General features: G+C 36.8%; 2 protein-coding genes across 2 annotated transcripts; one reads left to right on the top strand and one right to left on the bottom strand.

Moving 5' to 3' along the window:
• Positions 1 to 24,724: 24,724 nt before the first annotated feature.
• On the bottom strand, positions 24,725 to 29,462 carry LOC121426917 (ficolin-2-like). Its single transcript, XM_041623328.1, has 4 exons — positions 28,116 to 29,462; positions 27,071 to 27,429; positions 26,454 to 26,721; positions 24,725 to 26,043 (listed from the first exon to the last, which is right to left on the bottom strand). Exons 1-4 carry the CDS (start codon positions 28,549 to 28,551, stop codon positions 25,790 to 25,792), a joined length of 1,317 nt encoding a protein of 438 aa, XP_041479262.1. The 5' UTR covers positions 28,552 to 29,462; the 3' UTR covers positions 24,725 to 25,789.
• A 10,022-nt stretch (positions 29,463 to 39,484) lies between these two features.
• On the top strand, positions 39,485 to 99,497 carry LOC121426066 (integrin alpha-V-like). The gene is made up of 28 exons (XM_041622210.1): positions 39,485 to 40,861; positions 68,340 to 68,473; positions 69,366 to 69,463; positions 70,191 to 70,329; positions 71,167 to 71,231; positions 72,192 to 72,234; positions 73,482 to 73,565; positions 74,157 to 74,245; positions 75,723 to 75,932; positions 77,236 to 77,338; positions 77,960 to 78,060; positions 78,551 to 78,641; positions 79,080 to 79,125; positions 79,929 to 80,033; positions 83,420 to 83,475; positions 83,882 to 84,033; positions 84,774 to 84,902; positions 85,282 to 85,346; positions 88,772 to 88,919; positions 89,805 to 89,888; positions 90,360 to 90,439; positions 90,800 to 90,883; positions 91,987 to 92,092; positions 92,999 to 93,169; positions 93,465 to 93,746; positions 94,794 to 94,895; positions 95,611 to 95,742; positions 96,553 to 99,497. Exons 1-28 carry the CDS (start codon positions 40,695 to 40,697, stop codon positions 96,652 to 96,654), a joined length of 3,168 nt encoding a protein of 1,055 aa, XP_041478144.1. The 5' UTR covers positions 39,485 to 40,694; the 3' UTR covers positions 96,655 to 99,497.
• The last annotated feature ends 15,379 nt before the right edge of the window (positions 99,498 to 114,876 follow it).

The following is a 114,876-nucleotide window of genomic DNA, read 5'->3' on the forward strand; positions in this document are numbered from 1 at the left end:
CCACCTCTCTCCCTAACTCCTTTTACTGTTATTCAATCTTTCTCTTTCTTTCTTTATTTGTAAAGGAAACGCGTTAAACTGGGGAAATAAAGTCAAACTAACGCATGCCCCGGAGAGCCGGTAAAGGAGTTGGGGACATTAACATCGTGACTGTTTTAATTCATGCAAACAAACCTTGATGAAAATAGAACAAGGGAAATTCAATCTGTTCGTGACTATTAATTCGGCAACATTTTGTATGTCGATAAAAAGGTGCTAACTTAAGCATGGTCGACCGCCCCTAAACGGCCTTGCCAAGGGCAAGGATATCGAAAGGAGTATCACAGGTGTTTCATTCGATTAATCAATGCTGTCTATATCGCCTCGAGTGTCGAACAGTTAGTGGGACACCACTGCCGAAATGTACCAGCCTTTGGCGCCATTATTGTACAACTGTACGGCCTTCAAGTAGATGTATTGATGCACAGTTTTAGAAATATTTTATTGTAACCAATCAGAACAATAATTAAGTGGATTCATATAACGCTTTTTTGCAGACGATACACAGCGCTGTTGGGGAAGGGAACTTTACAACTATACAATTATACAATTATTCAACTAAACACGTTTACAGCCATGGAACTTACTATGCAACCACCCAGTTGCCACGTTTGCGAGCCAACATTTCGTACATGACATGCAACTCCACAACTATGGCCATATGCGCCTCCCCATTATAAATGTGTACTTTCACGCACCATCAGCTTAATGGTAAACCAATTTAGCCAGTAAACACCACCGTTAACCCCGAAGAACCCATAAAACAGTAGTACAGTTTATTTCTGGACCTAAATTCCCCTGATTTCTTTAAATGTTTTTAAATCTAGGAAAAGTGATATGGTGAGCCTTTTGGCATGGATTCCCCGACCACTCTTCTGCGAGTTCTTACAAAGTTCAAACCACCTAAACACATCGGTGATTCCGAACGGAGAAAAAAACCCTGTATTTTGAAGCCAAGTCAACTCAAAATACCGTTAACATGAGTTTTAACAAATATCAAAAGCACAACACTGGAAATGTTATCTAAAAAGATGTCAAGTTAGGCAATTAGCATGGTAAGTACATCATTCAGAGTAGGATTCCATGACCTGAAAGCTTCTAGGAAGAAAAAATCATAAACAAATCATGCATGGTTTGCATTTTTGTTTTCAGGTTGTGTCCATGTTGCTAAAAACAGAACAAATTCTATCAAACCCGCCTCCTACAAAAAATCCCCAGTCACCACATGCACACTCTCACATTCCCACCCCCCCCCCCACACACACACAAAAATTAGAATTTCGGAATAGGTAAAAAAATATGAAATGAATGACTTCCGCCGAAAGCAACAGTAGTAGAAACACACCAGTGACTTAGATTTCCAGACCTAGATCTGTCGGCAGAAGCTTGAATGGGTGAAACCGTTTTCTCCGCCCTTTTCTTCCCCTGGCTAGTTCTCCATGGAACAAATACAACTCGAAATTTCTTTTGCATAATTCAATCCCCTTGATCATGACGGTAGTACCACAGGGACCGTCGCTTCTATGTCCTAGAGACACATCCCTCCATGCACCTGAACTCCGAAGGGCTTCTATGCCCTTCACACGCCCAAAACACCTGAAAATGTCACCTATTTATCTCTTTCCGGCCCTTCTCATTCCGTCTATCTTGATTCTGCTATCTAACTTACGCACATTCTCATTCCTTCTTTTATTTTATTCATTTTTTAGAATAGAATAGAATTTCATTAAATAGTAAATCTTCCAATGTGCAATTACGCGTTATTATTGTATAATAATTGAAAATTTGGGTTAAAACCTCAAACAAAACTTTTTCGTGTTTAATGCGTGTTGCTGTTTGATATATCATACCATTGTCATCATTGGCATGGTCTTTCCCTGCCTCCTCCTTGTTCTTAACCAGCCCAATACTAAAATGACGATTTTTATTTTCAATGCATAAATAATTGTAGCGCCCTCTATGAAATTACAAAGGAATTAGCAAAGGAGTGATTTCTCTTCGTGGATGCGAAGCTGATTCATAATTCGAAAGCATATCATATGCCTCCTTGAGTTGGATATTCCATCTGATATGATCACAGGCATTTCATGTAATTGAATGGCATCGTATTTACATTTTGATAGTCAAACACCCTCTTGGTACCAATTCGGCGTTGAATTCATATCTAACCAAGATAACTGTTGGATGCATGTTATTATTATCATTATTGTTTTCATCTATTTTTTTTTGGGGGGGAAGGAGGATGTATTTCAACCGGATGATATTCAATGCAACGAGGATAAACATCATTCCACGTACATGAACGATATCGTTATTGAATTGATAACCTTAGATCCAATGGATGAGAGTTTTTATGTGAATTATATACATCTAACCAAGATATCAAACTATTGGAACTCAATTACTCTTCTTTCTTTCAACTTGAAATCGATGAGATCTTATCTTATATTAATACAATCATGTCAAATAAAGGAATTATATTTTTTTGGACAGCCTCACAACCAATGGGAATGCGATATATAATCAAGATATCAAACTATTTGATCCCAATAATTTTTTTTTCTACGCTTAATCAAACGAAATTTCTTCAGTATGCTCCTTTCATTTAGTGATATGCGAGGGATCATATCCCTGTTACACCCACAAATGTAATAATCGCCCACAAATGTAATAACGCCCACAAATGTAATAACACTTTACCCACAAATGTAATAACGCCCACAAATGTAATAACACTTTACCCACAAATGTAATAATTTTTGATCGCCCACAAATGTAATAACACTTTACCCACAAATGTAATAACGCCCACAAATGTAATAACACTTTACCCACAAATGTAATAATGCACTTTACCCACAAATGTTAATGACTTTACCTACAAATGTAATAAATTTGAAGTGATTTTTGGCGAATTCGTTCTAAACTAATATCCTATAGTAATGCGTTCATATAGCACAAAAGTTCGAAGTCTTTTTTCCAGACCCGGTTAATGAAATATTACAGTACAAGTCCAAGTCTTTTTCCAGACCCGGTTTTTCAAAAATTATAATATACGTCCAAAGTCTTTTTACCGGATCCGGTTGTTTCAAAATTATAATATACGTCCAAAGTCTTTTTTCCAGACCCGGTTAATTCAAAAATTATAATGCAAGTCCAAAGTCTTTTTTTTCAGACCCGGTCGTTTCAAAAGTTATAATATACGTCGGTGAGGGGTAAAGACAACACTCTAAGCCAAAGCATTTTAAGTGGGTTTAATTTTGAAGATTGGTCTCAGCTGTCAATTTTTTTTCAATATTTCTTTATCTTTTAAATAACCAGGTCCAGACGAAAGACTAAGCATAATACTCGTATTATTCCACAAGAATGAGAATTTGAGTCTTTTGTTTTTAGGATTGCTTAAATCATTTTTAAATCACCGGGTCTGGAATAAAGACAACGCTCTAAACGTGTGCTTTTCTACATGCATGGTCTTAATTTGGAGGATTGTTGGTTCTTAGATTCGTTGTTGGGGTTGAGTTTTATTGATTTTTTATTCCTGAAATAATTGTGTCTGGAGGAAAGTCGATCTTCGATAATCGGTCTTCATGTTGTTCCACAGTAATTAGATTATTGGATATTCGTTTTAGAATATTTGTAAAAACTATTTTATTTTTCAAATAGTAACCAAGTCTGGAGAAAGGATGTCTGCTTTACCCACGCGTTATTACAATGTTTTGTAGGGGTAGTAGTATTATTTTTAAAAAAGACATAATTTTACTGGGTGAAACTTTGGAAATCTGGTCTTAGATTCGAAGTTTTTCAGTTACTTTTTTTTTAATAGCCGGGTCTGGAGGAAAGAGTACGTTTTAAACCTCGTGTTATTCCACGAGAATAAGAATATAAGGTCTTATGTTAGAAGATTTTTTTTCGTAACTGTTTTAGGTCTGGAATAAAGAAGGTTGAAGGTTTGTTTGGTCTTAAACTTGGATTTTTTTTAATTCTTACTATTAGCGTTTTTAAGAAAAAAATGGGCTGAAAGACTACGCTATATATCCAGCATTAATAAGATTATGGGGTCTTTATACTGTTTTTAAACTGTTATTCATAATGTTTAAATAACAGGTAACCGGGTCTGGAGAAAAGACTACGCTTGATTCTCAATTTACTCTTAGTGCATATATTCACAATATACACCGTATAAGTTAAAACAACAACAAAGACATTTATTCCACCAGTTTTAATTATCTGGGTCTGGAGAAAAGACTAAGCTCAATTCCCATTTTTTTCCACAGGAATATCATTATCGTATCTTAGTTTGGACTTATATTATAAATTTTGAAATAACTGGGTCAGGAAAAAGACTTTGCACTTATTAAAATTCTTGAAACAACCGGGTCTGGAAAAAAGACTTTGGGTTTATATTATAATTTTTGAAACAACCGGGTCTGGAAAAAAGACTTTGGATTTATATTATAATTTTTGAAACAACCGGGTCTGGAAAAAAGACTTTGGATTTATATCACAATTTTTTAAACAACCGGGTCTGGAAAAAAAGACTTTGGACTTTTATTATATTTTTTTTAAACAACCGGGTCTGGAAAAAAGACTTGGGATTTATATTATAATTTTTGAAACAACCGGGTCTGGAAAAAAGACTTTGGATTTATATCACAATTTTTTAAACAACCGGGTCTGGAAAAAAGACTTTGGATTTATATTATAATTTTTGAAACAACCGGGTCTGGAAAGAAGACTTTGGACTTATACTTTGATGTTTTATTAACCCGGTCTGAAAAAAGACTTTGCACTTTTGTGCTATATGATTACTATAGGATTTTAGTTTAGAACGGATTCGCCAAAAATCCCTTAAAATTTATTACATTTGTGGGTAAAGTCATTATTACATTTGTGGGCAATCAAAAATTATTACATTTGTGGGTAAAGTGTTATTACATTTGTGGGCGTTATTACATTTGTGGGTAAAGTGTTATTACATTTGTGGGCGTTATTACATTTGTGGGCGTTATTACATTTGTGGGTGCAACAATCCCCCCCCTTCCTCAGTAAATGTAAAAAAAGAGAATGAAAGTAAAGCTAATTTCTACATGACTTCTCTTTTTCTTGCCACTTATTAGGAAGGAAAATGTCGACCCAGGCATGGTAAACTGATTTTGATGGCGAAAATCAAAGTTTGAAAAAGTGAGACACCCTTCCTGCCAAAACCTTCCCTGATCGACCTCCTATTTATTTGATTTCCGTTTGTTCCTTTTTACGACCGTGCAACAATAATTAATTATATAAATTTTCTTGATTTTTTTTAAATATGTCATCAAGAATCATTTTGGTTTATTTGCATTTGAATGTTTGGCTGCTACATTGTTTCTGTAAAAAAGAGAGTGAAAGTAAAGCTAATTTCTACATGACAGCTCTTTTTCTTGCCACTTATTGGAAAGGAAAATGTCGACCCAGGCATGGTAAACTGATTTTGATGGCGAAAATCAAAGTTTGAAAAAGTGAGACTCCTCCCTGCCAAAACCTCCCCTGATCGACCTCCTATTTATTTAATTTCCCTTGTTCCCTTTTTTACGACCGTGCAACAATAAATCATATAAATTTTCATGATTTTTTTCTATTTTGACATCAAGAATAATTTTGGTTTATGTTCGTTTGAATGTTTGGCTGCTACATTGTTTTTTTTTCTATTAAACCAGTCATCTTTCCCTGCCTCTTATTCTCTCTCCCTCCCCTATGTCGGAATGCTTGGGTGTGTGTGGTGTGGTTGTGTGTGTGTGTGCGATTGTTTGTTAGGGGTGTGGATGTGGGTGAACGCGTTTTCTCTCATACAATAATTTGTAATCCCCTCCCTCTCCTCCCCTTTACCATATATTTTTAAGACATATATCCATCTCCTTTTTCTTCCGCTTTCACAGCCTCCTTCCTCTACCAATTCTTACCCCCCCCCCCCCTCCGTCTCTCTCACACTCCCTCCGGCCTTGAATGAACGAACTGCAGGGGGGGGGGGTCACCAATGTTAGCACTGAGGGGCATTTATTATGAGAATGCTACATTTATTTATATTCTAAATAAAATTATTTCTACAGGTGTAATTCTCTTTGAATAACATGTCGTATTTTTCAAGAGAGTGATCGGTTGTGGTTTTTGTATCATATGCTGAGGAAATTGTCTACAATACAAATAAATAAATGAAATGTTTATCCATAACATGAAAAAAAGAAAATCACGAAACATATTGTGACACATCTACGTCCTCAACCAACTCCCTTTGTGGCCCCCCCCCCTTCTGTCTCTTTTAATATTTTTTGTCCTTCTGTATTAATGAATATGATTGTGAAAGACATTATCATTTTTTTTTTATCAGTCTACTTATTTGATGGGGTATTGTGTTTGTGTACATTTACAGGTATTCAATATTCTGCATTTAGTCACAAGTCTAAAGGATGATTCCCACAAGTAAAATTAAATTATTAGCCGCTATCCAAAAGTACACAAATTGCCTTTTCACAATTAAATATAGAATCATAATGGTATTGATGATTGCAATTCGTCTTTAGAATCATCGGACCTTTCACACGCTCACTCGAAAACGGTGATTTGAATTCGAATTCCCGACGAAAGACGGTTTGTGTCCTTGGCGTCTTGTCAATCAAAGCACTCCATCGATACGATGAGTACATGCCAACTGTATTATATGGAAGCTTATAAGTGCCACCCAGATGTGGAGATAATTATCTTGGGAAGTCGACATCTTGCAAGCGAAATTACCAGATGATGAGATCCCGGATCGAAGTTTGAACAAAAACTTTGAATCATTGGAATCATTACTCTTTACTCTAAATAATTTCAAATTCTCCATTATTGGTGTCACGGAAACATGGCTTCATAATAATTCACCTAACATATTCAACTTGCAAAACTATAATCTTATTAGGCGAGATCGTGAAGATCAAAGAGGAGGTGGTGTAGCATTTTACATCAATGAACATTTGCAGTTTAAAATAAGAAAAGAAATATCATTAAAACAAAGTGAAACTTTATTCTTAGAAATCATGAAGCCGAAAGGCAAAAATATAATTATTGGGTTAGTTTACAGACCCCCTCATGGCAATGCAAATTTATTTTGCGAAGAGCTTGAAACATGCCTTCATACCATAACAAAAGAAGATAAACAAATATATTTAATGGGTGATTTTAACATTGACCTGTTATCCCAAAATAATGAAAACGATTTATTCCTACACACTATGCATTCATTTGGTTATTATCCCCACATAGATCAACCGACCAGAATTGATAGCCATTCATCAACACTTATCGACAACATATTTTCAAACATACTAAACAGAGATACTTCCAGCGGATTAATAATATCTGATATAGCTGATCATTTACCGGTTTTTTTATTATGTGATAATGATATTTCAAAAGAAAATTCACCTAAATCTACAATGTATAGTAAAGAAACACCAATCAATATTGAATCGTTTAAAAGTGATCTTGCGATTGAGGAATGGTTAGATGTATTTAATGAGTCAAATTCAGATATTGCTTACACAAATTTTAACAAAAAATTGCAGAAATATTACGATAAAAATTTTCCTCTATCACCTATCAAAAAAAGAAAAGCAAAAATGCCATGGATCACTAAAGCTATTCTACGATCCATACACACCCGAAATAAACTATACAAGACATTTTTAAAGAACCCTTCTATTCAAAACAAAAATAAATATAAAACTTATAGAAATAGACTAACCAATATAATTCGGGCTTCTCGCAAATTGTTTTATTCCCAGAAACTTAACAAAGTTAAATCAAACATGAAAGCCACATGGGAGATAATCAATGATTTGATTGGCAAGAAACCCAAAGTATTACCTAAAGACAATTTCACAGTTCATGCTGCTGCAATAAATTCAGATGATGTAGCTGATACCTTTAATTCCTTTTTCGTTAACATAGGACCCTCTTTGGCTAACAACCTTGCCAGACCAAACCAAAGTTTTGCAAAATTTCTTCCCACACCCATCAATTCTTCCCTATTCTTTAACCCCACAAATGTTCAGGAAATAATTGAAATAACAAAAAATCTCAAATCCAGCAAATCACAGGGATATGATAGAATTAGTACTTTCCTTCTTAAGCAGATCATACATTATATTGTCTCTCCATTGTGTCATATTTTTAATCTGTCGATCAGCACCGGTAAATGTCCAGATTCCCTAAAAATTGCAAAGGTAAATCCTGTTTTAAAAAAAGACAATCCACACGAAATAACAAATTATAGGCCTATTTCTATTCTCCCCAGCATATCCAAAATATTAGAGAAGATTATTTACAAAAGACTTTATAAGTTCCTAGATACTTTTCAGTTTCTAAATTCAAACCAATATGGATTCAGGAAAGGGCATTCAACTGATCAGGCTTTAATACAAATATACGATAAAATTACAAATGCAATGACAAATAAAGAACACATAATAGGAGTATTCATGGACCTAAGCAAAGCATTCGACACTCTTGACCACCAGATTTTACTTAAAAAACTTGAAAATTATGGAATTCGGGGAATCGCACTATCATGGTTTGAGAGTTATTTGTCTGATAGAAAACAATATGTCACTCACAACAATATTTCTTCTAACTTTCAGTCAATAAAATGCGGAGTTCCACAAGGATCGATCCTTGGCCCCTTACTTTTCCTTATATATATCAATGATTTGACTACTGTAACGCCTTTATTATCATTTGTATTATTTGCCGATGACACAAACATTTTTTGTTCAAACACCAGTTTAGAAACTTTAGTAGATACATTTAATCGTGAATTACCTAAACTATCTTTGTGGTTTAAATGTAATAGGCTCTCACTTAATATAGACAAAACAAACTTTATGTATTTTACTCATACAAGTTCACATATTACTGAGTTTCCATACGACATAAGCATAGATAATATTCCACTCAAAAGGAAAAAAGAAACAAAGTTTTTAGGTGTCACAATAGATGAACATTTAAATTGGAATGAACATATACGTTGTATAACTACTAACATCTCCAGAAACGTAGGTGTACTTTACAAAATGAAAAACATAATTCCTCATACTACACTCGTTCTACTATACAATTCATTAATATTGCCGTATATATCGTACTGCAATATAGTTTGGGCAACGTGTGCAAAAACTAAAATTAATATAATATACTTATTACAGAAAAAAGCAATTCGAATTTGTACTAATTCGCAATATTTATCACACACAAATCCATTATTCCATAAACTAAAGACTCTAACTATTTTTGACATAAACTCATTTCAAAGCTTACTGCTTATGTTCAAATACGTAAATAACATGCTCCCACCTTCATTTCACAATTTTTATACTATGAACACATCTATCCATTCATACCCTACGCGGAACTCTTCTAATTTCCATTTAATCAACCCCAAATTGCTTATTGCGCAGAGATCCATAAGACACCATGGTCCTGATTTGTGGAACTCTCTACCTGAATCTATAAAAAGATCCACGTCTCTTTACTCATTTAAGGCAAACGTTAAATCTATGTTGATATCAGAATATTTGAAGTAAAATTTCTGTGTCGATGTGTCATCATTAAAGCATCATCACCATCATCCTCTCCATCGCCTTCATCTTCACCATTTCACCATCATCTTCATCCTTATCATCTCCATCGTCATTGCTCAAATTACATTACTGCTGTTTTTCATGAAATGAACTGTTTATCGATTCTGCTGTAATAATGTATTATATTAATCAATGAGTTCTAACCTGGGGTTGTCATTTTTTCAAGCAATCTGCTTATGATGACAATCCTTCTCCTGCAAATTGTAAATGTTAACTAATTTGGTATGAGATCAGTTTTGTTTGTAATGATAATTTTAGTACATTTAGTTATGATTCATGCCAAAAAAAGTTCTCAATATACTATGTTTGTTATGTTATGGAAAATGTATTATATACGAATGATGTAATTGCAGAAGTAAACAATAAAATCAAATCAAATCAAATCATGTCTACATTTTTCAGAAGAGATGACCAGATGACAAGATCCCGGATCTCATCATGTCGACAACTTTTAGAAGAGATGATCAGATGACAAGATCCTGGATCTCGTCATGTCGACATCTTTTAGAATAGATGATCAGATGACAAGATCCCAGATCTCTTCATGTCGAAATCTTTAAGAAGAGATGACCAGATGACAAGATCCCGGATCTCATCATGTCGACATCTTTTAGAAGAGATGATCAGATGACAAGATCCTGGATCTCGTCATGTCGACATCTTTTAGATTAGATGATCAGATGACAAGATCCCGGATCTCATCATGTCGACATTTTGTAGAGTAGATGATCAGATGACAAGATCCTGGATCTCGTCATGTCGACATCTTTTAGAATAGATGATCAGATGACAAGATCCTTGATCTCGTCATGTCGACATCTTTTAGAATAGATGACGAGTTACGAGATCATGACATCTGATCATCTCTTCCACTGGATGTAGACATGACGAGATAAAAAATATTGTAATCTGATCATCTCTTCTAAAAGATGTTGACATGACGAGATCCGGGATCTTGTCATCTGATCGTCTATTCTACAAGATGTCGACATGACAAAATCCGGGATCTTGTCATCTTATCATCTATTCTACAAGTTGTCAACATGATGAGATCCGGGATCTTGTCATCTGATTATCTCTTCTAAAAGATGTCGACATGATGAGATCCGGGATCTTGCCATCTTATCATCTCTTCTAAAAGATGTCGACATGGTGAGATCCAGGATCTCGTCATCTGATCTTTTGCTATCATGATGTCGACTTCCCAAGATAATTATCTCAACATCTGGGTGGCACGTTTAAGCTTCCATAGTATTATCTACGGAAGTGCTTGAAAGGACACGTAAGATCCGCCCCCCAGAAGATGTTTTGGGTGTCAAGCCTTTCAAATGTAAAATTCGTACCTTAATTTGAGCGAAGCTTAACTGGAATTCACCTCCGGAGTAGAATTTGAATTCGTGATTGTGATTAGCGTTAGTGATTCTAGTTTGGTTTCACACGTGCTAAAAATTCGTCATTAGCCTCATTTTTACTGCAATCATCATTCGAATTACATTTTTTTTAACAGTGTAAGAGGGCGAATAGTTAAATTCTTGAATGATCATAATGTCAATACGCGGATTCTTGTTTGGCGTCTAACCCACTACTCGTTCCATTCAATGCAAGTCCCTTGCGACCCAGGACATCCGCGACAACTGCAGGGCTTGAGTCGAACTTTCTCCTCATCTATCAGTCACAGAAATAGGCCAAGAACATCCTACATGGAGGAAACGATTTTTTTTTTATCTCATTCTCGTTCAGCAGCAGGGGTACAATGAATCGAAAGGAAGGGAAAAGATAGGGCAAGAAATCGAAAATTAGACGCGAGACGGGTCGCCAAGAAGCGCGCTCTCATTTCCTACATCCCTGGCACCTGTCGCCCATGCCCCTGTGCACTCGGCGAACCGGCAAGGGAATTCCTACCCGGAATTTAACCCACTTTTAAAGGCTTCATTAAGGCTTTGCCCGGGGTTGGAACTTGTCATTAGCGTTGATGGAAATAATATAAACGAGAAAATGTGACAAGCCGGAGAGACAATTAAATAAATGTGGAGCAATGTTGAGACTTTGTGTTTTCGCGACTGTCTACATCTGCTGATGTGGTTTGGAATCCAGGCGAACAACCTGCATCAAAGTAGAGATCGGCAATGGTCCTAATACTACGTTGCTTGAGCGAGGTGGCGCTTTTCTAGGCGCCACAACGTCGAACTTGTCTCTTTCACTTTAATTGTGTCTGCTTGTTAAAATGATTTAGATGTTTCGCGATTGAGACAAAATCATTTACCACAGCAAGGCCTCTCGCGTTTTAATCAATATTTCCTACTACTGCATAATCTGTATATATGTGATACCGCCTTATTTCGCATGTTCTTCATTACAGTATTCATGTAGGCCAAATTGATATGTACATGTATCGGGTTCCGCCATTACATCTCTCTCATCCTCTCTCTACTTCTGTCTTTCTTTCTTCCTTCCTTCCTTTCTTTGTTTCTTTCTTTCTGTGTCTCTTTAACACACACACCCACCCATCTACAAATTTTAATGAGCCTTCCTATTCACTTGAGGACAAATACGTTCATTAAAACGTTGTTATCATAAGAAATGCTTTTATCAAAAGGAGCATGCTGTACTTTGGTACACGAATAAAAGCCTGGCGATGAGAACATGTATTGCCGTACCAGAATTCGCTGCTATTGTTGCCCTCAAAACATTAGGGTGGAAGGGGGGGGGGGTGAATTATCCTAATATCAACGTGTAACATATCTGTAGGTCAATGCTGCATGCGGTTACTACTCTCTACCTCTACCGGAGTTCCCTCCGCAAGACGAATCGAGTCGAATGTACGTTGATGGTTTTAATTTTGGCCAGGACAGTTTAATTGCTATATAGATTGATGTTACAATCGTATGTTGATATAGGGCGTTGCCCCTATCGTCCGTAAGAGGAGCCCAAGACCCTAGATTACAGCAGGATTGAGATGAGGACAATGCGCGCGCAGTTGGGTAGCGAGATGGTTTTCGAGCTCGACATGAATGATATGTCAGGCATTGTATCACATTAAAAAATAAGATAAATTCATGGCATTTATGATTTTATTTTTGTTGTGTATTTAGGGGTGGAAGGTGGATTGGGAATAAGGGTGTGTGCGTGTGTGTGTGTGTGTGTGTGCGGGGGTGGGAAGGGGTGTGTGTGGGGGGCGCACCTGCTTGTGTGTCATCTCTTCCTACCCAAGCACCTCTCTCTCTTCCCCCTTCTCCCTCTTTCAACAACATCATTTAGGATACACACATAACGAAAAAACACTACTAAATATGAACCTATAAAGCAAGTTTAGAAATTGCAAGAGTTCACACACAAATTTGACTTGATATTCATGTACAAATTAATATGTAGGGGAAGGCGGCCAAGTTGTGACACTTTTTGCATTTTGCATGTTAGAATTGATATGACTGATAATATTGAAGTATTAAGTACCTTGCCTTTAATTGATTCTTGGGAAATCTTTTTCACCCGTATATAATTTTCTACCCCACTCTGAAAGTCATTGTAACCTTTGAAAAAATATGATGTCAAATGGTTCAACTTGCCTCATCTGTGGATTAAGTTGTGCCACCTTCTGGGGTAAGTTGAGCCACAAAAACTATGTACAAAATGTATGCGGGAAGAACCGGCATGTCATTTTTTTTCTATTTGAAGTCTTTTCATTTGCTTTCTATATAAATACTAACGTCCTCTAAAAGTAAAAGAACTGTCAGGTGAATTTCATCCGTGCTATCTGCATATCAATGGCTTTTAATGTTTTTTTTTAATTATTATACATTACCATAATACTTACCATGGCTCAACTTGTCCTGGCTTGCACCAATTACCCCAGTCCGAACTTATGCCATATTTTCACATCCACACATTTCTTATACATCCATCATGTAAAAGACTATGACAAGAATGAGAATCCATACCTGGACTAACAATATTTTTCGTATTTCTTTATTATGTTTTAAGACGTGTGTGGGTTGAAAGCACTAATCTATTTCACACCCTTTTTTCCTCTTTTTTTTGGCTGAAATTTGTATTTTTCCCTCTAAATAATAAGTACTTTTTGTTTCAAAGTTGAAAACAATGTGATGGGGTCAAGGGTTATGCAATGGGTCATCAATACATGACACCACCACAATGTCTGACTCATTCATTCTTAGCCTGGGGTGGTGGCTCAACTTGCCCCCTTCTTCCCCTACATGAATATTATAGGTAATATTATAATGTTAGATGCGTTTACTTTTTATCATTTCTCTATATAACAGCGTTCATTATCAGGACAGATTCTTACACTCATGATATAACAAATTTAGTAGGATGAAATTGATTTCGTAAATTTATCTTTTTTTGTTTGAGTTTATCTGAACGGAAAGATTGGTATTCAAAATATAATCAAATATTCATTGAACATAATTGTATGAAATATTAAGAAGTAGCATAACAGCGAGTACAATTATAGTAGGGAAATAGTAAATTGATTTGATAGGAACAGAAAGACCAGGTGGGTGTTTCATAAAGCTGTTCGCAACTTAAGAGCGACTTTAAGAACGACTGGTGATCCCTTCTTGTTCACACATACAGAAAGATGGGTGCTTCGGTTAAAAGAAGGTAGAATGGTGGTAATGGCGGGAAAAGAATTTTAGGGGCGGAAATCGGGCATTATGCAACATTTATTAAAAAATTGCGAGGGAGCAAAGGGAGTGAGCCTCATCTTTTTTTTTTAAATCTTTATATCCATATTCTGTCACGAATTTGACAAAAATTAAGAGATCATATCTTCAGCTAAATTTAAAGGAAATTCAATGCAAAATCTGATCACTCATGAAAGTGAAAATACATAAACTGACAGCGCATTTTAATTTTAAAAACAAAAAGTTTTTAAAGGGGTTGCAGTCCCCTAAAAATACCACCAATCGATCACATCCCTCCTCCCTTCCCTCCAAATAGTAATAAACTCCCTCCCAATCTTGCGATCGTGATGGAGCGTCAAGTGCAAAAAATAACGATGGGTCTCCTGAGAGTCCATTACAAAGGGATTTTTCAATCAGTGAAATTGATGCTTGAAGGGAGCGGGATTTTTTTTTATCCATTTCGTCATCATCATTACAGGTCATGACCCGAGGATTTCTGAGATGCTATTAATACCACGCAGCTATGCCAACTGTCATCGCAGCTTTATACATCTATTTCTGTCTGTGATGTTTCAGTCATATCTATCTGTCTTTCTTTCACGTAAAGGCGTGTGCCTACTCCGGACATCCCTATTTCCCTTCCTTGTTTTCTCATTTTCCCTCTTTGCCTTGTTGTTATTATTATCATTCTTTTTTTCATTTTCATGGCATGAGTGATGATAATGCTTCTTGCGGTGGTTGTGGTGGTAAATGGCATATGATAAAACGAAGATGATGAAACGCGGGGAAGGGGGGGGGGGGGTGGGGACAATGAGTGCAAAAGTCGCCTCATTCTCTCTATAATCTTGACCCCATCTATTCCAGGCTCTCGTTATCATTGTTTCATTTATATTCATGCACTTCCCTGGTATTTTATCCAATTTCTGTCCTATCTTAACCCCCCCCCCATTCACAGTCTGTCAATCCTCCAAATATCCCCATCTCTACGCCCCCCCCCCCCTCTCTCTCTCTTACAAACACCAACACACTTTCTATAATTTCTCAAATAGATATTTTCTACTTGATCCATGTCACCATTCTCCTTTTTTTTATTTTGAGAATTCGTATGTTTGCCCTCTCTAAAGTGCCCCCCCATCATCACACTCACTCGGGTTTTATTTTCTAACCATCTACCGTATAGTGACCCGAGTTTTGATTTATGAGCTAGACCATGACGGAAACAATCCGTCTTTTACTCTTCCCAACATCATTTTCACTTGCACAGCATAATCTCGGTATTGCTAGGTCCTTGATCTTGGCCTACGTTGAATTTTATACATGCTAATATGTGTAGGCCTATAGTTTGGTTAATGCCGAGTAATGACATTGATTCGTTACAAATTAATTTGCCTGTCCCTTTCCATTATAAAATTATACAGCATGACAAGTTGTAATTTATGATGGTATGATGATGCATTCATTTTCAGGCCGTTTGGCATGTTTGGTGCCCTCAAATGCAAATTTCCAATATTCAAAATGCAATTTTATTCTCACTTGATCGATGCGTCTCTCACTTATAGAAAGCCCATAGCAAATATTATTGTTCGACATGTCTATTGTGTCGCTAAAGATTATTAGTTAAGATAGAAAATTACCAAAGCCTTTTGCACTATTTGAGATATTTTGCATGATTTTAAGAAGAAACACTAAGCAAGAAAACACTCCTATACACTAAAAAAAAACAGAGTAAAAATTTACCTAATACTGGGAAGAAAGGGACCATGCATGTTGCTGGGTGAATTTTTCCCCCATTATTGGGCAAAATGCATGTTTCAAGGGTAAATTTCAACGCAACATTGCGTAAAATTTACAAAATATTTGGTATAATTTTTACCAACAAACATGCATGTTCCTATTTTACCAATATTGGGTAAGACTGTTTTTATAGTGTACAGTGATAATATGATCTGCGGGTTGCCCTATATTCAGCGATGACAACAGCAGCGCTATTTTGCAGAAAGCTATACTTTGCTATATTGCGTTAATGATGTTGTTTCATAACATTCTAAGTACGCCAAAATACAATAGTTTCTTCAAAAGCAATGATTTCTTCAACAATAGGCCCGCTTCTGCATTGTTCAGTGCAATATCAGTTGGTATACATCGCACAATTTGTCGAATAATTTTAAAGTGAACATTCAATAAATCTCCACACATTTTTCACATTCCGAAAATTGAAAATTAGATTGTTGGAATAGATTTGATTGTGATGATACACGTCACAATTGCGGCCACTGCGACATACGACCAGTCGAATCACATTTCAAATCATAATTCAAGAAATAGTGCAACATTGCTGGAAATGACACTGGTAGTATTGGCACTTGTTGTACGTGTGTGTGCAATATTTTGAAGTGTGCGTATATGTGATTTTGGGGTTTGGTGCGTGTTAGAAGAAACATATTAAGTTTACTTTCACATTTTGATATGACAAAGCAAGAAAGGGCGGATGAGGACAGAGGAGGAGAAATGGGGGGGGGGCACCATTCATCATTCCCAAAACCTCATAGAAAAATTACTTTTTGTATACTTTTAATCTCATAGTTCTGGAGTTCGATGACTTTGATTACTGGCATTTCTCAGAATAGTCTTCGGAATATTTTCATTCCCGGCAGACGTTGCACAGTTTTAATCCGTCGGGATATAAGAAGATGAAAGAAAATCGTCCCAGTGGTTACCGTTTATGCAGAAAATTAAAATCAATGGCTTCGCAATTTGCCAAATAGGAATTTTTATGGAGAAGGGCTCTTGGAAAAAGTCGTCGACAGGCAATTTCATAGTCATGATAATGGTGTTTTTCATCGAATGAACCCGAATCAAAGTAGGTCCAAGCTCGTATCATTTATGCGATAATCCCAGGTAACATAAAGTATGATAAGGACTACAGATGAATGTGACCAAGGCAGCATCTTTTCATTTTACAATAATGATGTAGTAACTATGTGACGCCCTAAACAAATTTATAAAATTAGTATAGAATTTTAAAATTTTCTCATCACGTTTTTGCTTTGTTCACGTAACTTTTTTTAAGTAGGCCATAATCGTTTGTACATTTTTTTAAGACAATCTTGACGATCTTCAATGAAACACAAAAGCCACAGCGTGCAGCTCTGACAAAGTGGATAGTGGCAAATGGATGTGATAATGAAGTTGATAAATAAAACCCCCTTTTTTGTCGCACCTTGTACCAATGAATGAATCGAAGATAAAATTCAGTACGGGTGAACAGCGCCTCAATAAAAAGCCATAACCTCTTTGATGTTTTCAATACTGCTGGGAAATGAAGATTTGTCATGGCCGTTGAAATATGGGGCAAGGGTCAGATCTAAAAATAACTGTCTATTTTTACAACTGGGTTTGAATGTGGTGCTGCAACGGTGGGAATAAAATAGAGAGAGAAAACTATACAATGGCCGTGAGAAATTGTCGAGGGAAGGGGGCTGGGGTGGATTTAAAAAAGGATTTACTTATGCATTCATTGAATTATGTTTACATCCATTCCTTACTCCATCCATCTACTTAATTATGCATCTATACACTTACTAATTTATTCATCATTTCCATTTCAGATCGAGAAAAATGTAATGTAGTAGTAGTAGTAGTGGTAGTACAGTAGTATCATAGTAAGAGTAGCAGTAGTAGGAGGAGGAGAGGTAGTAGTTGGGGTAGTAGGAGTAGTAGTAGTAGTAGTAGTAGTAGTAGTAGTAGTAGTAGCAGCATGCATCAGCAGCAACAATTGAAGAAGTAGTGTATTAATACATAAGATAATGCGTTTCGCTGAATCATAAGATTTTTTAAGGGGTTTACATATAGGTCGGTCGGAAGTAGTCCCGAGAGTGTATCGGGAGTGCACAAATCACACGACGTCCTACAGAGGTCTTACGATTTAATTTTCTGAACCTTAAGGGAGATCATGGAGTGGCTTTGCGATCTTCTTACGGTTTCCGTAAACCTCCGCAAAAGACTCGACCAAATCGGCCGATCAGTAAACCGTATTTGCATGTTATGTGGCAACATCCACGCGACGATGTTGCACTGCCATCTACGATGTTAGTCCGCTTGCCACCCAATTAGTGCTTGTAGTGCTTAGTTGAATTTCTTTCTTTCTGGACATGCGAGAAGACAACAATTGGGGGAATCCATATACGGCGAGAAGAATATGTTTTTGAAGGGGCGAGCAGCAGGGTGTTTATTTAATATAAATTGTTTCCATAAATTACTCGCTGAAATATCTGACATCCTTCAGACTATGCATGGTGATAGCTATTTGTATAAAAGGCATGTATAGAATGCGATTGTGATAAGTTCACATGGCTCAGTTCACAACGAACATGGCTTTAAGATGTTTTGAAATTCTGCTATTATAATAATCTCACGACTTCACTTTTTTCCTTACAATATCTGATAAGGTTTTAATTCTTATTCGATAAGCAATAGAGACACAGGAAAATCTACCAAACACGGCGCATTGGACTAAGAGAAGTTGACACCTTTTCCATGCAAAAAAATTAATATTCTGAGAGATTTGGACATACCATTCATACCCATAGTATCATTATTTCACATTTTTTTTTCTTTTCTGTCTTTTCCTCTTTTTTTTCTCTGAAGTGAGATTTTTTTTTTTGGGGGGGAGGGGGGGGGGTTCAAGGGGACCATGCCCCCAATCTTTCCACCAATGCTCTCTGCGCTTTCCCCCTCCACTTGTTCAGTATACTATGTTTCGCTTGCAATGCTGCCCTCTTTTAAACAACGTTTTATCACTTCATTTCAACCTATTGTATCAGGCTACTATTTCACTATATTCAAGAACCCTTCTTCAATGTAAGTTCCAAGCTCCCACCCTCTCCAGTAAATTGATACACTCGCAATCAAGACACTATATAGATCGAAATAGATACGTACACCGTCGGTATGTCAGAAGTCCATCTTCCCCGGCATGTCGAAGTCTCGACAAAAATCTATTTCGAGCAGAAAATGATTCTATTTTTACCGGCAGCCCTATCAAAGATTGATGAGGTTAAAATCCAACTAGCTTACCTGGAGACGGAGCGAGATGCTGCTCCGAAATTGCCCCGGGACGCGTGGGATGGGAATCCTGTGGTTTTCCGCTCCGAAGCTAATACTAGAGACGGCGGAACGAATTAATCACGTCGTCTGTATCGCCTCCAGGCTTACCGAATGTGTCGTTTGAAACCCTGAGGCCGTACGACAGATTTTCTCAGCAACTTTCCTCGTCTTTGGCAGTTCTGTTTCCACCCCTTCTCAACGCGGGCGATAATGGGAAGATTGGTTTGGTATTCAACAGTCTTTGAATGAATGTAGTCAGAGAAGACAAGAGAACAAGAGAACAGTCGAGTAACTTTCTTGAAAGACACAAAGCAAGGGCTTTATCTTTGCAGTGCTAAAGATGCGAGTGGCGATTGAAAGCAGACGATGGTCCACAACCACCGGTAAACACTACCCTGGATGCGATAACTTGTGTCATGACATGCGTAGCGCGCTCTAGCGGCAAAACCATTTTAGTTTACTACCGATACAACCTCCAAGCGTCCTGCATCACCCGTCAACTTTGATAAATATCCATCGTTAAAAGTCTTTGTCCGAAAATTGCACTGATGTGTCCGAGAATCAAATTGTATTTTCACTGTACGCACAGCTCTTGTGAGATGCTTCTCTTATAGGTCAAATAAAATGTTGCTTTATTTATATAGATATCCAAATGGAGTATATTTGTTTCAAAATTGTCTTTTTGAAGTAATGTGTCTTATGACTCTTTTATTTCACAAATAGTTAAATAAAAATGTACATAATCTACATAGTATGTTTTGGTAGAGATTGAAATTTTCGTCACACAATATTTTTACATTTGAAATATATTATTGTGAGATCCTTAACTGCTTTTTCGTCAAACCTTTATATCTGAAAAAATGATGAAATATAAGTTGAGAAATTACTTGAAGGAAAAAAAAACTGAACAGAACTGTTGTCAGAATGCAAGCGAAACGGATTTTAAAAGTACTTATATATTGAGCAATTCGATTTTTTAGATAAATTATTTGTTGTTTAAATAAATAGAATTTTCTCTGAATTAAACACATAGCTGATGGAATGAAGGTCAAATGACCTCATACTCGTCGTCCCTAAGTAGAGAGCATCGAGAAAATGGGAAGAAATTAGACATTTTTTTTTCTCATGAAATTACTTTTTATCTCTATGTGCAATAACATAAGGGCACAATTTTATTAATTTGTTAAATCTTTCAGGATTTTCCTCTGTATGATTACATCGCAATCCAACTTACATTGTAATTCAATTATTCTTGTTTATCATGTTTGTATGAATAACTGTAAATTATAATTGTAATTATTCTGTTTAATATATTTGCATTATTATCATGAATTGTAAATGAAAACGGTGAAAAAAATAAATTCAAATCGAATCGAATTTTCACAGGAATGTAAGGTAGGCCTATATTTTATTCTAATTTTCCTCGTTATTTTTACATTTATTATTTTTTCACAAAAATTGGTTTTTATGACAATTTTTTTAATGAAAAATCAACAATTCCAGGTACAACAAAATTAGTCTTAGATTAGTTAGTTTCCCAATATCATCAACCATGGACCGATTATTTTTTTTTGTCAAATTATCTCTTTATTTTCAAAAGCACCCCCCCCCCTGCATATCTCCAGAAGTTATTTTGTCCATTACCTACACAATACCGGCTGCTATAGGGTTAAGATGGATAGAAGTCCTACATTACTTTTAAATGCCAATACCCCCCCCCCCCCGTTCTCGAGACAAACCAATAACATGGATAATGATAGTAGTTCGTCGTCCTTTTAACCGAGTCGCATAGTATACATTTACATTTTGATGGGGCGGACGTTCTTCATGCACTCTTTTTTATTCGGCTGGAAATGGCCATATTCAACCCAACTCCGATGCGATCTTTAAAAGGGTCCCATTTGTGTCGCTATTCAATAAAAACCGCCGGCGTTATCGCGCTTCAACGCGGAGAACACCGAAACCTCAAGAGCGAAACTGATCCACCGTCCGTACACTCAGAAGATGCGTTACTTGGCGGGTAAAACATGTTAAAAGGTTGGAGGCTTTTAGTTTTCTTGGAAATGTCCCTTTGGTGGCATCTATCTCGCTTTTTACATCGCTAGATATGGAGTAATCATTAGGGGAAAAATAATTTTCAAAGCTTGATTTTGGGCACTTAACTCCTTTTTATGAGGAAGGGTACACGCTTCTGAAACTTCTTTCTGCTCGCTTACCTTTTTAATAATATAAGTTATCACGGTTCCTAATGTGAACAATTTGCATACAATAACATGGCGTTTCGAATGAGATATTGATGTACGGATGTTGAGAATAAAGAGAACTGTTAAAAAGTTATGTAGTAATACATGCACATGCAAAAGTGCATACGTTCCGATTGCGCTTAGTCGAGGTTCGATCTACATGTACATGTAGTTTGATATGCTAAGTCCAGAGTTAAGGTAATATATTCAACGTTACCGTTATGATAAGAATCAGATGAGTGCTTATTATCCCTGACGAAAACTTTAATATTCGTCAGAAGGTCCTAGTCTTCTTTGTCATTTGTAGTTTCTGAAACCCCCTACGTACTACTTGTACTCGAATCCCAACAGGGTGTTTGCTCTATGAAACATGTTTAAACTGTATCCTACCACCCCATCCCCACAGACCAACTTATCGACGAATACTAGATGCACGCACACACACATCCCCCACGCGCAAAGGCAACGTCTTGATATTTCATATGAAACTCAATGATCAGCAATATCAATTTCTTAAAGTCCATCAACCTTCGTTGATTCAAATACCTTCCGAATAGCTTCTCCAATATCCGATAAGACCGGATATGCGTCATGACTGTGTCTCCTTTAAACACCAGTATATCCGATCACCATGGTTGTTTTACCACATCACACGCATCCAGCTGAATTTTATTAACTGTTATGCTTTATTGCGACTTATATAGTCCAGCTCCAGTAGGTCTAATGTTCATTAAAGGCCCCCTCACACCTAACCGAATTGCCTGAAATATGCCTTGCGATGGCTGGCGAAAGGCAGTTTTTTAAATCGTTTTCTGGTAACTGATAGTAAATGATATTTACCCTTCGTGTTTGGGTTCGTACACCTTCTGAACTAACAGCTGCGATTATTCAAATTCGCTCGGAATTTTTGAACAATTTTTAAATTTCCCAACGAATTGAAAAATCGTTGGTCATCTGTTTGAATTCGCATCTCTTATTTAGCATGTTTAGTTTGCGGTAATCATTCGTTTATCGTTCGTGTGTTATTGTCGCGCATAGTCCCTCATCGCGCTTTTGCCTAAGTGGACCGATCTCGAAAGAACCCTTAGCAAAGCAACACGATGACACAAACATACAAGAACGCCCGATCTATTCCCTCGTCTTCGTTTCTAATCGCAAGCCATATCAAACCATTGCTCACTGTTCGTTCGTCTTTTTGGGTAATATCAACACTTCGCTCGACTTTGGCTACAATTTACTCAAAGAGGTGAACCGAAAAATCGATATCCTTCGCATGTCATATTTATCATTCGCTTACCGTTCGTTGATAAAATTTGACAATAGTCACTGATTGCATGATTTGACGGAATTTTTTTTGAATTCGTTGAATTCGCGTGCATTTCGTGCATTTTTCCCATTCGTCACCCTTCGTCTGCCTACATTCGGTCAGGTGTGAGGGGGCCTTAAAGCAATTTTCATTTGATTGCTTGAAGTCAATCCACTGGAAGCAAACTTAATTTTAATAACGAAAGCATTTGACAATTTAATCTTATTTCAATCAATTTTATTGTTTTTAAGTCGAACATTATGAGACATAATGGTCTGGAGAAGAGGGTCCTTGAGGCACACATTCCTGGTAAACGTAGTAGAGGAAGACCAAGATGTAAATGGGACAAAACAGCGAGGGAGGCATTTGGTACCATGAAAAAAGCAACTAGAATGTCTCAAAACAGACGGTTGCACCACGCTGCCAAAAGGGAAGCTACGCTCTGATTAAAGTATGCTGTGACGACGACGAATTCGAACATGAATGAATATTTCATTTTGATCGCTTGGTTTGTAAGGAACAAGTCAATTGTAAATTTATACATTAAAAGACATTGTTGTTAAATCAGTTTCTTAAATTTTCCAAATAAACTTCAGTAATCTGACATCCATAGACTTCGTAGGGGAACGACCAGACTATACAGTGCGTATCAAAAAAAAGTTTACACTTTGAAAAAGCCCTGTGAATTTAAAAATATACAACATGTGGGTAATTTTTGCACGTATAATCTTGGGTTTGGGTCTCATTTATCCAATGAAAGTAAAAGTTTTGTCAGAATGTTACACTTGAGTGAGCACTGTCCATTTCTGTAAAGCTCGCAGAAATCTGTTTGCGCAGAAATGCTCGTTTTCATGCTGTGTCAAGGGGAAAGGGCGAAATCTAACTTACCGTACGAAACATTTATCATACATTTCCCTTCCACTTTTAGTCAATTGAAATAAAACGGATACATACCAGCATTTTGTAACAATTTTGCCACCCATAGTGAAATTTCAGCTCTTATTAAGCACAACCTTTACCCTATTTGTGCCAGCTGGATCTGAGGACATAACTGAATCTGGAGAAAAGTTTATATCAGACATCTCCAGCATTTTTTCTTTAAGTTTTTATCATTGAAAGTGGGTTTACATTTCATTTTTCATTTAATACTTGTTTCTCCAAACTTTTCTCAATTTTAGCAATGATAAACATAAAGAAAATCAAGCTTTAGCCATTCCATGTAAATCACACCTTAGTGTAACGCAAATATCGTCACGATGGGCTCGGTATGTGGGGGAGTGGGGTAGGGCGGAATGCACTCTTCGAAGTGTTTTGGGCAAGGAAACAAGTCTAACAAAGTAGAAGATATCTTCAAATCAATTTTAGTAGCTAAATTCCATGTGTTCTTCACGATTACGGTCTACTTTTATTCGCATAACTATTTCAATGTTCTGCGCAAATCATTTTTCACTAACTTTTCAAAAGTAAGTGGTGCTCACTCAAGCGGAAATATTTTTTGACAGTTATATCGTTATTTGCTTTAATGGACCTGTACCAATGTTTAAATGTGGAAAAATCTTCAGGATATTACAAATGCATAATTTTACAGGATTTTTTCAAAGTGTAAACTTTTTTTTGATACGCACTGTAGTAGGAAATGGACTCATAATCATCGAGAAAAAATACAGGGCATTTTTATCATGATCATGGATATACTGTACATGACATGGTTAGATACAGGTGGTCTCGGTATTACGGCAAGGTTGAATGAGAAAAATTCGAAAAAGAAAGAAATTTTGTGATTAGACCAAGTGGTTTTTTACACCTGCGAGTCTCATTACACATGTGACAGATGGACGCCTACGTAAAATATCCTTGAAAGGCCAGATGAAAATGCGTTCAGATTAAAACCCATCTGTTGGCCCATATTCGATTAAAACAAGAAAAGTACATATCTATAATTCACAGCTTTGCTGGGCTTATCAAACCTGTTTTCTGATTGCCTGTTTTTGTTTTTACTTCATTTTCAAATCGGTCACACTTGACACAGCATTCGGATCATTTACATTTATCGAGCCGTCAATATCTAAATGCAGGTTCATCGGTGATGACAATGACAAAAGTCATGTTTGTAGTATAATCTAATATTGAATTTCGCTTTATTCATATTTTAAATTTCATCTATAAAAAGATTTTTATAATTCAGCACAAGCTGCAATACGAACTCGAAATAAAACGCTATTATTCTTATCAAAATCATTCATACAAAATTCATGAATAGCATTCAATTAATTAAGTTTAAAAGGCCACCTGCAAAGTCTGTGCTATCATATTGAACATGATGAAAGGGCAACTTTACCATGTGGTTACAGCCACGTATGTTCAAGTTTCTCGACGTGGATATTGTTTATGAAGTCGCATTTATCCGCGTGCAAGCAGTCCACGATGGCAACTGCAATGAGTCAACTAATAAAAAAGGTTGATGTCCTGCTCCTTGATTTCCAGTGATCTCAATCGATCGATGAATCCTTCCACGTAGAAAGTAGCACATGAACGTAATAACTATGTAAATACTTCAAAATCCTTAGAGAGGGTTAATTTGTGTGAACTGTTGTCTAACATCCGAAAGCTTCATCTGATGATAATGTTTAGGTGCCACTTAATGCAGGAAAAGCTTTGCCTTACCATGTTTTTGAAACAGGCCTAACTACCACCTCAACGAACTTCAAAGAGTGTCTGAAGCCAGCGAAGTCGCATCACGAAACGCCGGTTGTGTGATTGGCCACATGTTATATAATTCCATGCAGGACACGCACCTCTTTACGGAACCGGTCTAACTTTCATCTCTGAGAATTTCAAAGAGTTCCTGAAGCCAGCGAACTCGTACCACGTAATCCCAGTGGCAAAATCGTCATCGTCAGGTCCGAGGTATATCCCGTTGAGGTTGCAGTAGAGACAGCCGTTGTACCACCAGCCGCCTTCGGAGTAGAGTTCGGCACAGTTCTTCTTGGCAAGATCGTTGTCCCGATCGGTCGTCGTAAAAGGCATGTGATTGTGGTAGCTCAACGAATCGCCTGAAGAGGGAAAGAAGTGGTATAAAAGAATTGAAGCTAGAGCATGTTTTATGATTCGCAAAATATTTCGAGGTAAAACTTGACATCTTTTTCCGAAGTAATTGCCAGACTGCCATTATTCTAATAAAAGTATTGGATCTAATTATAGACAACCTTCAATCCTTCAATTCAGAATTTTCTTGCAGGGCCCTCCCTAATGTCAATCAAATTAAAATGTGTGGTAATCTCTAGCGTACATAAGTGGACGGGGAGGGGGCAGAGTCGCCCCCCCCCCCACACAAACACAGAGAGAGACTTTTCTTTTGAATTTAGTTGTCAACATGGTCAAGAAGAGTCTCCCTGAAAGTGATTTTTCATGTACACAACTGCTGGTAACTTTCGGTTTAAAACAAAATTATTTCACTAAATACCTGCGGAGCCGTTCGCCTTGAATGAGCCAACAAGCAGCCGATAGTTACTTCTGTAATCACTGATCACAAAACTCTCATACTCCGCTGTAGCCTTTGTCCCGTTAAAGTCTTGGAGATCGATCCGGAGTTCGTAGTCGTCCTGTGATGTCAGTCGACTCATTTTGTCTAGTCCCATCCAGAACTCTTTGAGGAGATTGCCGAATCCTCTTCGGTATGCACCCCACAGGCGAGCAAAACTGGTCTCACCGTTCAATCGACGCTGGATGACCTATATAAGGCAAGTATGACAAAGAGGATTTAAAACTAAATCAATAAAATAAGCAGAACTTTCGAGACAACTTCTTTAGGACCTATAGGATTTCTTATCCCATTTCACAAGGTGATTACAGATTTTCGTTGAGAAATTTCTTCGACATCCCGATTGGGGACAGTGTTTCCCTTTGAATTAATTCTGCGTTGCGCATTGTCCCCTGGTGATATTATCTGGGCAACTTGTCTTATTTGTTTTATTTTTGTATTATATACGTTCCCTCTTCTGAATATGAGCGTTCTGAACATTCAAATATCTAACCAGTTGAGTTTTGAAACAAGTGGACAAAGAGAGAGAAAGATCTTACCGTCCAACCTCCCCCAGCAGTAGCCATGTCACAGAACACCTGGAAAGGCTGTCCGCATCCGTCTGGCAGTATGGTATAGACCCCGGAGACGTTACCCACTTGTTGCTGCACTTCAAGACAATCTCGCGGGATCACATCAGGTGGTTCCATGATAACCAGCTGGACCCCTTCCAGGATTGAGGGGGGTGTCTCGATACCCGGCTCGTCATCGCCATGCTCGTCCTCCTCGCCTGTTGAAGCGAGGACGATATCTTCGATGGATGATGAGGACGACGATGGAGTTAACGGTTCATCGTCTGATGATGATGATGATGACGACACAGTTTCTGTGTTCATGGTGTTGGGTGACGTCGGCGCTTCTGATTAATAATAATAAATAAATTGATTTAATTGTTTAGGTTAAATAGGGATAACGCCGGGGGGGGGGGCACTTCCATGGACGAGTGAAAAAAAACGTTGAGAGGACCCCCTTTTCAAGATAGGGCAAGTTGTAACGTAGGGGTGTCAGACACACTACAATAATGAATAATAAACTACGTGTTTACGGTACAGTTTGCGAGGGAAGAGTAAAATACTTTATAAAGGATGTACCTTTTTGCCCCAACACAGAACACTACGTGTGTAGTGTCCGATTTGAGCGAGGTGTGTTGGGTGGTACTAAACCCAATGAAAGTAAAGGTAAAGCCGACGTCGGTGACATAACAATTAAGATATCGTTTTACTTGTTTAGGGTGTCGATTCAGGGAATACTTGTCAAGGGTACCGTTTTGTTTCCAATACTTGTTAAGGGTATGGTTACACACGCCAATACTTGTTAAGTGGTGCATTTTCAGACCATGGAAAATACTTGTTTAGGGTGATTTGAAACCAAATGGTCACTCGTCTGTCATACTAATTCAATATTTCTTAGAATATTATGATAATTGTATTTTTTATTTCCTTTTCCTCGTTTTTTTTCTCTCCTTCTTGAAAGATTACCTGCCCCTTCCAGGGCTGCACCACGCAGTAATCATGGTAGTTAGGTATGTTTTCACTACGTGCTCACCATACGTATCAGCATGATTGGTCTCCCTCATACTCGAGAGTCCGTCGACGGCTAACTGAAGCTCGCCAACCGTCTTAACATGGAGATCGACAGCCAAAGCGGTGTCGATGCAAACCCCTTTTGTCTCTTTCACCTCCTTGATGATCTTCTGCAGGGCGTCGCACCCGCACTCGACGTCGGTGTTCGACATCATTGTCGTCGATGGCACCAGATCGATGCCGGACCTCGTCGGGTGGTTCAATCGTTGGTTGATGTTTAGTTCTTCGATGCCATCCAGCATTGGTTCGGAATTCGATGACGAACTAAAACTTGCAGGCGATGACGATGTCGCTGATATAAACAGAAATACGCTGATGAGGATGGGATAGCAGTTGTGATACATAATATCTATTATCCAATTCCTAAGCGAACATGGTGAACGATCGCGTTGCGTCATTTTGTCTAGACAGTTTGGCCAAATTAGAATGAAATTCTAGTAGAAAAGGCTCTTTAACTGATAGGTCATGTAGATTAGGTCTACATACACGAAAACGAAATCGTAAGGTGACCGTTAATATTTGTTGGTAGTTGGTCCTCTTTCACGGTTGGTGTCTTCTATGAAGATGGTAAAAATCCATATGATTATATGTTAGTGAAAACCCAATGTTTTCCGGCGATGCAAAATTTCAACTTGTGCGAATAAAATTACCTCCTGGTCATGCATTGTGCCATTGTCGTCGACAATCTGCTAATCACGATCGTATTAGAATGTGCCCTTCACAAATGAGCATGATGAAGACCAATACTAGTATTTTTTTTATTTCAGGTATTGAGGAACTCGTGTGCAGTACTAACCAGAGTATCGCTGTGGACGTAAATCACAACATATTAAGCGTCGATAAAGGTAACACATCCACCTCTGCATTTCAGGTACAAGTAATGTGTGGTGCTTGACACATTATCATCAGGTGCAATAAACGACCAGACGTTTACCTGGCCCCATGGCCATACTGCCTCACTTTGTTTACCACGCGGAAGTCAAGATATATACCATGAGAAGGCGCACCTCCGCACCAACATGACGAAAAGTCGATCCGAAATGGCAGTAAAGAGCCACCTGGTGGGAGGCTTTAGTTACCTCATCTGCCACTATACCTTTCTGGTTCAATTGATTCTCTCGTTGATGTTTCCGTCTGTGGTATCGAAAAGGTTTATTTCTCTGAAGATTTGTGGGGCAGATGCACCACAGACAGTGAAAGTAGGATTTTCCGGAAGAGAATTATAGTCTGAAAATATTTCCGGTTCTCTACGGTGTCTGCCAGAGAACATGGAAGATTGCCTTTTTTTTGATGGGATTTAATTGATTGTAATTTTCCGCTATCACCCCCCCCCCCCCATGATCCTTCACTACTCTGACTACAGAATTGATCGTTCTATCACCAAACCTTGATGTATTTAATTATTTCCACAGTCCCTGCAAAGTGCTTCAGTCTCCTTTGACATAGGAATCGATATCTCTGGAATAGTTAAACGAAGTTGGTTTGAAACAGTTTAACGGAAAAAAAATCTCCAAAGTTTATTTTCAACGTGCATCGGTGAAGGTGGATTGTGAAAGTTTGATAGCCACAATAGCGGGAAACCCTATGACAGACTGCACATCCGGCATGGGTTACCATGACGAGGGCATATTACCAGTTAATCATGAGAGTTTTCAAATTAAAAAGTGTAAGATTTGAGAAGGCAGGAAAATTGTTATTTTTCGAAGATGTTATTATTACCCCCCCCCCCCTATAAAGATCGAGCCAGCTACTTATGAAGAAAAGCTTTATATGGCGCATTGTTTCGTGCTTCTGTTTATTATTATTATCATTATTATATTATTATCATTATCATCATTATTATTATAAAATATTGACAAATTATGTAAACAAAGAACCGTTGAACAATATTTCTATACAACGAGTATGCATATGTTATACACCTAATACTAAATTGGCAAAAATATATATCATTGGAGTGACTAAGCGTAAAAGTGAAAGGGGCAAAAATGACAACGGCAAAATAGGCGGAGGCAAAATTAACAGAGGCGTTTCACATGGCTCCATTGGAGTGGCCCTCTTTAGAAGAACTTATTTTTTCCACAGGGTTCCTGTAAAGAATAAATAGATGAACATAACAATTTTTACAAAATGTGAAACGTCAACAGGAATATTAGAGGTAAATATAATTACATGTGTGTGTGTGTGTGTGTGTGTGTGCGGGGGTGTGTGTGTCTGCTGTATTAACAGAGTTGAGCCGAGGGGACCCAACGAGTTGATCAATGGTTATGCTTATCAATAGTGCATAGCGCCAGCTATAGTTTCGGTGAACCGTGCCGTTCGTACTTTAATATATACTTCCTTAGTTGTGACTTTGTGCTGACTTTATATATCATCATAAAGCGATAAAGCTAAATATCCCAAAATCCTCTTACCGGCCCTGCCAGAAAAAAGCTTACAGTTTAAAGATTGGCATAATGACAATTTTACAATAATAATAATCAAAATAATGATATTAATAATAATGATAATGAATAATAATATTTAGCTTTTACATAGCGCTTGATACAATACAGTTTCTTAGCGCTTTACAATTTAAACAGAACGTAAATAAAACAAATACAACATAATGAATTTGAATAGAAACAAAGTATAAATTATAAATGTAAAACATTAAGAGGTAATTAAATATCAACCATATAACAACAAATCAATTAATGAAATAGCCAGATAATAATGGATAACTGGTAATTATTAGTGTAAAACATTAAAAGGTAATGAAATATGAAGCATAATAACAACAAACCAAAATCAAGAAAACGGATAACTGGTTATTGCAACAGCTTACTTGTTTTGTTGATTAAAAAGGTGTGTTTTGATTGGAATACATCGGCAGTAGGAGAGTTTTAATGCGGGCAGGGAGATTATTCCAGAGAGCAGGGGCGCACACCGAGAAAGCAGAGATCACCTAGAGGGCTGGGTGCAAGTTGCAGTTTTGATGATGAGCGGAAAGACAATGCAAATATATAATACGAATAACTCTATCATTGTGGAAAAAAGGCGTTCATGAAGAGAAATATCTTACATCACACTCATGCCAGCGGAAGTATCTCCAAACCGCCTGATTCGAAGTTGACCAGTCTGCAGCTGGTATGATGGGTGTGACTGGCTGCAAAATTGAGTTCGAAAAACGTGGACCAAATTAACCCCCATTTCTTGCATATCTCAATTTTGGTTGGGAACGTTTTACTTGTACTAAATGAAGCTTTTCATCGAGAATAATCATGAGGTGCTGGGGTCGGTTGAGAATATTTTCAGTTAATACAAACCAAACTACGTAATGAAATTCCGAGAGAAAATAGAAATTTGATATAGAAATTTGATATTTTCTTCTTCTTGTTCATGGTTATTATTGTTTCTGATTCAGGCTTAACTTTCGGATCACAGGATTTGATATTAAAAATATATAGTTATAAATGATGGCACAGTCACAACGACGAAACAGAACACAAATCAATTAAAGTATTAACAATTACATACTATCGGCGAGTTTGAGATCGGATACGTCAATTTGTTTTCGAAATAAAATGAATGTTTGACCGGTGTCAGGTTTCAGGAAGTAAATTCCCTTTTTATTTCCTTGTTTGCTGAAGGTAATCTACCTGTGAAACTACCCACCTCAAGTACTTTGATATTCAGTTACCTACAGACATCACCTCATTTCATATTTCATTTTTTTTCTCAATAGAATAGGGTTTAATTTTTACTTCCTCAATCATTTACATTGTACAAGTTCCAACGGCACCCCCGTCTCATATAAGGTATTCAATACAACTCTCTCTTTACCCCCCTCTCTCTCTTACCCATTAATACACACAGTCACACTCCTGCACCATTTTCATATATCAATTTGCGTGTGTGTGTTTATATCTTTTTGTTTGTGTCTTAATTTTTTATTTTTTTTATTTGTATGTTCTCATTTACATCGTCACTGTACATTGAACCCCCCCCAAAAAAAAAACCCCACAAAACCCCAGCATGATATACCTCAAAATTCAACATCAAAAATTTGACATTATATAAGTATAGCAAGAAAGAATTTTAGATACATGTTCAATAATAAGCAAACATGGTGTCTAATTTGACTTTTCAATCTTCTTCTTGCAATTTTCCCCCCAAAATATACTTTATTTTATATTGTCTGCTCTCCATTTTATTTCTTTTAAGAATGTTTCAAATATTTATTTGAAATTTGATTTTTTTATCGTATTCTATGTCACAGTTTTCTTTTTTCAAAATGAACTTAACAAGAGATGGAAAACCCATACCTTAATCTCAAATATGTTAACAAAGTTCGAAAGAAATTATCGCTCAATAAAACAGTTTCTTGTTAAAAAATTTTTAACATTCTTACATTCTGCAAAAAAAAAAAAAAATTCTGGTCACTCAAAATGCTTAATGGAAATTCCATCTTGCTTGTTTACAGAAGGATATTATTTTCTTGCTTAGGTCACTGTAAACCTTGTTAAGTTGTCAAAAGTAAGCCTTTTTCTCGAAGCCGATTGATCGAAAGTCCTGATTTTTGGTTTTACTTTAATCTGACACCTGCCTTTGTCGCACCAGGGCTTCAATTGCTGTGGGTCTTGTATGAATTGCCTGATCTATAATCGTATTTGAAACGACTAAAGAAACAAGAATTTCTTTTTTGTGTTCAAATCGCCCCTTGAAGGTCTTCTAACCTCTTGCAGCCTGCCACGACCTATGGTTGATATTTCATGGAAAATTCACCTGTTTTTTTCACAACTCACCAACGGACTTTTGTATAATGAATTTGATAGTAGCATCAGGATTCATTAGTCAAATCCGCTTGACATTTGTTTTAAATCCAAACATGAGAATGCCGAAATATTAAAGTTTGAGAAAGTTAGAACCGTATGGGGGTTAGATCATTTGCTCATGCATGCCACCATAACTGGAACAGACTTCCTGAAGACATAACAAATCGAATCTCTGTTGAGTATTTCAAAAATGTTCTCAAAACCTTTCTTTTTACTCCTTAATCTATGCGCATTGAGCACGCTGCATTTTGGATTTGGCGCTGTGTAAGTCACATGTATCATGACTATTACTATTAATACTAAATCATGTATGCGTGCTTCACATGTATCAATTTGCATTTATCAATTCAATACAAGTATGGGCTGGATATGCCCTCTTCAGCTAAGGTGGATGGTCCTCTAATGCGGGTCCAATCTGCCGAGAGACTGGAAAAATACGACGAACGAGAGACATCATAAACAAAACCTCTCCCACTCGGTCATGAAATTATGTTTTAAAAAGTTTTACGATACCAATGGTAAGAAGAATGATAGAGTTGATAACCATTATTTTAAAGGGGGCAGGGGCGACTTGCATTTCGATTCCGCCAACTGGGGCTTGTCTTCCTGGACATTCTACAGTGCAATGCTTTACGGGACTCAGGGGGCGGAATGCAGGATTTGCCAACATAATTGGGGAGGAGTTCTTTTTAAAAGGGACGACAAGCAAAAAAAAAAAAAAAAAATGTGGCTCGTGTTCGCTTTGCGCACCCCTCGATCCGTTCATCGTGGAAACTCTGTGTCTGTTCATATTGCAAGTTACTCCCATCAATGGCTGCGATGATCTTGTTATTCCTTTTTGAATTTTTTTTATCTTACTCTGTTCATATTTTCTTGCGTGATTCAAGATTTCACTTGATATATACATTTACCCAAAGGACACGCATTATCTCAGCCTTCTCTTCGGGCATGTCAGTTTAATTCGGAGTGTGACGGACGATTTCTTGGCTTGCTCTGGACTCTTTCTGTTGTATTTCAAAATGAAACTTTCGGATGTCTCGTGTTTCTTTAAACATTAAATAATTGAATCGTAGGACATGGCCAAGACAGGGGCATTCCCTAACAGATCTCTCTCTTCGCCATGGGACCGTCTCCAAGCGTCCCCGTACATGCCATATGTATTTCCTTTGTATTTTCCTTATGGCTGTTATTGTAGACATATATATTAGAGGGATGTGAAAGGCATTATTCTGGAAGACGGGTGAAATTCCATTCATGTAGTTGAATTCCAGAAAAAAAGAACGCTTTCGATATGCCAGAGAACGCTATTCCTTTATACAGTTGAGAAAATGAATAAAAAAGAATGATTCAAATCTTTATTTTTGCAAACGCATTAAATTATATAAGAACGAATGTCTGTATCCTGAAATTCCGCCTAGAAATGCCTGAAATATATATTTCTAAAAATACAAAATTGATAGACTCACAAACATGATTTCCTGATTTACTGAAAAGGACTACCATGGAATTTTGTTTATTCGTTATGTTCATAGCTCAATTTGGACACTCATTTAAGTAGATAGTTTAGTGATCACTCGCTCATGTCAAGCATACGTTCTAGTTTGGTGACGATCACATACGGTCTTATGATTTGTAAAAAGACTTGTCAACAGATCGTAGAGATACGAGAATTCAATTTCCCTGATACCTCTTTCCCACTCCCGTACGATCCGCTGCGATCGCCACGATTGATATTCCGTAACTGATCGCGATAATTTTTAACCATTCATTTTTTTTTCTTTTTTTTGTTTTGTAGTGATCTTGATTATTCATTCAAAATAAATTTCGTACATACATAATCAAGAAAATATAGAACAGGATAATAATTGCAGCAGTGCAGTAGACAAATTAAATATCAGTGTAATAAACATAACAGGCAAATTGTTTCAGAACAGAGACATAATCCGAACTCATATAAAATATAACATTTTAACAAGTTATGTATACATGCAGCTAAAGCAAGTAATAAAACAAAGACGAAACTACGCGAATTTAAAAAAAAAAAAAAAAAAAATATATATATATATATATATATATATATATATATGAGGTTCTCCCATCCCCTTAGACCCCAAGCTAAACAAACTAACACACCAACAACAAACATGAGAAATAGTAGACAGGAATAAGAAAGAAAAAATAAATAAATAAAAAAAATAAAAAAAAAATTGATCAATGCGATATGATATGATAACGATCACTGCGATTATTACCCGATTAAGATCACTTTCCAATCGTGGTGCGATTCGCTAAAGTGGGAACTTGCGATCATTTGGTCACAATGTATGTTGCACACAATCGCAACGGTTGTAAGCAGTCGCACCACCAATTCTGAAAGGGGCTTTAGGGAGTACATTAAATCGTAGGACGATCGTACACTCGGGTCTGCGTCTCCCTATGAAGTTCATGAGACCGATGAGTTACGATTAGTTTACCGGCATCGTAAGGTCATCGCATTTAGGCCGAATTCGGGCAAAATGCATTCACCCGATGACCAGAAAGATTATAAAACACTTCCTTTCTTCCTGGGTAGTTGTATTCGAAACAAAGCAAGTACATATATCGCTTGAATCAAGGACCTATATACGAATATTCATATCTAGCTATTCTGATACCTCCCCCCCCCCCCCCCCCCCCCTCTTCTTCCGATAAGGCAATTCGAGCGATTTGAAAATAATTCCTTCCAATTCACTCTAACTAAGAAGTTCCATGTGAATAGCAAAAACAGATTGTTGGAGCTCCAACATTATTTTTTTTTCAGTCGGCTTTGCCACATTTAACGAAACTTCTCGAATTAGTCATACCAGTACGACCCACTGCTAACCGACAGATGGGATGTCATTGACAATAACGTTACAGTCTTGATCGGCTTGAGGTTGGCTCCGTCGGTGGGACTATGGCATTGCCTGTAATGTGTTAAAGCGGTTGCTCCGGAAGCATAGAAAAGGAGTCGGAAACAACAATCATGACAATTGCAAGGAGCCCTGTTCCAACCATCATTATGGCATCCGGTGGTTCGGAATCTGTGGAGTGAAAGACATACCGAGAAAATACTGAAATAAGCTGCAATGCCTGTGTATGTTTTGAATTATTTCAACGTCCCTGTACTCTCTTGTTAAATTATGCCAGACAAAGGCGTGACTTTGATAATCTCTTCAGTGTGGACAGTGTCAGGGGCCGCGCAATCAGGGGGGCTTTTGGTTGGGGGATTCATGCAGCCCCCATTTTCCCCCTAAAACCGTGCACAAAAGCATAATAAATACCGTCTAATTTTTTATTGTTTGCATGGTTGTCCCCCTCCACTTTCGGCTCAGCCGCCCCCCCCCCCCCCCCCCCCTCAAAACCGCTTCAAGGACCGAGTGTGAAGATTCTCGATAAATTAAAAATAAAACTGGATTACATTGCGTTATGGGGATCAATAACGCTGGCAAATAATAGGATTATACCTTACCCCTAAACTGGTGAAATGGTTGTTCAGTGGAAAAGAACGCACCTCTTCAATATGAAGAGGATCATGGGTTCGAATGCAAATCATACTGAAAGGACAAGTCCACCCCAACAAAAACTTGATTTGAATAAAAAGAGAAAAAATCAACAAGCATAACACTGAAAATTTCATCAAAATCGGATGTAAAATAAGAAAGTTATGGCATTTTAAAGTTTCGCCTCATTTCACAAAACAGTTATATGCACATCTCGGTCGGTATACAAATGAGGAACTGATGACATCACTCACTCACTATTTCTTTTGTATTTTATTATATGAAATATTTTTATTTTCTCGTCATTGTCATGTGAAATGAAGTTTCATTCCTCCCTGAACACGTGGAATTCCATTATTTTAACATTTTGTGCTTCAGGCAAGGAGGTCCTAATCGTCAAATTCGTAAAAATTGAAATATTGTATAATTCAAACAATAAAAAACAAAAGAAATAGTGAGTGAGTGACATCATCGACTCTCTCATTTGGATGTAACTGGCTCGTTCATATAACTATTTTGTTGAAATTAAGCGAAACTTTGAAATGTCATAGCTTTCTTATTTTACATCCGATTTTGATTAAATTTTCAGCATTGTGCCTGTCTGATTTTTTTCTATTGATTCAAATCAACATTTTTCTGAGGTGGACTTGACCTTTAAGTAACTCGAAAATGGGAAGTTCTGTAATTTTTCTGTGTAAGAATTGAACATGGTAAAACTATGCCAGAAAACAGTTTAGCTGCAATGGTTCTAACCCGATTATTTCGATATATATTCTGTATTCTCGTAACTGTTTTTCATCGAAACGTTCAAAAATGAAGGCAAACAGACAATGAGGAAGCAATGCTCGATTTTGCCGGATATCTGAAAACTTAAGATTGTTTAAAGAGATTCAAGGGGAAGTCGGTCTCCGGTATTGTTTTGTCATTCTGGAATCAAGAACATTTCTCTGTGTGTGCGTGTGTGCGTTAGGGTTAGTGTTAGTTAGTGAGTGTCAGTTTAAAATTCTTCGAAAAAATACTAAGTTTTGAAATAATCTTATCTTTCTTCATTAACAGTATTGTACTACTGAAATGAATATAAGAGAACTGGGAAGACAAGTCTAAAAGTACATGTATGTTAAATGGTATTTCATATAATCATTACAATTTCAATTATATTGCAATGTTCATTGCTCGCCCCATTTGGGGATCAAAAATTCACCTAGTCCTATACGTTTGGTATCTCACAGCATTTTCTGAACGAACAACTTGTTTAATGATCATGAACACGACAAAAAGGACTACTCTAACCAAGCCGATGATGATTTTGCAAATAAAATCGTCCTGACCATCATGGTGGTGGTTTATTGTGTAAATGAAAAAGGTGATTTGAAATTACATTTCTAGGTAACCATAAATTTATGGAGGCGTTAAGGATGTTTATAACATTCCGTTAAAAGAAATTACTTCTTCCCCCATAAAAACAGGATCATCCTGCATAGTTAATCTTAAGTAAGCTCCATCTTCCTCTACAATAAAAGTGCATTAAGACCCCCCCCCCCCATAAAAAAATGTTATAATTTTAACGGTTTGACATTGGTTTCAGGATCTTTGTTAATCTTAAGCAGGATAGGGCACCGCAAACCAAATAGTTAGTTCCTTGTATTCATAGCAATGGGCATGCAATGTACTTGATATATAAAAACTAAACAAACATAAAACCATGTTAGACTAAACCATAAGATTAACCAGCAATACTTTCAGGGTTATTTCTCGTTAGAACTTAATTCATACAAACAATTTACGTACAGGCCTGCGTGAGAAAATTTGAGGGGGGTTGGCAAAATAAGGTATTGATATGTGGCAAATTTAAGATGTATAAAAGGAAGCAAGCTAGCAGAAAAGTTTGACCCTTTTTTTAGAATTTATGCTCTCTTCACTTTCTAATCCCCAATGATATATTTTCCGGGTTTCTTCTGCCTGCTTTATGTCTTAAAATTAGGGTTCGAATACATTCAGCATTGCAGTAAACATGCCTTTCTGGTCCTACTGTGACCAACTATCAGGGTTCATTATCGCATGAATTATTTGGGTTTCTTCTCCAGTTCAATTCAAATGCAATTCGTTATAAAATATTCCTTCGACTTCACGCTCAAAAAGTGGACGCTTCCGTTTGATATTATATTCCCTTTTTCTTTCCTTTGGGATGAACGCCTGATTTTCCGAATGATGGGGTGAGAAACACTGTAGACAGTCTTAATCCCCAGACCCAGTTTTTCACTCAATTTTACCAGCCCCCCCCCCCCGCCACTTGGTTTGTGGCGAATGATTATTCAAATAAGGATATTGATAATTTTGTTGATTAAGTCAAACTCGCTTATGGTGAGTACAAGGTCAACTTGTCCTTGATTTGATCAGGCTAATAATCAATGACAATGATTTATTATATTTTTTTGTATAGGCCTTTAAACATGTTTAACATATTTCAATGTGCACAGCCATGCATACCAATCTTTTTTTTTTCGTTTTTTTCTTATTCTTATGAGGGGCCTTAAGTAAATGACGAAGGTTATTTATTATTCAAATGAATTATTTGCACTGCATAGAAATCAAATAAAAAGAAATAACATGTATTCATAAAATTAATTTCTCGTTTGTCATATTTTGAGGAACCCACAATATACAAGCTTAGCTTTTTAGTGGGATCCTCCGTTTTCACAAATTATAAATCACAAATCCTTTACACATGATTATGAAATAAATTAAATGAAATGAAATGAAAATTTAACTCATGTGGAGTTTGAATGGTTCGGAGAGCTAGAGGTAAACTGACCCGCCTTGATGAAAATCATGTGATGCGTTATTAGAAATCTTAAGGTCTTTGAATAATAGACTAACCTAATCGTCGATAACCTGCTAATTATGTATAATACAATTATTGAAACTTCCCCTATATCAAATGTCCGAATGTAGCGTGTCTTCATTATTTAATCCTGGAGCTTAGGTCATCCTCATGTTTTCATCTTATTCGGCCCTGCGTTCAAATTTACTTCGAGTCAATAACGGTAAACGCTCAGAGGGACAGTACATTGTAGACGATATCCCTGAACGTGCACCGACTCATAAGAATTCGCAAGTCCTTTGTCATATCTGAGCAATATCGAGATTGGATTTATGCACCTCGACTGGATTTTGAGCCCGGGGCAATAGAGGAATCCCCGATGCTGTATTGGAGTCCTATATTCATTCATAATTATGCCGTAAAATTCATTTCTGCTCGTCGGACTCTCCAAATGAAAACGTCTTGTCTTCATCCTGATCATGTTCCAGCATTACTGCTGGCCGTTCAGAGCATGAATTAGCTAGATAATGTACCGATAGGATCCTATAACGCTCAGTGTCTTATTTTGGGAGTCTTTGCTTTGCTTCATTCATACATGTTTTCCTCAATGAACTGACCTATAGGGAAACAACCTTTGCCATTTCACAAAGCTTTAGCCTACACCCCGCTTCGAAAGCTTGAGCTCATATCGACATTTTCATATTGAATTCCAATTCTATTGTCGACGTTCAATACCTGACCTTTTTTGTTTAGTTGTCAAAATTGGGAGGAAAAAACTTGACAGTGGAATTTGTTGTTTCGTGCTTCTGCATGTCTGGAGGCATGATTGGTAAACAATAATTGAGGCGCATTGTGTAGCTGCTCTTGACACGCAGTGTGAGCCCAATCTTCATGAATCAAATATTGGAATAACTGTGGAATAAGTGCCAAGTACTTCTTTTCGGCGTACAACATTATTGTAAGTTTGCGAACGTGCTGTTCAGTGGTTTCATAATCGTCATGATGCATTGACCCAGCGAAACTTGCGAGCAGAGCTGCGGAGTGGGAGGTACTCGGTTCACGACCAGATTCTCTTGTTGGGGAGTAGTCAACCAAGGTTTTCAAAGCCCGTGGAAGTTCCAAATCAGTACTTTGCCTATTCACTAAAGGCTTTGGAATCATCGCAGATTCACTTAAACTAAAAGGAAATATGAGTCGACTCCGTATCTGAATCCACTTAGCCGATGAAAGATAAAACTTTGTCTGCTCAAAACAAATCTTCTGCTGGTAGTGCTTAGAAGGTGTCCCGAGAAGCACATCGGGGTCAAGAGGACAGCTCCTAACGCTGAACAGTTTTCTCCAAGATCCTCAGAAGTCAGAACTTCTGGAATCAAAGGAGAGCCATGGCGGAGATATCCCCCTTTACTTTCTTTCTGTCACTTTGGTCAGTCTTGACCGCGGTCCAAGGTTTTAATATGGACTTAAATGCTCCAGTTGTACATTCTATCGACGATACCGAATCGCAGTTCGGCTTCTCGGTGGCTATGCATCGGCACAGCGGAGACAATATGTAAGTTAATATCACATTTTGATAGCGAAAAGGATAAATAAGTTCAATTCCATGGTCAGATTGAATGGTTGTCTTTCGTAAATGGCAAGCTTGTAGAAACTGGAATGTTGGCATGAAATAGCTGGGCGTCGATACGGCGGCCAGTGCATAATTAGTAACAGTTTCATTGAGTATTTATATTACTGTAGCCGTGCATTATCATCTTGGATCAGTTCGGAGAGAGAAAAAGACAGAGAAAGGGAGATGATTATATTTTTCATTTTTTTTAGTCCTGCTCCGAACTCGATGGGCTTCTCGGTGCATATCTATTTCAAAGGGTAAAAAACGCAACTGGACAGCATGCATTTTATTATATTTTGGAATTGTGAAATGCATTTCCATGTATAGATGCAGCTAACCAAGACAATCTCAGCTGATTTGAATGAAATTCGGAATAGGGGAAGGGAGGGGGGGGGACCCTGGTCAGAGATACCTTCCCATGTGTTTGTTCATTTATTTAATAATATAGAGCATGTAATATAAACGGCGGGTGGTGTCAAATTCTGATAGACACTACTCGTTCTTATATATTTCTTCATTTTAGTGTTTTATTCCTAATTATTATTGATGGCAATTACTTGCTTTTTGGCAACACACCATCTCTTTGTCAATATCAACTGGCCGCGATTCCGTTTTCTAAAAATGATAACCCTTCATTTGTTTTGCTTGGCAACGATTGTTTTGATAGAGATGGAAGAGATTTGCACGCACAAACCATGACTGTGCATGAATAATGAAAACAACTCATAGAACAATTGATGATAAAACATCGAGTAAGAGTAATCATATTTAACCCATTGGATGCAGGTCCGGTAATCCGAATATATATATATATATAAAAAAAAGAAAACACGAGTCAAAAAGTTCCTATAGTAGAAACGAAAACCTTTTATGTCAAGAGAGCATTTCATGAAAGATAATAGCCATTGATTTTCATTTATAAATAAGCTCTGCGCCAATCAGATGCAAGGATTTTAGGAGCTAACAACAGAGTGGATATATGAGAAAAAAAACTATAAGCACTTGTTCATTTTGTGCTCCATGCATAGGCCTACATACCTGCTTCGAGTATTTTCCTTGTGTACAAATCCCAGAAACTTACGATGTTTATTTTTCTGTCAGGAATATACCGTATGTATATAGGTATCAATACACATATTTGAATTGTAAGGAGCAAATACAACCAAAAAATAATCTAGATTTCAAAGGCGGTAATGAATAGAAAGAACCCACACATTTGTTTTTTTTTCTTCGTTTTAGGCCTTCGTCACACAGTTGACAAATTGCAGTTGAGTGATCACGAAGTATAATGACTCCTAACTTGCCTCATTCCCTTTTTGTGGGCCTATAAGTCTTTCCCATATTCCTTTCTTTCTCCAGCGGTCTAATGGTGCACAACATAAGTGAAACAAAAATTAAAGGTTGTAGGAGAAATGTTTGCCTTTTGAAAATGACAATGTGTTTTGAGACAGATTTTGACACAATATTTAAAAAAGCATGTCATATTTCATTATTTTTCCCCACTTTTTTCTTTCTTGGTCGTGGGACCTCTTGTCTTGTGTGTGTGTATATATATATATACATTTGAGAGAATTCCAGCTTAAAATGTGCACTGCACGTGCAAACGTTGTTGATATTAGCATCTACTTATTTAGTTTTTTTTTGCGATCTGTCGCGTTTAATGTTAAACATGTTAAAACGAATGATATACATAAGAGCTGAATTATACATTGTGGACGTTGAATTACTTCCCACGGAAATTAACATGGGCATTTGTAAGAATGCGTTTTCTGTTGATTTTTTACTTCCTCGTTAATTCAAGATGGTTACAAATGGCTTCCTGGATACTATGTTGGTTTTTGTTTTCTTATGTGTATAACATGTATAATGTGTGTATTTAGCGAAGTCCAACAGTGCTCTGCGTGTAACGCGTAATATGGACAGGGATGCCTCGTATTGTTATATTCATTATCTATGATATTGTTATGATTTCCTTGTGTTATACTTTACTTTAATAAATATATTAAAAAGCGAATGATACATTAATAATTACTGCAAGTACATGTATATTATAACTTTCTACTTGTTGCTTAATTTACAATTCATTAAGTGGCTAAGTACCACAGTGTGCTATTGTATATGTCCTTTATGTCATAATGAAATCGAGATTGAAACTTCAAAGTGATACAAAAGGATACTAAGAATAAGAAGGAACAAACCTATTTGCATAGACAGAAAACAAAAATGAAAGAAGTATCAAACGCAACGTGTGAACGCCATTTACGTAGATGCCAATGCCCTATTCATATTCCATTTAATAGCAGAACATACGTTGTTTCAGGGTCTTGGGAACGATATTTTTTAGGGGGGGGGGGGTTGCTGTTGAAAAAAGGGAAAAGTTTCACCACAAAATTAAGGTTATTTTGGTTACCTTATTCCTTTATTACATTTCTTCCAGCACACCTGGAGGTGCTGCCTATGAAGAATAATATAAGCAGCACCCAGAAGGAAAACTTTCAATGTTGTATATTCCACCACACAAATTTTGAAGAAAAAATAGCCTGATCATTCATAATTGGTTATAAAATAGTATACTGGATGTTAATCATAATCATGATTGGCTGATATCTATCACGTGACCGGTCATTTGTTTTTATTTGATAGGAAACTTTGTTTACGACTGGTACTAATGACTAGTTATATTGAACGGTCATGGATTTGAAATGAGGATGGTTGATCAAACTGTAACCGGGATGCACATCACTATTTCATAAATCAAGTTTTGCTCTGGCACTGGAATAATTACATATAGGCCTATCTTTGAAAGACTACAAACGCAGTCGGCTATATCTCGGGTGTGAGAACCCATCCAAGGCTTCTCGTGCAGCGCCCACACGCCCTTGTATGATACTGCAAGCCACTTATAAAATATTATTTTTAATGTATATATTGATGTATATTCCTCGAAACGAAAATGCCACTCGAACCTCAAAAAAAAATAATCTCAACCATACATTAATCAGGTTCTATTGCAAACAACTTTGTTTTCAATGATAATTTGATTGAACCAAAAAAAGTAAAGTACTAATTAATCACGTTCAGGTTAGGCGTGAGTTTGATTACAGTGTCCAAAAATACACATTGGAATCAGTCTTTGATGACAGTATGCACGAAAACCTTTCCTTCATCATTTTTGTATTCGATCAAAATATCAAAATGAAAAATAAAACATGGCGTATGTACAGACTTTTTTTAAAAAAAGTATATTTTCTTTCTTCTAAAATCACGTCTCAAGCATATAGCGGGGTGAACAATTTCAGAATACAAAACGTTATTGTCGTGGTAATGAAAGACGAATACCAGAATGATTGAAAAAAACAGTGACATCATTACCGAAATAGGACAATATATGGCACTGTTGTCGACCTAATTCAAATTCATATTATTAAACAATTAGTTGTGAAAAATAATTAAAGAGTTATCATTATTAATATATAACCATTATAATCCGATGTAGTTCACAATTTTAATAATTCTTAAGCAAATCTTAGGTCAGATTTCAAGTGTTTATTTCATGGAGTTTTTAATAACACTGTAAGAATATTTTAACATTATAGAATTATTCATTAAAATGATTATTTAAACCTTTCAAATTACTGCTTCATGTTCAAGAGATATCCTGGTCTATCTAAATATACGGAAATATTGAGGTCATTGCAATGTTCCACATTAATGTATTCTTATTTTTTTCTACACTGTAGAAAAAAAGGGTAACAACACCACGAGGGTAATAATGTGTCCATCCAATTTTAGGCAGTATTTTACCAATGCGGGAAGCATATTGTCCATTAAGGTTAAAAAACAGGCAGCAATTGCTTTAGAATGGGCAAAATTTTCACCATAAAGCACACTAGATAAATAATAAAAAATGCCAAAATGAAATGCCCAATGTTGGTTGGACACATAATTACCTTCATGGAGCACTTTTACCTGATATTTATTAGAGTGTAGGCATTATCATGATTATACCTATTGACAATCGATATTCTTTCATACTGGCATTGACAGGGAAATATGATACGATTAAAAAAAAATGAAAATTTTAAAAGTAAGAATACGAGAAGACAAACGGTTTTTAATTCCGTGATTGAGATGGTCATGCGGTATTGAATGTTACCAGCAGATAAATCAATTTCAAATTCTCCCCTTTATCGCACTTATCCCCTTGGGATCCTTTTCCTTAACGTCTTTAGTCATTTTCGTGTTTCTTTGTATATACTTCTAAATTCCTTACTTTCTGTCATTCTTTTCTTGCCATTCATTTTGTTTCATTCACCTGACCTGTTAATTTAGTTCTTCCGTCGTTCCTTCTCCATTGTTCTTTCCTTTTCCATGTTTTCCTTTTTTTTTTGTTCTATGTTTCTGTTGTATATGTGAAAGGCAATCTAATGTTATTAATATGTGGCAAGTAAAAATTCAAAATTTTCAGAATAAAGGAAGATGAATCTATTTCTTTACTTAATCGACTATTATGCGTTATAATACGTCGAATTTAATGGATATTCATTTTTATTGCTGTTATCTGTTTACTGATTGTATATTATTCGTTTTGAAATTATTTCTGAGTTAAATTTAAATTGCAAGACTTGGCTTCTTCACACAAACGTGAAAATCATATTGGAAAATAGGGGCTGGAGGGCCTTGAATAGCAAAATTATAAGTCAGTCGGACGGCTTAATTTGGCCTCGGCTACGAAGTCACTCCATTGCTTTGACTACAACATTGGCGTTCGCATCCTACTTGGTATAAGTTTACACCCTGGGTGGAGAGTGGCAGAGTGTAGACTACCTCTTGCCTCTTGCCGAAGGTTGTGAGAGCCGCAGTGAGATTCGAATTCACCTCATTAGATTAAGAAAAAAAATCCCGGTCAGAACCAAGCCCCAAAACGTTATACGTCTCTATTTAAGGGGATTCCCCTTCTCCAGATCTGCAGATTGGGACTTTACAATAATACGAAGGGTGTCATATTCGGAGGGAATGGGGTCACAGGGGCGATCGGCGGGAGGCCATGTGTATCCGGTTGGGTGTTGTGGGGAAGGGGGGGGGGTGGAGGAGGGGTCAAAATTGAGGTGGCTGCTTGGCTGGAGGTAAATTTGTAGGGCAATCCCTCGTGGAAATCAAGATGGGAGCTCTGACGATCATGGATGGAGGCATGGTAAGCTCTTCATGCTATACTTATTGGGTAATAATGCTGGCGAGCTGAACTGCAGTTCAGGGTGTCATATTGGCTAAGGATGTAAAGTGTTTGCGCGTTCCTCAGGCCAGTTACAGGTTCCCTCTCAGAGAGGAATGCCCCAAATATCAAACATTGGAATACTGTTAAGACGATAATCTACACCCCCTCCCCGAACAATAATAATGATGATAATAGGAATGATAGCAACAACTAAAACAATAATGGTAATAATAATAATAGTGATATTAAAAATATGATAATAATAACGATATATTTGTAGGGAAATCCCTCATGGAAATCAAGATGGGAGCTCTGACGAACATGGAGGGATGGTGGTGCGCTCTTCATGCTCTTAAAAATACAAATTGGATAATAATGTTGGCGAGCTGAACTGCTGTTCAGGGTGTCATAATGACGTAGGATGGAAGGTGTACTGCGAGGCTCCTTAGGCCAGTCACAGGATACCCTCTCAGAGAGGAATTCCCCGAATATCAAACATTGGAATACTGTCAAGTCGGTAATCTACACCCCATTAACCCCCCCCTATAACAATAATGATAATAATAATAATAAACAATAAATAAACAATGAGAATGGTAATTATTATGAATTGATGATTTACGGTAGTTGTATTGTTTGAAAAACTTGAGCAAAACGGACCGATTTACAAACACTGAGAAGGCTACAACTAAAAGCTCTCTTATTTAAGAAATAAACTAAAATCCATATAGGGTATAAAGCATCCTGAAAACGAAAAATGCAACATCTCCGAAATAACTGAAGAAATGGATAAAGTGAAAGATGTGTTTCTATAATTCGTCTTTGTAGCAACTATGCGGGTATACTGAGAGGTAATAAAGTATTATTAGAGCAGAACTTGATGAATGAACGTTTAGAAAAGCTCGTTGGCGCGTGGAAATAAGCTGGTAGGCACCTCCATTTAGTTATAGGTTTAGACTAAACTCTTATTCATGACCAGTGGGTGGAAATTCTTTCTTTTTCTTTCATTATTTCTAGAGAGGAGGGTGGGGGGGGGGGGGGTGGGAGTACTCAATTAATATAAACGATAACCATAATGTGTAGAATAACCTCGGGGTTTCCCATTGAATTTTGGCCACTGTTCTTCAATCTTAAAGGTCAAATCCATCACAGAAAAATATAGAAAATTCGAAGTAGCAAAACACTGAAAATTTCATCAAAATCAGATGTAAAATAAGAAAGTTATGACATTTTAAACTTTTGCTTATTTTTCACAAACACTGATATGCACAACTCAAATGACACAGTCGATGATGTCTCTCACTCACTATTTATTTAGTTTTTATTGTTTGAATTATACAATATTTTATTTTTTATAGATTTGACAACAAGGACCAACTTGAATGAATAATATAGTATTAAACAATGCTAATTCCACATGTTAAGGAGGGGGGGGGGGTAATCGTTGTTTCACTTGACAATGAGGAGAAAAATAGAAAATATCATATTTCATATAACAAAAGGAAAAAGTGAGTGGATGACGTCATCTGAGTCTCTTCATTTGCATACCCACCAGGATGTGCATATAACTGTTTTGTGAAATTAAGCAAAGTGTTAAAAAGTCATAACTTTTTTATTTTACATCCGATTTTTATGAAATTGTCAAAGCTATGCTTGTTGGATTTTTCTCTTCTTATTCAAATCAACTTTTTTTGGGGTGGCCTTGTCATTTAAGGTACATGCAGTTATTTAGCATTCCAGTCCTTCACAACAAAAATTTTGGTGTTAACCGGTGTACATAGAGGACCACACCAGCTATTTTACACCGGTGTTAAATTGGTGGTGTTAGTTTTACACCTATAGGTGTTATAACAACACCTATGGTTGTTACATTTACACTCTTTTGTGTTATGTTCAATCTCTATAGGGTGTTATTTTAACACCTCAGGGTGTGGTCCTCTATTAACACCAATTGGTGTCAGTTTTAACACCACAGTTTTTACAGTGTAGCGTTAGATGAAACATCTTCATACCATGTTGTCCCTATGTACCACCATAGAGCTATTAGCTCCATGGTACCACCATGCATGTAACATGCACAAGTTATGTCAGGCCGAGCATACATGTTAGTTAATGATCGATCCCACATACTTTAAATCCATGAAGAGTCAATGTAATAGACATGCATAGGTCTAGCCGGGTTATTAATAGACTCAACACACTCCACACATGCAGTATCACCTTGATGACTTCCTCTTTCATCTACCAGCACCATCAAATGGGATGAGCTTGGGGACACGAGAACATTGGCGGCAGAAGCCAAAAAATTTCGGGGGGGGTCCACCCGGAATTTTGGGATTGACACCAGAATTAAGGGGGGCGCAGGAAACAAAATTGACAAGCAAAAAAAAAGGTTATCAAGAAACAATTTAGGGGGCCGTCCCCCACCTCAAATTTAGGGGCCCCCCGCTTCAGCCGCCTATGCACGAGAACCACCATGGATACAAGATACAATAAAAATAAGAAAAAGGGATGGAAAGGCAAACACAAATTTGTGGAATGTGTAATAGATTTCACTGTTAAACAACTTAAGGTCAAAATTATCGCTCGCTCGCAATGTTTTTTTTTTTTTTTTTTTTTTAATATTAACCGATGTGCCATAATGTCCCAGTCGGTAAATTGACAAATTATGCCCCTGTAAGCCCCCCCCCCCTCAGTCGTGTTTATGTACATGGCGTATGTCTACAAATTCCCCCTTAATAATATCTATTGTAGATTATATGTAGGCCTATATTCATATATTGCCACGCTCTCATAATATGGAGAAAGGGCGATAACCACAACTCCAACCACTCATAATAGCACTTTCGGTGGCGTGATATAATGTTTCCCTTCGAATTTTATTTAATTGCTACCACACCCCGGCAGGCTAAACATGATACAACCCAGTGTAATAATAACACCGTCTCTTAATTGAGATGATGACATAAAATAACAATTAAATGAATTAAATAAATCAAAATGAAAAGAATTATGTTGAAAAGAAAGTCAGAAGACAGATGAGGAAATGAAGTAAAATAATGAATAAAGATACTATCGTATAATGATATAACATCGTTTAGTCAGTAGGCCTATTGAAACATGCAGTAACTGATTATTAAATGAATGGATACATCAAAAATAACAGAATAAATGATTGAGTGGACAATTAGAAAGATTGATATAAATCAATGGCTTTTTAGATAATTATGAATCTAAAAGACAACGCCTAGAAGATAGAGCCCAAAATAAGTCAACGTCACTTCAAAACGCATTTATCATGATTGTTTATTTTCCACTCCTCCCCCTGCCAAATCGTTGTGATCTCCGTTAGTACTATTATTAAACATGCTTAAAGACTTGTAAAACCATAAATCTACAAATGGTGTTAACCAATTTCTGGAAAATGCTCTTCAAAACTTCATGAAGGACGTACGTCCGTGTGAATTAAAGGTAAGTTGCTGTTACTGATCAGCGGTATTTTATAAGAAAGAATTGAAATAAAACAGATCTAAACTAAACACTAAACTACATTATAACTAAGAATAACCATGGACCTGCAATGAATTAACTGACGTGCCAATATTGAAATTTCCTCAAATTGAAATGCAGGCGACATGAATTAGTGGTTCTGACTTTCGTCTCTTAATGAGAAGGTTGTTGGTTCAAATCCGGGACTCAATTTCCTTTAGCAAGAAATTTATCCGTATTGTGTTGCACTTAACCCAGGTGAGGTAAATGGGAACCTACATGTAGCATGAATTTATTCCATGATACGCTTTGCGCGTAACAGCTGATCTGTTAATGCAAGCCAGGATATATCCTTAAGTTAAAAATTACCTAATATTGGGTAGAATAGGGAACAAGCACGTTTGCTGCTTATTTTTCCCTCATATTGGGTATATGCACATTGCGTAATTAAAACTTACAAAGTATTTATCATTTTACCCAGCAAGCATACATGTTCAAATTTTACTCAAAATTGGGCAAACTGTTTTTAGAGTGTATCATAATATGCTGCAATACTGTAGAACGCTTAAAGACGTCTGATAATCTGGTATTGTAAATTTCAAATGCGATATAAAAAATTCAAACAAGTATAATTACTGTTAATTATTTATAAAATATATATTTTTTTTTTCTATATCGAGTGCATTGACAAAATGATTGTAAATCACTGGCTTTCATCAGTATGACATCGGAAAAAATGAACATGAATTATACTTTCGTTAAAACAGGGAATTGAAAAAATAAATATATATATATATCCTTAATTGCGTAACAACATTATTCACAATTCCTAGTGGGGCATCACTCATTGTTTGTGTGCGTTAGTAGGCAAAAAATTACCATTTGGGAATGAACACAAACAATTAAAACAAAACAGCAACAAAAACAGCAAAAAAAACCCCGCTCATTACTACTCATAGCAAGTAGTTTTATTCCCTTAAAACAAATCGACAAGCTAATATAAAAGGGTCACCAAAAAGAAAGAAACACAACTTGATCTGCCCAAAAGGGGTAAGTATTTTAGGTCAGAACAGTAGGCGTAGGCCGAGACTAAGACCAATGGTTGATACAAGGACGGTATAGTGGCATACTGTTCTGTTTCATTTGAATTATGGCTGAATGCTTTTGCGACATATTATAAACACAATACTTCAAACACAATTCCATTGTCATTTTTATTTACTAGGTTTGGCCCAGTATACCTTTGTTCAAAGCCACACGAGGAGTATTTGCACAGTAGAACCGATCTTATAAATAACCCGGTTTCAACTGTTGAAGCAAAAACATACTAATAATATCTCTGAATTTCACTTGTCATATAGGCCTACGTAGTGGTGCTATACAGTGAAACGCATGCATAGTTAGCCAAATGTAATTCAATGTTCACTGTATTCTTCACAGTGTACCCCGCTTTGTACTTTGCAGTAGAAGATAGCAAATAATGATATACTACGACTAATGATATTCTTGAGCGATATGAATGTTTACGTGGTATCATTAAATTACATGAAATATGATGATGAAGAACCAGTACAATATAGGATTAAAATTTGTGATACCAATATCAATATATGAATGTCTGAATAATGATGTCATTTATATGTGATACGATATATTCTATGAGCCTGATGGGGGGACGGGGGGTCTGGCAACTCCTATTGCTTCTTTCCAAATGTTGTAGGCCTATAATAACTGCACCAATTGCAGTCGTGCACTGTAAAAAAAAGTACGATGCTAAACAACAACAGCAAGACCCTCGTGTGTTTCAATATAGCATCGAAAACTCAAACAGAATACACCATTGGATCGACTTTGAACTATTACCACAAAATTTCGAAAAACTATTGTAGGTTTAACACTGGTTTAATATACTCTGCTTGGTCCTCTCACAGCAATATCTAGGGTAGTTTTAACACAGTTTTTTTTTCTAGTCTGATGTTGCTTTTTTACATTGATTTTCAACTCCTGATGTTAATACTGCAATATCACAATTTTAGAGCATTTTATAGCACAATATGCTATATAAGCTAAGCCCTCTAACCATTTTCTCGACCCGTAGGAATACAGTATCTCGGAGCTGCTGAGCTATTGCACACTGCAAAAACTGTGGCGTTAATCGGTGTACGTAGAGGACCACACCAGATATTTTACACCGGTGGTAAAATGACAATGTTAGTTTAACACCTATAGGTGCTATTACAACACCTTTGGTTATGGCATTTACTCTATTTGGCATTATTTTCAATCTATAGGGTATAATGTTAAAGAGGGTGGATAGTTTTGGTAATTCCTCGAAATTGGCTTCAGGGTGTGGTCCCGTATTAACACCAACTGGTGTCAGTTTTAACACCACAGCTTTTACAGTGCATGAAGAATACGGCCCGTTGACATTGTGATGATTGATAAAGGATACGTTTGGTGTATTTGCCTCAGGATTGTTAATTGTCAACCATGTCTTCTTTTTTTTGTCACTGAGCACCCAAGCTGACACAGCAACATGAATGTGTATTGTCTGAATGCTTTAAATATCCGTTCTGCATTCTAACTCATTTTTGTTTTGAATTCATAAATGAGTATGATCATGGAAGCATTTGAATATAGTTTAGCATTTGTAACGCAATAGATAGGCTGACTAAACAAGATGAATTATTTTGCCCAAAGAATCATCTCTTCACACACATAAGTACAACAGTACAGACTATTCTTGGAGCAGAGCTAAACTTAGTCTACATGCATACCAAATCGTAATGGTAAATTGCCAATTCGTTTACTGCCAGCTCGTCCACTCACCACATGGTCTACCTTCATTTAGTCTAATGCCATTCTGTCCATCAACATTTCGTCTAACAATTATTTGTTCCAATAACCATTTGGTCCAATCATCACTTCGTCTAATCGCCAGCTCGTCTATGACCATTTCGTCTCATAACAGTAGTTGGTCTAATATCAGTTTTGTTTTCATTCATTTTGCCCAATTAACACTTAGTGTGATTAGACCAAATGGTATATGGAATAAATGGCTGTTGGACCAACTGGTTATTAGACGAAATGGTGAGTGGACGAAATGGCAATTGGATCATGCGGATACTGAGTATGAACTGATGGTAGACCAAATGATAGTTGACGAGTTGGCCATTGGACGAATTGGCATTAGACCAAATAAAAATAAACCAACCGTACTATGAGAAAGGTTTACGAGCAAATATTAATTAACCGTGGAATATGTTTGACAACGTTAAAATTATACACATACATGTATATCCATCGTATTTATTGATAATCCAACGTTACTACATCATCATCTGGTAATCAACCTTTTCCCTTGTATTATTTTCAAATCATCTTCAATAATCCAGTCAAAGCCTGATCACCCGTATATGCCATTGGATTGAATAGGCCCTACATACTGCCATTCACGTAGGCATCCAAAACAAACAAACAAACAAATAAAACAGATTATGGATCAAGACAATTCTCATTAGTGATCTTAAACGGCCCAAGTCAAATCATAAGACTATGATGTTTTTCGTAATGAATTTGTTGAAAATGTAATTTCATGGCTAGATTTCACACACAAAACAGAGGGGTAATGAGCAAAAAATTGGATGAGGCAAAGCACAGTGTATGGGGCATTATTTCGAATAAAAAAAGTCGCGAGCGAGCAAATACCTTCAAGGTTTTTATACGAAATGCTAATTCGGTCATAGATTTTTGAAAATGTATTGAGAAAATAATATCACATTTTACCATTCCCCTTTTCTCCTTTTTCTTTCCTTCTTTGGTTGATTTTTGGGGTATTTCTTTATTTGTTTTCATTATTTTTTTTGAGGCGTGGTCCCTAGGTCCCCATCAATACGCCAGGGAAACGAATAAAGCAACACCAAGTGCATGCTACTCTCCATATTGGCTGCATTCTGGTCGCACCATTACTCTATACGAGAACATGACAATTACATCCTACAGGTTTCAAGCACGTACATTCGGCATAATTACGGATCCAGGGGTTGTCGGATCCTTGCTTGTTTTGATGACTGCGAGACCTCTATTCCCATTCTAATGATGATTATCGATAAGACAGATGGCAGTTTGAGCGTTATCGTCTTCGACAAGCAAAGGAAGTTCTGAGTATCACCCAGACAAAGAAGGTGAATCATATTGAAAATTTATGCGTTTCCAATATGATCATCTGGGACCCGCATCATTGGTGCCAGTCACATCAACCCGACATATCAGCAGCCGATCAGAGACTTGTTGTGTGATTTCATTTGTCACGAAAAAGATCCCATTTGGAATCGGGTTTTAGGTGCGACTGGGCTTGACTGGAACGCAGTCATTAATTCAGGGACGAAATTCTGTTGGTAGGAGAGAAGCAGATGGGAGGGATAGAAACAAAGAGAGAGAGAGAGAGAAGGAAAGAGAGAGAGGAGTAAAGAGATAATGGGTGAGGGGGTCACAATGAAATACAGGACTAGAAATGAGAGGGGCGTAATAACTAAATTGGCTCAATTGCTATTAATGCGCCAAATGAATGTCAAGGAGGGCAATTCGACATCTATCTTATCCTTGGAACGTACGAACTTGCCAAAATATTGCCGACCATCTCAATTTCATGATTAAAATCTGTGATGCATCCCCTTTTCCAGATACTGGATCGATTCTCAAAAGTGTCCCAAATCAATGCAACGGAAAGACATTGAAAGATGACGTTTGTGAAAGGTTGGGAATGGGATGGGAAATGAACCATATACAATCATTCATGAGAAAAACACGATTTCATGATTTCGTTCACCCTTTGCAATTTAGCGGTATATAATCAAGAGCCCCGTTTCGAACACCTCTCCATTCTGGCTTAACTTTGGTCATTTCTAGAATCATTGATCCTGGTTGCCTTCCAATTACATCCGCCATTGGAGTTTAGTTTTACTATTTGATCACCCGAAACAAATTATTGTGTGTGGATTTTATACTTAGCTGGAGGGGGGGGGGAGGCTTTACCGACTGAAGTAAAGTAAAAGAAAAATATCAAAGCACGGCGACATTTAATTAGGCACATGTAAAGGGAGTATAATATGCAATAATAATAATAATAATGATGATAATAATTCTAATAATAATAAGGGTATATTTACCCAGGGTATAACTTTAGTTCCGAAAACTCTTCTCACAGTGGGCCCTGCTATTGTTACCATTGTTACAATTATTATTGCAATACATTTTCGATATATCGTTTCATAAAACAAAAATAAACATGCCAACAATTCTGGCACTGTGAAATTGCTAAATGTAAATAATTTTACAATGAATAATGAAAAAAAAACAGCAGAAAGGGAAACATCCCAGAATAGGGACAGGAAACGAATATACACATACGATGTGAAGTGATGATTATACAAACTAATTCTGCAGAAAGTAACAATTGAGCGAAACCATAATTCCCTTAAATCAGGGACCTACAATGTAGTTGGGTTTGAGTGACGTGATCCAAAAATTTTCAGCTGTATATTATTTACACGTTCAAGTTGAGGTTTATAACACACTTGATCTGTGACTTATTCAGGTATGGGTGACACCGAGGGAAGCCCCCTAACTTTTGAACTCTGTCAAACAATCCCCAAGAACAGGTGTTTTGGTCCTGAAAAGTAGAAAGCTCCAACCTTCCGTGTTTTAGCTTCGCCCCTGCGTGCTAACCCTTGCCATTCTCGCATGATGTTGATAAATTGCGAGTTAGGCAAAATTTGATTTTTTATTTTCGGATGAAGATAAATCATAACAGCGAAACAACACAGTAAAAAAAAGTACGTTGTTCAAGCCTGACACTCTGACAACAGGTTGTTTAAAATGTTTTGCAATTGTTTAAACTTTTTAAACAACTTGTTTAAAAGGTTTAAACAGTTGTTTAACAAGTCTAAACATTTATTCAAAAAGTTTAAACAGTAGTTGTTAGAGTGACGGGCTTAACAGTGTTTTTACAATGAAGATTATCCACATGTTTCTCAAACCATGAACCTATACGGTATATCCATGCTCAAACCATTTCAGCGGCCTTCTATCCTCCTCATCCATCTGTTGGCGAAGTCATCAATTCATAAATAATATATCCTTAGTCGTTAGATCCTGGATTGCCTGACGCTGTTTGATGTTTCCTATTCCTTGACAGAGAGTTACAGAGTTGAGCTGTTTAGTAGCCAACGTATCATAAATAAAGACTAGACTAAATAGACAATGAAAAACAACATTATGTTAAACTGTTCTGGACTTACATCTGTGACAGAGAGAATCAGTGCTTTTGCCCCCATCCTCAATATTTCCTCCTAATGTGCATATAGGCAATCAAGTTCAAGGTTTTCTTAAAGGACAAGTCCATCCAAACCATAAGATGATTTGAATAAAAGTAGAAAAACCCAACAAGCATAGCGCTGAAAATTTCATCAAAATCGGATGTAAAATAAGAAAGTTATGACATTAAAGGTATTGTTTAACTTTGTGAGCAGCCGATTTAAAAAATTTTCAAACTAAGATGAAACATGTGTACAAGTGCATGTATTAGAACTAATAAACCCTGAAAACAACCGTTATTGAGAATGAAGAGCTAAAACTACAAGGCAAAACCCGATTTTGTAAATAGGCGTCTTATAGACACCTAAATATTACACATAAGTGTACGGGATGAAATTAAGATGGTGTTTCCGGTCACTTTATATTTCAATTTTTGAAGCACTTAATAATTATTTTTGAACGCAATTTTTTCTGGGCTTCATTTTTGTAACATATCACAGACACAGGTGACAAGTGTGACCTTCTAGCTCAGATTTTTTTAAAGTCAAATTAAATTGAATGTTAACCAATCACTTTAAAGTTCAATTTTCGCTTAATTTCACAAATCAGAATACATGCACATTCTGGTCGTTACGCAAATGAGGAGACTGATGACGTCATCCACTCACCATTTCTTTTGATTTTATTATATGAATAATAATATTTTTCTCCTCATTGTCAAGTGAAACAACTATTAGTTGTAATTTGTAATATAAGTTTTTGATATATTTTTAAATTCATAGTATTTCTATTTCTTTTTCACCTTATATTTCCTTTCTCCTAACTGCTTAGAGGCAATGAAACTTCATTTCACATGACAATGACGAGAAAATCAAAATATTTCATATTCCATATAATAAAGTACAGTTCCCTCATTTGCATACCGACAGAGATGTGCATATAACTGTTTTGTGAAATGAAGCGAAACTTTGAAATATCATAAGTTTCTTATTTCACGATCCGATTTCGATGAAATTTTCAGAATTATGCTAGTTTGATTATTCTCCATTTATTCAAATCATTGTTTTTTTTTCTAGGGTGGACTTGACCATTAGAAATTGAACGCAGTGCTACCGTAACGTAGTCAATCCTGGGTAGCAATTGTCATGCTGAAGTTAGTTCAATTCTTTCCCATTTCGTGCTATATATATATATATATATATATATATATATACACTTGCTTTAAAACCCCCTCACGCCTAACCGAATGTTGGCGGACGAAGAGTGACGAATGGGACAAATGAGCGAAATGCACACCAATTCAACGAATTCAAATAAAATTTCTTTCAAATCATGCGATCAGTAACTATTGTCAAATTTTATCAACGAACGGTAAGCGAAGGATAAATATGACATGCGAAGGATATCGATTTTTCGGTACACTTCTTTGAGCAAATTGCGGCCGAAGGCGAACGAAGGGTTGATATGACCCAATAAGACGAACGAAAAGTGAGCAATGGTTTGATATGGCGTGCGATTAGAAACGAAGACGAGGGAATAGATCGGGCAATCTTGTTTGTTGTGTCATCGCGTTGCTTCGTTACACGTTCTTTCGAGATCGGTCCACTTTGGCAAAAGCGCGATGAGGGACTATGCGCGACAATAACACACGAACGATAAACGAACGATTACCACAGACTAAATAAGAGATACGAATTCAAACAGATGACCAACGATTTTTCAATTCGTCGGGAAACTTTAAACATGTTCAAGATTTCCGCACGAATTTGAATAATCGCAGCTGTTAGTTCAGAAGATGTACGAACCCAAACACGAAGGGTAAATATAATTTACTATCAGATACCTTTGAAAACGATTTTAAAAAGAATGCCTTTCGCCAGCCATCGCAAGGCATATTTCAGGCAATTCGGTGAGGTGTGAGGGGCCTTTAGGTTTATCATCGTGTCGTTAAAGAAAAAAAGTTTTGAATAAAAATGGCAAAGCATAGTGGCCATATTCTCCTTGATCCTTAACACAGGAAAATTAGATGTATTAAATTAAATGTAATTGTGTTTTCATACCCTAACATCTATTATGTCACTCCTCCCCCTCCCTCTCTATAATTTCCCCTACACATTAATCAGCCCCTGCCTTTCTCCCCCACCCCTCTCTCCATCTCTTCTCCAAGAAGCCCATGAATATAATTCTGCCTATGCCCGATTATGTATCAGAAATGTTGTCATGTGCACGTTTTGCTGTTCCCGTCCACTCTACATGTTCCATCCTTTTCCGTCCATTAATCTCAAGATGTCTCTAACAAGAGCTCCTCGGTAGTGATCAGATGTGGGTCATTAGGTGTAATCAACATCGACGACGCTTCCAGCCACTCGATGACTCATACCATGGAGATTCCCTACTCGGGATACCCCTTTTCCCTTCACTAGCTCGGAAACATCTCCCCTTCGTCCCATCCCATGGGATCTCAAAAATCAATCTCTTATTCATTTCATGTTCCTTTGAATTTCATCTCCCCGAGCTCGTAAATCATGGCATATTTTGTTGCAATATTATACACCCACGTCATGAAGAGGTGTTAGTGTAATAATCTAGGTGCTTGGTGTTTAATAATTCAGACGGTAATTCTGTTGCAATGGAGATTCCGTGCAGATTGCCGCGTGATTAATGCGATAGCGCGATAGAAAGATGATAGGATGGATAGATTAAGAGACAGCCAAATGGTTTATTTATGATAATAATAATTTCCCAAATTCCATGTTGACATATATGCTGCATTTGGTTGTAAAAGTTAACATAAGAAACATGATTAATATAAAGTTTTAATAATTAAAACAATAAAATATCAACGCACCCATGCGTCTGTCCTTCTCTTTCCCCTATCTACCTTTCACCCCACTCGCTCTCAGGCTCTACCATAAGATCATACGCATCCATTTCTACCGATGATCATCTGAAGAACTTGCCCCCCCCCCCCCCCCCCGATTTTGCGAATGATTAGATTGGATTCTTTTAATTTTGTTGAATTCACAATTGTGTTCTTGTAAATTATTACCATGATTACGCGTACCATTTATATTTACCACCAAATAATTACCGTTCTAGCATTTAGATCAGTGCATACAATAATGCTACCTGTCATGGTCGAACTTCCTTACCGGAAGTTCCTCAATGCTAAACACATCCGGGGTCACTGGGTGGGAACGGTTAATGAGATAACGTTAATATAGATCTTTGTCAAACAGTTGAGCATGATGGTAAGGATATGGGATTATATTAGGTCAGAAAACCTTTCCGGAAAATCAAATATTTTTGACCCCCCTGGTTTTTTTTTTTACAGATCTTCTGCTCCTATATTGATATATTACTTACATGTATACTACTATAATGCTGTTGCTAATGATGATTATAATAATGACAACAATAATAATAATAATAATAATGATAATAATGACTAAAATAGTTTCAGAATAGTGATAATAGCGGTAATAATATAGTAAACATGAATAATTACGAGGACTAAAATGGGACAACAATGATGACAACCGTGATCATAAATGCTCTTCTACCCCTCTTGCCTCAATCCAGTAATAACATACCACAATGTTTTACATCATAATTCAATTCGGAAAACCTAAATAAACATGATAATTCAACAGGATGGCGGATGATTCAACTTATTTTCTTTTCGTCACTTATTTCCTGTTTTTTTTTGCGGGTGATGTGACCTCGCCTAACGCGTTAGAGGTTACCTAACGATAATGATTCAAGAACAAGCTTTTCAAACGAAAAATTCAAAGTAAATGAATGAAACATTTAACCGAAATTATGTATTATGAACTTCAAAAACACAGTTCCTAAACAAATCAAAATAATTTCAATAGAAAAATGATGCGGAAAAGGAAAACAAATGGTTATTGATAATATTTGTCATAATTTGTTTAATAACGTCTACGAAAATCAAAACAATTGAAATATTGCACAGATTTTATGAGACAAATCACATTAAGTAGTAAATTGCACTTTCATGTAATGGCATTTTCTTTTTTTCACTGATTACCCCCCCCCCCCCTCCTTCTGCTTACGATCTCGATTGAATTTCACAAAATTTCACAAACAAGGCTTCTTCTTCTTAATCTATTGTTTTTCCTTTTTTATTTTTTTTCCATCAAGACCGAATTACTGTTGTTCCCTTGGTTACATCATGGGGCTAACAGTTAATAGTGAGATTTCGATTGTCTGCGACTGCAACGTATTCCTAGTTCACCGGAAGTGGTGACACCGCTCGTTCAGTATCACGTTCGTACATTGATGAAAACAGTTTCGATTTAAGTCGACGTACCCGTACCACGCCACAGCACATACCAGCGTGATAGCGAGCGGGCCGTGGGCCGATGCTTGGCCGGAGAAACAGGCGTAGCATCACGCTACGAACCAGTGGGCGACTGTGGGTGCAACATTTGCACTCTTGCGCAAAAAGCCGAAAAACACGGTTGTTTGTCAATAAAACATCAATTACCTATCGGATATATGTAGTGTCTGAAAACAGGACACGCTAAATGTAATGGAAAAGCTGGTAACAAGCAGTAATTTGCAGTTTACCAGCCCTGCTGAATCAACGAAACTCGAGTGTTGATGCGGCTTCATTCATTTTTGCCAAGCTGGGATGACGTCATCATGTACGAACTAGCGCTCGTTCGAACACTATGACACCGAACGTCAAAACCCTCAAATACGAGTCACAGATTTGGTCAGTGGACGAGAAGGCTCGTCACAGATTACTTCGCGCATGCGCAGTGCTCCCAAAATTCCTTAATCTCGTACGTCCACATGGCACGTCACAGAAAACGAAAGGTCTCAAATAGCTCTATGGTTACATATCTTTCCACTGTTACTGCATCAAGACAGGATTTGAATGCATGCATTAAGGGACAGAATTAATTCTCCTGAGGATGTTCTAGATGACACGATTATTGATGACGGAGGTAGTGGTAGATGATGGCGACATTGGTACTTACATGTAGCTTATAACGATGTCTGGCCCCGGTTTGATCGAGTGCCGTTTCGAATGTCTTCGACAAAGAGTACATTACCACGCAACCCGATAAGAGAGAGTGGGGCTACTATTCTGTATACAAATTCATCGCGGGCCCCAATACATTTAAAGTAGGGAAATACATGTGGATGGCAAAAAAAAAATGTTATTCCTTGGGGACAAGAAAGATTCGCGTGTACCGAACATAATTTTTTTCAGCGCAAGGTGTTTGGCGTTAGTCAGCGACCGTCTCAAGTTCAAGTTCAAGTTTTATTTTCCATTTCCATTATCAACATTACAAGCAAATACAAATCAAACATACATTATAAATATAAACAAAAACAAATGAAATGTGATAACAATGATTACAAATCAATTTCAAGCTACAAAATATTTGTAAAATAGTTTTAACAGAATCTGATATGGAAATGAGGGGATCCACTAAAAAGCATTGCTTGTAGAGCGTGGATCCCCTAAGAAAGTATATCAAACATTTGAGAAATGGGACCCATTCGCAGGTGTAAACACAATAAGTTAAAATAGAATATTGGAAATAATAACAAGATGGTGAGTGATAGCGAGAAATGGTAAAAAGATGACAGAGATACGGGACGATACTAAAAACTAAAAAGAAAACAAAGACATGGTAAAGAATAGAGGGAAGAGAGAAGGAATAAAGTACTGAAAGGGGAGCGAGAGGGAGGGAGAGAGAGGGCAAAGATAAGTAGGGAGGGGGAGAGAGAGAGATGGATGCACACACACACACACAGACAGACACAGATTCGAAAGTCTTCATGTTTTGTGGAGTGAAAACGATTGTTTCAGAGTAAATTGCTACATGAATGTGGTTCTTATGATAACATTTTCTGAATATTTACGAATGCTTCTGTTCTTGATGCCGCCATATTTATATCAAATAAGGGGTCAGGATAGAGGTTTCGGGCGGCTCTCTTAACCCGATCAACAAACGGTTGGATGCATGCTTCTCCCTATAATCTGAAGCACCTATAAACCAATGGGGAACCTTCACATTCTCCTTTTACATGTTTTAGATGTGAAGATAAAAAAATGCAGATCATAATCGTCAGTCTTACAAGAAAGCCCGTCTATGGTGTCGCTACCAATGCAAACATTGTAATTTGTAATTTAAACGAATATACTAAACCACGAAAATTGAACTGTCAAAAAGGACACCTTCAGTTTCGTAGTATTATTATCCGTGTTTTTTTTCTGATCTGTCATCCTTTGACGTCTACGAAAGCACAACTTAAAGTGCGATATTTTTGGCAACCTCGGAATCCATTACTTTCACAATGCAGACTGCTTCAAAGTTAGACAGCGTCATCACTCAAAAGCGATGAGTGGTACTCGGGTTTCAATACTTGACCATGTTGACAGTGCTTGAAATCCGGGTCACGGGAATTTAAAGTTGTCAAGGTCGTTTCCAGAAGAAAAAAATATTTAATGCAATTTTGAATATTATAAGACTTCTGATGTGGTTTTTTTTTCTGATGTGGTACAAAGAAGTTTGCATAAATCACCTGATTTAATACCAATGGTGTTTTTCATGATTATTATTCATTTCAAACTATATATGTGCAAAGCGAAGATTGTATTTCATAAACTATTTTTTTTTAATTGGTAATGGGGGTTGAGGGCGAGGCGGTGACTTAACTAGATAAAGTGCTGTCTACGTATACATACATGAACATTCAACAGCTTACTTTAAACAAATAACGTGATTTGTCAAACAAATAAAATATTTATGCAAAATCATTCCCTGCGAATGAAAAAAAAACTTCGATTTTTCATCATCGTCAAAACAAGTCTACCAAATAAATAAATGTTTGATGTCGCACATTAGATTGCCTCTGTATAATTCAATATCTGAATATGATATTTTTAAGCACATTTGATGAAGTAATTGGCAATACATTTTTAAATCAATTTTCACTTTAAACACTCGAAACCTTGCAACTCGAGTGTCGGGAAATTAGAGTTTTGAAAAATTTTACCAAAACTAAAATTACCAACCTTAATTGAAAAGAGAAAGATCATCGAAGGTTTTAAGTCCGTGGTTGAGTAGCATCTCGATCTCCCCATATTATAGGGCCTATTAATTGTCTCCTCCTTCTTTACAAAAAAAAGACTCCTTCCTTCCCTGTCATGCCTGTGATGATTTAATGTTCACTCCAAATATGGTGTTTTTCATAGCCACGAAATCACGTGATTTTTATTTATTAATGACGGGGTGGGGGATTGGGGGTTACAGTTATATTTTCGCCCATTTTTATGGTCATGTCGTAGGACATGACTTTTAGAACCTCCTCCCCCACAAAAATTAGTTGAAAATTTTGAAATAGGAAAAAAATCAACTATTATATGATCTTTTGAACTTTTAAAAGGAAAAATTAATTGTCTAAACTACATTTTTCAAACCAGAACATCCGGAAAAGCATGACAATCATTCATTCTTCTTCTTTTTTCTTTACTTTTAGGGCCACCAGCCCCACGCCCCCCCCCCCCTCCCCCTCTCACCCACACGCCGGTATCTATATGAATGCAGGTTTCTTACTGGCTCTAAATGCAAATTACTGTTGTGTTTTTCCTGAGTTTTTTTGTTTCAAAACAGTTATCAGACCATGGTACACGGCAATAAAAGGACAGTATCTGACCCCCCCCCTTGATGCAGAAAAACAACCTGATGTTAGAGCGGTTTTTTTTATTATGAGCATTAAACATGAAATAATAGGGACAGGAAGAAATCAAACGCGGCTTTACATTCTAAGAAGAGGAAGATAATAAAGATTATATCGAAAGGTACTATAAACTTTGCGGGAACCCAAGAATATTATCAATAAACTTGATATGGATCCTTTATAAAAAGATAAAGAGAAACGTAATATACCTTTTATCGATGTTTGCAGTCATCGATAGGATGGCATAATAAAATCAACATGAAATTGATATTGATGATTTATCAATCATCCGTGAAGTAACTCGTGATCAGTTTAAAAAAAAGATGAAAGTCTTTACTCATCTATTGATGCTAATATGACATGTATTAGGGCAATCCCTTTTTGTGTATTTGCTTTTTAATTGTATTCTTCGATTAAAGGGGGGCTGTAGGGGTCTATGCACGCAATAAAAATAACACAGGCAAAGCAAGACAAAACGTCGATCATTATCAAACAAAAACATGAGTATTTGTGTTAGAAGTTAAACTGAATAGTGTTTTCCCCCAATAATACTTAACAATTTAGTTCATATGTTTTATCATGGAGGTAGAACCTTCATAGTTTTATTAATCAAACAAACAGGTGTGTGTGTTGGGGGGACCATGGATCTAAAAAAATATCGAATAAAGGGTAATAAAGGAAATTATATAGCATTACATTAGTAGTATATTATGTAGACATCTATCCCGAGGATGAGATCAGTGTATAAAAGAGGTCATTTTGTTTTGGCCTGCTCGCATTCTCCCTAGCAGATTTTTGTTATTTATTTATGTGATATTAATAAGCAAGAAATTAAAAGATATGGAATTGATAAGCCAGAACTCGCAATATTTATGTATAAGTATAAAAAGAGTTTGTTACCCACTCCCTTTTCAAAGTCAAGTTCATGACCATAATTCACATTCTTTATTTGTGGTCTATCATATCCTGTCACGAAGCTAAATCATTGAGTTTATCGTGTTTATTGTAGGTCCCAAACAATGGAATATGATTCCCCAAATAATTCACAGTATATGTCTTCCTTTAGAAAAAAATGTCTTGTTAATGATTATTAATTTTCACAGTTGATGGCGAATCAATCCATTACTTGTGCCATATTTACCCTTCGCTTCAACGTGTGTAATTTTTTGCACTTTAAATGTTTGTTTTTCTTTTTCTTCTTTTTCATCTTTTCTTTTCCTACATTGAATCTATTACTAATAGGAGATTTTGTGGAAAGCCACACAATTCATTTTGTATCTACTCGTATTTGATTTGTCTTTCTTTGTATTTTTATTTCATTTGCGAAATATGCCAAATGTTCACCCCCCCCCCTTATATTTGTTGTGTAATTAAGTAACCTTGCTCAATCACGTAATGGTAAGCAAATTAAATGTGGTGATTGTCGTGACTTTACTCGTATATCACGTCTTCATACTGAACAGTAATAAAATAAATGTTAGCCTCGCTAGAACTAGACTTGATGACTTTAATTGTGGTTACGTATGAGTATGACACATGAAAACTAAAACAATATTATTGATTAACATTAGTTATTATTTTTGCCATATTTTATTCAACACGTACGCACGAAAAGCAGGTCAAGCAAGCCTGTTTTCTTATTTAATGTTTTCATATTCATCAATTCATTATTTTTTTTCAAAATTTTATTTTTAACTTAGATTTTTTAAACTTTTACTTCATTTTTTATTATTTTTTTATTTGTTTATCTGGGTATTTTTTTGTCATTCTTTATATTTTTGTGTGCGTGCGTATGATGGGGACAGGGCCCACAGGGGTATCATTTTAACTTTGTTTAAGTAATGGGTTCTCGTCTTTAAGAACGTCTACCATGGAAATAGAACGGATGGACATTTTCGACCTTCAGAAAATTGAGAAAAAGAAGAAAAGCTGGCAACGTGCTATTTTCGTGGGTGGCATGGGTGGGGGGCGATTTCACATGTACCATTTTTTTAGGCTTGATTAGATCATGTACATGAAATATGCTGCTATGAAGAACATTATGCACCGAACCGGGAATCGAACATTATAGTACGATAGATTGGAACCGGGTTCATCAATCGATAAAGAAAAAGATATTGGATTTTATGTATTAACATGTGTTTATAAAATTCATTAATAGCCCTGTTTACAAAATGTCCAAGTAACAACATGTTCATGGCCATACGATCTTCTTTCCGCATTATACTGTGTACTAACCCGACACCGTTCATGATCGTTACCAAACTATTTCCATTTGTAATTATTTACATTTTCACGCTTGCTGAATTTATGTCCGTCAAATACTTTGATTTTATGTTTGCGTGTGTATGTTCGCGGTTTTTATCCAGAAACGGCCACGGAATCAATCATATAAGTTATTATCGTTTACCATTTGGAAATGGTCCACCACTTTTTCATTGCTAAGTGTGTGCTCTCAAATAAATAACTTAGTCAAGGGCAAACTAAATTTATTTTATTCATTCCATAATTGATATTGTGTGAATATTGTGTTTGTTATTTTATGCCTGATGGACATACAAACTTCCACTGATTAGTCACGTTTGATTACAAATGGATTAATCATGACTCAAAGAAGGACTGCGCTATTAGGAGCAGGGGCGATCGCCCCTTTTTGAAAACGGAAGAAATGTAGGCAATTGGTATAACCATGGACCTATTACGGAGTTGGTCAATGTTATAACAGGGAGAAAGGTGAAAAATGGTTTCCGAGATTGCGTAACGCGATATACTTCCAACATCAGGCCTACTCATGTTAGTATTTAAAGGTCAAGTCCACCTCAGAAAAATGTTGATTTGAATCAATAGAGAAAAATCAGACAAGCACAATGCTGAAGATTTCATCAAAATCGGATGTAAAATAAGAAAGTTATGAAATTTCAAAGTTTCTCTTATTTTTAAAAAAAATATTATATGAACGAGCCAGTTACATTCAAATAAGAGAGTCGATGATGTCACTCACTCACTATTTCTTTAGTTTTTTATTGTTTGAATTATACAATATTCCAATTATTACGAATTTGAAGATTAGGACTTCCTTGCCTGAAGCACAAAAAGTTAAAATAATGGAATTCCACGTTCAGGGAGGAATGAAACTTCATTTCACGTGACAATGACGAGAAAATCAAAATATTTCATATTTCAAACAAGAAAAAACAATAGAAATAGTGAGTGACATCATCGACTCTCTCATTTGGATGTAACTGGCTCGTTCATATAACTGTTTTGTGAAATGAAGCAAAACTTTAAAATGTCATAACTTTCTTATATTACATCCGATTTTGATGAAATTTTCAGTGTTATGCTCGTCGGATTTTTCTCTTTTTTATTCAAACCAACTTTTTGTTGGGGCGGACTTGTCCTTTAAACATATGATCGATTTTTTTTATTTTAAGTTAAGAGTTATGCAACCTAGAAAGCTTTTTGGAGCGCTACTTTTGTCTCTTGCTCTCAGATTTGACCAAGGGCTACCTTTTAGTTGTTACCCTGATTAGAGTACATTGGGTCATTTAACTCGATTCGGAATCCGTGTCACTCATCTCGGAAGTCCGGGTCGTTTTGGCCCCGTCAGGGACTTAGCCCAGCAAGCCCAGTTCCTTGGTCAAATTTGACTCTGATTGGGTCAAATATGACCCGGCATGAATAAGAGTTGCACCTGGATCAACGGTGATCATGATGATCTCGATATGTAAAAATGAATATTCGATTAAATGCAGTAATCGTAACAATATTGGAGCCATACGGGGGTGGCTGTACCACGCCGAGTATTTCGTAAGGGAGGGGGGGGGGGGGGGGGGTAAACGACAAAAAAACATAAAGCTTATTGCGAGTTCTTTAAGAATATTGGCAAAATATCCAGTTCTTTAATAGCGCATTGCAGAAAGGTAAACATGTCCCTATGAAGTTTTAATAAAAAGAAGAAAATTAAAAAATAAAGTACAATGAACAGGATGGAGTACAGATATGACCCACACTTAAAAGTTATTTTTCCACAAGTTTATTTTGTTGTGTTCTGTCTTGTTGACAACAACCCCTCTCTAATGAGTCATGTTAAAAGTGTGCTGTGTACAATAGCTATCGCTGTGTAAACGCTGTTTAAAATTTCAAGCACGTTGAAGCCCTTCACTCTAACACATATTGTTTAAACTTTTTTAACAAGCTGTTTAATACACCGCGTATATGTACGATACATTTTCTTTTCACTTGTCATTTTCTTTCCACATGTATTTTCTTTCTACTTGTATTTTTCTTTCATTCTTTTCTTTCTTTGTTTCTCCTGTCTGTGTATGCTGTAATTTTCATTGCTTTTAACATGTTTAAGAACCATTGGGATGACCTTGCTCCCCTTGGGGCGCTGTTTCTGCTCAAGGCTGTGCTTACAGACAAACAAAGTACGCAATGAAATGAGAAGGAATGTGCCACCAGTAAAAATCTAAATCCGTCAATCATATAGGTACGGTCCCTCGGATTAGTTAAAATGCGAACGTAACAGCGGAAAGTAAATGAATAAAAGCAAGTTCAACACTATGCTGTTGAAGCTGCTATTTAATACAACATGATTCAGAACTAGACGATCTGTTTTATTAAATTGTCTTCATGTAAAAATGTTATTCTATTTTTTTTTCATTTCAGGGTTATTGTTGGTGCGCCGAGATATCAAACAGAGGAATTGGATGTAACACGAGGGGGCGCCCTATTCAGATGTCCTCTGATGTCATTAACCAATCCAGGGGAGTGTGAGGAACTATCAGCTTTTAACTCGCTAGGTAAGACCACAAAAATGAAAACAAAACTAAATATACAGAATCAAATCAAATACTCAAGATAACGGAAGGATTGCTGTGTAGGCGTTAAGGAAGAAAAAGGGAGATGAAAAGCGGTTGGAAGAAGAAAAGGGGAAGAGGAAGACGGAGAGGTATAAAAAAAATCAGCAAAAAAGAAAAAATGAAAAGAACAAGGATAAGAAAATTGAGGATTTAAAGAAGGGAAAAGAAGAAGGAAAGAATCGTGAAAATTGAAGGGCAAGTATATGATGAAGAGTAAGATGGCGAAAAAAGAAGCAGACGAAGACGAAAGAAGAAGAAGAAGAAGGAAAAGAAAAAGAAGTAGAAGATGGAGAAAAAGAAGAAGAAAAGAAAAAGAAGAGGAAGAAGAGAGGACAAAGAAGAAGAAGAAGGAAGAAGAACTCAAAATGGAGGAGGAAGGGAGTGTTATCAAACACACTTGACGTTTGATTGCCGAAATTATAAAAGTTGTTCTCGTTAAAAAACTCCTAAAATATATATACATGTAATATATAATTATCATATTATCAAATGTTATTGTATGGCACTATTTATCTTGTTATAACGCCAAAATTAAAGTAAATTTCAATGAACAAAATACTTGGCATGGTGGCTCAGTGGTAGAGCGCCTGCCTCGTGGACGGGATGTCGTGGGTTCGATCCCTGGCCGAGTCATACTAAAGACTTTTTTAAGCAGGACCGTTTGACTTCTTGCTAGGCGCTCATCATTTAAATTGGAGAAAGGTTATACCAACCTATTATGTTATGCAGGGCCAGATGGTAGACCAGTTTCCTAAGTTGCTGAAGTGGCTTCCATGGGTAAATAAAACGTTTTCCTCATCTATTATTATTGATTAATTTATTTTCCACACAGGCAATGAATTCAACGAAGAGGGTAACCGCATTGCCAACAAATCGGGTCAGTGGTTTGGTGCTAGTGTAAAAAGTGCGGGTGAAAATGGAAAAATATTGGTGAGTGTATTATATGCATATGCAAATTTTGATTTTTGGAAATTAATTTAGTATCAAATGTAAAAAAAAATAATATGTAAAGTATGTGTAAATGAATGTAAAGTGATACCTCTAAGATATAGACAAGATGTGTTTTGAAAGGGAAACTATCTTAAAGATTTATACACGTTGGAATTTGAGAATTGCACCAAATAATCTTGAAACAAAATGCATTAGCACCAATATATCAAATTGTTCACGGTGTTATATGCTTACTGTGCTTGTGATCCCTTGTTAACACGGGTGACAGGTGTGGATTTTACAAGTATTTGTCATTTGCATTTCTGAGCTTTACACTTTACCCGACACTGTACCCTATCCATCGTTTGATTTCAAATTCACAATTTATAAATTCTAAAATTATTTTCAAAAATCGGATTGGCTAGGAACGCAGAAGACCATGCCCCTTCCTGACAATCACACTTTTTGTTTACCTTGTCAAGATTTTTTTACCGTTCACAGCCGCGCGTGGGGAATGTCAATTCGTTTTCATCCCTTCAATGAGTTAGATGTGAACAACAATAACAGAAACCCTTCAAATTTCAAATTCAAATTAGAATTGTCGTACATATACTTTTTTGTCGTTCTGTTCGTCAAAGTCAAAGTGTTAATTATTATTATTGATGCCGTTTATCTTTATCTAAAACATGTTTCCTTACTTTTCGTTTGTGTGTTTGTTGCCATACAGGCATGCCGTCCGCTCTACACGTGGTTCATTCAACCAGAGGGGGGTACCAAATCTAAACGGGAGCCGATAGGGGGGTGTTTTATCGCCACCTCAGACTTCTCCAATATAGAGCTGTATGAGCCATGCAGAAGCACTCAACGTAAGTACATGGTTCAAGTTCAAGTTTAATTTGTACAAAAAACCCCAGACATATAAGTCTAAAAATCAATAAACAGATAATACAAAAGGATAAATGTATAACATATATGAGAGGTTTTCGAGGACCCCTTAATAGCAAAGCTTGTGAGTGGGGCCCTACAATAAATGAGAGGTAAAAATTGAAGGAACATATACTGTTCATAATAAGAATAGAATACTGATATGTACAGATAAAAACAGAGATGAGCAAAAACAAATGTGCAACGCATACACACACACACACACCCACACACGACTAGGCTGACCAGCTACATGATAACTCGTACTAGTTTTATAGAAGAACATTTCCTATACTAGATTTAACCCAGATTATCAAAGCGATATCATTTACAATTTACTTTAAACCGATAACATGGATAAAGAGTTGTGCAGTTCCTAATATCAGCAGGCAACCGGTTAAGAATTCAAGGAAACATTAGTTCTTACATAAGGTCGGTGGATAAAGTTTTGTTGACGTGTATTGTAATTATGTATTTGGTCAAGAACTTGTTGGTATGGTGTCGACTGCATTCATGGCGTGCGACAATCTCATCATGTCGACATTCTATCAAATGTTACTGTCGTGAGGTCGACATAATCTTTGAAAGTCGACTTGACAAGATACCGCATGTAGCCATGTATACATGCGTTTTTGTAAAAGTCGACATTTTTTCTAAAAGATTCAATAAACATGACAAATAAAATACTGAATTGGAAAAAAAAGATCTTGTAAAAATGGCTTGCAATAGTCAGGTTATCTTTCATAATGATTCCATAATCGATTCGTATTATTTTTCAGAGTCCGAGCAAAGTACTTTCGGTATTACGCATTGTGAGGCAGGGATTTCAGCTGATATTTCTTCGGTAAGATCCCTCTATTCCATTGACGGTGACGTCACGGGTTCATAGTCTGAATTATTGCATTCTTACCTATATTGTCAAGTTGCGAACTGAATAGATTGAAATTCAAAAGTTTGCTTTACAATTATTGTGGCAATACTTATATGATGTAAAAGGGGAGAAAGGTTCCAGGAATGATCTTGTAGTGGGAATATAATAAATTTCGGCATGACATTTTAAAATTCCTGATATCATACATTCCACTAGGGAATATTGATGGTATCTGTACAATCAATAGGTCGATCAAAAGCAGGTAAATACCTCTGTGTGATTTCTTTAAACAAAAAAATCACTAAAAGTGTGCATTAATACACCTTTTTCAATTTTACTGTAAAAAATGCAAAGCGCGCCCATGACAAGATCGGTCGCTTCGCTCTCTCGCTTTTGAGTTTTTTTTCGAAAAAATGTTATGCGTCTTGTCCCTCCCCCAGGAAACAAATAAAAATCTACGTATGGCCATGCTTGAGAGCGAGAGAAGCTGCCGGGGGGGGGGGGCATGGCAGTTACAGCATTTGAATTGAACGATTTCGCGCATCACATTTTCCTGGGTTGTCTGAAGACATGTTCACCATTTCAGTGTATTTAATTCGGGCTCCCTGAACCGGGAAATCATTGCCTATTTTAAAAGAAACTGAAATCCTAATGAAAGGACCGAACTGTTAGTAAAAGCAATTAATTTTCTGCTAGGGCCTAAACAGTTTTTATGTTTAAAATGATGAGCTTAATATGAGACCTTTTGGCTTTGTTTTGATACATATTTGTAACAACTTTATTGGCCAGGCACCATGCCACTGATCAAAGCAAAATATACATTGTATTCCCGATTCAACCTCTTTTTTTTCTTTGAAGAAATATCAATGCCAAAATGTCATGTTTCAATGAATGCAATCGAATGTGGGTTTTTTTCGATTACCTCCCGAACAGGATGAGATATTAATCGGCGCCCCCGGAAGTTTCTTTTGGCAAGGTAAGCAAGATAAATGTAATGTTGCTGTGTTTTTAATGATATTCCCAGGCAGATAAATATGTTGAAAATTCTCGGTGGAAATGTTTGCGTGAAACACAGGTGGCATGTTTACGGGATTACCTTTATTATCAAAAGGAGATTGGGGAAGTGGGATGGTCGGTGCAAGTAGTTGCTGAGAGGGGTATGTTAACGTTGTTAACGAATAGAGGGTAGCAAATGGAAGACATAGTCTGCAAGTACAGACTCGTATTTGACACTCTAACCAATAACGGGGCTAGAGTAAAGATAGAGAGGTGTTGTGGCTCAGTGGATAAGTCTCCGGACTGTAAACCACAAGGTCCGGGGTTCAAACCCCACCGCAGCACTAGCGTCCTTTGGCAAGGCGTTCATCTTCATTTGCCACTCTCGACCCAGGTGTAGTAAATGGGTACCTGGTAGGAAGAAATTCCTTGAATGCTCGATGCGCCGGATCAGGGTAGCCGTGCTAAAGCCGGGGGTAATAGTATGCAACGCTTAGAAACATTTGTATTAAGCGCTATATAAATGTTGCATATTATTATTATTAAAGACTAGAATCCAAAAGCTCTGTCTGTCAAATCAGAGAGCCAGCCACAGCACACAGTGAATCTAGTCTCACTACTCCAGACTCTGTATTGCGTACCATGCGAATTGCGACGCCAAGGGTCTGTGCCTGCAGACTAGGGAAGACAGGGGGTAGAGAAATAGTCTGCTGTGCAAACCCTTCACTCGAGTTAAGGGTCTGAATGTGCAGCCTACTCATGACTTGTGTACGGAAGGCCCTCTCAACAAGTTTTGTACGTGCTAGTCTTTGCGTGGAGACACACTTGCTGATCAAAGTTTCAATCAGGGTCTGTGCCTGCAGACTAGTAGAGAAACGGAGGACGGAGAGACAGGAGAGGGGTAAAAAAGAATCAAGAGGATTTAACAATGTGTATTAATCGATGAATCAATTTTTAACTACGCGTGATAGAGTCAATTAAACAAACAATTCGAGGAAAATAGAGGAACTGAAATCTTGTGAATATGAAGGAAATAACAAAAAAGCAAAGAAACGAAAGAGAGAAGTGTGGGTGTGTGTATGAGAGGAGGGGGGGGGGGCTAGGGTATGGAGAGGGGAGGGAGGGATAAGGATGAATTTTGATTTATATCATGAAAATTCTTGCATTCTAATTCATCTCATGCTTATTCAGATTTTTTAAAGATTCTCTCCACTTCTTTCCATCAAGGACAAATATGGGTGGCAAATACAGATCTTCAAGGGGAGAGGCGCACGAATGAAGGACCTACGTTTTTCGACGACAGCTACCGAGGTTTGTTCTTTTTTTGTTGCGTCGCGTTGTTCTGCCGTGGAACAAGGGGGTTCGTATACAAATTCAATGTGCATTCTACGAAGTAAAGTTTTTCATCCAGCACTTAAGGATATTGTAAAGAGACTGTCTTTGGGATGCTGATTTTCAGCTTTTCTGGTTCTAAAGAAGACTATACTTTCTATTGTTTTAGCAACTCAAGTGCTGAAAATCAGCTTTAAAAGTGCAGTCACTATTTGAGAGGCGCAAGAATGTTTTTGTGAAATAAGCCATGCAACAAGTGAGGACATTACATTTCTGCATGTCAGTTTTTTTTTTCTGGAATAAAATTGCTTTGATTTGTTCGTGAAAACTTTTTTTTTTGCTTTTCATTTTTTTCTTACACAAACGTGCCCCCACCCCGTGGAAAATCATGGATCAGCCCCTGATCCCTATACATCTTTGCTATTAAGGGAAAATAAGGGACTTTGCGATTTGGGATGGGATCCTTCTTGACTGCGGATGTAAAATCAAAAGAGACAGATTACTCCACTGTGTATTGTAAATATCAACTCCCTCTCATCAATTTGATTTACCATAATCTTCTCTAATCAGGATATGCAGTAGCTTTCGGAGATTTCAAAGGCGATCCTAGACCCGAGTATGCTGTTGGAATACCTCGTGCAAGAGGCGCTTTCGGGATGGTAACTATTTTGGTTTTATTTTGTCAAATAAATCAGTCTGTCTTTTTTAGAACTTCATACTTTCGTAGTGTGAAGATAAAGATAACGAATCATATACTTCCAAAACACTCTCACATCCTTCCACACTGCACATAGTGTGAACTATGACTTGTGAGCACTAGCGTACCTACGGGGGGCAGGGGGCAGACTGCCTCCCCTGACGAGTCGCAACCCATTGAAGGTACCTATCCCTGCCCCCCCCCCCTTGACGAGAAGTTAAAGACCTTTTTTTGCTCGTTATTTTTTTTCTGCGGTGATATGTCCTTTATATCCGGTTTAGGACCTTTTTTTTGGTTGTCAATTTTTTTCTGATACGAAATCCTTTATCTGTGGTTGAAGACCTTTTTTTTGCTTGTCAAATTTTTGGCGTACGATTTTGCCCCCCCCCCCCCTTTGAAGAATCCTAGGTACGCCACTGCTTGTGAGGATATGATTCATACTGTTAAAGTGCTCAAATGTTACAGTGTGAAGATGATTTCATGTTATGTACATCTATACCCTGTGTGTGATCACAATGTGTTAAAAAAACAGACGATATGAAGATGCGTTTCACATTGTTAAATTGCTCAGGTGGGTGTTTCGTTACGCTGCTCTTTATTTAAGAGCGACTGGTGAACCTTGCTTGTACAATAAATGGTATACACAAAAATGGTCATTGACGATGGTTTAGCGCGTAAGAAAGGTTACACCGTCGTTATATTATCGAAGTCAGTCGAAACTTACGTAGAGCTTCATTAAACACCATTCGGATTTAACAATGTTAAGGTGATTTCAGTTCTTCACATAATTTACATACACAATCACTTGTTCACTGCTAACCCTGCCTGTGGAGAATCTACAGGTAGGACTATGGCATGCCAATGCTGTATTGAGCACACACTTTAAAAAATCAATAAAATATCACTTTTGGGACCAAAATTATGAATTTCCATACAGTTGCAATTCAATTTTCATTAGTAACATAGAATTATTTTTGTATTGACCAGAGCGCTCAAAAACTTGGTGGAAAGTAATATGGCAAGAAAACTTTTATTTTTCAAACTCTATTTTTAATAGAGAAAAAATAATTTAAAGGATAAAATTTAGTTAAGAGCCAAGTTATATAATGAAAAGGTGTAATGGAAACTGACAGTGTAAAAAAATAAGCATTTGTCAAAAAGAAAAAGAGAAAATAATCCAAACATTGTCAACCATATTTTGCCACACAAAGAGATGTAACTGAGAACAAGAATATATCGTCACAATTTCTTCGTATAGAATGAGTGAACACAATGTGGGCACACTGAACACACGGTGAACACACTGTGTGGCGAACTGTGGAATAAACTCTGAGACACTGTGTTCTCCCAAACAGAGAAATAAGATAAATTTTCAGAATTTAAAACAAAAACATTTAAGGTTAACAAAAAATAACGGGTTTTTCAACTTTTACTTATAGGTATCCATCTTCGACTCGTCAATGAACGCCTACTTGAACATTACAGGAAGCCAGGTCGGTGCCTACTTCGGTCATACCCTGGTCGTCTCCGATTTCAATGATGACGGCTTGGTGGACCTCGTCGTCAGTGCGCCGTTCTTCATCGACGAGGAAAAGACCACCAATGGATGGGATATCGGCCGAGTGAGGATATTCTACAACGATGGAAATGTAAGCATGTTGATTTATATATTATCACGTACGTTTCTCACTGTAGTTGGAATAGGGACTTTTCGCTTTTATGACACGGTAATTCTCTAAAACGCATAGATTCCTTTGAAAATGGAATTAAGATCACAATGGAGAACTGAGAGGCTTTTGTCGAAAGTTGGTGGGCTGGGACAGCAGATCGTGCGAAGATTTGCCGCGGAAGAACAACTGCCACTATCGTACCTACGGGGGCAGCAGTCTGCCCCCCCCACCCGACGAGCCACAACCCATGCAAAGGACGTATCCCTGCCCCCCCCCCTCCCCAACGAGCTTGAAAGATCTTTTTTGCCCCCTGACGAGCGTGAAGACCTTTATTGCCCCCCCCTGACGAGCTTGAAGACCCCTTTTTTTGTACGATATCTTTTATTCATGATTGAAGACTTTTTTTTGCTTGTCAAATTTTTGGGCGGACGTGTTTGCCCCCCCCCCCGTGGAAAATCCTAGGTACGCCACTGACAATTGCAAATATGTCGTTGTCCAGAGTCAAGAGATTCTGATGCTGTCCCGGTCAATCAACTTTCGACAAAAGTCTCTCAGCTCTCCAATGTGATTTGACTTGCAGCATTTTTAAATAGAATTGGGACATTGTTGAGAGATTCCTCTAAGGAAATGCGAAAAGTCTGGATGTAAGTTACCTTGTCTGCGCCGCTGCTTTTAGCAGGAATTTCGCTAGAAAGAAGCAATGCGCATCTTTTCATACCAGCTTTCATAATACTCCCCAAGGGTTTGTCTATGATGAGGGATAATGGAAATGGAAGGCCACAAGCTGCGTGAGGCAATCAATCCTGCGTGAAAGATGCTGCTCGGACTTTTGACAGGATACCTAATATTCGAGGGAAAAGGATTGAATGCGGTCTAACATTTAACAAAAAATAGGAAAGGAAAGCGAATTAAGAGAGCGAAAATATAAATATTTCTTTAATAGAAGAATCGTGCACTACGCCTGTGCATTATAACTTGAAACTCTTCAACTTTTGATTTCACATTTTGATGTGCACTTTACTGATTGTTCGGTATATGAAATATATGATTTACGTCGGGAAGAAGGAGTAGGAGGAGGATGAATTTTCACTTTTCCATCAGGTTTTGTGATGATTCTAAAAAAATTCGTTACTACTTTGTCCAAAGTTACGCTGAGTAATTGTTCCTTAAGAGTCAAAGAAACAACTGAAATATAAATAAAGATTACAAATGTCAGGGGATTGGTGTCATTTTCTGGTCTTTTTCGTCTCAAATCTCCTATTGCCGTTATACCCCTATCCAGGCTGGTTTCTCCGAAGGGACGACTATCCAGGGTTACAAAGTGAGTTCTCGATTTGGATACAGCATGGCTGCCCTCAACGATGTCAACCAAGATGGATATAATGGTAATATCATCCGATATTCATAGAATAATGCTATGACTTACTTCTTATTTTCTTTTTAGGAGCGGGTGTGAAATCATTTGTGTATTGATATACTGAAGTTTCAATAAAAACCTGAGAAAATGACCCCCCCCCCCGTATACGATTTACTGCTGGCATATGACGTGACAAATCAAACTATTAAAAGTCAAATATATTTTGTATTTCGTGATGGATTTTCCCAAAACCATTGCCAATATTTTACAATTATTTCATTATGCTATTTTTTACAATAAACCGTTTGAAGGGATTACCTTCCCCCTTTAATGTCTGGTTTGTTGGCAAAGCGGGAAATGTTCAGTTTGGGGGGGGGGGTCATAATTATTACAGTTCCTTTTTCTTCATTAAAATTGTAATTGTATTTTGTTAATTGTAGGTTTTAAATCTTTTAGTACAAGCCACGAGTTGAAATCATTCCCTTTGCCCTTTGAGAAAGAGACGGCATTCTGGTTGGTATATTGCTGCGTTTGTGTATTGAGTTATTTCACTACAACCAATGCATTAAACAATATATGGTTTTTATATTTCTGCTTTAAACTCTGTTTTGATATTGAGCAATTCAGCATGCGCATGTTCTTCTTTCAGATTTAGCTGTGAGCGCCCCTACCGGAGGTCAATCGGGTGAAGGAATAGTCTACATATACCACAGCAAAGGTCGCCTTGGTCTTTCAACTATTTTCGCACAAGTAAGTTACCCTCACATGATACCAATTTAGAGTTTGAGTATCGTTTCCAAACAACTACGAGAGTTTTATGTAAACTTTTTTTTTATCAGGGCACTAACCGGGGGAGGGGGGGTATTGCAAAAAAATCAGGGTTTTGTTTACAAGATACAAGAGAAAAATGTTGATAATGATGTATGCTTTCTGTGAACAAAGAAAACATGTCTTAATATAACGACATACAATCCTCCAAAATCAAAAGGGAACGTTCCCTGTCCAGATTATCAAAAGAGTAATATAACGCCTACTTCTTTTGGCCACTATAAACATGATGAATGGGTATTGATAATCATGAGCTCCCCCTTTTGCGAAAAGATAAATTGTATATGCACTGCTCTTGTATCTCTTTGATAACAACTGGTGCTATTATCAACATGCTCACGTGTTTAATACTATAGAATGTTTTTGTATATATTGTTCGATAATTCTGGCGATGTGGTTATTAACTTTCCAGTCCCTTGAACCGTCTGACTTCGGATTAAGTCTGCAATCTTTTGGATCATCGCTATCGGCAGGAATGGACATGGATAATAACAGATATCCAGGTATGTCGATATTAATCAATTTAAAATACCATCCCATCATTTATTTATTGGTTTTATTTACTTTATACTGCAGGATAGGCCTGTTCAGTTATGCAAACTGCTTTCCAAAGGCGCCCTTCAGTTAAACAAATAACTCAACATCATAGCAGTTCAATGTATGTAAAAAAAAATTAAAGTAAAATCAGAATACATTATATACATATAGAGCGAAATCAACAATCTTCCTTTACATGTAATGCTACCACGTGGCCTATGACAGAATATTTCAATAGTCTGTAAGTGTGTACTTTCCTTTCTAGTGTTGTTATTAGTTCTTTATATCATGTTGCTATGTGTTACTTTCGAGCTAAATAATTGACATTAAAATCATAAAAGGTGTTTTGGAATACCTCAATTTTCAGTTCCTTAACACCCTTTTCCCTTTTCGTCAAATCATAGATTTGGTTATTGGGGCCTACAAGTCAGCAACAGTAGTACTTGTTAGGTAAGCACGATTTTTCTTTTCTCTCTCTCATACCTTCATACACACACGCACATCCGCATCCACACATAGACAGTTATTTTTTTAATACGGTGAGGAAAACTACTCGCTTTTCATGTGTCATTGCATGGTTTAACTCATACAGTCGGCATTGTTATGCTGCAATGTTTGGCATATGTGTTAGGCTTGCACCTGAAGGAATATTTTTAGTATATTGTTAGCATAAGCTAGAAACTTCTGTCACATCCCTCTCTTCTGAACACTTGCATTCCGAGTTCCATTATGTTTGAAATAAAACAACGACAAGGACTGAACATATTAGTGCAGTATGCAGTAATATAAAGATAAATGATGTTAATAATAAATGCAATTTATTAGGCGCAATATCAATCTTATAAGAGATGCTCCAGGCGCATAGGTGAATGGGGGGGGGGGGCAAACAAAACAACAAAGAACGAAAAATAGGATAACTTTGTAGTAACTTGAAAGATAATCGGTTTTAATGGCGTATTGGCAAAAATAGTGAAATCCCTATTCAGATATAAAATTGCATATTTTTTTCTGCAAAACTACTGCTTTGGCGTTCATTTACAGTAATTTCCATATGTATTTTAAACTTACATGTAATTTCATTGTCATATTATTGGCAACTTGCATTTCGTAAATATATCTTGATTTTTGGGAGATTTTTTTTAAAGATGAGACGGAAAAGCGGTTCACTAGGTCCATGAGAGTCTTAATACTAACATAAAAGACATTTCATTCAGTCATGAGCATAGATATATTTTATCTCGTATTCCGTCCAGATCTAGACCAATCGTTCACGTGACAGGATCACTAGTCTCGACCCCAGGATCACTTGATCTGAAAGTTAAAAGCCACACCCTGCCCGACGGAACAGCAGTGACAAGGTAAGTAATGGGGTTGTCCCTATGTTGCCATGAAAGTCTGCCTACATTAACAGCAAATCTGATGTGATTGCCTATGGGGGATTATTCTTTCCTCTCTATTAGGAAGTAAGCGTGCTAGGTTTGAATCCATATCCGAAGACTGGGTGTGGTGGCGTGCACCTGTAATCCAAGCTACTTGGGGGAAGTTACAGATTTATTCCGAGGGTCGGGGTTCGAGCCCTGGTCACGTCTTACAGATTGGTCCTCTAGCATCAAGTTGTATGTCAGTTCCGGATGTAAATAATCATATCTTATTGAAGCATGTCTGTTAACCCCCCCCCTCTCTCTGTCTCTCACAACTGACATTCCCACCATCCCTTCACTGGATGACGAAATCTGGAAACTGGTTCGCTTCTTTTAGAAGCAATGGGTGACGAAACCTGGAATCTGGTTTGCTTCTTTTAGAAGCAATGGGTGACAACATCTGGAATCTGGTTTGCTTATTTTAGAAGCAATGGGTGACAAAATCCAGAAACTGGTTCGCTTCTTTTAGAAGCAATGGGTGACGAAATCTAGAATCTGGTTCGCTTCTTTTAGAAGCAATGGGTGACAACATCTGGAATCTGGTTTGCTTATTTTAGAAGCAATGGGTGACAAAATCCAGAAACTGGTTCGCTTCTTTTAGAAGCAATGGGTGACGAAATCTAGAATCTGGTTCGCTTCTTTTAGAAGCAATGGTTGACAAAATCCAGAATCTGGTTCGCTTCTTTTAGAAGCAATGGGTGACGAAATCAGGAATCTGGTTCGCTTATTTTAGAAGCAATGGGTGACGAAACCCGGAATCTGGATTGCTTCTTTTAGAAACAATGGGTGACGAAATCAGGAATCTGGTTCGCTTATTTTAGAAGCAATGGGTGACGAAATCTGGAATCTTGGTCGCTTCTTTTAGAAGCAATGGTTGACGAAATCCAAAATCTGGTTCGCTTCTTTTAGTAGCAATGGATGACGAAATACGGAATCTGGATGGCTTTTTTTAGAAGCAATGGGTGACGAAATCCGGGATCTGGTTCGCTTCTTTTAGTAGCAATGGGTGACGAAATTCGGAATCTGGTTCGCTTCTTTTAGAATCAATAGGTGAAGAAATCTGGAATCTGGTTCGCTTTTTTAGAAGCAATGGGTGACGAAATCCAGAATCTGGTTCGCTTATTTTAGAAGCAATGGGTGACGAAATCCGGAATCTGGTTCGCTTTATTTAGAAGCAATGTGTGACGAAATCTGGATTCTGGGTTTTTTTTTTTTGTAGCAATGGATGACGAAATCCGCATTCTGGTTCGCTCCTTTTAGTAGCAATGAGTGACGAAATCTAGAATCTGGTTCGCTTATTTTAGAAGCAACGGGTGACGAAATCCGGGAACTGGTTCGCTTCTTTTAGAAGCAATGGGTGACGAAATCCGGAATCTGGTTCGCTTATTTTAGAAGCAATGGGTGACGAAATCCGGGATCTGGTTCGCTTATTTTAGAAGCAATGGGTGACGAAATCCGGAATCTGGTTCGCTTATTTTAGAAGCAATGGGTGACGAAATCCGGAATCTGGTTCTTATATCTTTAGAAGCAATGGGAGACGAAATTCGGAATCTGGTTCGCACATTTTAGAAGCAATGGGTGACGAAATCCAGAATCTGGTTCGCTTCTTTTAGAAGCAATGGTTGACAAAATCCAGAATCTGGTTCGCTTCTTTTAGAAGCAATGGGTGACGAAATCAGGAATCTGGTTCGCTTATTTTAGAAGCAATGGGTGACGAAACCCGGAATCTGGATTGCTTCTTTTAGAAACAATGGGTGACGAAATCAGGAATCTGGTTCGCTTATTTTAGAAGCAATACGTGACGAAATCTGGAATCTTGGTCGCTTCTTTTAGAAGCAATGGTTGACGAAATCCAAAATCTGGTTCGCTTCTTTTAGTAGCAATGGATGACGAAATACGGAATCTGGATGGCTTTTTTTAGAAGCAATGGGTGACGAAATCCGGGATCTGGTTCGCTTCTTTTAGTAGCAATGGGTGACGAAATTCGGAATCTGGTTCGCTTCTTTTAGAATCAATAGGTGAAGAAATCTGGAATCTGGTTCGCTTTTTTAGAAGCAATGGGTGACGAAATCCAGAATCTGGTTCGCTTATTTTAGAAGCAATGGGTGACGAAATCCGGAATCTGGTTCGCTTTATTTAGAAGCAATGTGTGACGAAATCTGGATTTTTTTTTGTAGCAATGGATGACGAAATCCGCATTCTGGTTCGCTCCTTTTAGTAGCAATGAGTGACGAAATCTAGAATCTGGTTCGCTTATTTTAGAAGCAACGGGTGACGAAATCCGGGAACTGATTCTGGTCTTTAGAAGCAATGGGTGACGAAATCCGGAATCTGGTTCGCTTATTTTAGAAGCAATGGGTGACGAAATCCGGGATCTGGTTCGCTTATTTTAGAAGCAATGGGTGACGAAATCCGGAATCTGGTTCGCTTATTTTAGAAGCAATGGGTGACGAAATCCGGAATCTGGTTCGTATATCTTTAGAAGCAATGGGAGACGAAATTCGGAATCTGGTTCGCACATTTTAGAAGCAATGGGTGACGAAATCCGGATTCTGGTTCGCTTATTTAGAAGCAACGGGTGACGAAATCTGGAATCTGCTTCGCTTCTTCACGTAGCATTGGGTGACGAAATCTGGAATCTGAACTTTTTATGAGTAACAATGGATGACAAAATCCTCAATCTGTGTCGCTTTTAGTAGAAATGGGTGACAAAGTCAAGAATCTGGTTTCGTTTTTTGAGTAGCAATGGATGACGAAAGCAATAATCTGTGTTGCTTGTTAAGTAGCATTAGGTATAGTTTCAATGGGCGACGAAATTATTGATCTTTGCGGATTTATGTTGGTACTGTATAGAAATAACAAAATCTTTCCGGATTCTCCTTCTGTCCAGAACGCTGTCGAAATTATTAGAAGTTTTGCGGCTTTTCAGAATAGTGGTGAAATTCACAATTTATATAGCTTTCTATTTGGTACCAATAATGAACAAATCCTTATGAATTTTAGTTGTGCTAATGCAATGTTTTAATTATAGAACCAATGGATGATGGAATTCATAATACGCGTGGCTTTTCGTTTGCTAAAATAGTGAATAAATCGGAAATCAAGTCATTTTCCCCTATCCAGCTGAAGTAGAAATCCAAAATGTAAGCGTTTTCTTTAGTTTATTTTATTTTGGCAACGATGGCAGACAAAAATCCAAATTTCACAGGCCTTTTTCTTCCCACATACTAGTTGGCATCATAATGTTACAATTTTAGATTATATTATAAATCATATATTGACCTTCTTTCTATCTTTTTTTAAATATCTGTATGCTTTTACAGCTTTGATGTCAAAGTTTGCATTAGATATTCCGGAACGAACGCACCTGCAAACATTGGTAAGCGTAATATTTGCGTTATTCATTTGGTGCTTAATATATTGTACAATATTGATAATCAGTTTTATTTTAAAACGTACTAAATTGTCCAATCTTAATTTCACTATTCACATATATCTCTTCGTCTTTAAATCTTGTTTCAACAGTTTTCTTTACGATTATGCCGTCAACAGAACAAAGAACTTTATAAAACACGCAACTGCGAATTTAGACCCTGTATATCTAACCCACATTTACGTTTTTGTGAAACACCTCTAGTTTTATATAGTTGTTGGTCCAACCTGGTAAACTGGTAAGGCCACAGAACCCTTTGTAGAATGATTTCATACACTTTTCAAACATGATCAGGACACATGTCATCTTAGGGGCGAGGCTTACGTTTCAGTGTTGTTTTTCTCTCTCCAAGATTTCGATTATACAATATCACTTGACTACAATCGGCAGACAACGAGAAGGGCGAACTTTGACCTGGGAGGAAGTGACCCATCAACTTTGAGCCGAACAGTCACATTGACAGCCAACGAAGAATACTGCAACAATTTCACTGCATACGTCAAGGTATGAAGCGAGGATTTTACATGAAGTGATAACTTTGAAGCGCACAAAATATATCTTATCCACCCATACTCTGCTCATAAGACGCATGTTTTGCATCTGTTGATAGCATTTACGAGCACTTATGTGGAGCGTTGTGGCCCAGTGGATTAGTCTTCTGACTTCTGACGAATCCCAGCCATGGCGTAATTTCCTTCGATAAATTCACCCACACTGTGATACACTCAACTCAGGTGAGGTGAATGGGCACCTGGCAGGAATTTATTCCTTGAAATGTCACCGCGCTGTAAAAGGCTGCGGGGCTAAAGCCAGGGAAATAATAAGTCCTTTGGAAGAGCATAGGGACGTTATGACATACTGTGATATGTGCTATTCGAACTCCATTATTATTATATTATTATAAGGCGCCGATTGCCCAGTTGCCTATTCAAGGATGCACGATAAGTTCATCCAATGTAGGAGTATTTACTAAAAAAAAGAATGGGTGTGACCATAAAATGAAAAAGGAGAAACAATTGAGAACAGATGCGTTATATGATTCCATACCTCTTAAAGAATGTATAAAATGTCAGAATCGCCATTTGTAACTCTTCATTTTTTAATTGCCTTGATTTTATGTAGTATATGAAACCGCAGGAATCGTAGAAATTATTTCGAGTCAAAAGTATGCACTGTAATCGAAACAACAAAAATTGAAAAAATTAAAACGGAACTGATTTTTTTTTAAATTACTTTTCTTACAGCCTTCAATTGTGGATAAACTGTCCCCTATCCCGGCATCTGTTGCATTCGGGCTTACTGAAACTACACCCTCTCCTGGTGAAATCCTGCCAATTCGCGACTTGGCGAGTGATGATTCGAATGCGATTTCAGTAAGTTGATCAAAAGCCTGGATCATAATAATGCATTGTTGTAGAGAGCTTAAAACTTCTGGAGCCTATTTTATAAAGGATTACGATGGTACCTCTGCCATTATGGCAACTACTAATGAGTTGAATAGGCAATGACTTTCATAGTCCTGGAAGCTGCAATAATGACAAAGCTTTAACTTTTTTTATCAAACGGCCCCCTGAAGTAAGTTCAAAGCACTATACAAGCAAACATAATAATTATTTCTAAAATTCCACCCAAGACGCAAGTTATGTTGGATAACTTTCTGCCGAAATAAGCAAAAATTCCACAGAGAATTGATAAAGTGACAATTCACAGTACAATGTCACCATCTTTCTTATTTCTTTTATTCCCATACAGGTACCTATTGAACGAGATTGCATGAATCAAACGTGTGTACCAAATTTAAGTGTTCGGGCAACGACGTAAGTATATCAACACTTAACTTGAGCTGCTATCAAATACAAAAAAATCGTTTATTTTTTTAAAAATTAAATGAAAGTACCATCAAATTTAGTAATAATAATAATAATAATAATAGTGTATATTTGTAAAGCGCACACACCGTCAGCAGACGCTCATGGCGCTAGCCGAGCAACAGTTCTCTTTTACAATGTATAAATTATATTTTATGGAAATTTATATAAATACTACACAAGAACAATTAACAAGTACGATGTAAGAATAATAATAATAATAATTTCACATCTGGTTCATTCACCCCAACCCATCCATCAGCCAATCATCATGTGGAACCCAGTGCCCTCTAGCTGCCCCGTTCACTGACAATTTAAGGGGTAAACCCAGTCAGTACATAACTCACAGGAGCTCTAGCAATCTGAGGACACCGGGTCCCACATGAACAGCCAGCGAACGGGAAGGGATGAATTATCTTTCTTTTAATCATAAATGGAATACAACAAAATACAATATACATTTGAAATCAATTACAATTGAAATAGGTATGTCTTAAGGTGATCTTTGAAAGTAGTATATGTCTTGATGGAGCGAAGTGAGAGAGGAAGCATATTCCATAACCTGGCTGCTGCATTCGAGAAAGCATGGTCTCCCCAGGAATGATAGGTACGGGGAGTTTGAAGCAGTTTACAATCTGTAGATCGTAAAGTGCGGATAGGATTGTATGGCCTAAGGGAATCCTGGATATATTGCGGTGACAATCCATTGAGGGCTCGATATACAAATAATAAAAGTTTAAACTGAACTCGTTTGTGGACAGGAAGCCAATGTAGAGAATGTAAAACTGGTGTGATTGGAGCCATTCTCGGTGTAAAGGTGAGGAGTCTGGCACTTGAATTTTGAAGAGATTGCAGTCTATTAAGTTGTTGTTTTGTGAGTCCATAGAAAAGAGAATTACAAAAATCAAGCCGAGATGTGATTAAAGCATGAATTAATTGTTCACATGCTTGTTTGTTTAAGAATTTTCGAATAAACCCTAGGTTCCGCAATTGATATCTAACAGACTTTGATGTGCTAGATACATGTTCAACAAAAGACATATTGGTATCAAATACCACACCTAGGTTACGTACCTTAGAAACTGGTCTAATAACTTTATCGTCAATATGTACAAGCAAGCGATCATGGTTAATTTTCACAATAGACTTTTTCGAACCAAAAACAATGAATTCACTTTTATTTTCATTAAGTTTAAGACTATTTGAATCCATCCAGCACTTCATGTCATGGATGCAGGCATCTAAGACTCTCAAAGCACTGGCAATCGCATCAGGGGAAGGATGTACAGAAATGAATAGCTGAATGTCATCAGCATAGCAATGATACTTAATATTATGTTTTTTAGTAATTGCACTGATAGGCTGAAGGTAAACAGAGAACATTAATGGGCCACCTACAGACCCTTGTGGCACACCATACGAAAGGAGAGTTCTATCTGATTGTGAATTATTGACAGACACATATTGGGTTCTTTGATCAATGTATGAAGAAAACCACTTTAGTGCCATGCCTGTTACTCCAAGAGAGTGTAGTCTTTTTATTAGTATAGCAGAGCTACCAAGTCTCACGCATTGTGCGTGAGACTCACGCATTCAGGGTCCGTCTCACGATCTCACGCATGGTACCCATTTTTCTCACCCATTGGGACCCGACAGAAAAATAGAGAAAAAGTAGCATTATTCACTAGATTATATGACTGCATCGCATGGTTTTGTAGTATGGGTCGATATCATGCATGATGAAGCAGATATCTCATGCGCGTGCGCCTTTTGGCAACGTACGAGTGCGAGTACTGCCGCGCGCGCGCAGAGACGCCGAGTCATGAAAATCTCACGCATAACATTTTTTTGAACTTGGCATCTCTGGTATAGAGTGATCAATGGTGTCAAATGCACTTGACATATCAAGCAGCACGAGAAAAGTTATATTACCTCTGTCCATTTCCGATAGGATGTTATCTACAAGATTAGTAAGTAATGTTTCTACACTATGGTTTGGGCGGTAGGCAGACTGGTAGTTGTCAATTAAACTATTTTCAAGAAGATATGCACGAAGACGTGAGAAGGCGCCACTCGTTCAGCGACCTTGGAAAGATAAGTTTGAAATGGGTCTATAATTTTGGAGACAGTCACTCTTTGAATTTAACTTCTTAATGGTAGGGCGCACTGCTGCAACCTTCATGCTATCAGGAACTGTCCCTAAATAAAGACTTGAGTTTATAATAGATATAATTGAGGGTAAGATTGCAGGGAGGCATTTTTTTTCAGAAGCAGTGTTGGTATAGGATCAAGCTCACTGGATTTTGAAGGTGAATTCATGATAATGGATGCAATTTCATCAGGAGTAGTAGGAGAAAGTGTATCCAAGGTTTTGTTAGTAATCAGTGGGATATCAAATTCTCCAACACTGGTGAGACTTGATCGTACCTTCTGGACTTTTTCTACGAAAAATTTATTAAAGCGTTCTGGAAGATCTGGAAGAGTAGGAAGAGGATTTTGTTTACCTCTGTTTAGCAGAGAATTGGCAACTCTAAAGAGCTGTCTCGTATTTGTGCATTTTTCAACCAGCATAGAGTTATAAGATGTTTTGGCAACACGAACACTCGCCTGTACTACCTGACGTTGTTTCTGATATTTCTTATGATCAGACTCTAGACCTGATTTTAGCCATTTGCGCTCAAATTTCCTGCGCTGAAGTTTTTTGTTGGCAATGTCTTGAGAGTACCACTGTGTATTGGGGCGAACTGTTACATGTCGCTGTTTTACAGGAGCATGTTCATCAAGAACAGTTCTTAGAATTGTATTGTAGTGTTCTACAGAGACGGAAATATCAGAGCAAGAGCAGTTTTCAAGAAGAGATAGTTTAGAAATTCTGTCAACAAATTTTTCAACATCGATAGATTTGATATTACTGGTTCATAAAAGCAATATAGCAAGAAAAATGAGATAAGCAAAGAATATAAATTTTAGAAATAAGAGCCACCAACCTACGAATTTCATTAATGAAAAAAAGATTATTGATGTGAAAAGGAATACCATATACATATTACGAGGTTCTATTTACAATATGTTTGAACTGAGACTAAAACAGGTTCAGACAACGAAGACAACATGAAAATTAAAATAATACTTATCCCTATGTCGCCCCCTCCCCCAAGTCTTTACCATTACATTTATGGACTATTATCTACGAATCGGCCTTAAACAAGTGAATAAAGATAAAATTTCAATTGACATGATTCGGTACTTATTGCATTTAATGAATAGCATGTTAGTCCAATATCCTTTCTCTCATTTCATTAAACATTTGGCATGTTTGGTGTGTTTGTTCAATAACATACATTTTATCATTGTGTCCACGTTTACACTTAAAGCGGAACAGATCGTTTGATCGTCGGAGCAAGTGAATCTATGGCGATTGACGTCACAATAGCAAACAATGGAGAAGATGCATATCTTTCAACACTCACCGTAGAGGTCCCACCTGAACTACAATATACTGGCTTCACTCGTGTACAAACGGTAAGTTCTTAATTTGAAAGAATATCGTTTCTACCGTTTTACCACATTAACACATAACCCATTTAGTTGCAAGTTAAATCCCCCTTCGCCTTACAAAAAATAATAATAAATGAAGGAATTCCATGATAGAATGACAATTAAATATTAAATTCTATATCCTACATAGATTGAATCCTGTATAGTGATCGGTTCAAATAGCATCATGTGACTGAATATATTTCAACTATGATGTTGCGTGACGTCAGACCTCGAAATATTTTTCGCTTTACCAATATTCTGACGTCACTAATTCAGAAAACTGGATATTTAGCTAAACTCTCGGGCGCACCGGCCAGCGAGCTCTTTCTCCCGGGCAAGTCCCGCGATGCGTCGGCGCAGGCACTCATCTGCGTTCCGCTGAGCGCGGTGGCTCGGAGAAAAGTAGGTAATTCAAGGCAAGTAAACGGACTTCGCAAGCTCAGCGCATAGATTTTGATCATGAATTATCAAAAGTAGGGTATAAAACAAATATATCAGGCGTTTCATTCGAGAGTATAGTGGGTTGGACTGACAAAAGTACTATATTTGACTCGGGGCTTCTCCCCTCGGGGAAAAATAGTGCAAAACCAACTTCGGATAAATAATTCCACTATACTTTCTTGAAAATGCTAATATGTCTAAATGGACATGTTCCAGTGGTGAACATAGATTACCTGAATAAATAGGTGCTTTTACAGAAGCATTTTAAATCTGACAAGCCCCCCAAAAGCTGTCATCAAAATTTCATCGGAGGGGGGAGAATGCCCCCCCCCCCCAGTACTGTAGCTGTTTTGTGGCACTACACTTTACAATATTTGCATATAAGACATGAAATACTACTCATCAATATTTATTTTGTTTTCATAGGACAACATCTTGACCTGTAGTAACAACGTCCAATCATCTGAGATAAGCTGTGATGTTGGGAATCCATTATCCGCAGGGACTACGGTATGAAGCTCCCATTTTAAAAAAAATATATAGGGACTTAGCACAACCACGACATCATTGTGTTTTGTATATGCAACCATGCTGCATTCGATATATGCCTCAGTTGTTTGTGTCCAATTATCCGAATTCCGAAAGGTATCGAAATATTTAACACAAAATATCAACCAAACAATCAACGAATCATAAGAAATGAATAAGGTTTGGTGAATGATTTCATGTATCAAACATTTAAGCCAATGATTCTTCAGAAAATCAAAGATAATTAAATGAATTAATAAGCAGGAATTCCTACCAATTAAATCATATAATATGTTCAACAGTTTAGTGGATAAAAAGCCATTTACAAGTATGAAAAATCTCTGTATATAGGATTTATTTGTCTACAATTTGAAATATACATAAGGTTAACTTTGATTTAGAAAACGGCTGAACTTGTCAATAATTTCCCTTTTTTTTTTTGCTTATCTCCAGGTTATTCTACAGTTGCAATTCAGCAGTGAGAATCTACCCGGAAATGGAGATAACTTAGACTTTACATTCAGGGTTGGCAGGTATGGAATTGAAGTAGAAAATGAATTTTGACTTATTCTCGCTTACCATTGTTTTCAATTCGTTGTTTGATTGTCTCGGATGCAGAAGTATACTTTGAGTGGTATGGAATTCAAAGTGAAGGCCGATGACCCCCCCCCCTCCGTTCTTTTCTATCTATCCATCTCTCTCTCTCGCTCTCGTCTTATCATTCTTCTCTTTTCAAGCTCCAGACTCTTCCACAGTCCATTTTAATTTGCAACTGACTATCGTCAATGAAATATATCATTTTTACAGCTTTGAGTTTCGACGCAATGTTTTTTTCTGTCATTGATATAATCATTAGCATTTTCTTTGTTTCATTTTTTTATTCATCCCAACAGCGTAGAGTCTGAACAAATGACATCTGATAATGAATTCAACATATCAGTACCGTTGGAAATCAAAGCAGAACTATCATTCCATGGGTACGTAACTGCCCATCTTGTGACGGGAAGAGATTCCTTTAAAGATCTATCTAAATAAATAGAGTACAATTCACTGAGAAAAATAATGAAAATATCATCAAAATCAGATAACAAAAAACGAAGTTATTTGATTCAAAAGTTTATCAATATTCTGTGAAAATAGTTATATGCACATCGCAATGAATATTCATTAGGTGGGCTGATGATGTCACATACCCACTTTCCTTTTTCTCATGTTATTACATGAAATCATAAATGTTACACTTTTTCATACATGTATTATGTCGTGTCTCCATTATGATGAAATAAGTTGCGGTAGTAAATAACTAATGCACTTGTTCAGTTGTCAATCCAATTGTTTAGTTCTTGGTAGAAATTTTTTTGAATAAATCTAACTTCACATAATAAAATACAAAAGAACAAGTGGGGGATATGACATCATCAGCCCACGTAATGAATATTCATAAAGACATGGCTACAAGTGTTTCACCGGAATATTGTAAATCTTGAAAATTCAATAACTTCGTTATTTGTTATCCAATTTTTATAAAATTTTCAGCATTTTGCATTGTGAATTTTACTCTCTTTATTGATATATAAATATCTCCAGCCTGGACCATCACATATTAATGAATAGAATAATCCCAAGTCGGTACAAGTACGTTTCCGATTTTGGGAGTTGGTTATACAGTTAAGTCTAATTTGATAAGTTGCCTTTGTTTATAACTCACTAAGGGACAAGCAGATCACATATCCTATGTGCCATCACTAAGGTATAATTTTCCTATCAGTACTGATTTTCAAAACCTCAAGAATCCTAGATAGTCCTTGTCAGCGACTTAAACATTGAAAACTAATAATCGGATCCAGCTATAAGGTGTACTTTCAGTTGACTGTCAACTTATTCATTAAGGGGGGTCGCATGAGTAAATACATAGATCGTAAAGTGTGATCAATTTCCTCATAAAAGTAAGAAGCTTGAAATGAGGGACGATTCACAGCATGTAAGTGCATGACATTCGCGTTGGGGCCTTGCCCATCCTACTCCCTCCCGATCCCGTGGGCTATAATCACTTCCTTCTCTAATGGTTTGTCATCTACAGGAACGTAATACCCGAGACAATAATATATGATGAAGAAGAGTACCTATTGACCAGACCAATCAAACTGCAGAAGCATGTTGGACCCGAAATCACCCATGTATTTTCGGTAAGATGACTCGAATATAGGCCTATTCCTCCATGATTTGATAAAAGAGAGTTTTTGCCCTCGCGACTGGGACGGATTCTACAACGTTGAAAATCTCTTGAAAATGCCCGTCAGAGGTCTTTGTCGGAATTGATGAACCAGGAGAGCTGATCGTCCAATATTCTGAGCTGAAGGGAAAAAATGCACATATATCGTCTAGTCCAAAACAGTCCAGGTCGAAATTACTGTTTTGATTCACTCATTTTCGACAAAGACTGCCTTGTCATGAAGGATTCTTGACAATAGATTTTCCTAGAATCTGCCCCCGTCGCCACTGCGAAAACCCCCTAAACTCCCCTAATGAGAGTGGAAGATTTCAAAGTAACAGTAACTGTTCAAAACCTCCATGTATCTGCTAATTGCTATTTATCATCAGATATCCTGATGGCATATCGAGCCGAATTGATATGAAAACAAAACTGTACACTCTTTCGACATGGAATCTTTTATTCATTTATTTCGTGACCAGACGCAAAACGATATCTGGTAGGTACATGACCATAAACCAATTTGTTCTCAGATATTTCATTTACTACAATAATGGGAATTGTCAGCTATCTTCCACATTGCTTGGGTTCCAATATCTGTAGCAACAGGTAACTGGGAAAAGAGTTTGTTGTAGATTTTCGCGAGCCATACCCACATTAAAAAAATCCAAGGTTGCGTAAAGACGTGTAGATAATATCATACACGTATGCCGACAATTATATTTTCTTCTTGTCAACTACTCTCTTGGCAATGAAAAGTTCCGTGAATATTGACATTTTAAAAACATTGTCAGAATTTAGCTATTGTGAAAAGGAGACGGACAAGATGCGATACTTTCACGTGCGATTCATGTGTTGTCGTTTTCTTTAACCAAACCAGCTCTACAACAATGGTCCTAGTTCAGTAGCTCAGACAGAGATCACCATCCTTTGGCCAATGTGGTACAACAGTCGCCAGAATAAAAACTATCTTCTTTATCTTCTGAGTGCCACCATGGACACAGGGGACGAATGTACGATAGATGGGCCATTGAACCCCGAGGAACTCGCGGTGAGTATTCCGTTTCGTGAATTGATTTTAGGTGCCGAACATGTTTTTAATTCGTAGTAGTAGCAGCAGGAGTAGTAGTAGGCCTAGTTGTAGCAGCAGCAGCAGCAGTAGTAGTAGTAGTAGTAGTAGTAGTAGTAGTAGTAATAAAATCTTTATTATCATTATTATTATTATAATTGTGCCTATTATTTGAATATATTCTTTTCATCATCATCATTCTTTTTTATTTTTGTTATTAGGATAATTATAATATATATGTGACTGCGAATATTACATTTTTATGTATTTCCTAAAGTCGGACGACAATAGTACCGTCACCCCTGACGTCGTCAGCAGCAGACGGAGACGACGACGAGCAACAGGCACTGAAGCTCCTCCGGTCGGAACCACGGACATTCCGATGTCGACCACCGAGTCACCGTTGAAGGTCCAGGACATCGAATGCAGTGGATCACAAACTCGATTCTGCTACGCCATCACGTGTGCCGTCGATTCGCTTGGCGCAGGCAGCAACGCGGCAAGGAACAATATCGTAGTGACATTGCGGTCGCGGGTGTGGACCAATACCTTAACAATGGTAAGAGGGCTACGTGCAAATCATTTATGTGTTTGGTGGGGGAGCATATGATTTTGAGATCTCCTTCCTGCGGTTGCCATAAATAAAGCACATTGCAATATGCGATAGAGATATTACGATATCTGAAAATAACTACTAGAAAGTTGTGCAGGACATGATCAAGTTAACAAAATTAGTACGCCACTTACAGTTACACTCAGAGTGGCCCAGGATATTAAAGTACAATGTGACACAGAAACAGTCAGGTACTACCTCCAAATGGTTTGATCCATCGGTATTCCTTGTCATTATTTTATTAGGATCGGGGTGTGGCATTAGCCGTCGCGGTTCCAAACTCACATATATTGCATAACGTATTAATTGATATGTAATATGATTGATACACGATTTGCTTCGATGGTTGCCTGTGGGTGATGAAGAGAAGAGGACCGGGCTGGCTGTCATGTGGTACACCACAATTGATAGGAATAGCAGAATAATTGCATTGCCAACCAATACAATATGAGTCGTCCCTGTGAGATTATCTAGCTCCTAATCCAATCGTCCCTGCATGTTATTTTTTTATATATTAAATGGACAGATGGATAGGAGTTAAATTATCTGTTTGTATGTTGCTTTTACAATCCACCCAATTCAAATGGCAAGGATTATGACTACTTATTTTATAGAGCAAGATAACATATTTGTTTTTCGAAACCGTTGACAAGATGAAATCGATCAGACTACGAAAAAACGAGTGAAATTAATGTTGCAAATATTGCACAATTAATTCCATTATGAAAAATTCTAGTTCTTGCCTTCTTGCAACGTGGTAGCGAGGGAGAATATATATAAAACAAAATATATATCATACATGTCATAGGAGATGAGGAGGACGTTTCTTGCTTTGTGAGGACAGAGTTTGTATACTGTAAACCCGAATGATAATGATCTCTCTTTATAACTATGCATGGATATAAATGAGTCATTTAAATGCTGAATTCATTTTGAAAAACTAGAAAAGCTGTATCACTAATGGTTGTCGTTTTGTTTGCTATTTTTCCGTAGAATTCTCTGGAGTTAACGGTCTTTGTCGAAGCTAATGCCAGAGTGTTGGATGTGCCGTACGAAACACAGTTTACTGATTCTATAGAAATATCATCGAATAAGGTGAGGGCATGTGGTCTATTTTTAGTCAATGAGGATTAATTAACACGTGTGTATAATTTAGTCCTCGAGTGCCTCATTTCATATTTTTAAAAGGACTTTGTGTGAAACTATTGTATGTTTAGAGTTAATAAACAAAACTTCAGTTGGTTCTTCAGACGTCCCAGCTGTGCCCTTTATGGGTATATCGAAAAGTATCCGGTGGCGACCATAAGTTACCAATTGTACGCTGGACTGTCATCTTTAATAACCTTGCGAAAATGTAATTTTTCCTCTAACCATGCGTACAGACATATAGATAAACAGATACGAAAAAATTAATTTCGCCGCAGCAACTGATTACATTGTTCAATATTTTACTGCATTGTCTAAGGTTTCTTAAAATAAATACCAAGAATATTGTGTGTATTAGATCGAAAATACTATCAAGAGAAGTCTGTTTGATTTGGAATAATTCTGCCCCGTGTCATAACTAATTCTCGTAAAATAAACCGAGGGAATGGTCGTTAATAATGCATATCTAACTTATCTGTGCCAAAAGAGAGGGCAGTAAGAGAGGCAAATGTTCTACGGCTTTCAAAAGACGTTTCAGAAAAAATTGTAGTCACGACTTTATAAGGGCATAGAAGCACCTTGTCACATGCTTATGTTTATGGCATATGCATCGAACTCCGTCCAGATCCTCATTTCCCTTCATTTTTATGTTCTCATCATTCAGGTTTCAACGAAAATTGTACCTCAATTTATTATACCAGAGATTGAGCCTCAGAAAGTCCCACTCTGGGTATATCTCGCCTCAATATTAGGGGGTTGTTTCATCCTGATCTTGCTCATATTAATCTTGTGGAAGGTAAGCAATCAACGATAGTCATTTTTTTATCGAGAAAGGCGTTGGGTGCTTGTGTGGGTCCTATATATGTGTTTGTTTTTCGTATGAAGAATTATTGGCAGGGATGGTCGGCGAAGAAGAGAATGGATTTGAGGGAGGGGTATCTGATAGGAGGAAGAAGAAGTGAGAAAGGAAGAAAGGAGAAGTATGAGGATGTTTGATGAGGAGGGGAATAAATAAAAAGAAAAGGGCAACGAGGAAAACGAGGAAAACGAAGATGAGGAAGGAAGACTACGAAGAAGAGGAAAAACGATTAGAAACAGGTGGAGGAACAAAGAAGGATGAAGAGGTAGACTAAACAAAATCATGTTTGCGTTGACTATTTAGTAAAAGGGAAGGTACATAATTCAGAACATTGATTAGACGCAGGAATGGAAAAAAGGAAAAAACGATGAAACTCAAATATGGAGATAAACAATGATGATGACGATGAGATTCGGTTGTGGCCACAATGGTTATTACAATGATGGTGATGATGGTAGTGACGAAGATGATGTGGTGACGATGATGACAATGATGATGACGAATTGACGATAATGATGATGCTGATGATGACGATGATGGTGATGATGAGGGTGCTGCCGATGATGGTGATGATGATGAGGATGATGATGATAACGACGATGGTGATAATGATGACAATTGTGACATTATGGTTATATGGTCAGTGTAGGTAGAGATGCAATATTTGGAAAAATTTAAGTGGATAAACGTTTTTATAGAAATTAAAGATGTTTTCATTAACATTATCGTCTTTATTTTGTTTGACAGGTTGGATTCTTCAAAAGAAGAAAGAAGCTTACATCGGACCAACGAAAGATGCTCGAAAGTCGAAATGGAGTCGACAATGACGGAGTGGACAATACTGAATGACCAAAGTACTTCTATGCAAGAACAAAAATGAATCAATAAGATTAAATGTCTTCCGAACATTTCCATTGGATTCTTCCACCCGTTTAGAATAGGGTTTTTGATGCACCCATGAAAGGAACATTTTCTCGATTAGTCCTGTAAACTGAATGACAGAGGTTGTATGCTGGCTAGACTATCCGTCTTTCCTCGACGCCCGAATTAGAAGAAAGTTTGGTCAGTCCCCGACTCTACAAGATAGTCAAATGCGCTCTTCTGAACGGTACTAAAAACTTATAATATAAAAAATGCACATTTCTATGTACTACAAGTATACGCACGATCGAAGAGGCCGGGGATATAGATTCGAATTTGGACGAGCGCAACTGGAGAGCGTTTTATCGCCATTAGTGGTCTGAGTCGTCTTACTCGTTGTTAGACCTAAATCTTGATTTTGATCGGTAGAGCCCGTGGTAGAGAAGCACAGTTATTCGACTGTAACAGTCGGATGAAATTAAACATCCAACAAGTCTTTTCATATAACGCCCCTTGTTACTATACCCCCCCCCCCCCCCTCTTTAGCCATGTTAGCCATTGAGCCAAAGCCCCGTCATTTCTGCTTCGGGTTGATGGCGACTCTGTCTTCCGATTCGATGTACTTTTGGAAGTATTACTTTTCAGTTGACGTTCTTATTTTCAAAACACATTTCACGTCGAGAAATTATACGTTCGCTGGATATCAACCATTAAACGGTATCGTCAGAATCTGATCAATTATCTCGAGTTGACTTTTAGCATTTGTTTGCAGGATAAATCCATAGTGAAAGATTACGACAACGAAATTCAAACATTTCCGAAGGATGAAAAGTTAGACCAAAGTGACTGGAATGTACTATGTATCAGATGGGGTTATCGAAGATAGAAAGAGAAAATCCGACCCGCAGTTCATGCAGTTTGAAGAAATTAGTTTAGATTTATAAGAAACTTGAAAGGTCATGAGCCAAAAGGTATTAGAGGCCAAACCTCCACGATCAAGAACACCCAAGACCACAGAATTAAGGGCCGTATGATCAACAATCGAAAAATAACTCCATGTTTGATCAAGACCCCATACTACACCAGACATGGAAGATGTTAAATCATTGTTGAGCCTTTATTAATGCATTTGGCGAATGAGCGGAAGTTTTCGACTGAGAGAATTTTGACCTGTCTGTTGTAATAAGCATAAACATTGATATAGGAGCTTTAATATTTATTCGTGCAATCTTCGGTGAGTGAGCGTGGCGAGTGTGGATTGCCGTTATTTAATCTTGTCATGCATGTAATATATTCACCAAATAGTAACTGCATTTTATAATGTTGCCAATACCATTTTAGATAACTTCGTTTGTAATGGATATCATTCCTTTTTTATGGTACACAATATTTCTGAAATCGAATATTTACGACTTCTGAAAAGTCATTATTTTTTTATTATATGGATGTGTACTTGCCAAACAATGTATTTCACTTTTTTATGTTTATTCATTTGTTTTTGTTATATTGTTCGGTGTGTTTCTCTTTCGAATGGCGAATCTTCGAACAAGTGATTACTGCATTATGCCATTAACATAATGCTGCTAAATTACGATGCTTCCGTTTATAATTAGTCGTTATTAATTGAATTTAATAAAACGGATAATGAATGTTTTAAAGGATATTGTGGAGATGGATAAATGAGTTTGACCTATTATGATGTAAATTGTTCGAATTGACAACCTTTTTATTCAGCAAGGGGATTTCGATGCACAGGTTAACTCAAAAATATTAGTTTGATACAAACGTTAATGTTAGTACTAGTAGCAAGCTATGTTCCTTCATGTGTCCACACAAATTACATTTGTTAGGTCCATCTCGGCATTTTAAAATTAATCTTATATCAAATATATTCATTCTGAAAATGAATAAAGCTAATATTGTAATAGCGATCTGTGACAAAAATTAGAATATACAATTTACATTGCACATTGATAAGTACTTATGAGGAGAAAATGCGTATGGTTCACAAAGTTATACAAAAAATGGGGAGAGGGCCATCTTATGTCAGGTTTCTGGTGGTTTCACACCTGTAAAGACGTCCCCACAAACACTCGTATTGATCTACCAGTAAACACAAACATTTGTAAAGTATGGAATGAATTAAAGGGATTATAATTACTACCAATAGACAGGAAATGTATTTGATATTTTACATCTGACCCTCAAAGGTATATCGAACCACTCATTTTCCCCAAAAATAATCAAGACATTTTAGAACCATCTCGTGACGAGATTTCATTCAACACCTGAAACAAAGAGCCCTTATTCTTCCGCAAATCAAATACTTCCAAAAGTGAAGTGATATTCCTTCCCCATTTTGGGAAGGGGGTTCAGTGATTGCAATCCCCAGAATCAGTGTTGTTAGATGGCGAATCATTTACATATGTATACATTTGTCTTTTAGCATGATAACTTGCAATTCGATTTGTGAAACCAAGAAGAAACGACATTGAGAGAATACAAAGGAAGTCATGCAATATCATTTCATAAAATGATCTGTTGCCCTGAAGGAATAGAATGGAATATTCTTGAAAAAGGGTGGAAATATAGATGATAACATTCCTGCATTTGCAACACATTGGCAATATTGGCATGTCACTGTTCATTTGGATAGGCTCTTTTTTAGATGTATAGGAATCATTATGTCTACTTGGCTGAATTGACTCTTTGCAGTACTCTTCTATTAAAGCAATAACGTGTTCTGCTTGAGGCTTGCTTTTGTGCGTCTTATTTAATGTTTGGACAATTATTGTTGTGTAATATACTGTACGTTGCCTTGTGGCCTAAAATGGGAGAAAATGGCGCAAACTTGGGTTAAGAATGTGAATGTTTTCACAAGACCAATCAATGTTATTTTTTCAAAAACAGGCGCTGTTTCAACAATTATCCACATTAATCAGGTTAATAAAGTATTATACCAACACCTTTCAGAGCTCTATACAATGACTGCACTTCGGGTGCTGTTTTCAGCACTTTGGGTGCTTTATTGTATAGCACATCACGTCCGTACTGTTTGTAGCACTGTAAGTGTAGCAATTCACCACCCTAAGTACACAATCAATACAATAATATACGAATTCCTAAGAGAAGTGATTATATAGCACTTCATCTTTACACTGACACCAGACTACTCTCTAAAAAATGAAGTGCTAATTTAGCTCTTAAAGAGCGTGTATATAATGACTGCACTTCGGAGTGCTGATTTGTCTAGTTCAAATTTGAACTAGACAAATCAGCACTCCGAAGTGCAGTCACTATACACGCCTTTTTAGAGCTAAATTAGCACTTCATTTTTTAGAGTGTGGTGTCAAATTAAGAGCGCGGTTTTGCAGTGTATGAATTTAAAAAAAGTAGGCCTACCTTTCCATGTATCATAGTGACGAGTCATTCTAAATATTTTTATGATGGCTTAGTTATTCTTATTTTGATTTGATTTTAGCATTTTTTTTCTAGTTCTTATCATATTTCAAAAAGTTGTACATATTCATGGTGTATATAAATGTGAAATGTGATAAGACCAAACCCATGTGTTTATACAGTAAATTAGTAAGACTATTAAATATATAAATTCATATAATTGTAAAGTTGATTCCAAAGTTTAATTACGTGTGGTGCAAATGGAAAATAGTCAGCATTTGTTATTCAAATACTTTACACGAAAACATTTGATCATGGAGAGTTAGGACCCCTGAGTTTCCTTATTCTGATCAGTTATCATTTTTAGTATAGATCTTTGATCATAATTATTCTTAAAATCGGATGTGAGAGTTTAAAAAATGTAAGAGAGAGGGGGGTATGAGTGATTTTTTGTAAATTATTGTGTTCTTATCGTAATATTATTATGTTGGCAAACAGAAACTAACAATTGACCAGGAACCCCCTTTTTTTTAGTATTCTTGAGTAAAGTTGCTCCGTGATTGGGTGCTGAAAACGAATTTTCAAATATAATGTTCTATATGGCCGGATGAAATCCGATATTTTCTTTTAAAGGGGTACTCCAGGATGAAAATAATATAATTTGAGCAAATCAGACAATTGAACAAAACACTGACAAATCAAACAAACCAAATCAGACAATTAAACAAAAATTGATCAAAATCGGACAAGGTATAACAAAGCTATGTCATTAAAAAGATTTGCATTTCTTCCGGTAAAAACAGTTCTGGTCTTTTCTTCGATCGTGAATATTCAGCGAGCAAACTGATGATGTCATATCCCCACTTAATCTTGTATTTTATTACATTAAACTAGGTTTATTCAATTTTTCCTTCAATATCAAAAAAATGGATTGACAACTAATATAGTGCATTGAATATTTATTGCTGCATCTTATTTCTTACAATGGAGACATAATTATCATTCACGCAATGTATGAAAAAATGAAACAATTATGGTTTCATGTAATAACGTAAGAAAAGTTAAAGAGGGAATGTGGCATCATCAGCCCACATAATGAATATTCATGACTATATGCATATAACCATTGGCGACGGCAAAAACAAATGGGGAGTTCAACTGAAATTTAGGGATGGAGACAGGTAAAAAAAAAATTGACAAGCAAAAAAAAAGGGGAACCACCTAAATTTAAGGGGGTCCATCCCCACCTCAAATTTAGGGAACCCACCGCCCCCCTGCTTCCGCCGCCTATGCATATAACCGTTTAAAAATATATTGCTAAACTTAAAAATTCAATAACTTCGCTATTTGATATAAAATTTCGATTTCAACCCGGAGCACTCCTATTCAACAAGCATTTAAATTAAAAATTCAATATTATATTAAAAACTGTAAGATTTGGATTCCCCTATCAAACACAAGAAAGTGTGTGTGTAAAGTCATCCATAACCTATACTAATTGCTTTATGAAACGGCCCCTGGTGGGTGTTTCATAAAGCTGTTCGTAAGTTAAGAGCGACTTTAAGAACGATTGGTGATCCTTTCTTGTGGTGAATTTGTGGTAAATACATTGGCGATGGCTTATCACGTAAGAAGGATCACTAGTCGTTCTTAAAGTCGCTCTTAAAGGTCAAGTCCACCTCAGAAAAATGTTGATTTGAATCAATAGAGAAAAATCAGACAAGCACAATGCTGAAAATTTCATCAAAATCGGATGTAAAATAAGAAAGTTATGACATTTCAAAGTTTCGCTTTTTTTCAACAAAATAGTTATATGAACGAGCCAGTTAAATCCAAATGACATGAATGAGAGAGTCGATGATGTCACTCACTATTTCTTTTGTTTTTTATTGTTTGAATTATACAATATTTCAATTTTTACGAATTTGACGATTAGGACCTCCTTGCCTGAAGCACAAAATGTTAAAATAATGGAATTCCACGTGTTCAGGGAGGAATGAAACTTCATTTCACATGACATGGACGAGAAAATAGAAATATTTCATATTTCATATAATAAAATACAAAAGAAATAGTGAGTGAGTGATGTCATCAACTCTCTCATTTGGATGTAACTGGCTCGTTCATATAACTATTTTGTTGAAAATAAGCGAAACATTAAAATGCCATTACTTTCTTATTTTACATCCGATTTTGATGAAATTTTCAGTGTTATGCTTGTTGAATTTTTCTCTTTTTATTCAAATCAAGTTTTGGTTGGGGTGGACTTGTCCTTTAACTTACGACCAGCTTTATGAAACGGCCCCTGGTCAGATTATTCATTATCTCTGACCGGAACAGTCGTATCCTCTTCCAACTATTTATTTGTAGTATCCATTTGGTGAAGATGGTCAATGACCCGGGATCCGATGATAAGAAATAGTACAGCCCACCCTATCGATTGTAAAGGGATGGTCCGGGCTGAAAATATTTATATCTAAATAAATAGAGTAAGATTCGCAGAGCAAAATGCTGACAATTTCATCAAAATCTGATAACAAATAACAAAGTAATTGAATTTAAAAGTTTATCAACATTTTGTGAAAACAATATATGCACATCGTCATTAATTTATTCATTAGGTGGACTGATGATGTAACATCCCCACTTTACTTTTTCGTAGGTTATTACATGAAATCATAAATGTTTCATTACTCTAAACATGTGTAAAATGATGTGTCTCCATTATGACGAAATATGTTGCAGCAATAAATAACCAATGCATCTTATTACTCGTCAATCCAATTGTGTTAGTTCTTGGTAGAAAAACTTTGAATAGGCCTAAATATAATTTCATGTAATAAAATACAAAATAAACAAGTGGGGATATTACGTCATCAGCCCACCGAATGAATATTCACAATCCATGCCTAGAACTTTTTCACCGTAATAATGCAAATCTTTAAAATTCCATAACTTCGTTAATTATTTTCCGATTTGGATTAAATTTTCAGCATGTTGCTTAATTTGACTTTATTTATTGAGATATGAATATCTACAGCCTGGACCATCCCTTTAAAAAGGAAATGGTCATTGTGGAAAAGCATGGAATTCCGGGAGGAGGAGTTCGCTTTTGGAGATTGATATACACGGGATGTTTGAGTGAAAAATTATCCATGGACTGGTAAAAATTCGTCAAAGTACCCCCCCCTCCTTAAAATACTACTAAACGTATAAATAGATATATCAATAAATGAATTAATAAAAAATAAAATGATTAAATAAATAAACAAACAAATAAATAAGTAAATAAATAAATGAATTAATTAATAAATGAATAAATAAATAAATAAATAAATAAATAATTCCTGTCTCGCCATCCCCAATGACATTTCGTTCTGATGTTGCCTGGATTTGCTTTGTACACATGAAACATCCTAAAAGCTACATTAAAATATGCTGTAAAACTTATCAAATAGGCCTACATGTTGTTGTTTTTCCCCCTTCCTTTTCAATTCTTCAATTCTTTTATTTCATTTCCATTCAAAACATGATACAAAGTAATATAAAACAATACAAATCAAATACAATTTTACAGAAGGGCATTCTTACTTCGTAAAAAACATAATATATAATTATATATATATATATTATTTTGATAAGATTTTAATGGCCCTACTTTCAATAAAGAAATCCTGATAGCTCAGTTGTTTAGGTGGCAGTCTCCCAATTCGGTGAATGGGTTCAAAACCATATACTGCCTTGTGGTTAGGCGTATAGCGCGAGACCCGGATTTGTATCTCATTAACGATCCTTATATTATTTTTCTAACGGATTTTTACGGGCGATCGAAAATCTTGGTCAATGAAAGTCAAAATATTGTGTCTCTCATAGCGTCGCTTTGCGCTTTGACGGTATTTCATGTATTGAAGCTTCCCATATTAACTTAAATTTCCATGAGCTCGATGTATATGAAAAAAAAATCAATTTCATGAGGTAAAACTTGAGACTTTATCATGTTTTTAAATGAGACTTGCCGAAAACAGGCCTATTATATTGGTGAACACAACTCACACGCAAATGCTACACGTGTATAAAAGGAATAAATACACATTCATTCCATGTATGGGATAATTTATCTCTGGGCCGGTCTCATATATGATTGATGTTTTGAGCACGTACCCCCAGCATTCATTTTCTTGGCGGTCAAGAAAAAAAATGCAGGTGAGTTTTCTTACTTCGATTTTTTTTTATTTCCGGACGTCATTTATTTTTACAACATTGGGCTGATTATAGGTTTATCAATTTATTAATTTATTCGTTTCGTTAGCTTTCACGCCATTTGTTACAGTAATAACTGAGATTTTGGCCTCTAAATTTGTTGACTTTATTTCACACCGTTCAGATACAGTTGTTTATTTCATGCAAATCATGTGTGCTCGTATACGATGTGAAGATCGATAATTGGGATGTAACGCTGTATCTGTCATGGTAGTCCATGTATCATTGCCTAATCTCAAGGGAAAGTTCCAAATCCGTTGGTCATGTGGACTTATGCAAACATCATGCATTCTATATAGCAATCGGGTGAAAGAAAAATCAAACCAGGGACTAACCACCCCCCCCCCCTGCAAAAACTCTGGTATATTGATTTAACACCAACCCGGAAACTATATATGTCCACACCAGATAAGTGTTAAAAGCCCCCTCACTCCTGACTGAATTAAGGCGGACGAAGGGTGACGAATGGGAAAAATGAAAGAAATGCACGCGAATTCAACGAATTCAAATTAAATTTCCGTCAAATAATGCGATCAGTAACTACTGTCAAATTTTTATCAACGAACGGTAAGCGAAGGATATCGATTTTTTTGGTTCACCTCCTTGAGAAAATTGCGGCCGAAGGCGAGCGCAGGGTTGATATAACCCAGTAAGACGAACGAACAGTGAACATGGTAAACAATAGTTTGATATGGTATGCGATTAGAAACGAAGACGAGGGAATAGATCGGGCGTTCTTGTATGTTTGTGTCATCGTGTTGCTTCATTATAGTGGGGTATGATGTGTCATCCCGTAGGACTAGCGTGCCAAAATTGATTTTTTGGTTGTTTTGGCTTCAATAGGGTCCCCTTAGACCAAAAACGATGGGGTTCAAATTTTCAGACCCCTCCTTCCCTTTGTGGGGGTCCTTTTTGGCGCCATATTGGCCTGTACAAAGCCCAATAGGATAATCCATTGTTTTCAACCTTTTTTCTCACTTTTCCTCGCCAATTTTATTTTTAAGTTGTCTGAGGTGTACAAGAATTAATATTTGATGATGTTGTGATGTCAATATATTTTCACTTTTACCATACGGGGGGCGGATTTTGCGAAAAATGCCCCAAAATTGTAAAATATTACCCCCAAAATATAATTTTCCCCCTTTTGGCACTAGAATTAGGACAAAAAGATTACAAAATAAAGTTTATATGTCTTGTTGTACAGTCCAATAACAGAGGAATACATCACATGTAATTTATATGATTATTCTTGGTAAATTAATGTAAAAGTCACCCCCAATTTCAGGATTTTATGCAGTGAAAACCTAACTACAACACTAGAGGGCGCCATAACTTATCATGATGATATTAGTGTGGTACGGTATATCATGACACAGCTCCTGCAGGATTTTTGTGCCAAAATTGTTTTTTTTTTATTATTCACTTGGGTCCAATCTATCAGGAAATGATAGGGTTCTAATTTTCCCCACCCTCACCCACTGCCTGAGGGGGTCACCTATATCAAGACCCACTAAAATCAGGAGTATTAGTAATTTTGCGCCCGGTTAAGAAATGAATTGTTTTATGGTATTTTATCATCCCTAGACAGTTAGAATGCCTATCTGAAGGTTTCAAGTTAGACGAGCATCCTACCAACCATATCCCCTACTCCCCCCCCCCCCCCCCCACTGACTGGCATACAACTTTCACCATTCGGCCACTCGTTCTAGAGTACAATTTACGATTAAAGGACTTCAATTCGAATTGTCAATTATATACTTCTCGGCTAATTTCCAATTACTGATAGACAGAAAGAAACACATAAAATATATTTTTAGCCCCCCCCCCCCCACACACGCACACATGCAAATAATCATTATTGAAATAACATGTGGTGTTTAGAGAACTTCCGAACTTACATTGTTTTTCAACAGTTTTTAGTACTAATTGATCTCAGGAATAATGTACTAAAAATCTACCAAAATCTGCATCAGGGAAAGTGGTTATTTTCAAGATAGTATCCAAGATGGCCACCATTCACTTAAAATTAATGAATACGACTCACTCATTATCCACCCTAGAATCCTAATTAGTTTCATACTCCATGGTCTAGGAGTTAAAATAATTTGTTGACACAGGATAGAGTGAATTATGACCCTAGCTGGAAAATATAAGATGGCATCAAAAAAGGCTACCGTGTGCTAAAAATCCGCAATTTGGTTTTGATTCAATGATTTTAAGGGTGAAGTAGTAAATTGGAAAAAGTTACAAGGACAGTGAGTGGTCTGGTGGGTCAAAAAAATATTCTGAAATGGCTGCTAAACTTAAAGCAGACATAGCTGATTTCATATCGTCCATGGAAATGTGATTTCGATGTTTAATTTTAAACCACTGGTTTGGGTCAAGTAGGATAAGTTACAAGGACAGTCAGTGGTCTGGTATGTCCAAAAATCAAAGATGAATTCCAAAAAATGATCTTAAAATGGCTGCTGATGCTTAAAGCGGACATAGTTCATTTCATATCGGCCTGGGAGATATCAGGTGGGTGTTTCATAAAGCTGTTCGTAAGATTAGAACGACTTTAAGAACGACTGGTGATCCTTTCTTTTGGTAAATGGTATACACCATAGGCGATGGTTTACCGCGTAAGAAAGGATAACCAGTCGTTCTTAAAGTCACTCTTAACTTACGAACAGCTTTATGAAACGGCCCCCAGTTTGGTGTCTAAACCAATGGTTTCAAGGGTCAAATAAGACATTTGGATAAGTAAATAAGGGCTGTCAGTGGTCTGGTATGTCAAGAAATGCGATATGGCCTCCAAAATGCAGGGTCTAAATTGACTGTGGTTCTTAAAAGTAGACATAGTTCATTAGAAATGCACATTTTGGATTTGATTTTGGTGTCTACACTAGAGTTTAAAGGATCAAGTATTGTTTCAAGTTAAAAGAACAGTCGGATGTCAAGTTTATCAAAAATCCAAGATTGCTTAAATGACTGCTATTACATGTACTTAAAAGTGGATATAGAACATTAAACATACACCTGGGGATATTATTTTGGTGTCTACACTAGTATTTCAAGAGTTGAAATTAAAAATATTTATTAAGGACTGGCTACAATGACTATGCAGTTATCCATTTTGCCTTAAAATCCAAGTTGGCTTTAAAAAATGGGTTCCAAAATGACTATTGTTACTCAAAAGTGGAGAAATTATTCAAACCTGTGAAAAATATTAAATGTATACACTTAAATGTATGGGATAAGTTATCATATTGATTCATGAGTTTGTAATAGCACCCATTTGATGATTTTTTAAAATCTACCATGGATTTTAGACAAAATGGAAAACTAAATATCCTTGTTATTTGTTGAATGTATTATCTGACCCTTTATACCACCATGTAGACATCCAAATTATTCCTCACATATTAATATTGTATGAACTCTGACCATTATTAATGAGTTTAGGAATCATTTTAGATGCCATTTTGAAAACTTTCTTGGATTTTTAGGCAAAATGGACAAGTGCATATCTTTGTAACTAGTCGAAAGTATCACTATAATCATGAAACCATTGAGTGGACACCAAAATCATATGTCCTTGGTGAATTTTAAATGAACTATGTCCATTTTTAAGTAACATCATTCACTTTAGACTCAGATTTCTTCACGCCATCTTGGATTTAACGGCATATACCAATGACTGTCCTTGTTATGATAATATTAATAATATAGGTATATTTACCTAGGGAAGCCACTTCAGTACTAAAAACTGTTCTCCCAGCGGGCCTTGCCATTATTATTACCCCTGCCTTAGATGGGCTGCCTAAGCGCTCTAGCATTCAAGGAATTTCTTCGCGCATTCAGGGAATTTCTTCCTACCGGGTACCCATTTACCTCACCTGGGTTGAGTGCAGCACAATGTTGATGAATTTCTTGCAGAATGAAACTATGCCATGGCTGGGATTCGAACCCATGACCCTTTCAAAGTCAAAAGACCAATCCACTAGGCCATAACACTCGAACGGTTGTAACTAATTTTCAGACATTAAAAATCATGGTTTAGACATCAAACCATATTCTTGATGGATATTACATGTCCACTTGTAAATAACAGTGGCTATTTTATATTCTATTGTTTAACATACTCGACCAACGACTCTCCTTGTAACTTATTCTAACATGTCTAATGTATTATTAGACTCACTTTTCCATGGTAGTCACACACATTCATATTCCCGGATATTGAACAAACTGTATTGGTTTTTCAAGCAGCAACAGCAATTTCAAACCCCATTTTTGGAAGCCATCTTGGATTTTTTAACACACCGGACCACCGACTGTCCCGGTATGTTGAGTCCAAGATGGCCTCCAAAAGTTAAATAAATAAAAAAAAGGAAACGGTATTCTTGTCCCAATTTTGATCGTTGAAACCATGGTCTAGACACCAATTCCATCTATCTCAGGTATATAAAATGTGCTATGTCCATTTAAAGTATCAACAGCCATTTTAAACTCCATTTTTGGAAGCCATCTTGGATTTCTGGGTCCTTGCAACTTTTCCCGATATACTTCTTCAGCCTTAAAAATCTTTGAATAGAAACCAAATAAAGGTCATTTAACAAAAAAAAAAGAATCCAGGATTTTTTTTATTTTAGCCTAAGGCAGCTATTCCCCCCCCCCCCCGGGGGGGGGTAGAATCAAACAAATTAGATGCCCATACTATGAATCGGCATTGGAAATAATTGCTCTTGAAATGTGTCAGCTTTCAAATTTATTGATAAAATTACAGTGCCTAGAATTTGATTTTTTTAGGGAAGTGCTTATCATAAGTTATGGCGCCCTCTAGTGTTGTAGTAAGGTTTTCACTGCATAAAATCCTGAAATGGGGATGATTTTTACATCAATTGACCAAAAATAATGATATATATTACAGGTGATATATTCCTCTGTTTTTGGATTGTATAAAAAGACATATTCATTTCATTTTGTAATCCTTTTGTCCTAATTTTAGTGCCAAAAAAGGGAAAAATAATATTTTGGGGGCAATATTTTACAATTTTGGGGCATTTTTCGTAAAGTCCGCCCCCATATGGTAAAATTTAAAAAACATTGACATCACAACATCATCAAATATTCATTCTCATACACCTCAGACAACTTAAAAATATAATTGGTGAAGAAAAGTGAGAAATAAGGTTGAAAACAATGGATTATCCTATTGGGCTTTGTACAGGCCAATATGGCGCCAAAAATGACCCACCCACAAAGGGAAGGAGGGGTCTGAAAATTTGAACCCCATCGTTTTTGGCCTAAGGGGACCCTATTGAAGCCAAAACAACCAAAAAATCAATTTTGGCACGCTAGTCCTACGGGAGCTGTATCAGTGACATACCGTACCACACTATTACGGGTTCTTTCGAGATCGGTCCACTTTGGCAAAAACGCCATCAGGGACTATGCGCGACAATAAAACACGTACGATAAACTAACGATTACCGCAACTAAATAAGAGATGCGAATTCAAACAGATGACCAACGATTTTTCAATTCGTCGGGAAATTTTAAACATGTTCAAAATTTCCGCGCACATTTGAATAATTGCAGCTGTTAGTTCAGAAGGTGCACGAACCCAAACACGAAGATTAAATATGATTCACTATCAGTTACCATTGAAAGCGATTATTAGGGGTGAGGGGGCCTTAAACATCATCAGTATCATTTTGGTCTATCACCAGATAGGTGTTTATACAACACCAATTAGTATAAAAACAGTATCGGTTCGATTCCAAACTGGTGTTCTCTGAGGTGGACATAATTCCGGGCTGGTGTTAAATCAACACCGGAGATTTTGCACTGTATACAGATGCATCAATCAGGTAACCTGATATTCGAGTAAATGATTTACTGTGAAATAAAACTTTTTTTTCATTAAACAGTGCAAGTTTAATCAGTCACTCATGACATCAGCAAAATTATTTTTTCACCTGCCTTCCCGCTATTCGATATCGTAGCACTTGTTATGCCGGTATAGGTGTCGCTTTCATGAGGCTTTTCAGCAAAATGCACACTCACAGCCGTCCGTATGGCAAGCCGTTTTGACATTTAAGCCTATTTCTTGAGTTTAAGAATTCGATTTCTTGATATCAAGAAATGGTATCAAGAAATGGTTTTGTGTGGTTAAGCAATGGTAATTCTTGATATCAAGAAATTAGGCTTAAACGTTAAAACGGCTTGCCATACGTCCGGGATTACTTATTTTATGTGTATAATGGCGAAAGAAAGAGCAATCATAATTATGATTGATACACTAAGAGTACTTTGGCCTCCATTTACTCATGATGGTAAAAGGGGGAGGTGGCTTGTGGGGAAAATGACAAATATTTGATCCGATATTTCATCTACATGTATTTACATTTCAGGTAACCTCACTTTTTATCTTCAGCCATTAACGAAATCATGTTTTCAGAGGCGAAAATTAATGATTCAAAATGAATATTAAGCGCACTTATTTTGCCTGCTTAGGATATACACTGTAACAAAATTATTTAAAATTATTCAATAAAAATGAGGCAAAACAATAACGTAATATTAACATTTTCCGAAAACCTAAAAAGAAATCTGAAATTTCTCATGAGTGATGATTTAATGTTGCTCTTTGATTCAACAAAGGTTGAATTGCACACCAAAATCCAAAACAATTTCAAACACAAATAGATATGACAGTTATTGCTCTTCATGAATAATCGGGTATTTGCCTAATTGGAGTTAGATTTACTTAATTGAAGCAAGCTATCAATACGTGAATTTTCATAAGTGTATGTTGAATATAAATAAATAATGTAAATCAATTGAATTGAAAGACAAGTGAAATCTTCTGAAAAAAAAATCGATAAATAAATTGAAACTAATAAGTTCTACTTATACTAAATTCAGATATTTGTTTAAAGTGTAGGATGAAAAGGTTAGAAAGAGTCATGTTTCTTGGTAATACGTGCATAATCATTTCCCATGTTTCCCCCTTCAGGTATATGAACTGACAAACAAGGAAGTCAAAATAGTTACGTTGCATTATTTATTGCATTGAAATGATATAAAGCATACATAAAACATTAGTCATCTCGGGTCCTACACGTGCATGCTTTCATGGTTATATTCTTGGAAAATATAATATATTATATTTTTTTATTCAATAAAATTCAATTCAATTTTATTCACATCTCTTTCAAAACATCAAAAGAACAAGTTTACAAATCAATATGACATACAACATACATTATACATAACGTAATAAAAGAAATGGTAAAGAGAAAGTGATGATGATGCATGCGGGGGGGGGGGGGGGGTAAACAAAATGCCATTGTCCTGTCAATGTAAATCCCCAAATTTACCCCACTTTAAAAACTCATACAAAATAACACATTGCAAACATAAAGCTAGTGACATAACAAATCTAAACACATGAAAGGTAATCAATCAAACATTAAACTATTCAGACTTAAGTAAATACAATTCATATTTTTTTTCTAATATACTATATATATATTATATTTATTTCCTGTTCCATCCAATATTGGAAAACATGAGATGTGACAAAATCAAGGAATTGTATAATTTGATTAAAATCCTCAGTGGTAAAATGTGTTTCAAACTATATAAGACTATGGAGACATTATGCTCCATTCTCCATCACTACTACTGCTATGTCATACTGTATAATGTGGACCTCTTAATAAGATAACAGGTTTACAGTGCCAAGATTTACAATTACGATATAATGATCATATTTAGGGGCACAACCTGGCTCTATGAAAGACCAGGAATATGATAACAATTGATTATGGACTTATGACCATATGTTATCCACTTTTGTTTTCCCCCTTCGCTACTTCATATATCTTATCTGTGTTAGTTTCATCTGTCCAAATACGGATATAAAACTGCTAAACGAATAAAACCCCTAATGAAATCTAGCTTATCACTCAACAGTTTTGGGGGAGTCGCACCGAAATCGTCTACCCCCCTTTTTTTGGGGGGGGGTGCGATATGAAGGGGAAAAATCTAGGATCCATTGTTTTTGCAAGTGTTTTTGCTCTAATGTCCAAAACCGTGTACTTTTTTTTTGGGGGGGGGGGGTGGATGACGCCTTTAACGCGTTGCCCATCTTACGTCCCCAACCAGCAACCCCCACCCTAAAAGCTTTTTTCGGGGGAGGATGTAGGAATGTTCCAAGCAATTTTTAGTGTCTTAATAGAACATCGAACACTCCATATTTTGTATGTATTTAAAAGAGAAATTCCAGTAGTTGCAGTAAACACTGATTTCACGAGAAAGTCTGTAAAACCAGGCTTAATTGTCAGAATATCATCGAGGATCTAGATCTGGTACAGTTACATAAACTGAACTTTGTGAAATCTTGAAATCTACGCTGAAAAACGTTCACACTGAAGATCACCAACACAGATAGGCACATGTGGGGCAGTGTATTATTATTGCTGGAATAAAGACCCGACGAAAGTGACCGAATCCGCGCTTATTTCTCAGCAATTAAACAATTTCTCCCAGAATCCTTTGGCACATATTTTTTATTCATACAAACAGACACTTGGGTGGTCATTATATTAGATTCTGTAAAAAGTCAATTTGAGATCGTTACCAAAACTAGAATTAATCTTTAAGGCCATACAGAAGGTAGATAAATCAGGGAAGTACTTCATGTTGCTCTCACAAAATCATTATTGTTTTAGGCTCATGCCAGTGTATGTTGACATAACAAAAGCGACAACCATGACGGTGAGTTTGACCGCAATCTATTTCCCTTTTCCCGGTATAGAGAGGAGTATTAAACAAATAGAGATTAAATTCTATTGATGAAAATGTAATTATCTATGGTATTAATAATTACTCATCATAATTAGAAAGGTGGTGAGTCATTATTAGCATCGTGGGCGGCCATTATGATTTATTTTCAGTAAATATTTAGTATATTGTGGTATGGGGGGATTCAAAAAGTCACTGAAATTAACCAGTAATTGTGATTTCCCCTTCAATTGGCATAATTACTCTTTGAATCAATATATTTTTCCAGAGTGAACAATGGGTGAAAATCGAAAAAGGTAATGTATGCTATTTAAATCAATTATGGAATCTCTCTCCAGAGCCAATCCACTAGACCAGCATCGATCCGACCACATTAGACACAATGTTGGGCAACACACTGTCCACACAACAATCGGTTAACAATTTATCCAACTCATCCAACTCTGGATAGTTTTCCACAACTGAGGTGCAGTTTTCACCCAAAGCACACACTATTGGTTTAAAACTACTCAGATTTGGATAAAGGTTTAAATTAAGCAGTTGTTGTGTGGGCTGTATGTTGCCCAACATTGAGGAGTGTACATATATTATGATCTATGGTGCATATATGCTCGATAATTTTCCGTTTTTTTTAATTTTCTTCTTTTATTGTCCTTCTCACGTTCACTGTTCTTTCATTGTTTCCGTTCCTATGAAAAAAAGACGAATAAACACCGAAGTGCAGGACCCCAATCACTTTCATATCAGCTTGTGGCTCGTGCAATTCAAATGGAGCGTATTATTTAACATTAGTTAATTCTAGTTCACTGTTTTTTGGTTTTTCATTTTTTTTTAGTTAACACATCAATTTTTATTTTAGTATATGAAATCAGAGAAGATATGAAGTAGGTTTAGCAAGTCACTATTCTTGATTCATTGCGCATCTGTTCTACACCCCCCCCCCCCCGACATGACCATACGTGTGAGCGAAGCAAGCGAGGCGACACAAATTAATTTTAGTACGACATACAATGAATTTTACTGGGCTCATGAACCCCCCCCCCCAAAAAAAAAAAGGCATTGAGAGAGTGTTGTGAGCTAAGGGAATTATACTCTTTTTACTGTAGATTTTTTTTTGTTTGGGGGGGGGGGTCCAACTGAAGGAGATTTGTTCTCTTTCTTGTTTTAAAAATATTAATAAAAAAAGAGAAACGGATGAAATGCATATTTTGACAATAAAAAGGCGTCTGCTTCTCATCAATATACCCCGATACCTCCCAAGATGATAAGTGATCAATCTCTATACAGTTAATGTTTGTTAGCCTGTATATATTCCTTCCGTGACCATGTTAGCTGGTAACCCAAACCGGTACCAGCAAAAAATAAATCCTAGGCCCATATTATACACGTGGTGGTGTTTTTTATGGCCTAAGACCCTAAGACATACCCGATATGTAACACTGAGACGCCTCAACTACGTATGTGTGCATGTTACTTAGAAAACAGACGAAAAAAAGTTTATGCATCACAAAACAAATGAATCAAGTGCCAAGTTAGATTTCTCCCTAAGATTATTTCACATTATCATGCAATATTCGATCCTATATTAATTCCCCTCTTTTTATTATATTAGTTAATGGTTTGATATATGATATCAATGAAGTATAAATTAGGGGCGTTGCCGGGCCTGCCCCCCCCCCTTCTAACCCATTTCATACATCAGTGCAGGAATTAGGAAACTAGAAGAAAGTGAAATGAATTAAAATGCAAAAC

The sequence above is a fragment of the Lytechinus variegatus genome, chromosome 13 (assembly GCF_018143015.1).
Source record: "Lytechinus variegatus isolate NC3 chromosome 13, Lvar_3.0, whole genome shotgun sequence".
NCBI classification, from domain to species: Eukaryota; Metazoa; Echinodermata; class Echinoidea; order Temnopleuroida; family Toxopneustidae; genus Lytechinus; species Lytechinus variegatus.

Coding starts and splice junctions, on each gene's coding strand:
- LOC121426917 (XM_041623328.1), bottom strand. CDS start 28,551: ATGACGCAACGCGATCGTTCACCATGTTCGCTTAGGAATTGGATAATA. Junction 27,430..28,115: donor CAATCATGCTGATACGTATG/GTGAGCACGTAG, acceptor ATTATTAATCAG/AAGCGCCGACGTCACCCAAC. Junction 26,722..27,070: donor CTGCTGGGGGAGGTTGGACG/GTAAGATCTTTC, acceptor TGCCTTATATAG/GTCATCCAGCGTCGATTGAA.
- LOC121426066 (XM_041622210.1), top strand. CDS start 40,695: ATGGCGGAGATATCCCCCTTTACTTTCTTTCTGTCACTTTGGTCAGTC. Junction 68,474..69,365: donor ATCAGCTTTTAACTCGCTAG/GTAAGACCACAA, acceptor TTTTCCACACAG/GCAATGAATTCAACGAAGAG. Junction 75,933..77,235: donor TATTCTACAACGATGGAAAT/GTAAGCATGTTG, acceptor ACCCCTATCCAG/GCTGGTTTCTCCGAAGGGAC.